At 39.7% G+C, this 144179-nt stretch overlaps 1 protein-coding gene across 1 annotated transcript; it reads left to right on the top strand.

Annotated features, from left to right (window-relative positions):
- Positions 1 to 31066: 31066 nt before the first annotated feature.
- LOC128666775 (uncharacterized) lies at positions 31067 to 95507 on the top strand. Its single transcript, XM_053721565.1, has 5 exons — positions 31067 to 31907; positions 44444 to 44679; positions 45739 to 45895; positions 91847 to 91974; positions 95208 to 95507. Exons 1-5 carry the CDS (start codon positions 31415 to 31417, stop codon positions 95505 to 95507), a joined length of 1314 nt encoding a protein of 437 aa, XP_053577540.1. The 5' UTR covers positions 31067 to 31414.
- The last annotated feature ends 48672 nt before the right edge of the window (positions 95508 to 144179 follow it).

The following is a 144179-nucleotide window of genomic DNA, read 5'->3' as shown; positions in this document are numbered from 1 at the left end:
ACATACCTTGTGTGTAAAATCCATGACTGCCCTGATATTGTGTTGCGGGGGTAAAGACATGGACCCTTTGTGGCTGACTTGGCTCCCCCTCAAAGCCAAAAGAAGAATATTCCTCTGGCCAGGAGTCATATGTCAATGGTGTCACTTCCGGGTCCTGTACTGAAGCCATCCAACCCTGCTCATGCCTGGGAGCATAATGTTCAAGGTGTTGCCTGAAGACTAGTGGTGGTGGCTGCATGCCTGTGACTGGTGGTGGTGGTGGAGGTGGCTGCATGCCTGTGACTAGTGGTGGTGGTGGAGGTGGCGGCATGCCTGTTTGCAGCCTGGTGACATGAGGTTCTGTGGAGGAGTCAAATGATGAGAGCGATTAGTACAGTCATATATATGTCCATGTGGGCATACAATGTACATTGATACATGCTAGGGCTTATACTCATTCTTATGTCAAACTCTATAACATGCATGTGCACAATGTGATTTGTGATATGAGGGATTATAATCTGCACAGTATACAGGTATGTGTTTCATACAATAGTTATGTATACATGTCAATGATGGAAAAAATGTGTTCTTTAAGTGACACTATGTTCAAACAATTTACTTTAGCCTGATGTAGGCACAGAACCTGCTTTCTGAGCTAAAAGTATTGTGATGGCTATAGTGTCCATTTACTGAAAACTCTACATGTGGCTTTTGGCCTGTGTTACTCTGAGACATGTTAGTATTGTACTTTTCCACCTCATATCATGAATTGCATTGTGTTAAGTAGCATTAATGTCAAATCTAATTGTAGATGTTTTTGTTAGTAGGCCAAATACCATGCTCCTCATTGTGTACATGAATGTGTGACATTGAAGGATGTTATATCTCAAATACATATCATACTGGTGTGTGGGATGTTACTCACCAGCATGAGGTGCTGTGGTTGCAGCCCCGGAGTCACGAGCCCCTGGAAGTCCACGGACTGCTGTGATACTCAGGGACCTGCCTATCATCTCCTGCCAGGTGTTGTATTCTGTGTCCAGGGGTGGACCACCTCCTGTTCCCCTCTGGTGCATGGCTTCCTGCCCCATCTTCTCTTTCACCCGCCTCTTACAGTCATTCCACCTTTTTTTAAGGCCCTCAACAGTCCTCCTCTGCTGGGGGCACACTGTTGACGGCATCCTCTACTGCCAACCATGCCGTTTTACGCCTTCTGGCAACACCTTTGCCCTTCTCCTGGCCAAAGAGGGCACTGTGGTTGTCCATGATGGCCTGGACTAGGGCAACATTCTCATCGAATGAGAAGTTAGGACATCTCATCCTCTCATCCTCTGTGGATACCTGGCTTGCTCCCTGCGATGTCCCTGGTGTGAGTTCCTCCCTATCCTCTCCCTCCTCCTCCCTTCTGTCCCCATGTGCACCCTCTGTCCCTCTCCTTGATTAGCCTGGTCTCTGGGGCTCTTAGGCATCTCCCCTCCCATCATGCCTTCTAGCTCTCCCTCTCCCCACTCCACTTACTCCCTGACGTGGACCCCGCTGCTCCTCCTGTCCTCTACCATAAATTGAAAAAAAATGTGTGAGGTGTTAGAAAAAAAAAGTGTTATGTATTTTGTATATGTATGTATGCAATATGTGTGCAATATGTAAAAAAAATGTGTAAGTGTACAAGCTTAACCAACCAACAATGCGACCTAACTAACTCCTCTGTTTGCGCCTCTCTCTCTACTCTGACTAATCCTCCACTCCACTGTAGTGTGCTGTAGCTCAACGAACCATCCAAACACACTGAAGAAAATGGCGGCTGCGCATGGGTTTATATATGACTTTTGAATAGCGTAATTACGTTGTGCATTTTTAGATGGAGTCGCGGGTGATCTTTACGAGTGTTAGCCTAATTTGCATAAAACTACTCTTTATTTTATTCCTCCTCTGCTGGGGGCACACTGTTGAGCCTCTGTCCCTCTCCTTGATGTGCCTGGTCTCTGGGGCTCTTGGGCATCTCCCCACCCATCATCCCTTCTAGCTCTCCCTCTCCCCTTACTCCCTGACGTGGACCCTGCTGCTCCTCCTGTCCTCTACCATAAATTGAAAAAAAATGTGTGAGGTGTTAGAAAAAAAAAGTGTTATGTATTTTGTATATGTATGTATGCAATATGTGTGCAATATGTAAAAAAATGTGTAAGTGTACAAGCTTAACCGACCAACAATGTGACCTAACTAACTGCTCTGTTTGTGCCTCTCTCTCTACTCTGACTAATCCTCCACTCCACTGTAGTGTGCTGTAGCTCAACGAGCCATCCAAACACACTGAAGAAAATGGCGGTTGCAGCCCCGGTTGCAGCCCTGGAGTCACAAGCCCCTGGAAGTCCACAGACTGCTGTGATACTCAGGGACCTGCATATCATCTCCTGCCAGGTGTTGTATGCTGTGTCCAGGGGTGGACCACCTCCTGTTCCCCTCTGGTGCATGGCTTCCTGCCCCATCTTCTCTTTCACCCGCCTCTTACAGTCATTCCACCTTTTTTTAAGGCCCTCAACAGTCCTCCTCTGCTGGGGGCACACTGTTGACGGCATCCTCTACCGTCAACCATGGCATTTTACGCCTTCTGGCAACACCTTTGCCCTTCTCCTGGCGAAAGAGGGCACTGTGGTTGTCCATGATGGCCTGGACTAGGGCAACATTCTCATCGAATGAGAAGTTAGGACATCTCATCCTCTCATCCTCTGTGGATACCTGGCTTGCTCCCTGCGATGTCCCTGGTGTGAGTTCCTCCCTATCCTCTCCCTCCTCTCCCCTTCTGTCCCCATGTGCACCCTCTGTCCCTCTCCATGATGTGCCTGGTCTCTGGGGCTCTTGGGCATCTCCCCTCCCATCATCCCTTCTAGCTCTCCCTCTCCCCACTCCACTTACTCCCTGACGTGGACCCCGCTGCTGCTCCTGTCCTCTACCATAAATTGAAAAAAAATGTGTGAGGTGTTAGAAAAAAAAAAGTGTTATGTATTTTGTATATGTATGTATGCAATATGTGTGCAATATGTAAAAAAATGTGTAAGTGTACAAGCTTAACCAAACAACAATGCGACCTAACTAACTTCTCTGTTTGCGCCTCTCTCTCTACTCTGACTAATCCTCCACTCCACTGTAGTGTGCTGTAGCTCAACGAACCATCCAAACACACTGAAGAAAATGGCGGCTGTGCATGGGTTTATATATGACTTTTGAATAGCGTAATTACGTTGTGCATTTTTAGATGGAGTCGCGGGTGATCTTTACGAGTGTTAGCCTAATTTGCATAAAACTACTCTTTATTGAGACTTTATGTGAACAAAATACAGGCGTAAGTTACTTGTGACGAGTAAAATGTGTATTTGCGCACTTTTCGGAAGAACGCCAGTCTGTCCTACTTACAACACTTTAGCACCTGACGGCGCAGTATATGTAATACTCCGATGTGCGAGGTGAAATTACGGGCGGCGTGGGTTCCCTCGCTTGCGCCGAAAAATACGCCGTATATCGGATCGCGCCCCATGTTTTTAACTAATAAAGATTGATTGTTTTAATCAAACATTTCGTGAAAACTGTTACACAAAGCACTTACACAATAAGATTTTTTTTCTGTCTATATGGGATAATATGAGTGCTAATTCTTTATTATTTTACAATCAGTGGAATTCCCTTCTTTCTTTTTCCTCTAATTGTTCTCTGTAAATAAATATATATATAAGTGCATAAGAGCTCTTTGCAAAAACATATTTATGTAATATTCATATTTAATACATTTTTTAACTGTGTTTTTACTGTAAATATTTCACATTCAAATGTTCTGCACATAGAAAAATATGATCTATGTATTATATAATATATATATATACACCTATATACATTCATTTATATATATATATATATATATATATATATATATAGGTATAGATATATATTGTACCAAAATACCATCAGATATATATAGAAATGTGTATTTATTAATATATAGAACATATTCTGCAATGTGCAGAACATTGGAATGTGAAATATTCATATTCTCATGTTGGGTTAGCGCACATGAAAATATGCGATTGGGTTTGCGTCCCACTTTTTCACCTTTGACTTCTATGGGGGAATAAGTGAACACACACAAGATATTGTAAATTTGGCTTTTAGCATGCATTGGGTTAGCGCAAACGCTGTAAGTTTTTAATTTTAACTCGTAATACCAGCGCAACCCTAAGCATGCAAAATGTCTACTTCTTGCGCAATTAGCACTATAGAAAAAGCGCTAAAATAGCGCTCCACTTGTAATTGTAGGGGCAGTAATAAAATAAAAAACATACAGGTATACCCCACTCATACAGCCGGTTAGGGACCGGAGCCCTGCTGTAAAGTTAAAACCTCCTTAAAGTGAAACAAGGCAGTTTTAGCTTTCTTTTCACTTGCTATTGTGTTTAAAAACTCAAAAACATGTTTGAACTAACATATATTAGGGGTGCAATAGTGGCGCTATGTTTAGTTTAACACTAGCACAGCACAGTATTTAATTAGTATACAATAAATACTGTACCTGTAAAATAGTGACAATTACTGTAGTAAAATTTGCCAGACCACAACACCGAAACACAGATTGCACTGTACTGCTGTAAACAGAGTGAACGGCGCATAACAAAATTATGCCAGTTACTTTTCTCGCAATCTCACGAAGATTACAGCACTGTTTCAAAATCCTTGGAGGTTGAACTTCAGCTCCACAAAGTGCTGTATTAGCGAAGCGCTGTAAAGTGAGGTATATCTGTACTCTTACAATTAGAGCAAGTAACTTTTGTAACTGAATGTTCATATAAAGGGCAAAACTGAAATGGACATACAGGTATACAGCGGGTTCGAAACCGGAGCCCCGCTGTAAAGTGAAAACTGCCTTAAAGTGAAACAAGGCGGTTTTAGCTTTCTTTTCAGTTGCCAGTGTGTTTGAAAACATATTTTAACTAACATATATTAGGTGTGCAATAGAACTTAATTTAGTTTAACACTTGCACAGTATTCAATAAAAACTGTACAGTACCTGTAAAATAGTGACAATTACTGTAGCAAAATTTGCCAGACTAAAACACTGAGACACAGAGGCCTATTTATCAAGCTCGAATGGAGCTTGAGGGCCCGTGTTTCTGACGAGCCTGCATTCTCGCCAGAAACACCAGTTATCAAGCAGCGGTCTAAAGACCACGGCTCCATAACCCTGTCCGCCTGCTCTGATGAGGCGGACAGGAATCGCCGGAATTCAACCCAATCGAGTACGATCCGCTTGATTGACACCCCCCTGCTGGCGGCCGATTGGCCGCAAGTCTGCAGGGGGCGGCGTTGCACCAGCAGCTCATAAGAGCTGCTGGTGCAATGCTGAATACGGAGGGCATATTGCTCTCCGCATTCAGAGATGTCTGTCGGACCTGATCTGCAATGTCGGATCAGGTCCGACAGACATTTCATAAATAGGCCTCACAGAGTGCACTGCAATGCTATAAACAGATCGATCGGAGCATAATAAAATGGTGCCGGTCACCTTTCTCGCAATCTCACGAAGAGTGCAGTACTGTTTCAAAATTGTTGGAGGCAGAACTTCGGCACCATATTAGCGCTGTAAAGTGACGTATACCTGTAGATGAATTAAATGTTTAAATAGAAACATATTTACAATTTACATATATTGTCAAAAATGATTCTAGTAAATGTTATCATTGTCTTAGTGTTAGCATTTTTCTCTGCACGTGTATGTGAAGCACAGTTAGATATTCTCAGTGCACCAGCATTTTAAATACTGCCGGTGCTCAGCAGGGCCTCCCCATCCCGACCTTTCCTCTACCCCCTTACCTTGCCGGCCAACATAATCGTTTTTTCTATGGGGCAACTTATCTGTCCCCACAGGCTTCAACAACCTCGGCAGGAGCGGAGCGGAATTGAATAAATGCTTTACGCATGTGCACAAGGCTCACTCCATGACCTCCATGACCTCCATGACCAAAGGGTGCGGCCCGGTGGCCCATCAGCCCACCGGAAAGAATCCCAATATCCTGATGGGCCATTCCGGCACTGCTGCTCAGAGAGCCAGTAGGGCTTGTATCAAATCATTATCATATAACTGAGTCATTACCGGATTAAAAAGTGCCTTAGACTCTCTGAGCAAGTGCTGAGTTTAAAATGCATGTGCACGGAACATACCTAAATACATATAACTTTTACTTAAAGCATTTTTGCTAACACATTTATAATGTAAAAAATGCTTCTATTCAAACTAAAATGCACCTGTGTGCATTCCAATTCTGTCCGGATTGTCCTTTCACTGCACCATAGAAGAATTAAAGCATATGCATGGGTACTTGCGTCTCATTTTTTCATTAGATGAATTATCTTCTGGAGTGGTATAGAACACAACTTTGACTATGGTTTTAAACCCTTTGTACAGTTTAAACACATAATAAAATAAAGAAAAAATATAATTGTCTTAAGAGGAGAGAATTTTATTTTACACTATAACATTTTTTAATGTATTATCAGAGAATATTGAGTTTGTTTTCTGTTAAAAATGTAATCTACTCAGAATTTTTTTTTTTTTTGCAAATGTCATTCTGAAAAGAGAGAGTTTAGTGCCATCTAGTGGGCAATATGCATATCATTTAGCAAGGACGGGATTCTAAGCTCAATAATATTTCATTTATAAGCGAATATAATAATATTGTACAACCAACTTAAAGGCACATTGAATACTACACATTTCTATTATTTTTATTATTATAAAACAATACATTTTTATGAATACCTTTTACCAATCCTAAATGTAATTTTTGCAGTGCATATGCGGCTGATAATGTATGTAAAATGTTTTTTGTTTATTTAGCTTTTCCACAATATTGCCCTAGATTATGGATGGAGTGCAAATGCGATCCCAAGATTGCTGTATTTTTTGCACTCGACTCCATATTAAAGGTGGAGCGGTGTTTAAATTACCCGCAAGTTCGTTTGAGCGAATTTGCAATAATTTGCTCTTCCTATACTTTCTATGGAGACAGTTGAGAGCAAAAGTGCTCTCGACATACAAGTGGAAATTAAGTGCAATTGCGATGGAGCTACTACAAAGCTTGCGTAAAGAGTTTGGGCTGAGAAAAAAGTTGCACAAAACACATACAAAAAAAAAAAGATAATACGTTTTTGACCTACACTGTTACCCCCCTTCTCAAGTAACCCCTAAACCGCCATTATCCCCATTGCTATTAACCCCCTACTCTAATAACTCCTAATCCGCCACAACCCCTACTCATTTAATGCGTCCACACTATTAAACCCTAAATCAGCGCTACCCCATCGCAATAACCCTCTACTCTATTAACCCCAATAAACCGCCACTATACTGCAATAACCTGCTACACTATCTACCCCTAAACTGCCACTACCTCTTTGCAATAATACCCTACTCTATTAACCCCTAAGCTACTACTACCCCCATGGCCAAAACCCCTACTCTATTAACCCCTAATTCACCACAACCACCTACTCATTTAACTTAGCTACATTATAAACTCATAAACTGCTCCTACCCCCCACTGCAATAACCCGCTACATTATTAAACCCTATACCACCACTATCCCATCATAATAACATGCTACACTATTAACCTCTAAAATTTTACTACCCCATTGCAATAACCCCTAAACCGCCATTACCCCCACCGCAACAACCCACTACATCCATTTCAATAACTCAGTACTCTTCTTAACCCCTAAACTGACACTACCCCAACCTCAATAAACCCCTACTCTATTTACCCCCAACAGCTAATACATTTAAGACTCTGAAATTAAGATCCCATAAATTACAAAAAATAAAAAAAACACTATCAGTAAAAAAACAAAAAAAAACCAACCAATAAAAAGCCCTGTCCTAAAAAAAAACTAGGGTTATTGCGGTGGGGGTAGTGGTGGTTTAAGGGTTAGAGTAAGGGATTTGTGATGGTAGTTAACGTGCGAGTATAGGTGTTCGTTTTTTTTTAACATCGCTGCTCCATTGAATTCAATGGCGTGTATGTGATATTGCGAACGTGATAGCCTGTGGTTAACTTTAAGCGCGCGTTGTGTTTCATGCGAGCACAACGTTTTTACTTTCAACTTATAATAGTAGTACAACCCGGCGTGCAAAAAGTTAACCTCGAGCGAAGTTACTGCTTGAGTGGGAGCGCTAAAAGTGCTGATTGGGTACTCAAATTGAAGTCTTTTTCATATCAAAATTAAAGATTATAACCACAGCCAGGGTGGGTGGAGGAGCAGTTGTGACGTTTCCATTGCAACAGATAGTTATGCAATGGGTAGAGTTGGGCAGTCAGTCATGGTTGGCTAATCTGGGGGTGCGGCTACTGGCTAAACAGTGGAAATATTCATTGTCTCCTTCAATCCCATCACAATTTTAGTGTATATTAAAAAACTGAGGTGCTTGTGCATTCATGTGCACAACAAGGTCCCACTCTAAAAAAAAGAATTTTTATAAATGTCTTCTGATTATTCATCAAGACTTGAACATGGAATTAGATACAGATGTTAGTTGTTTTCAACCAGAATGAAAGATGAAATTCCACAGAGTATTCACCTTTTATAAGAGGGCTGAGGTTTATGTAGGAAATTTCTTAAAGGGATATTAAAGCATTTTTTTTTTCATCTGTTTTATCTAAAAAGTCATTAATACATATATAACATTTCTATTGAATACAAATGTTCCGTTGTTTTGTATGCTCATAGGGCAGTCACAGTTCACCAATAAACCTTTATGAGTCTTCTTTATCAGCAAGTGAGCTTTTTGATCCCATGATCTAGCGGTGCACAGACCTAAAAGATGCCATTTCAAAAACCATTTCAGTTTTCTTTTTTTAAACTTCTGTTCCTCTCCTGGATAAACCAATTTCTGTCCCTCTTAGCAGGGTATGTCCCTCACATTGTATTGTCATCCTACATTTGTCAGGTATGATAATATTCACAGTGTGGCTGCTAGATAAAATAATGTAGAATTGCTTAAACAATATTTTTGCACAGCTTTATATATGAATTTTGGAGCCATAATTGAGCTACAGTGTATCGTCTGTATGTAACTGTAATGCAAGTAGGGTGAAGTACATTCTTTTAAAGGGACCCTAAACACTAAATACATTTTATGCACCTCCCTATAACCATGGGTACTTCCATTACAGAAGAGAGGTTACATTGCTGGTATCTGCACATGTGCAAACAGCTCCGCACTGGAATGTAGTGAAAGCTAAGGGGCCGATTTATGAAGCAGCGGATATTGTTTATTCCGCGCGAGCATTCCGACTCGCTGGAAACAGGAGTTAAGAAGCAGTGGTCTTAAGACCGCTGCTCCTTAACTTGTCCACCACCTCTGGGCTGGCGGACTGCAATCATCCCGATCAGATACGATCAGATGATTGACACCCCAAATGTGCATATGCTGTCGGCATTTAGCGATGCAGGGCGGATATGATTCACTATAGCTAGCAAATCATGTCTGCCTGGGGTAATCTACCCCAATATCTCAACATAGCTACACCCATGACTAGAGGGAGGCAGGGAACAAGAAAGAAAGAAGTGGTTGCACTCTTGATGGCTCAAATTTAAAAAGTCCAAGTTTATTAGAAAATAACTTTAAATCAGGGAACAACCTAATTACTGTGCTTATAAACTTTCATGGTTTGGAGCATGAACTTTTTTATTTACTTCTATTATTATCTTGGTATCCAATGTCAAAAGGCATATGTAGGAAGCAGCAATGCACTACTGGAAGATAACAGTTGATTGATGGCTACACACAGGAGTTTACTTTATTTGTAAGCAATAATACAATAATAGAGTGCTCTAAAACATTAGAGAATTTTCTTTTTGCACTTTTAAGTCCCTTATTGCTACAACGTTACACTGTACATTGTTTTATTGCAGTGTCAGTGTTTGGTGAAGCTCTCAGTGTTGGTAGAGATGTTTCTGCCAGCCCAGGGTGATCATTTGAATAACCAATTTTTCCAGAAGGTTATGCATTTCCCTGTACCTTGGTGAATATTTGTTTGAAATTTGCAATTTATGTTTGTGTCAACGTCTCCATGTCATTTTTTACCAAGAGGTCTGATGAGACAACTTATAGAATCTCACCAGACCAGAGAGCTTTAGAGAACTGGGCCCCTAAATGTCCAATATACAGAAACATCACTATCAATCAATATATAGCCCATGCAGTGGGCGGATATAATACAAATACGTGATAATCATTCATCTTACAGTACATCACCTTCAATATTAAAAACAAATGGCTAGATTACGAGTTTTGCGTTACTAACTTGCAAATTATTTGCACCGCTCACTTACCTACAGCGTTGGTATTACAGGTTTACAAAAACCCGGTGTTAACAGGCAAGAAGCGAGCGTAAAGCAAAATTAAGCTCCATACTGCACTCCAATACAAGCGCTGCTGAAAGCTGCGGTGAGCTGGTTTTACGTGCTCGTGCACGATTTCCCCATAGACATCAATGGGGAGAGCCGGCTGAAAAAAAGTCTAACACCTGCAAAAAAGCAGCATAAAGCTTCGTAACGCAGCCCCATTGATTCCTATGGGGAAACAAAATTTATGTTTACACCTAACATGAACCCCGAGTCTAAACACCCCTAATCTTATACTTATTAACCCCTAATCTGCCGCTCCGGACATCGCCGCCACTATAATAAACATATTAACCCCTAAACCGATGCACTCCCGCATCTTAAACACTAGTTAAATATTATTAACCCCTATTCTGCTGCCCCTAACATTGCCGCCACCTACCTACATTTATTTACCCCTAATCTGCCGCCCCCAACGTCACAACCACTATACTAAATTTATTAACCCCTAAACTGAAGTCTAACCCTAACACCTCCTAACTTAAATATAATTAAAATAAATCTAAATATAAATTCCTTTCATTAACTAAATAATTACTATTTAAAACTAAATACTTACCTGTAAAATAAACCCTAAGCTAGCTACAATATAACTATTACTAATAGTTACATTGTAGCTAGCTTAGGGTTTATTTTTATTTTACAGGTAAGTTTGTATTCATTTTAACTAGGTAAAATAGTTAGTAAATAGTTATTAACTATTTACTAACTACCTAGCTAAAATAAATACAAATTTACCTGTAAAATAAAACCTAACCTGAGTTACACTAAAACCTAACCTTACACTACAATTAAATAAATTACATTTATTAAGTACAATTACCTAAATTACAAAAAAACAAACAAACACTAAATTACACAAAATAAAAAAGAAATGATCAGATATTTAAACTAATTACACCTAATCTAATAGCCCTATCAAAATATAAAAAGCACCCCCCAAAAAACGAAAAACCCTAGCCTAAACTAAACTATCAATAGCCCTTAAAAGGGCCTTTTGTGGGGCATTGCCCCAAAGAAATCAGCTCTTTTACCTGTAAAAAAAAAAAAATACAAACACTCCCCAAACAGTAAAACCCACCACCCACACAACCAACCCCCCAAATAAAATCCTAACTAAAAAAAGCTTCCCATTGCCCTGAAAAGGGCATTTGGAGGGGCATTGCTCTTAAAAGGGCATTTAGCTCTTTTTCCACCCAAAAGCCCTAATCTAAAAATAAAACCCACCCAATAAACCCTTAAAATACCTAACATTAACCCCGAAGATCCACTTACAGTTTTTGAAAACCCGACATCCATCCTCAACGAAGCCGGCAGAAGTCCTTAATGAAACGGCAGAAGTCTTCATCCAATCGGGCAGAAGTCTTCATCCAACCATGCAGAAGTATTCATCCAGACGGCATGTTCTATCTTCATCAATCCGGCATGGAGCGGGTCCATCTTCAAGACATCCGGCGCAGAGCATCCTCTTCTCTTGACGTCTAACGAAGAATGAAGGTTCCTTTAAGTGATGATTGCATCAGCAAATAGGAATTTTTCACATTTAATTCTGATTGGCTGATAGAATTCCATCAGAAAATCGAAATTCAAGGGACGCCATCTTGGATGACGTCACTTAAAGGAACCTTCATTCTTCATTAGACGTCAAGAGAAGAGGATGCTTCGCACCGGATGTCTTGAAGATGGACCCGCTCCACGCCAGATGGATGAAGATAGAAGATGCCGTCTGGATGATGACTTCTGCCCGGTTGGATGAAGACTTCTGCCCAGTTGGATGAAGCCTTCTGCTGCTTCGTTGAAGACTTCTGCCGGCTTCGTTGAGGATGGATGTCGGGTCTTCAAAAACTGTAAGTGGATCTTCGGGGGTTAGTGTTAGTTTTTTTTAAGGGTTTATTAAGTGGGTTTTATTTTTAGATTAGGGCTTTTGTGTGGAAAAAAAGAGCTAAATGCCCATCCAAATGCCCTTTTCAGGGCAATGGGGAGTTTAGTTTTTTTTAGTTAGGATTTTATTTGGGGGGTTGGTTGTGTGGGTGGTGGTTTTTACTGTGGGGGGGGTGTTTGTATTTTTTTTTTACAGGTAAAAGAGCTGATTTCTTTGTGGCAATGCCCCACAAAAGGTCCTTTTTTGTAATTTAGATAATTGTATTTAATAAATGTAATTTATTTAATTGTAGTGTAAGGTTAGGTGTTAGTGTAGCTCAGGTTAGGTTTTATTTTACAGGTAAATTTGTATTTATTTTAGCTAGGTAAATAGTTAATAACTATTTACTAACTATTCTACCTAGTTAAAATAAATACAAACTTACCTGTAAAATAAAAATAAACCCTAAGATAGCTACAATTTAACTCTTAGTGATATTGTAGCTATCTTAGGGTTTATTTTACAGGTTTAAATAGGAATTATTTAGTTAATGATAGGAATTTTTATTTAGATTTATTTTAATTATATTTAAGTTAGGTGGTGTTAGGGTTAGACTTAGGTTTAGGGGTTAATAAATTTAGTATAGTGGCTCATAACTACTGACTTTCAATTTATGGTACGGATCTTGGCGGTATAGGGTGTACTGCTCACTTTTTGGCCTCTCAGGCAGACTCGTAATACTGGCGCTATGGAAGTCCCATTGAAATAGGACTTTTTGAAAGCTAAGTAATTACGTTGCGTTACGGCGAAAAAAGTATGCGGTGCAGCTGTACCTGCAAAACTCATAATACCAGCGGTAGTGAAAAAGAGCCTTAACTCTGCTTTTTCACTCATACCACAAAACTTGTAACCTAGCTGTAAATTTGCAGTTATATAAAAGTAAGATACAAGAAAGCAAGAGAACACCACCTCATTCTTATATGTAAATAAACCATAAGCCGAACACATGACTTTATATAAAAATAGACCAATCTATCTCTTGGTTCTAACCTTTAGGAATACAGTTTACAGTTTAACCTCTTAAGGACATATGACGGAATTTTTCCGTCATAAAACAATTGAGCAAACTGAAAGCTGTGTCCTTAAAGGGTTAATATATACACAAAATGATTCTCTCCTTTTAAGTACAAATTTTCAATTTCTTCCCTATATCTAGGCTTCCTAATCTGGTAAAAAAAATGCAGCAAAGATACTATAAGTCTTTCTGAAACAAAGTGGTTAGAAACTAGTGTTTCAAGATTCTTACTCTTAATTTTAAAGTGATATAAAACACAAAAATGTTTTTAGTGATTCAGAAAGAGCATACAAATTATTTCTATTGTCAAATTTGCTTTGTTCCAATGGTATTCTTTATTGAAGAGATACGTAAGTAGGTGTCTGGAACAGTACATGGCAGGAAATAGTGCTACCATCTAGTGCTCTTGCAAATGGATAACATTCTTGAAAAACTGCGACCATATAGTGGTACAGACATGGGAAGTCTCCTGAGGTTACGTCCCTGCGATACCAAGAGCTCTATTTGAATCATAAAAGAATTTTTTTTAATTATATCTCCCTTTAATTTTATGTTCAGTCATAGGATCACATGCTTTATATGTTGTTTCACCAACATATGCAATGTCACATAGGCATTTGATAAAATGTACAACAAAGGGCTAGATTACGAGTGGAGGGCTATTTTGCGACGCACAAAAAGTTGACCTTTAAATAATGCGACCACGTTAACATATTCTTCTATGGACTTCAATGGAGTCCATAGAAGAATACTATTGTTCTTCACACAGAAGAATATGTTCTATTTACTATTATTCTTATTATTCTATCATATAAAAATTAATATTTTTATATATATATATATATATATAAGTACTTCCAAACAGCAGGCACTCACTGGACTTTATAGTAAAACATATGAATTTATTTCAAAAAGTTAAAAAGACAAACGTTTCGGCACTACATTGTGCCTTTGTCAATGTCAGTAACAAGAAAACAAACAAACAGAGTGCATCTCCACACCCCAAAAAACACAATTTATGCTTACCTGATAAATGTATTTCTCTTGTGGTGTATCCAGTCCACGGATCATCCATTACTTGTGGGATATTCTCATTCCCAACAGGAAGTTGCAAGAGGAGACCCACAGCAGAGCTGTAATATAGCTCCTCCCCTAACTGTCATAGCCAGTCATTCGACCGAAAACAAGCCGAGAAAGGAGGAACCATAGGTGCAGTGGTTACTGTAGTTTAAATTTAAAAATTACCTGCCTTAAAATGACAGGGCGGGCCGTGGACTGGATACACCACAAGAGAAATAAATTTATCAGGTAAGCATAAATTGTGTTTTCTCTTGTAAGGTGTATCCAGTCCACGGATCATCCATTACTTGTGGGATACCAATACCAAAGCTAAAGTACACGGATGAAGGGAGGGACAAGGCAGGAACTTAAATGGAAGGAACCACTGCCCGTAAAACCTCCCAAATATAGCCTCCAAAGATGCAAAAGTATCAAATTTGTAAAATTTTTAAAAAATATGAAGTGAAGACCAAGTCGTCGCCTTGCAAATCTGATCAAAAGAAGCCTCATTTTTAAAGGCCCAAGTGGAAGCCACAGCTCTAGTGGAATGAGCTGTAATCCTTTCAGGAGGCTGCTGTCCTTATCCGTATGAAAAATCAGATAAGGAGAATCACATTGTAAGGCAGATAGCTCAGAGACTCTACGAGCCGAGGAAATAGCTACCAAAAAAAAAAAAAAAGGACTTACCAAGATAAAAGCTTGATATCTATGGAATGAAGAGGTTCAAACGGAACTCCTTGAAGTACCTTAAGAACCAAGTTTAAGCTCCATGGTGGAGCAACAGGTTTAAACACAGGCTTGATTCTAACTAAAGCCTGACAATATGCCTGAACGTCTGGAACATCTGCCAGACGCTTAACTAGCTGACAATACTTTTTCCAAACCTTCTTGGAGAAAAGATAATATCCTAGCAATCCTGACCTTACTCCATGAGTAACCCTTGGATTCACACCAATAAAGATATCTACGCCATACCTTATGGTAAATTTTCCTGGTGACAGGCTTTCGTGCCTGTCTTAAGGTATCAATAACTGACTCGGAGAAGCCACGCTTTGATAAAATCAAGCGTTCAATCTCCAGGCAGTCAGTCTCAGAGAAATTAGATTTGGATGATTGAAAGGACCCTGAAGTAGAAGGTCCTGTTTCAGAGGCAGAGACCATGGTGGAAAGGATGACATGTCCACTAGATCTGCATACCAGGTCCTGCGTGGCCACGCAGGTGCTATCAGAATCACTGATATTCTCTCCTGCTTGATCTTGGCAATCAGTCGAGGGAGCAGAGGAAACGGTGGAAACACATAAGCCAGGTTGAAAGACCAGGGAGCTGCTAGAGCATCTATCAGTGTCGCCTTGGGATCCCTGGACCTGGATCTGTAACACAGAAGCTTGGCGTTCTGGCGAGATGCCATGAGATCCAGTTCTGGTTTGCCACAACTATGAATCAGTTGTGCAAATACCTCCGGATGGAGTTCCCACTCTCCCGGATGAAAAGTCTGACGACTTAGAAAATCCGCCTCCCAGTGCTCTACACCTGGGATATGGATAGCTGATAGGTGGCAAGAGTGAATCTCTGCCCAGCAAATTATTTTTGAAACTTCTAACATCTCTAGGGAACTTCTCGTTCCCCCTTGATGGTTGATGTAAGCTACAGTCGTGATGTTGTCCGACTGAAATCTGATGTACCTCAGAGTTGCTAACTGAGGCCAAGCCTGAAGAGCCTTGAATATCACTCTTAGTTCCAGAATATTTAATGGAAGGAGAGACTCCTCCTGAGTCCACGATCCCTGAGCCTTCAGGGAGTTCCAGACTGCACCCCAACCTAGAAGGCTGGCATCTGTCGTAACAATTGTCCAATCTGGCTTGCGAAAGGTCATACCTTTGGACAGATGGACCCGAGATAGCCACCAGAGAAGAGAATCCCTGGTCTCTTGGTCCAGATTCAGTTGAGGGGACAAATCTGTGTAATCCCCATTCCACTGACTGAGCATGCATAGTTGCAGCGGTCTGAGATGTAAGCGTGCAAACGGCACTATGTCCATTGCCGCTACCATTAAGCCGATTACTTCCATACACTGAAACACCGAAGGGCGCGGAATGGAATGAAGAACCCGGCAGGAATTTAGAAGCTTTGATAACCTGGACTCCGTCAGGTGAATTTTCATTTCTACAGAATCTATCAGAGTCCCTAGAAAGGAAACTCTTGTGAGTGGGGATAGAGAACTCTTTTCCTCGTTCACTTTCCACCCATGCGACCTCAGAAATGCCAGTACTACGTCCGTATGAGACTTGGCAATTTGGAAGTTTGATGCCTGTATCAGGATGTCGTCTAAATAAGGGGCTACTGCTATGCCCCGTGGCCTTAGGACCACCATAAGCGACCCTAGAACCTTTGTAAAGATTCTTGGGGCTGTAGCTAATCCCAAGGGAAGAGCTACAACTGGTAATGCCTGTCTTGAAAGGCAAACCTGAAAATCCGATGATGATCTTTGTGTATCGGAATGTGAAGATAAGCATCCTTTAGATCCACTGTAGTCATATATTGACCCTCCTGGATCAGTGGTAGGATGGTACGAATAGTTTCCATCTTGAACAACGGAACTTTGAGGAATTTGTTTAAGATCTTTAGATCCAAAATTGGTCTGAAGGTTCCCTCTTTTTTGGGAACCACAAACAGATTTGAGTAAAAACCCTGTCCCTGTTCCTCCTTTGGAACTGGATGGATCACTCCCATAACTAGGAGGTCTCGTATACAGTGTAAGAATGCCTCTCTCTTTATCTGGTGTGCAGATAATTGTGAAAGGTGAAATCTCCCTTTTGGGGGGGAAGCTTTGAAGTCCAGAAGATATCCCTGGGATATAATTTCCAACGCCCAGGGATCCTGAACATTTCTTGCCCACGCCTGGGCGAAGAGTGAAAGTCTGCCCCCTACTAGATCCGTTCCCGGATAGGGGGCCGTTCCTTCATGCTGTCTTAGAGGCAGCAGCAGGCTTTTTTACCTGCTTACCTTTTTTCCAGGTCAGGTTTGGTCTCCAGACCATCTTGGATTGAGCAAAAGTTCCCTCTTGTTTATTATTAGAGGAAGTTGATGCCGCACCTGCCTTGAAGTTTTGAAAGGCACGAAAATTAGACTGTTTGGCCCTAGATTTGGACCTGTCCTGAGGAAGGGCATGACCTTTTCCTCCAGTGATATCAGCAATAATCTCCTTCAACCAGGCCCGAATAGGGTCTGCCCCTTGAAGGGAATGTTAAGTTGCTTAGATTTTGAAGTCACGTCAGCTGACCATGATCTAAGCCATAGCGCTCTGCGCGCCTGTATAGCAAAACCAGAATTCTTATCCGTTAGTTTAGTCAAATGAACAATGGCATCAGAATAAAAGAATTGGCTAGCTTAAGTGCTCTAAGTTTGCCAAGTATGTCATCCAATGGAGTCACTACCTGTAAATCCTCTTCCAGAGACTCAAACCAGTACGCCGCAGCAGCAGTGACAGGGGCAATGCATGCAAGGGGCTGTAGGATAAAACCTTGTTGAATAAATATTTTCTTAAGGTAACCTCTAATTTTTTATCCATTGGATCTAAAAAAAAAGCACAACTGTCCTCGACAGGGATAGTAGTACGCTTTATTAGGGTAGAAACTGCTCCCTCCACCTTAGGGACTGTCTGCCATAAGTCCCGTGTGGTGGCGTCTATTGGAAACATTTTTCTAAAAATAGGAGGGGAAGAGAACGGCACACCTGGTCTATCCCATTCCTTATTAATAATTTCTGTAAACCTTTTAGTTATTTGGAAAAACATCAGTACACACCGGCACTGCAAAGTATTTATCCAGTCTACACAATTTCTCTGGCACTGCAATGGTATCACAGTCATTCAGAGCAGCTAAAACCTCCCTAAGCAACACGCGGAGGTGTTCAAGCTTAAATTTAAATGTAGAAATATTAGAATCAGGTATCTTTCCTGAGTCATTAACATCACCCACTGACTGAAGCTCTCTTTCCTCAGCTTCTGCATATTGTGAGGCAGTATCAGACATGGTTCTTAAAGCGTCAGTATGCTCTGCATTTTGTCTCACTCCAGAGCTATCTCGCTTACCTCTAAGTTCAGGTAGTCTGGCTAATACCGCTGACAGTGTATTATCCATGACTGCCGCCATGTCTTGTAAAGTAAACGCTATGGGCGCCCTAGATGTACTTTGCTCCATTTGAGCGTGAGTCCCTTAAGCAGGAGTCAAAGGGTCTGACACGTGGGGAAAGTTAGTCGGCATAACTTCCCCCTCGTCAGATTCCTCTGGTGATAAATTTTTTAAAGACAGAAAATGATCTTTATTGCATAAAATGAAATCAGTACATTTGGTACACATTCTAAGATAATAAACAAGGAGTTTCTTCTATGTCAGACATGTTTGTACAGACTAGCAATGAGACTAGCAAGCTTGGAAAACACTTTAAATCAAGTTAACAAGCAAATATAAAAAACGGTACTGTGCCTTTAAGAGAAACAACTTTTGTCAGAATTTGAAAAACAGTGAAAAAATGCAGTAAATCAACCAAATTTTTTACAGTGTGTATAATAGGCTAACAGAGCATTGCACCCACTTGCAAATGGATGATTAACCCCTTAGTTCAAAAAACGGATAAAAAAAAACGAAATAGGGGGCGGAGCCTACACTCAATGCGGCAAGACGTGTCTCAGTGAAGCTCTCTGAGCCAGACATTATTTATATGAGATTTTTAATAGTAAATTTCGATATTTTCTACTCAGAAGCAGATATCTTTTACTGTTAACAGCTGTACTCTAAGAGTGGAAACTTTGACAGAGTTTATGCCTATGTTTGTTGAGTCAGCTACGTGACAAACTTCTTCTCAAGATTGGACGCCATTTTCACAAACTTCTGCAACGGCGCAGCAAGCAAGATAGAGAAGAAGTTCCTGCAAAGGATCTGGAACGTAGGACTGGGGCTGCCGCAACATTACCCCCCCCTGAACTCCGGGGTTACGATATCCTAAAATAGGATAGCTTGCAGTTACAACTACCACAAGTGAGACCACCTTTTTCAAGCAAACGAAGGAGCCATTAAGTCTGTAAAAGAATATTTGCTCTGCTGTGCCGACTGAGATCTCTGAACATGGAGGCCTTGGACAAGTGGGAGATCGAAGTTACACAGCTTATAGACAACCACTATAAAAGTTTAGAACTCGAGCTATGTAACTTACTCCAAGCTGTAAGCCCTAAACACATAGATCAAACAGTGAGATTGACCGAGTCCCTAAAGGCACGCCATAACAGCTCTGTACCGATGACAGCGCAACAAAGCGATGTTCCTGTTCCCCTAGGAATTCCAGCATATGAAAAGGAGTCAGACCCAGAACGAGTCATACCCCAAGGCGGGATCACAATGGAGCCTGCACCTAACATATTTGACCTAGTGAATGTAGGCTCATCTTTAGTACTAACCGGCACGGGTGAGGACCAATTGCTTAACTCTGCCGATGCGATACTGAGAGGGTCCCTAGCGGCGTCTGAGATTGTGAGCAGCGAGACGACCCAGTCCATGACTATCCCCACAGACCCACAGTGCAAACACTGTCCGACAGTCCGTGAAAGCTGCCTGGCTTCACCTAAAGCATATCAATGGTCCCCACCTAGCCGACTTACACAGTGGATGTCAGCTGTCTCTCCACTCCCCACTCGTAACACAAAACATGGCGATTACCTGGGTCGTAGCTGCTCTCAAGCTTACACAGCCATCTTGATCTTGCAGTTGGAGAGTGAAGATGTGTTGCGGCGCCAGCCTGTTCCCGCTGGTACAGGTCTTTTGGGACAGAAGGTGATCCATGCTCGAAAGCCACAACCACTAACTTCTGTGGAGGGGGTAAGAAATCACAAAGACGCTCCCCAATATCTTTTCCTTCAGCACATAATTTGTGAGGGGCATAATATGTCAGCCCCGTGGAATGCAACACATACACTTGCAAGACTGTCACCGGTGCTGGATATACGTAGGAGAACAGACTTTATAGTGGCCCGTGTTGGTGTAGGGTAATATGCATTCAACTTGTTCCATATATGCTCTGCATACCCTAATTTTATTTGTCTTGGGACAGCTTCAAACAGGGTTGCTACTATATTCTAATGTTGTATTTCAGGGAAGTCCTCAGATCAGTGCATAACTTTAGTTTACCTGGACTGTGCACACTCCTGGACGTAAGGTGTATAATGGTTGCGCACTGACTAATGGATTTTTCAAGCTTATTTCAAAATAGCAAAAACCTTAGGAAGATTTATGTCTGTTTTCCTTGAGCTATTGACAGTCTTGAGTATTGTCAATTAATGGTTAATACAAGCATATAGAATAGCCGTTTATTATTTGCTCTGTAAGTGATAGCTCAAATAATTCCCTGCAGTCACCCCTTACCTAAAGCCTGTATATCCCCTATAGAGTTCCTATATAATAGGTTTGTTTTTTGTTTTTTTTTGGCTCTATAACTTGTAATTTTATGTGAAATAAATTCTCTCACTCTCTCATGATACTACATATTTCCCGGTTAGGGGAGACAGAAAAGGTCCCTGTATATATTTTTTTTCATGGGTTTAACCTTCCCTTTAATCAGAAAGCAGTTACTGAGCTTAGTATAGTTTTTTACTCCAAACTCCTTCATGCACAAAACTTGGTAATGGAAAAGTGATCTGACTACTTTCAACTGCTACATTACACCGCTGGGTATATTTATGCTATATAAAGTTATGTTCATATATACTTGTTATACCTATAGTTAAAATGGTTTATGAAGGTCCAAAAGGGGCCTTATATGTTCGCAATTCTCCTATTATCCTTTCTACTAGCTACGTTGGAGGCCCAAAAGTGGCTTCCCCAGCTTCAAGGAGATAAACAAATGAAAAAAAAAAAAAAAAAATGTGGGTTAAGGTTTGTTGTCTTCTGTTGCATAATGAAGGTCCTGCTTAGACAGTTATTTTTATTATTGAATTTCACACTCCCCTGCATTTAACTGTAACCATTCATCTGTGTATTGCTGTACTGTCGTGAAGTGTAACGGCAGTACAACCCTTCTTCAACAGTACCTGTATGACTATGTTTTTAACCCTTAATAAAAATTATTTGAAAAAAAAAAAAAAAAACGAAATAGACGTTTTTTAACAGTCACAACCAACTGCCACAGCAAGCTGTGGCCCTACCTTCCCCAATAAACGACTTTGGAAAGCCTTTGGGCCCTTTAGAGATGTCCTATAGCATTCAGAGGGCCTTTGAGGGAAGCTGGATGTCACAGTTTGTAATTTTGCACCAACTGTAACTTTTATAATACAACAGTGGAAAGCCTCAGGAAACTGTTTCTAGTCAAAATTTAAGCCAGCCATGTGGAAAAAACTAGGCCCCAATAAAGTTTTATCACCAAAGCATATATAAAAATGATTAAACATGCCAGCAAACGTTTTATATTGCAATATCATAAGGGTATTACCCCTGGGAGTAAGCATGATACCAGTCGTTATTAAATCACTGTATTCAGGCTTAACTTACATTAATCCGGTATCAGCAGCATTTTCTAGTGTTTTCCATCTCTAGAAAAAATTATAACTGCACATACATGATAGCAGAATAAACTGCACGCCATTCTCTCGCTGAAGTTACCTCATCTGTGTAATCCCCTCAGACATATGTGAGAACAGCAATGGATCTTAGTTACATCCTGCTAAGATCATAGAAAACTCAGGCAGATTCTTCTTCTATTTACTGCCTGAGATAAAATAGCACAACTCCGGTACTATTTAAAAATAACAAACTTTTGATTGAAGAAAATAAACTAGCTATATTTAACCACTCTCTCCTACAACGTCCTTGCTTGTTGAGAGTTGCAAGAGAATGACTGGCTATGACAGTTAGGGGAGGAGCTATATTACAGCTCTGCTGTGGGTCTCCTCTTGCAACTTCCTGTTGGGAATGAGAATATCCCACAAGTAATGGATGATCCGTGGACTGGATACACCTTACAAGAGAAATCAATATATACACATTAAAAAACATACCCTTATATGCTGTTTGAACTCCCTGGATTTTACCGCCATTCATCCGCATACGCCATTCTGAGCTCCCACCACTGACGTCACGCTGACACGCTAGTCGTGCCTAGCGTGATGACGCATAGCACGGCGTTGCCATAGCAACGTCAAGGGCGTCTAATCGGCGTACAAGCCAGATGATAGGGAGCATCCGGGTTTGCAGTGCGCATGTCAATCCATAAGCGCAATCACTCGTGTAACTGTTGCTAAGAGCAACAAGTAAACAACCTCCTTACTCAGCAGCAAACTCACTGGGGGTTCCTCACATATAGCTGCGGCAAAAACTGTAATACTGGACCTACCTATGTAGCAAATATCCTTGTAGCTAACCATATACATTTTCCCATTATACTCAGATATAACTGTAAATGTCAATATGCATATGTAGCGGAACAATTTACAAAGGACAGCTGTACTCAGCTCTAAATCCCATAATACACAGTGTAATCTTAATTAGGTTAAAAAACACATAGTACATTCTTGTGTAATACTAGCCCAATATTGCAGGTCTTAAACCCACGCATAGCTAATATAATGAATCCTCAATAGAGATCCCATAACATATTAAGCATATATACATAAATAAGATGTTAAAAAACAATCTCAAAGTCCCCCACATACTTCAGGCGAATTGGAGTATAGTAGAAAAAAATACATATTTATATAAAGTTTATATACAATAAGAGCGGACACCCTAAATCCCCAGTCTTCTGGGCAATAGGTTAGTAAGGTCTCTTTAATAGAAAGGGCTGAAATCCAGAGTGGTGTTAAAACAGCATATAAGGGAGTTCAAACAGCATATAAGGGTATGTTTTTTAATGTGTATATATTGATTTTTGGGGTGTGGAGCTGCACTCTGTTTGTTTGTTTTCTTGTTACTGACATTGACAAAAGCACAATGTAGTGCCGAAACGTTTGTCTTTTTAACTTTTTGAAATAAATTCATATGTTTTACTATAAAGACCAGTGAGTGCCTGCTGTTTGGAAGTACTTGGATTGATATTTGCAGTGCACCGTGGCAATATTTATTGGTTTGATTGTGCAATCCTTGTAATGACATTGTTATATATATATGATGATTTTTTTATAAATATATATATATATATGATGATTTTTTTATAAATATATATATATATATGATGATTTTTTGATAAATATATATATATATATGATGATTTTTTTATAAATATATATATATATATATGATGATTTTTTGATAAATATATATATATATATGATGATTTTTTGATAAATATATATATATGGAATACCTACTTAAAAATACTTAGAACATATTTCCTTATATGAAGAACATTGGAATGGGAAATATTTACAGTACATACACAGTTAAGCACTTTATTAAATATGAATATTGCATAAATATGATTTTTCATGTTTTTAGCTACTTGACTGCAAAGGGCTCCAGTGCACTTGTATATATAGGAATTATTAGTGGATAAAGAATCCACTAAAAAGAATACACAAATAGCACTTATGAGTCTGGAGAGACTAATATATTATTAAGTGTGACGATAATATTGTTGCCAAAGGGAACAGAGAAACTCGCAACATTAAAAATAAAACAAAACTTTTAATGTCACGATTAAAAACTTCAACCAGAGGCAAAAGGAGAGATGTAGAGCAGACATATTCAGTGCTCACAAGGTATGGAGGGAGGCCTGAGATACCAGAGGTAAGGTTGTGTCAGTAGAGGTAACTGTACAATATATGGAGTCCTCCAGGGCAGCGTGTGTGTAACATATGGTACAGATCTTGGTATGGGTATAGATATGGACCTGGGATATAATCTGAGTGTTATTCCATACAGAAATCTGGCTTATACATGACAAAAGAAGTGGCTGGCTAAGTATTGGAGTTATCCATATATGGTACTTAAGTGAATGCAATAAAATGCGAGTGATTGGTGCAAACACGTATAATAGCGGACCGATATCCCAAATGCTTGTACACACAGTGGATTACATGCAATTACTCAATGCACAGCTGGAGTATAATAACTCTGCAGAGTGGGAAATGTAACCAGAAAAAATTGTAATACACAGTAGATAATGAAGCTACGTATAAATAAAGTTGCAACTGTTGCTAACTGTCATCAGGCCATTCCGGGTGTGGTACAAATATCGGTGTGTAACACATTAACAGAATCTCTTGAGTCAAATGAGAAGATCCCAAAATAAGAGATAGAAGTAAATATTCAATAAAAGCGACAAGCAAACTGTATTCAGCGAGACAGAGGCAATTTAAGCCTTAGTTACATATCCAATATAAGACTTTAGCTGAACCAACATTTTAATGGAGGTGCCGATTTATAGTCTGCTACTGGAGCCATCTGAAATTCCTGAATATTTGGGATACAAAGCTTCAAAATACGCAAAGAGCTTTTGTATGCCAGCAGCAATAAAATAATAAAACATGGATCCATCACCACTAGGACAAATTTTCTTGACCAGTAGAGATTATTTGAAGACAGCTCAACAGTTTTCTGACCAACCCGCCCAGTAAATCCCATACAATTCCCTGAAGGTGTCTGCTGTTCAGGAGATCAATGAAAGATTGAATGCACAGGGATGCACAGAGAGGGTAAGGAGATAGCACTTCAGGATCTTGATACCTGGCAGAGCCTGCTGAGCACGTTACCAGAAAAGGACATTCAATGTAATAAATGTAAGCACCAGCCCTTCAGAATCTGAAAAGACCAAGAGCTGGGTCAAGTATCAGTTCCAGTCCCAGGCTCAACAAATCCTAGCCCTAATGTCCCAGTATCAGCCCTCCTTTGTTGTATGTCAGGTTTTTAAGAGAACCAAGTACATGCTAATGCACCTCCCAGTACTGCCCCTATCCTCAGAGGTTGTAGTCACTTTCCAGGTTTTAAAGGACCAGACAAAACTTCCTGAATAAGTATGTTGCCTGTTTAGTGAAAAGAAGGGCAGTATAAATGGTAAACTTCTGAGACTTTGAGATACTAAGGCCTAGATTTGGAGTTCGGCGGTAGCCGTCAAAACCAGCGTTAGAGGCTCCTAACGCTGGTTTTGGCCGCCCGCTGGTATTTGGAGTCAGTGATTAAAGGGTCTAACGCTCACTTTTCAGCCGCGACTTTTCCATACCGCAGATCCCCCTACGCCATTTGCGTAGCCTATATTTTCAATGGGATCTTCCTAACGCCGGTATTTAGAGTCGTTTCTGAAGTGAGCGTTAGAGCTCTAACGACAAGATTCCAGCCGCCTGAAAATAGCAGGAGTTAAGAGCTTTCTGGCTAACGCCGGTTTATAAAGCTCTTAACTACTGTACCCTAAAGTACACTAACACCCATAAACTACCTATGTACCCCTAAACCGAGGTCCCCCCACACCGCCGCCACTCGATTAAAATTTTTAACCCCCTAATCTGCCGACCGCCACCTACGTTATACTTATGTACCCCTAATCTGCAGCCCCTAACCCCGCCGACCCCTGTATTACATTTATTAACCCCTAACCTGCCCCCCACAACGTCGCCGCCAGCTACTTAAAATAATTAACCCCTAATCTTCCGACCGCAAATCGCCGCCACCTACGTTATCCCTATGTACCCCTAATCTGCTGCCCTAACATCGCCGACCCCTATATTATATTTATTAACCCCTAATCTGCCCCCCTCAACGTCGCCGACACCTGCCTACACTTATTAACCCCTAATCTGCCGAGCGGACCTGAGCGCTACTATAATAAATGTATTAACCCCTAATCCGCCTCACTAACCCTATCATAAATAGTATTAACCCCTAATCTGCCCTCCCTAACATCGCCGACACCTAACTTCAATTATTAACCCCTAATCTGCCGACCGGAGCTCACCGCTATTCTAATAAATGTATTAACCCCTAAAGCTAAGTCTAACCCTAACACTAACACCCCCCTAAGTTAAATATAATTTAAATCTAACGAAATAAATTAACTCTTATTAAATAAATTATTCCTATTTAAAGCTAAATACTTACCTGTAAAATAAATCCTAATATAGCTACAATATAAATTATAATTATATTGTAGCTATTTTAGGATTAATATTTATTTTACAGACAACTTTGTAATTATTTTAACCAGGTACAATAGCTATTAAATAGTTAAGAACTATTTAATAGTTACCTAGTTAAAATAATAACAAATTTACCTGTAAAATAAATCCTAACCTAAGTTATAATTAAACCTAACACTACCCTATCAATAAAATAATTAAATAAACTACCTACAATTACCTACAATTAACCTAACACTACACTATCAATAAATTAATTAAACACAATTCCTACAAATAAATACAATTAAATAAACTAGCTAAAGTACAAAAAATAAAAAAGAACTAAGTTACAGAAAATAAAAAAATATTTACAAACATAAGAAAAATATTACAACAATTTTAAACTAATTACACCTACTCTAAGCCCCCTAATAAAATAAAAAAGCCCCCCAAAATAAAAAATTCCCTACCCTATTCTAAATTAAAAAAGTTACAAGCTCTTTTACCTTACCAGCCCTGAACAGGGCCCTTTGCGGGGCATGCCCCAAGGATTTCAGCTCTTTTGCCTGTAAAAAAAAACATACAATACCCCCCCCCAACATTACAACCCACCACCCACATACCCCTAATCTAACCCAAACCCCCCTTAAATAAACCTAACACTAAGCCCCTGAAGATCTTCCTACCTTGTCTTCACCATCCAGGTATCACCGATCCGTCCTGGCTCCAAGATCTTCATCCAACCCAAGCGGGGGTTGGCGATCCATAATCCGGTCCAGAAGAGGCTCCAAAGTCTTCCTCCTATCCGGCAAGAAGAGGACATCCGGACCGGCAAACATCTTCTCCAAGCGGCATCTTCGATCTTCTTCCATCCGGAGCGAAGCGGCAGGATCCTGAAGACCTCCAGCGCGGAACATCCATCCGGACCGACGACTGAACGACGAATGACTGTTCCTTTAAGGGACGTCATCCAAGATGGCGTCCCTCGAATTCCGATTGGCTGATAGGATTCTATCAGCCAATCGGAATTAAGGTAGGAATTTTCTGATTGGCTGATGGAATCAGCCAATCAGAATCTAGTTCAATCCGATTGGCCGATCCAATCAGCCAATCAGATTGAGCTCGCATTCTATTGGCTGATCGGAACAGCCAATAGAATGCGAGCTCAATCTGATTGGCTGATTGGATCAAGATGTTTGCCGGTCCGGATGTCCTCTTCTTGCCGGATAGGAGGAAGACTTTGGAGCCTCTTCTGGACCGGATTATGGATCGCCAACCCCCGCTTGGGTTGGATGAAGATCTTGGAGCCAGGACGGATCGGTGATACCTGGATGGTGAAGACAAGGTAGGAAGATCTTCAGGGGCTTAGTGTTAGGTTTATTTAAGGGGGGTTTGGGTTAGATTAGGGGTATGTGGGTGGTGGGTTGTAATGTTGGGGGGGGGGTATTGTATGTTTTTTTTTACAGGCAAAAGAGCTGAAATCCTTGGGGCATGCCCCGCAAAGGGCCCTGTTCAGGGCTGGTAAGGTAAAAGAGCTTGTAACTTTTTTAATTTAGAATAGGGTAGGGAATTTTTTATTTTGGGGGGCTTTTTTATTTTATTAGGGGGCTTAGAGTAGGTGTAATTAGTTTAAAATTGTTGTAATATTTTTCTTATGTTTGTAAATATTTTTTTTTTATTTTCTGTAACTTAGTTCTTTTTTATTTTTTGTACTTTAGCTAGTTTATTTAATTGTATTTATTTGTAGGAATTGTGTTTAATTAATTTATTGATAGTGTAGTGTTAGGTTAATTGTAGGTAATTGTAGGTAGTTTATTTAATTATTTTATTGATAGGGTAGTGTTAGGTTTAATTATAACTTAGGTTAGGATTTATTTTACAGTTAAATTTGTTATTATTTTAATTAGGTAACTATTAAATAGTTCTTAACTATTTAATAGCTATTGTACCTGGTTAAAATAATTACAAAGTTGCCTGTAAAATAAATATTAATCCTAAAATAGCTATAATATAATTATAATTTATATTGTAGCTATATTAGGATTTATTTTACAGGTAAGTATTTAGCTTTAAATAGGAATAAGTTATTTAATAAGAGTTAATTAATTTCGTTAGATAAATATTATATTTAACTTAGGGGGGTTTTAGTGTTAGGGTTAGACTTAGCTTTAGGGGTTAATCCATTTATTAGAATAGCGGTGAGCTCTGATCGGAAGATTAGGGGTTAATAATTGAAGTTAGGTGTCGGCGATGTTAGGGAGGGCAGATTAGGGGTTAATACTATATATGATAGGGTTAGTGAGGCGGATTAGGGGTTAATAACTTTATTATAGTAGCGCTCAGGTCCGCTCGGCAGATTAGGGGTTAATAAGTGTAGGCAGGTGTCGGCGACGTTGTGGGGGGCAGGTTAGGGGTTAATAAATATAATATAGGGGTCGGCGGTGTTAGGGGTAGCAGATTAGGGGTACATAGGGATAACGTAGGTGGCGGCGGTTTACGGAGCGGCAGATTAGGGGTTTAAAAAAATATGCAGGGGTCAGCGATAGCGGGGGCGGCAGATTAGGGGTTAATAAGTGTAAGGTTAGGGGTGTTTAGACTCGGGGTACATGTTAGGGTGTTAGGTGCAGACGTAGGAAGTGTTTCCCCATAGGAAACAATGGGGCTGCGTTAGGAGCTGAACGCGGCTTTTTTGCAGGTGTTAGGTTTTTTTTCAGCTCAAACAGCCCCATTGTTTCCTATGGGGGAATCGTGCACGAGCACGTTTTTGAGGCCGGCCGCGTCCGTAATCTACGCTCCTTTTTTGGAGCCTAACGCAGCATTTGTTTGAACTCTCGATACCAGAGTTAAATTTATGGTGCGGCCAGAAAAAAACCCGCGGAGCGTTAACAGCCCTTTTACCGCCGAACTCCAAATCTAGGCCTTAGTGTGCTATAGATGTGCCTTGACGTAGCGCTGACTCTGGCCAGTAAGGCCACAGGGAGCTCTAGAGAGGATTAGCAAGCCATCCCTGAGGATTATATCAGTGAATATGAAGATGTGACAATAATGCTTCTTTCCTGGTATGCCATAACACATTTTGTAAACCTCCACAGTATACACTGTTAGCACTCCAGAGTCCAAAGAAAATAGATTGAATTATAGATATACACTCAAAAGGAAGCTGTCTCCATGCCCTGGGATCAGATACTCAAGTATGCATCAAATATAACTTTTATTAAGATATAATTAAAAACAGGGATTGACTTTATAATTACGACCTGGGGTAAGGATAGCGTGATAAATATAAATTGTGCTACTGGTACATTGTAAATTGTGCTACCCTTTGTAATACAATTGTAGGGGTATAGATAGTAACCGTTGTAGCTAAGTGTCCAGAGGTAACTGGATAAAATTGGGATTTAGACAGCAAATAATATATGGTACTTGCACAATAATATTTTGATATCATGTGTTTGCATATATGGTTGGATCAATACGATTCTAAAACTGGTTATATATTAGTGACTTGTATTAAAGTCAAGCGATTCACTGCCACTTAAAATTAACATAGTGGTTATCATATAATACTCAAATATTGCAAGCTCGCACATGTGCAGTGATAGTGTCAATAGGGTTATTTGATCAAGTACTTGATAAGAGTATGCTCAGTAGCTTGATGAGCGTGATATCTGTGTCCAGTGACATGCTTATCCTATCTTGATATAATAAAAAACGGATGGAGTATACCTACGACAGGAGTGCCACTAAGGCTGGGGATCCTATATTGGACAGGGGGCTTGTAGGGGGGTAAGCTGCAGGAGTCAGAGGGGCAGGAAAAGGGGGGAGGGCATGGAAGGAGGAATAGATAAGGGGGAATGTGTTCAGGAAAGGGGGCAGGGCTGAGGCTCAGGCAATATAAGATAGTGAAACAGGAAGTGAAGCACACTAAATTTTTTCTTGTATTTACAGGAGGACATTTGAAGAATCACATCATGTCGGCTAGGGATAGAAAGATCCCAAAGAAGTTTCTGAATGGGGACGACATCTGGAAGAAAAGAGCTGTCCAAGTGCAAAGGAAGCTGAAAAGGCTGGAGAAGGAGAGGAAAAAGGAAGCGACATTGGGGGCAGGAGAGGAGAAGGGAGCGGTACCTATAGCTGGACATGTTGATCAGGTGATGCCAGCCGTGGGGAGCAAGGTCCCAAAGGTAAGTGAGAGGGCGAGCGGAATGGAGGAGGACATGGAGCTGGGTAAGGTATGCCGTTACGGTGACTCAGACAGAGCACCCCTGTTGTTTTCAGACTCTGAGGATAGTTGCGGCATTATTTAGGGCCGATAAGGGCCCATGTTCCCAGGCTATCCCCCCGGGTCAAGTGGCGCCAGCTGGCACCCCCCTTCCTACTGGTCCCAATACCGCTGGCAGTCACTGCGGGTATGCACGCTCAGCGCCTAGGACCATTAGTGAGGTGGAGGAGGGGAGGGGCTGCGCCCTGCGACACAGGGAGGGTAGTCTCGCGAGATCTCGGTGGCCATTTTCAAGCCCTGAGCAGGTCCTCGAGCAGGGCGCGGGGGATATCACGAGATCTCGGTGGCCATCTTTAAGTCCCTATAGTATGGGCGAGAAGGCGCAGCCATATTGGAAGCCTTGTAATGAGCATAGGGGGTCACAGGTCACGCAGAGAGCACGCAGGTCACCGCACAGTGAGCAGCAACGTCCGCAAGCAGAGAGGAGAGCGGGCAGGGGCATATACATAGTTGGACAAGGGGTAGAGTATGGCAATGATGCGGAGGGGAGGGAGAGAATCCGCAACAAAGAAGACCGGTGTTGGGGTCCCGGCAGGCCCAGCACAGGGGGTGGTAGTGCAAGGGATGGAAGATTCAGGAACGGAGAGTAGGGTGAAGTAGTGGGGCAGGCAGACAGCATGAATAGGAGGGAAGTGAGGTTCGAGGGCAAGGAAGGGAGTGAGGAAGAAGGTGACAGGAGATGGGTAGAGGTATATGGCAGGGAGCATAAGGGTCAAAGCCCGCAAAAGAGATGCAGAAAGGAGGGACTAGGAAAGGGGAAACCCAGAATGATAAAGGACGTAGATAGAAATACATATGTGATGTTAGAAGGAGACCAGAGTGGGGATGATAGGAGAAACACAGGTAGAGGGGGAGAGAAGGAGAGACAGCGGGGACAGGTGTGGGGAAGGGAAGAGCAGTTATTAAAAAACAGAATGTGCAAAAATGTTAATGATAATGGGAATGTATTACAGAAAGAAATGTCGGACGGCGCAGCAAGGGGCGCAATGTGTGGAAAGGATAGGAAAAGAGATTCCATGGACGCAAGGAGCGGAGGAGAGCAGATTGCTATGGAAAGTGCTGGAGAAACGAAAGACAAGGAAGGAGAACAGAAAGGTCAACTGAAACAAGGTAATAATATGCAAAACAGGGAAAAAGAATAGAAAATGAGATGACAATGGGAGGGGGTGATAGTGAGGGGGAGTTTAACGCAAATGACGAGGTGACGGGGACAAAGTTAATGTCATTAACAACACATTTAAAGGCAAAAATAGTACTGAGAGCGCAGAAGGGCAAATACGTGGATGTGTTTGATATTACAAGGGAAGCAGTAGCGCTAAAATCTAGGAGTGATGACGGGATGGGTAGGAAATTGAAGTAGTCATTTCCAGAATGGGTAAAAGGGATGTTAATATATGCAGAATGCTTTATTTCTGAGAATCCGGGGAAGATAAGGGCGTGCTTAGATATATGCACTTAATAGCGGAGTGTTACACGACATATGGGGGTTTTGGGTGGAAGGACTATGAAGGCGAATTCAGAAGGGGTAAGGAAGGAAGGAGTTTAGAATTAAGATATTGGATATGTGGACGAGGTTGATAAGACCAGCAGACAGCACAGTACAGAGACCAATAATGCAGGGGAGAGTAACGAAAGTAGAGGGGAAGGAATGTTGGGCATACAATGAAAGGAGGTGTGACAGAGGTAACGGATGTAAATTCAGACATGTATGCAGATATTGTGGTGACTTCCATGCGGGGGTAGATTGTAGAAGGAATAGCGGGGGGCTAACAAGCAGCTTTTTCATGGTACAGGGGGAAACGGTAACAGAGGGACAATGGGGAATGGCCAGAATGCCGTTGAGAGTAGATAGGTTAATGAAAGAGTTAGAAATCTACACCAAAAAGGACGATAGGGTGTTATTGGCAAAAGGCTTAACAGAGGGGTTTAGGGTACCAGTAAAAACAGAGGTTTGCGGGGCCGGTAAATTTAGGAACTTAAAATCTGCAACAGAGTACTCGGCGGTACTGCAGGAAAAATTAGAAAAGGAAGTAAAATTGGGTAGAATGGCAGGGCCATTTAAGGAGATACCAATTCAGGATTTAGTCATATCACCCCTGGTCGTGGTTCCTAAAAAAGAGAAGGGAAAATTTTGCATGATACAACACTTGTTATATCCAAAAGGGAAGTCAGTAAATGTTGCGATTGATAGGGCAGACACTTCAGTACAAAAAAAAGTGTGAGAACTCACAAAGACTTGCACCCCCTCACAAGTAATATTGTTTTACACACACACACACATACACTGTATTTATATGTATATAAACTATACACTATGGTTAATGAAAGCAAATTAAAACCAATGAAGGGCTGTATGTTTGCCTTTGGGCCTGAGGATGGACACCCATGGTTACATTTTTACATGGCAGGGTTACATTTTTATTTGTAATTTAGGATTCAACGGATACTGAATACTGAGAAGCCAGACATACACTTTTTAGAACACAGGAAGGTGCATTTGTATATAGATGATGTTGAATAATCCAAAAAGCCAAGAGCCTAAGTAAAGTTAGTTACTCTCTGGCTCTCAGGATGTGTAAGGCTCTGTAATGTAAATATCTGATATCATGATGAGGTTTGTGTCTGAACTTACTCTGCAGTAAGAAACAATTACAATGTTTTTTAAATTAAAATCATGGTCTCAAGGCATCTGAGTATCATTTTATTTTACCATTAACACATATTTGAAGTAAAAGTAAAACAAGGAACACTTGCAGAGGAAGCAGGAGGCATTAGGGCAGAGTAACATTCAAAGCAAAACAGGTCACCTTTTACTTTGGGATGAAACTGGTAAGGTTGAATCTACAGCAAATACGTTATCTTGCACAGGTTGATTACTGCAGATAATCTGTCTTGCTGACCATAAATTGATAGACATACAAACACCATCATAGATAGAGAGACTGCACATACTATTAGTGTATAAAATAAAGTAATTGGGCTTATCCTACTTCAAGATGTTTCACAAACACCTTGTATTTCACTTGCAAATCTCACCCCAGCTATCTCTGGAAGAACTACAAGGAATTGCAATTAGAAAGAAAGTTTGATGAGCACACTTTTCCTTTGGTGAAACACTGAACTTTTTAAAAACAACTTTAAAATAACTAAACTAGACACACATCAATGCCTGTTGTTTAATGTAAAGATCCAGTGTGTCCATACTTTGTTTTTAACTCACATGGTGCATGGCCAGCTTACCTTCAGTTCCTCACTCTATATCCATAATATTGCTAGGACTCCCAAACAAAAAACCCTAATCTCCCTAAGGGTTAATGGAGAAACATAAAGCAAAGAAGGGGAGCAGCGCTAAGAGAAGCAATAGAGTATCTACTATGATATATAAATTAATAGAGGGTGATAACTAGTAGCTAATGAGTTCAAATGCGGGTATTTGTTCTATCAAATAGTGATCTAAAATTAAACAATTATAGTATGCAAAGAAATATAAATTATATATAAAACAATTAAGTATGGGTAAGAGAATTAGTTTATTCTTAACAATACTGTATCACAATAAAATATTACAATAAAATAATGATATCGATCTGGATCCTCTACACATAAAAAGTGACACTATTGCAATAGTCTATGATGGACCAAGTGGCATAAAATATATAAGATATCTAAAAAATATATATACGATATCTAAAAAATATGAAATATTTATATAAACAATGGGGAGATAAAATGTATGCCAGCAAAATCGGAAAAAAGTGTCCAAGTGCTATTTGTCCATTTTAGTTTCCAAAAAATATAAGGAACAGGGTCAGTGATAAAAATAAATTGATTTTCCAATGGTTGTGCACATACATAGGAAGGTGTCCTTTAAAGGGACATAATACTCATATGTTAAATCACTTGAAACTGATGCAGTATAACTGTAAAAAGCTGACAGGAAAATATCATCTGAGCATCTCTATGTAAAAAAGGAAAATATTTTACCTCACAATTTCCTCAGCTCAGCAGAGTAAGTTCTCTGTAAAAAGTTATACTCAGCTGCAGGTAAAAAAAATTAAAAAAAATTAAGGAATGAACAGCAGTCAATCAGCATCAACAGTGCTGAGGTCATGAACTCTTTTACTGTGATCTCATGAGATTTGACTTAACTCTCATGAGATTTCACAGTGAACTTCCTTAAGCTGAATAGAGAAATAACATGAGAGTGCACGTAAGCTCGCTCCTTCAGCTGTCCTGGGACAGACATACTGATTTGTTGCTTAGAAGTCCTTTACAATGGGATGTGGATACTGAGAAACTTTTGAGGTAAAATATATTTTTTTTTTACAAAGAGATGTTCAGGTGATATTTTCTAGTCAGCTTTTTACAGCTATGCTGCATCACTTTCAAGTGTTTAAACATTTGGGTATCATGGCCCTTTAAGTGATGTGAGTGTTATTCTAAATGTGATAAAATGGTGATATAAAATACCTTAACACCGCTGGGTGAATAGTGCTGAAGTATCCTGTCAGCCAATATAGCTGCGTGATCACACAGGCATCCGTTCCTGGATCTTGTGATGAGTCTCTAAATAAGAGAGTGCAGTCACTCAATGGCTTTGTGTTAAGCCTGTTTCCAGAGTATTGCTGAATATTTCTTTTTCTTTACTTGGTTCCTTGAGATGTAGCTGTTACAGGTGTCTGTTCAGTCAGCTTAGTGAGCTGTTGGAGATTCAAAATAGTGTGAGCCAGTCAGGGTACATCTACCGGTTTCAGCTGCAAAGCGGTAGAGATTGATTGGAAGTCTTTTATTTGTAATTTTATATATATAAATTTATATATTTATAAAATATTTTACCAGGAAAGATACATTGAGATTTCTCTGGTTTTCAAGTATGTCCTGGGTCCACAAAACATTGCATTGATACAATAGGGTACAATAAAATACAAAAACAATAATAATACACAATATATGCAAAATTTAACATAGAACAGGTAGGAAATATATAATCAACCATGACAGGTGCATTCTGTTTTGAGTAGATATGTGCATGGCTAAAATATTCGGTTCATTTTCGGTTCGGATTGATTCGGACTTTTCGAATTTCGGTTCAGATCGATTCGAATTCGGCAAAATTTGAATGAATTCGTTTCGGATTTATTCGGATTCGAATAAATTTGTTCCGGATTTATTCGGATTCGAATAAATTCGGCTGAATTTGGTTCTATTCGGTTAGATTCGGTTCCGAAATTCGGAAATTCGGTATGTTTTAGGTGGGATATGCTGTGTATTAGACTAGTATTATGTACTGTATATTAGGTGTAAATGCTAGTGTAATACACGGCCATCCGAATCTACCGAATAAAGTCAGTAGTTAAGAGCTTTATGGTCTAACACCGGAATATAAAGCTCTTAACTACAGTGCTAAATTACACTAACACCCATAAACTACCTATGAACCACTAAACCGAGACCCCCCCACATTGCAAACACTATAATAAAATTATGTAACCCCTAATCTGCTGACCGGACACTGCCGTCACCTACATTATAGCTATTAACCCCAAATCTGCTGTCCCTAACATCGCCAACACCTACATTATAGTTATTAACCCCTAATCTGCCTCCCCCACGTCGCCGCAATCTAACTACAAGTATTAACCCCTAATCTGCTGACCGGACATCGCCACCACCTACATTATAGCTATTAACCCCTAATCTGCTGTCCCTAACATCGCCGACCCCTACATTATAGCTATTAACCCCTAATCTGCCCCCCCAACGTCGCCGCAATCTAACTACAAGTATTAACCCCTAATCTGCCGACCGGACATCGCCGCCACCTACATTATAGCTATTAACCCCTAATCTGCTGTCCCTAACATCGCTGACCCCTACATTATAGTTATTAACCCCTAATCTGCCCCCCCCTCAACGTCGCCGCAATCTAACTACAAGTATTAACCCCTAATCTGCCGACCGGACATCGCCGCCACCTACATTATAGCTATTAACCCCTAATCTGCTGTCCCTAACATCGCCGACCCCTACATTATAGTTATTAACCCCTAATCTGCCCCCCCCAACGTCGCCGCAACCTAACTACAAGTATTAACCTCTAATCTGCCGACCGGACATCGCAGCCACTATAATAAACCACCGCACTCCCACCTCGCAAACACTATAATAAATTTTATTAACCCCTAATCTGCCCTCCCTAACATCGCCGCCACCTACCTACAATTATTAACCCCTAATCTCCCGCCCCCAACATCGCCGCTACTATAATAAAGTTATTAACCCCTAAACCTAAGTCTATCCCTAATACCCCCTAACTTAAATATAATTTAAATAAAACGAAATAAATTTACTATAATTAAATAAATTAATCCTATTTAAAACTAAATACTTACCTGTAAAATAAACCCTAATATAGCTACAATATAACTAATAGTTACATTGTAGCTATTTTAGGATTTATATTTATTTTACAGGCAACTTTGTATTTATTTTAACTAGGTACAATAGCTATTAAATAGTTAATAACTATTTAATAACTACCTAGCTAAAATAAATACAAATTTACCTGTAAAATAAATCCTAACCTAAGTTACAATTACACCGAACACTACACTATCATTAAATTAATTAAATAAATGAATCCTATTTAAAACGTAATACTTACCTGTAAAATAAACCCTAATATAGCTACAATATAACTAATAGTTACATTGTAGCTATTTTAGGATTTACAGGTAGCCCTCAGTTTACGCCGGGGTTAGGTTCCAGAAGGAATGGTTGTAAATCGAAACCGTTGTAAATTGAAACCCAGTTTATAATGTAAGTCATTGGGAAGTGAGGGAGATAGGTTCCAGGCCCCTCTCAAAATTGTCATAAGTAACACCTAATACAGTATTTTAAAAGCTTTGAAATGAAGACTTTACATGCTAGACAGCATTATAAACCTAATAAAATAATCACATGATACAGAATATATAATTAAACTAAGTTAAATGAACAAAAACATTTGCTAAACAGCATTATAAACCTAATAAAATAATCACACAACATAGACTTCACTTACATTTTTCTACAAATTCCAATCTGGACTGAGTTATAGAAGATCTTGTTCCTTTAAAATCTGCTCGATAGCTCAGGTCTGGTTAAACTGATTAATTTCAGCTTGCTTGGCTTTGCTGCAACACAACCGGACAGCTCCACCTACTAGCTATTTTAATAAATGCACTGCTTTTCAATAGCAGTCACATGGCTGGAAAAAAGGTTGTTATTCTGAAACGGTGTAAAGTGAACCGTTGTAAAACGAGGGCCATCTGTATATTTATTTTACAGGCAACTTTGTATTTATTTTAACTAGGTACAATAGTTATTAAATAGTTACTGACTATTTAGTAGCTACCTAGTTAAAATAATTACAAAATTACCTGTAAAATAAATCCTAACCTAAGTTACAATTAAACCTAACACTACACTGTCATTAAATAAATTAACTACAAGTACCTACAATTAAATACAATTAAATAAACTAAAGTACAAAACCCCCCCACTAAATTACAAAAAATAAAAAAATATTACAAGAATTTTAAACTAATTACACCTAATCTAAGCCCCCTAATAAAATAACAAAGCCCCCCAAAATAAAAAAATGCCCTACCCTATACTAAATTACAAAAGTTAACAGCTCTATTACCTTACCAGCCCTTAAAAGGGCCTTTTGCGGGGCATGCCCCAAAGAAAACAGCTCTTTTGCCTGTAAAAAAAAAACATAATACCACCCCCCAACATTACAACCCACCACCCACATACCCCTACTCTAACCCAACCCCCCCTTAAATAAACCTAACACTAAGCCCCTGAAGATCTCCCTACCTTGAGTCGTGTTCACCCAGCCGGGCCGAAGTCTTCATCCGATGGGGCAGAAGAGGACATCCAGACCGGCAGAAGTCTTCATCCAAGCGGGGCAAGAAGAGGTCTTCCATCCACCAGAAAAGTACCAAAAAAAAACAAACACTAAATTACCAAAAATAAAAAAATATTACAAGAATTTTAAACTAATTACACCTAATCTAAGCCCCCTACTAGCTATTAATATTGCTACAATATAACTAATAGTTAAATTGTAGCTATTTTAGGATTTATATTTATTTTACAGGCAACTTTGTATTTATTTTAACTAGGTACAATAGTTATTAAATAGTTAATAACTATTTAATAACTACCTAGCTAAAATAAATACAAATTTACCTGTAAAATAAATCCTAACTTAAGTTACAATTACACCTAACACTACACTATCATTAAATTAATTAAATAAATGAATCCTATTTAAAACTAAATACTTACCTGTAAAATAAACCCTAATATAGCTACAATATAACTAATAGTTACATTGTAGCTATTTTAGGATTTATATTTATTTTACAGGCAACTTTGTATTTATTTTAACTAGGTACAATAGTTATTAAATAGTTATTGACTATTTAATAGCTACCTAGTTAAAATAATGACAAAATTACCTGTAAAATAAATCCTAACCTCAGTTACAATTAAACTTAACACTACACTATCAGATTGAACTTGTATCTGATTGGCTGATTGAATAAGCAAATCAGATTTTTCCTACCTTAATTCCGAATGGCTGATAGAATGTTGGGGGTGGTATTATGGGTTTTTTTACAGGCAAAAGAGCTGTTTTCTTTGGGGCATGCCCCGCAAAAGGCCCTTTTAAGGGCTGGTAAGGTAATAGAGCTGTTAACTTTTGTAATTTAGTATAGGGTAGGGCATTTTTTTATTTTGGGGGGCTTTGTTATTTTATTAGGGGGCTTAGATTAGGTGTAATTAGTTTAAAATTCTTGTAATATTTTTTTATTTTTTGTAATTTAGTGGGGGGGTTTTGTACTTTAGTTTATTTAATTGTATTTAACCTCTTAAGGACATATGACGGAATTTTTCCCTCATAAAACAATTGAGCAAACTGAAAGCTGTGTCCTTAAAGGGTTAATTGTAGGTACTTGTAGTTAATTTATTTAATTAATTTAATGATAGTGTAGTGTTAGGTTTAATTGTAGATAATTGTAGGTATTTTATTTAAATAATTTATTGATAGTGTAGTGTTAGTTGTAATTGTAACTTAGGTTAGGATTTATTTTACAGGTGAATTTGTATTTATTTTAGCTAGGTAGTTATTAAATAGTTATTAACTATTTAATAGCTATTGTACCTAGTTAAAATAAATACAAACTTGCCTGTAAAATAAATATAAATCCTAAAATAGCTACAATGTAACTATAAGTTATATTGTAGCTATATTAGGGTTCATTTTACAGGTAAGTATTTCGTTTTAAATAGGATTCATTTATTTAATTATATTAAATTTATTTTGTTTTATTTAAATTATATTTAAGTTAGGGGGGTGTTAGGGTTAGGGTTAGACTTAGGTTTAGGGGTTAATAACTTTATTATAGTAGCGGCGACATTGGGGGTTGCAGATTAGGGGTTAATAATTGTAGGTAGGTGGCGGCGATGTTAGGGACGGTAGATTAGGGGTTAATACAATTTATTATAGTGTTTGCGAGGCGGGAGTGCGGCAGTTTAGGGGTTAATACATTTATTATAGTGGCGGTGATTTCCGGTTGGCAGATTAGGGGTTAATACTCGTAGTTAGGTTGCGGCGACATTGGGGGGGGCAGATTAGGGGTTAATAAAATTTATTATAGTGTTTGCAAGGCGGGAGTGCGGCAGTTTAGGGGTTAATACATTTATTATAGTGGCGGTGATGTCCGGTTGGCAGATTAGGGGTTAATACTTGTAGTTAGGTTGCGGCAACATGGGGGGGCAGATTAGGGGTTAATGAAATTTATTATAGTGTTTGCGAGGTGGGAGTGTGGCGGTTTAGGGGTTAATACATTTATTATAGTGGCGGCGAGGTCCGGTCGGCAGATTAGGGATTAATACTTGTAGTTAGGTTGCGGCGACGTTGGGGGGGGGGCAGATTAGGGGTTAATAAAAGTTATTATAGGGTTTGCGAGGCGGGAGTGACGCGGTTTAGGGGTTAATACATTTATTTTAGTAGCGGCGAGGTCCGGTTGGCAGATTAGGGGTTAATAAATGTTAGATTAGGGGTGTTTAGAGACTCGGGGTACATGTTAGGGTGTTAGGTGCAGACTTAGTGTTTCCCCATAGGAAACAATGGGGCTGCAGTGTTAGGTTTTTTTTCAGCCGAAACTGCCCCATTGTTTCCTATGGGGGAATGCCGAATTTTACCGAGCTAATTCGGATTTATTCGGAGATACGGCAGCTATTTTGGATTCATTCGGTAGATTCGGAAGTATTTTAATTCGGAAATTCGAATCGATCCGAAATGAATCGCACATGTCTAGTTTTGAGATATGTAGAGAGGGATCTCTTAAAGGATATTAGGCTTGGGGAAGGTTTTAAAGTGTGCGGAAGGTCGTTCCATAATTGTGGTGCTCTGTAGGAAAAGGAAGATCGAGCTGCTTTCTTTTTGTATTGAGGCAGACTAAATAATGTGCTGGTACTGGATCGGAGGTTATAGGAGGTGGGAATAGCCGGGGAGAGCATTCTGCTCAGGTAGGGTGGGAGCTTCCCAGAAAGGCTCTTAAACACAAGGCAGGAAAGATGGAGGGTGCGTCTGGATTCCAGCGACAGACAGTTTAGTTCTTTTAGCATGTCACAATGGTGGGTCCTGTAGTTACATTGTAGCACAAAGCGGCAGAACGAGTTATACAATGTATTTAGTTTATTAAGGTGAGTTTGCGGTGCAGGTGCATATACTATGTCCCCATAATCCATGATTGGCACCAGCATTTGCTGTCCAATCTTTTCTTTTACTGTAGGGCTGAGGCAGGATTTGTTTCTGTACAGGGCACCTAGTTTTGGATAGAGTTTGGATGCAAGTTTTTCTATGTGGAGGCCAAAAGATAGATTGGGGTCTAACAACATACCCAAGTATTTGAAAGAGTGGACTTTGGTCAGTGTGCAATTTGATTCTGTATTGATGCGTATATGGGAATTTTGTAGTTTGTGTAATTTAGGTACCATTCCAAACATCATTGTGACAGCTTTGTCAGTGTTTAGGAAGAGTTTGTTTTTTGGATCCACTTTTCTACCTCTGTGAGCTGGTCTTGGAGCACTGCCTCAAGCTGAGGCAGATCGGATTTGCATAGATTACCGTGTTGTCTGCGTACATGTGTACAGTTGAGGATTTGCCGACATTTGGCACATCATTTATAAATAATGTGAATAGTAGGTGGCCCGTGACTGGGAGAGGGAGGGAGTCGCTGTCAGAAATGGAGACATACTGTGATCGATCCGATACATATGATATATATATATATGTGTGTTCATATGTATGTTTACAGTAAATGTACTGTACATATTTTACATTCCAAAGTTCTTCACTAACAGGATTATTAACTTTTTATTGTAAATACATATTTCTATATACATCTATATATACCTATACCTGTATATCTATTCCTATAGATATATAGGTGTAGATATGTATTTTACATTAACGTTATCAGAAATAAATAGAAAAATATATTTTATTATTATTTTCTATTTGAAGAACATAGGAATGCAAAATATACGTAACACGCATCACGGTTCGCAATTTAGGACTAACACGGTCGGGTTCACTCATGAAGCATTGCTAACTTCAATGTGTGTTATTGAAATATTAAAAAAAATATTAATAAATATTATTTTACATTTTTAAACAAACTGTTTTTACAAACCACATCTATTATGTAAGACTTCTATAAAACCATCCAATTTAATATATGCACAAAAGAAAATTCTGAAAAAGTGGGAAAACTGGAGCGAAAAAAAGAACAAGACAATCCTGCCAGCTTTGAAATAGTAAGACACACCTGCAAGGTGACACACTTCACTGGGACAATAGAGTCTTTATGAATTGGGCATTCTTGGTCATAGTTTAGTTGAAAAACAACCATACCCCGAGGAACCGCCCATGGTCTGCTCCTCAGTCTCTTTGTAAGGTTTCTGATGTGTCTTGTTTTAACCTGTGAAACAGCTTTTCTATAACAAAACAGAAGTGCACATATTTTACAATTACAAACACTTATGTTTACTGTGTTCAAAGCCTATTTGTGCATTTGTTGTCATTTTATGTGCAAAAATTCATGTATTGGGTCCCTATAGATTCTAATGGCAGGAGTGTTCACTAACAACATGCTAGAAAAAAATAGGTAAAACTAGGTTCAATGGATTTCAAATATAATCTCACCTTTATTAAAAAGTCCATCATAAATCTCACAAGTGTATATCGAACTAGCCTATTGCCAGATTTATTTAAAATTTTCACTCAATTGTAAAAAAAATTACTGGTCTTTTAATAGAAATTATAAACTTAATTGCTGTTCTCCAACCATTTTATTTAAACGAGAACTATAGCAAGTTTAATGTCGTTTAATATTAGAGATGTGAATTCATTTTCGGACGAATGCACATTTGTTATGAAAATTGGATTTTTGTTTTGTTTCAAGGAAACAAATTTCCAAATGAAAATAAAAGAAAAGGAAAATACTGACGAAAATTGTCAATATTCATTTGTTTACTTAAATTTTTTTAAGGCCTTAACACCGAAACAAAAATTTTCTGGCTGCACATCTCTTTTTAATATTACTAAATACACTGTGCAATATCGAGTGTTGCCTCTAGATGGCAGATTTGTAGCACTCCAAACCTTGAAAATAATTACTGAAGTGTAAAATAAATAGAAAAATTGAAAAGCAATGACATTTATTCTACTATCTATATCTATCTATCTATCTATCTATCTATCTATCTATCTATCTATCTATCTATTGTAAAGAAGATATATGCAAAACAGGGAAAAAGAATAGAAAATGAGATGACAATGGGATATAATTAAGATATAATTAAAAACAGGCATTGACTTTAAAATTACGACCTGGGGTAAGGATAGCGTGATAAATATAAATTGTGCTACTGGTACATTGTAAATTGTGCTACCCTTTGTAATACAATTGTAGGGGTATAGATAGTAACCGTTGTAGCTAAGTGTCCAGAGGTAACTGGATAAAATTGGGATTTAGACAGCAAATAATATATGGTACTTGCACAATAATATTTTGATATCATGTGTTTGCATATATGGTTGGATCAATACGATTCTAAAACTGGTTATATATTAGTGACTTGTATTAAAGTCAAGCGATTCACTGCCACTTAAAATTAACATAGTGGTTATCATATAATACTCAAATATTGCAAGCTCGCACATGTGCAGTGATAGTGTCAATAGGGTTATTTGATCAAGTACTTGATAAGAGTATGCTCAGTAGCTTGATGAGCGTGATATCTGTGTCCAGTGACATGCTTATCCTATCTTGATATAATAAAAAACGGATAGAGTATACCTACGACAGGAGTGCCACTAAGGCTGGGGATCCTATATTGGACAGGGGGCTTGTAGGGGGGTAAGCTGCAGGAGTCAGAGGGGCAGGAAAAGGGGGGAGGGCATGGAAGGAGGAATAGATAAGGGGGAATGTGTTCAGGAAAGGGGGCAGGGCTGAGGCTCAGGCAATATAAGATAGTGAAACAGGAAGTGAAGCACACTACATTTGTTCTTGTATTTACAGGAGGACGTTTGAAGAATCACATCATGTTGGCTAGGGATAGAAAGATCCCAAAGAAGTTTCTGAATGGGGACGACATCTGGAAGAAAAGAGCTGTCCAAGTGCAAAGGAAGCTGAAAAGGCTGGAGAAGGAGAGGAAAACGGAAGCGACACTGGGGGCAGGAGAGGAGAAGGGAGCGGTACCTATAGCTGGGCATGTTGATCAAGTGATGCCAGCCGTGGGGAGCAAGGTCCCAAAGGTAAGTGAGAGGGCGAGCGGAATGGAGGAGGACATGGAGCTGGGTAAGGTATCCCTTTACAGTGACTCAGACAGAGCACCCCTGTTGTTTTCAGACTCTGAGGATAGTTGCAGCATCCCTGCATTATTTAGGGCCGATAAGGGCCCATGTTCCCAGGCTATCCCCCCGGGTCAAGTTGCGCCAGCTGGCACCCCCCTTCCCACTGGTCCCAATACCGCTGGCAGTCACGGCGGGTATGCACGCTCAGCGCCTAGGACCATTAGTGAGGTGGAGGAGGGGAGGGGCTGCGCCCTGCGACACAGGGAGGGTACTCTCGCGAGATCTCGGTGGCCATTTTCAAGCCCTGAGCAGGTCCTCGAGCAGGGGGCGGGGGATATCACGAGATCTCGGCGGCCATCTTTAAGTCCCTATAGTATGGGCGAGAAGGCGCAGCCATATTGGAAGCCTTGTAATGAGCATAGGGGGTCACAGGTCATGCAGAGAGCACGCAGGTCACCGCACAGCGAGCAGCAACGTCCGCAAGCAGAGAGGAGAGCAGGCAGGGGCATATACATAGTTGGACAAGGGGTAGAGTATGGCAATGATGCAGAGGGGAGGGAGAGAAACCGCAACAAAGAAGACTGGTGTTGGGGTCCCGGCAGGCCCAGCACAGGGGGTGGTAGTGCAAGGGATGGAAGATTCAGGAACGGAGATTAGGGTGAAGTAGTGGGGCAGGCAGACAGCATGAATAGGAGGGAAGTGAGGTTCGAGGGCAAGGAAGGGAGTGAGGAAGAAGGTGACAGGAGATGGGTAGAGGTATATGGCAGGGAGCATAAGGGTCAAAGCCCGCAAAAGAGATACAGAACGGAGGGACTAGGAAAGGGGAAACCCAGAATGATAAAGGACGTAGATAGAAATACATATGTGATGTTAGAAGGAGACCAGAGTGGGGATGATAGGAGAAACACAGGTAGAGGGGGAGAGAAGGAGAGACAGCGGGGACAGGTGTGGGGAAGGGAAGAGCAGTTATTAAAAAACAGAATGTGCAAAAATGTTAATGATAATGGGAATGTATTACAGAAAGAAATGTCGGACGGCGCAGCAAGGGGCGCAATGTGTGGAAAGGATAGGAAAAGAGATTCCATGGACGCAAGGAGCGGAGGAGAGCAGATTGCTATGGAAAGTGCGGGAGAAACGAAAGACAAGGAAGGAGAACAAAAAGGTCAACCGAAACAAGGTAAGAAAATAATGTATTGCAGAAATGAGGGTTCAGACAGATCATCCGAGTGGGACTCGGATGACGACAAAATACAAGGGGAAGGTAATAGGAGAATTTTGAAATTTGTAAAGAAGATATATGCAAAACAGGGAAAAAGAATAGAAAATGAGATGACAATGGGAGGGGGTGATAGTGAGGGGGAGTTTAACGCAAATGACGAGGTGACGGGGACAAAGTTAATGTCATTAACAACACATTTAAAGGCAAAAATAGTACTGAGAGCGCAGAAGGGCAAATACGTGGATGTGTTTGATATTACAAGGGAAGCAGTAGCGCTAAAATCTAGGAGTGATGACGGGATGGGTAGGAAATTGAAGCAGTCATTTCCAGAATGGGTACTCAGCTGCAGGTAAAAAAAAATAAAAAAATGAAGGAATGAACAGCAGTCAATCAGCATCAACAGTGCTGAGGTCATGAACTCTTTTACTGTGATCTCATGAGATTTGACTTAACTCTCATGAGATTTCACAGTAAACTTCCTTAAGCTGAATAGAGAAATAACATGAGAGTGCACGTAAGCTCGCTCCTTCAGCTGTCCTGGGACAGACATACTGATTTGTTGCTTAGAAGTCCTTTACAATGGGATGTGGCTACTGAGGAACTTTTGAGGTAAAATATCTTTCTTTTTTACAAAGAGATGTTCAGGTGATATTTTCTAGTCAGCTTTTTACAGCTATGCTGCATCACTTTCAAGTGTTTAAACATTTAAGTATCATGGCCCTTTAAGTGATGTGAGTGTTATTCTAAATGTGATAAAATGGTGATATAAAATACCTTAACACCGCTGGGTGAATAGTGCTGAAGTATCCTGTCAGCCAATATAGCTGAGTGATCACATAGGCATTCGTTCCTGGATCTTGTGATGAGTCTCTAAATAAGAGAGTGCAGTCACTCAATGGCGAGTATTGCTGAATATTTCTTCTTCTTTAATTGGTTCCTTGAGATGTAGCTGTTACAGGTGTCTGTTTAGTCAGCTCAGTGAGCTGTTGGAGATTCAAAAAAGTGTGAGCCAATCAGGGTACATCTACCGGTTTCAGCTGCAAAGAGCCTTGAGTGCAGCTGAAACCGGTAGAGATTGATTGGAAGTCTTTTATTTTTATAAATTATTGTTGTAATTCTCTTTATGGGCTAGATTACGAGTGGTGCTCTAGCTGTAGCGTGCAAGCGATATTGTGTTTTTCTTACCTTTATAACAGAAATAGCACGCATATTATTTACGCTTGTCAGGTAAGTATGACTTCAGAGCTTGTGTAAAGGGTTGGGGAAGAATAAAAGTTTCATTAAACAAAACATAAATACATGTAAAAGTACAGTTATACTCAAATAAACATTAAAGATTAGTTTAAAAAAGTTATTTAAAAAAGTTATAAGGGCTCAAAGATAGATGGTATAAGGGTTTTGGAAAAAAAAGGGCATGCATACATAGGCATGTCTAAATATGTGTATGTACTGTATGTATAAATATATATATATATATATATATATATATATATATATATAAACTGTATTTATTTATAAAATATTTTACCAGGAAGGATACACTGAGATTTCTCTCGTTTTCAAGTATGTCCTGGGTCCACAAAACATTGCATTGATACAATAGGGTACAATAAAATACAAAAACAATATTAATACATAACATGTGCAGAATTTAACATAGAACAGGTAGGAAATATATAATCAACCATGACAGGAGCATTCTGTTTTGAGATATGTAGAGAGGGATCTCTTAAAGGATATTAGGGTTGGGGAAGTTTTTAAAGTGTGCGGGAGGTCGTTCCATAATTGTGGTGCTCTGTAGGAAAAGGAGGATCGAGCTGCTTTCTTTTTGTATGGAGGCAGATTAAATAATGTGCTGGTACTGGATCGGAGGTTATAGGAGGTAGGAATAGCAGGGGAGGGCATTCTGCTCAGGTAGGGTGGGAACTTCCCAGAAAAGCTCTTAAACACAAGGCAGGAAAGATGGAGGGTGCGCCTGGATTCCAGCGACAGACAGTTTAGTTCTTTTAGCATGTCACAATGGTGGGTCCTGTAGTTACATTGTAGCACAAAGCGGTAGAACGAGTTATACAGTGTATTAAGTTTATTAAGCTGAGTTTGCGGTGCAGGCGCATATACTACATCCCCGTAATCCATGATAGGCATCAGCATTTGCTGTACAATCTTTTCCTTTACTGTAGGACTGAGGCAAGATTTGTTTCTGTATAGGCACCTAGTTTTGGATAGAGTTTGGATGCAAGTTTTTCTATGTGGAGTCCAAAAGATAGATTGGGGTCTAACAACATATCAAAGTATTTGAAAGAATTGACTGTGGTCAGTGTGCAATTTGATTTTGTATTGATGCGTAGATGGGAATTTTGTAGTTTGTGTAATTTAGGTACCATTCCAAAGATCATTGTGACAGTTTTGTCAGTGTTTAGGAAGAGTTTGTTTTTTGGATCCACTTTTCTACCTCTGCGAACTGGTCTTGGAGCACTGCCTCAAGCTGCGGCAGATCGGATTTGTTTGCATAGATTACCGTGTCGTCTGCGTACATGTGTACAGTTGAGGATTTGCAGACATTTGGCACATCATTTATAAATAATGTGAATAGTAGGCGGCCCGAGACTGGAACCGTGGGGAACAACACACGTGACTGGGAGAGGGATGGAGTCGCTGTCAGAAATGGAGACATACTGTGATCGATCTGATACATATGATATATATATATATATATGTGTGTGTACATATGTATGTTTACAGTAAATGTACTGTACATATTTTACATTCCAAAGTTCTTCACTAACAGGATTATTAACTTTTTATTGTAAATACATATTTCTATATACATCTATATATACCTATATCTGTTTATCTATTCCTATAGATATATAGGTGTAGATATGTATTTTACATTAACGTTATCAGAAATAAATAGAAAAATATATTTAATTATTATTATTTTCTATTTGAAGAACATAGGAATGCAAAATATACGTAACACGCATTACGGTTCACTATTTAGGATTAACACGGTCGGGTTCACTCATGAAGCATTGCTAACTTCAATGCGTGTTATTGAAATATTAAAAAAAATAGGAATAAATATTATTTTACATTTTTAAACAAACTGTTTTTACAAACCACATCTATTATGTAAGACTTCTATAAAACCATCCAATTTAATATATGCACAAAAGAAAATTCTGAAAAAGTGGGAAAACTTGAGAGCGAAAAAAAGAACAAGACAATCCTGTCAGCTTTGAAATAGTAAGACACACCTGCAAGGTGACACACTTCACTGGGACAATAGAGCCTTTATGAATTGGGCATTCTTGGAGATAGTTTAGTTGAAAAACAACCATACCCCGAGGAACCGCCCATGGTCTGCTCCTCAGTCTCTTTGTAAGGTTTCTGATGCCTATCTATTGCCAGATTTATTTAAAATTTTCACTCAATTGTAAAAAAAATTACTGGTCTTTTAATAGAAATTATAAACTTAATTGCTGTTCTCCAACCATTTTATTTAAACGAGAACTATAGCAAGTTTAATGTCGTTTAATATTAGAGATGTGAATTCATTTTCGGACGAATGCACATTTGTTATGAAAATTGGATTTTTGTTTTGTTTCAAGGAAACAAATTTCCTAATGAAAATAAAAGAAAGGGAAAAATACTGACAAAAATCAATATTAATTTGTTTACTTAAATTTACTTAAATTTTTTTAAGGCCTTAACACCGAAACAACATTTTTCTGGCTGCACATCTCTTTTTAATATTACTAAATACACTGTGCAATATCGAGCGCTGCCTCTAGATGGCAGATTTGTAGCACTCAAAACCTTGAAAATAATTACTGAAGTGTAAAATAAATAGAAAAATTGAGAATCAATGACATTTATTCTACCGTCTATCTATATCTATCTATCTATCTATCTATCTATCTGTCTGTCTATCAATCATACATACATTACAATTATGACAATCAAAACCTTCAATAATTGAGTTTAAACATAATTGCAATTAAAACTAGCACAGATTATAACAAATTTGTATTTGTGAACAAAATAGCTTATATCTTTACAGCAAGTAGAAATGGGTTTTAGTTTGTAAATTATATTATTATAAACAGGGGCATAATGACCTCCTGACCACTTCTCACTGCTTTTCTGCTCAATAGTAATGTATTGAGGCATTGGAGGCATAACACATCTAATACTAAAAACACACATTTTCCTAATTCTGTAAATTAAAGTGAGTATAGGGAAAAAAACAACAACCCCCCCCCTCTTATCTGCTATCCCCAATCACAGATCAGAAAGCTAAACTAAAGAACGTTTTGTAGGGGGGGGGTTAGAGGTAGAAAAGTCACTCACTGCAACAGTGTATCTTCTTAAGGAAGTCAGTAAATAAACACTGGTACTAATATTGAGTAATATATTTAAAGGGACAGTCTACTTGATTTTTTTTCTGGTGTTTAAAAAGATAGATAACTCCTTTACTACCCATTCCCAAGCTTTGCACAACCAACAATGTTATATTAATATACTTTATAACATTTAAACCATCGTTTCCTGTTTCTAAGCCCCTGCAGGCCGTCTCTTATATCAGTTAATTTTTATCAGCTTTCACAACCAAACAGTGCTAGTTCATATCATATAGATAACATTGTGCTCACAGTGTAGTTATGTGTGAACCAGCACTGATTGGATAAAATGCAAGATTGTAAAAAGCTCTGAGATAAGGGGCAGCCTGAAGGGGCTTAGGTACAATGTAATCACAGAAGTAATAAACTATCCTATATGATAAAAGGCCAGGTAAAGTCCGAAGCTGTAATATGCGCAGTAGAGACTGTGCAAGGACAAACATACCTGGCCGTCAGAGAGGGGTGGCGTGGGGCATGGTCAGACGAGAGCAGGCGTGACAGGGCTTAACCGGGCGGGGGCGGGCATGGCGGGGGCTTGGCAGGGCATGGCCGGGCGGGAGGGACCACTCCACTACAGAAAATGCCCCGTGTACATGGACTTTAGCACTAATATTAATATAACAGTGTTGGTTATGCAAAACTGGGTAATGGCTAATAAAGGGATACATCAAATCAATTAAACTTGTGCCTTAAACAATGTGTAAAATAAATCCAGAAAGTATCACTGCGTAATTTAAATGATAGGGTTGAATGAAACTAAAACTCACAAATAAATTGAAATCCCTTGTTCGTATATGTAATTTGATCAGACAACATATTAGGAAACGATTCAGCCGAGCCCAGACCTATGTTTGCCTTTTCATGATCTTCACTGGAACTTCAGCGTATCCTTTCCATTCTCCGGCTCAGTTACTCTGATACGTCATGTGACTTCATTATAACCAATTAGCAGGCTTGTAGTATCTCCGTTATAGTTAATTCAGCTTAGCAGTTATATTTAAAAGCTTCAGCACAGAGAGCTTAGTGTTAAAGTTCTGAAAATATATTGATACTTTATTCCTAGAATCCCCAACTATAAAAAATAGGGTGTGTATGCAATAAGTGCACAAACTCCCTCACAAACTCTCCTGTGTTTGTAATCTTTACCTCTTTTGCTTTTGCACTGATTTACTCTCCCTTTAAATCATCATCAGTTATTATTTTTACTTCTGAATTTACTTGGTGCTAACGTACTTTTTAGATTATTTGCCTTCCAGAAATTAATCTCAGGTGTTTTATAGTAACCCTAGCCCCAATATGGGATCTTTTTTTATAAGGTGCCAGTGCTTACGTAAAATCTGTCTATTTGCCAACAATTCTAATTAAGAACTATAATCTGTGACAAATTGGACTAATACTGTTAAACGTTCATTGTCTCCTTTCCATTGTTTTGATCTGTATAGATTTTATTTTTTTAAATAATCTTTTTAAGAATTTTGAATATACATTATTGTATTGATGTTACCCCCATTCACTAGTCTGTTTAATTGTTTTTCTGTTTTTCTTTCACAATTGGCGCAATAAACCCAGCTGTAAGTCAATTTTAAATGCGCGCAGGTTACAAATTGTTGTCGTGCAAGCAAAACCCAATGTGCGCTAACTTCTATACTCTGGATATTGCAACCATGATAACTTCTTTTCCCCCAATAGACTTCAATGGTGCTCGCTTTAAAAAATACAGAAAACTAACACTTATCGCACTTGTGCTAACCAGGCACTTAGACCTACAGTGCTAAACCAAAGGTAGTTATGCATATTTTATATTCCAATGTTTTTCACATAGAAGAATTTCTTTAAATATATATTTCTATATATCTGATTCTTTTTTTTTTAATATATCTATACCTATATATCTATAACAGTATATACAGGTATAGATATAGTGCCTTTATTTGGATTACATTTAATGGACATACAAAAAATAGTCCAAAATGGTGAAGTGACATTAAGAAAATAACTTGTTTTAGAAAATTATAAAAAATAAAAAACGGAAAAAAGTGGTGCGTGCATATGTATTCACCCTCTTTACTATAAAGCCCCTACAGTAAAAAAGATCTGGAGCAAACAATTACCTCAATTACCTTCAGAAGTCACATACTGTACTGTAATTAGATCAATAAAGTCCACCTGTGTGCAATCTAAGTGTCACATGATCTCAGTATATATACACCTGTTCTGAATGGCCTCAGAGTCTGCAACACCAATGAGCAATTGGCACCATGAAGACCAAAGAGTTCTCCAAACAAGTCAGGGACAAAGTTGTGGAGAAGTACAGATCAGAGTTGGGTTAAAAAAAAATATCTGAAACTTTGAACATCCCAAGGAGCACCATTAAATCCAATTTAAAAAAAAAAAATGGAAAGAATATGGCACCACAAGAAACCTGCCAAGAGAGGGCCCCCCACCAAAACTCATGAACCAGGCAAGGAGGGCATTAATCAGAGGCAAAAAAGAGACCAAAGATAACCCTGTAGGAGCTGCAAAGCTCCACAGCGGAGATTCAAGTATCTGTCTATAGGACCACTTTAAGCTGTACACTCCATATAGCTGGGCTTTATGGAAGACTCCCCAAACATATAAAAGAAGGTATTCTGTTAAGATGAGACTAAAATTGAGCTTTTTTGCCATTAAGGATTACGCTATATCTGGCGCAAACCCAACACCACTCATCACACCAAGAACACTATCACCCCAGTAAAGCATGGTGATGGCAGCATCATGCTGTGGGGATGTTTTTTATCGGCAGGGAAACTGGTCAGAATTGAAGGAATAATGAATGGCACTAAATACAGGGAAATTCATGAGGGAAACCTGTTTCAGTCTTTCAGAGACTTGAGACTAGGGCAGAGGTTCACCTTCCAGCAAAACAATGACCCTAAGCATACTGCTAAAGCAACACTGTTTAATGGAAAACATTGAAATTTCTTGGAATGGCCTAGTCAAAGCCCAGACCTCAATCCAATTGAGAATCTGTGGTATGACTTAAAGATTGCTGTACAGAAGTGGAACCCATCCAACTTGAAGGACCTGGAGCAGTTTTGCCTTGAAAAAAGGGCAAAATTCCCAGTGGCTAGATGTGCCAAGCTTATAGAGATGTACCCCAAGATACTTGCAGCTGTAATTGCTACAAAAGGTGGCTCTGAATAGTTATACACACTCAAGATTTCTGGGGGGGGTTGTCTTTTTTCTTGTTTGCATCTTGAAAGTGGTAGACATGTTGTGTAAATCAAATGATACAAACCCCCCAAAATTCCAGGTTGTAATGCAACAAAATAGGAAAAATGGGGTGAATAGGGGTGTATTCTCTTTTGTTGCCAACAGTTTAGACATTAATGGCTGTGTGCTGAGTTATTTTGAGGGGACAGCAAAATGACATTGTTATACAGGCTGTACACTCACTACTTTACATTGTAACAAAGTGTAATTTCTTCAGTGTTGTCACATGAAAAGATATAATAAAATACTTAAAAAAATGTGTGTACTCAATTTTGTGAGATACTGTATATATATATATATATATATATATATATATATATATATATATATATATATATATATGTTTGTGTGTGTGTATATCTGTGTTTATATGTGTGTGTATATATATATATATATATATGCATATACATATATAGATACATATATAGATACATAAATACACATGTATACACACATATATTTATGTCAATATATCATATACTATCAAACATTGTATATACTATCACAGTTAATCACTACCAACATCACACACACTCACACTGTAATAGATACAAATATAGATCTTTTTTATACACACAAAGATACACGCTATATTCATTAGCGGTAATTCACAATCATATGTCATCAGCATTATGCCACTTATTCATACACACTATTTTTAGACATACACCTGTCATTCTTTTCATCACTGTATTCTTACCTTTGGGAATAGTCACTATTTTATTTATCCACACACACTACACTTTAGTCACTCTATTTATCACTATACCCTTTCCCTAAGGGAAAAGTCACTATTTAATTCTTCAGAGATTACAATTATTGATTCCATTTTATTTTGATATCTGTTTGGTAATACATTTTTGTTCATCTACCCCAAAATAATTTTGAAAAGGTTTTATTTATTCCATTTTTATTTTTCCCTACTTCTTCACATCACACAGTGTAACACACTACAATCATTTTAATATCTTTCTCCATTTTATTTAACACACCACTCCACCCATCTTAGACATGGTTCTCATACAAACAAACGCTTTTTGTATATACGTATTTCATCGGTTCCTCAGATCTATATGAACAATAACATTCCACTCGTACATGTTTCCACTTCAGGATTCACATCAAAATGTATTTTAGATTACTATATGGCTACTTAGGGGCTGATTTATCAAGCAGCATATGGAGCGTGATGCCCCTGTTTCCGCACGAGTCTTCAGCGCCGGAAACAGAAGTTATGAAGCAGCGGTGTAAAGACCGCTGCTCCATAACTTGTCCGCCTGCTCTGAGGCTGAATACGATCGGGTTGATTGACATCCCCTGCTAGTGGCCGATTGGCCGCGAATCTGCAGGGGTGGCATTACACCAGCGGTTCACGAGAACTGCTGGTGCAATGATAAATGCAGAGAGCGTATGCTGTCGGCATTTATCGATGTGCAGCGGACATGATACGCTACATTGTATCATGTCTGCTCGCACTATGATAAATCTACCCCTTAATATCTACTTTAATTGGTGACAAGAAGGCTGATTTAGGGATTCACAACCGCAAGTTTTTCCTTATATCATTCCTAAGCCGGAAAAAGACAGAAAAACTGGTTTTAGAATAATATTGATTTTTTTGTTCTAAACAAGGGGAAAAAAACATTAGAGCAATTCTATATATCCGTTTGATAGAATTAGAGTAGACATGCAAGTTTGAATTAGATCATGATACAGCTTCCAAATATATAGTTACATATAATCCACATGCGTGGTTAATCCGTAACATTTTGCAATCAACATATATCCCCAATGTTGTTGTTTTTTTTTTTTTAAATCGTTTTGTTTTAAATTTTGAATAATTTTACCTCTCTGAGTCACATAGTGGTTTTATGCCTAATATACAAATGTAATTTCTAAAAAACTTAATGTGTATACAAATGTTTCCATTTTTCCATGTTCGATACAATGTAAACAATTACAGGTGACTGACACAATGTATACAATTGGTCCAATTCTAAGATACAACTTCCGGTCTTACCTACACCACATGTATTTAAGGACGCTAATTACTTTTGTTTTTATTCTTTTTATTGCCTGAGGAAATGACCAGTGTGTGGTCGAGAAACGCGTTGCAAATAACAAAGATTGTTTTTAACTTTTTACGCTTGGAAGTTGTTCTTTTGACTGGCTTGGTCCAGTTCCGGTTTAAGCACTCCACTTTTTGAATACCGCTGTTTGCTGGGAGAACGCTGTAGCTGCTTTTGTGTGTAAATATATATATATATATATATATATATATATATATACACACACAAATACACATATTTAGACATATCCATTATAGCCCTTTCGTTTTAAATACCTTGTCATATGCCATATACATTTTAAAACTTATATAAACTTTTTTTAAATTAATATTTATATTATTGTTTATTAGATAGTGTATAGATGAGTGTTACACTGTTTAAATGTATTTATGCTGTGTTTGATGCATTCTTTTTTAACTTTTACACTTTACCGTAGGTCTCCACTCGCACAAACTCGTCACGCTCTCAATTTGCTTGCGCTTGATTGAACGTGTTTAGTTTTAACTTGTTTTCGTGGTCAAGGTTTTGCTTATCACGACACATGGTAACAATAGCACACCACTTGTAATCTAGCCTTCAGCATCAAAATTTCGTTTGCTGAAGGCCACAGACAGATAGTCAGGAAAAAGCAGGCATTGGTCTGCAAGAATACTCAGAAATATACGTAGATAAAGAAACAGAGGTGTTGTAGAGTTAGCTACAGCCAGCGGGAGAGTTACAGGTCATTCAGGGTCACAGGTATAGAAATCAACAGTCCCCTGGACTTTCAAAGGAAATAACATGCGGCTAGATTACGAGTTGTGCGTTAGGCTGAAAAAGCAGCGTTAACAGGTCCTAACGCTGCTTTTTCACTACCGCTGGTATTACTAGTCTTGCAGTTTTAGGGGCACCGCACACTTCTTTGGCCTTACTGCAAAACGACTTACGTAAACTTTGCAAAGTCTTTTTTCTATGGGACTTCCATAGCACCGGTATTATGAGTCTGTCCTGGGAGGCCAAAATGTGAGCGGTACACCCTCTACCTCCAAGATCCCTAACAAGTCAGTAGTTAAGAGTTTTATGGTACAACGCCGTAACATAAAACTCATAACTAAAGTGCTAAAAAGTAAACTAACACACATAAACTACCTATTAACCCCTAAACCGAGGCCCTCCCGCACTGCAAACACTAAAATACATTTTTTAACCCTAATCTGCCGCTCCAGACATCGCCACCACTAGAATAAACATATTAACCCCTAAACCGCCGCACTCCCGCCTCGCAAACACTAGTTAAGTATTATTAACCCCTAATCTGCCATCCCTAAACCTAACCTAAGTTACAATAACACCTAACACTACACTACAATTAAATAAATTAACTAAATTAAAAACAATTAAATAAATTAAATTAAATTAGCTAAATCTCAAAAACAAACAAACACTAAATTACAGAAAATAATAAACAAATTACAAGATATTTAAACTAATTACACTGAATCTAATAGCCCTATCAAAATAAAAAAAGCCCCCCCAAAATAATAAAAACCCTAGCCTAGACTAAACTACCAATAGCCCTTAAAAGGGCCTTTTGCGGGGCATTGCCCCAAAGAAATCAGCTCTTTTACCTGTAAAAAAAAAATACAAACAACCCCCCAACATTAAAAACCACCACCCACACAACCAACCCCCCCCAAAAAAAATACTAACTAAAAAAACCTAAGCTCCCCATTGCCCTGAAAAAGGACATTTGGATGGGCATTGCCCTTAAAAGGGCAGTTAGCTCTTTTGCGGCCCAAAGCCCTAACCTAAAAATAAAACCCACCCAATACACCATTAAAAAAAAAACTAACACCAACCCCCTGAAGATCGACTTACTGTTCTGAAGACCGGACATCCATCCTCAAGGAAGCGGCAGAAGTCTTCATCCAACCAAGCCAAAGTCCTCAACGAAGCCAGGAAAAGTCTTCATCCAAGCTGGACAAAGTGGTCCTCCAGACGGGCAGAATTCTTCATCCAGACGGCATCTTCTATCTTCATCCATCTGACGCGGAGCGGCTCCATCTTCGAGACATCCAATGTGGAGCATCCTCTTCATCCGGAGTCTTCTTACTGAATGACGGTTCCTTTAAGTGACGTCATCCAAGATGGTGTCCCATAGATTCTGATTGGCTGAATTCTATCAGCCAATTGGAATTAAGGTAGAAGAAATCTTATTGGCTGATGCAATCAGCCAATAGGATTTAAGTTCAATCCTATTGGCTGATGCAATCAGCCAATAGGATTGAGCTTGCATTCTATTGGCTGTTCCAATTTAAAAAATCCTATTGGCTGATGCAATCAGCCAATAGGATTGAAGTTCAATCCTATTGGCTGATGCAATCAGCCAATAGGATTGAGCTTGCATTCTATTGGCTGTTCCAATTTAAAAAATCCTATTGGCTGATGCAATCAGCCAATAGGATTGAAGTTCAATCCTATTGGCTGATCCAATCAGCCAATAGGATTGAGCTTGCATTCTATTGGCTGTTAATTTATTTAATTGTTTTTAATTTATTTAATTGTAGTGTAGTGTTATTTTACAGTTAAATTTGTATTTATTTTAGCTAGGTAGTTATTAAATAGTTAATAACTATTTAATTACTATTCTACCTAGTTAAAATAAATACAAACTTGCCTGTAAAATAAAAATAAACCCTAAGCTAGCTACAATGTAACTATTAGTTATATTGTAGCTAGCTTAGACTTTATTTTATAGGTAAGTATTTAGTTTTAAATAGGAATTATTTAGGTAATAATATTAATTTTTATATAGATTTATTGTAATTATATTTAAGTTAGGGGGTGTTAGGGTTAGACTTAGGTTTAGGACTAATACATTTAGTATAGTGGCGGCGACGTTGGTGGCGGCAAGTTAGGGGTTAATAAATGTAGGTAGGTTGCTTCGATGTTAGGGACGGCAGATTAGGGGTTAATAGGCGGGAGGCGGGAGTGAGGCTGTTTAGGGGTTAATATGTTTATTATAGTGGTGGCGATGTCCGGAGCGGTAGATTAGGGGTTAATAAGTATAATGTAGGTGGCGACGATGTAGGGGGCAGCAGATTAGGGGTTAATAAAAATAATGTAGGTGTCGGCGATGTTGGGGGCAGCAGATTAGGGGTTAATAAGTATAATGTAGGTGGTGGCGGTGTCCGGAGCAGCAGATTAGGGGTTAATAAGTATAATGTAGGTGTCGGCGATGTCGGGGGCGGCAGATTAGGGGTTAATAAGTGTAAGATTAAGGGTGTTTAGACTCGGGTTCATGTTAGGGTGTTAGGTGTAAACATAAAATGTGTTTCCCCATAGGGATCAATGAGGCTGCGTTACTGAGTTTTACGCTGCTTTTTTGCAGGTGTTAGACTTTTTCTCAGCCGGCTCTCCCTGTTGATTCCTATGGGGAAATCGTGCACGAGCATGTACGACCAGCTCACCGCTGATTTAAGCAGTGCTGGTATTGAAGTGCGGTAAGGAGCGCAATTTTGCTCAACGCTCACTTCTTGCCTTTTAACGTCAGGTTTGTAAAAACTCGTAATACCCGCGCTGCAGGTAAGTGAGCAGTGAGAGAAAACTGCTCGTTAGCACCGCATAGCCTCTAACGCAAAACTCGTAATCTGGCCGATAGTTAGTAAATGGATAGAAGGACAATGACAGGTGTAACAGGGCAGAAGTTAAATATAGATCGGGACATCAAATTGAGAGCACTATGAAGCAAAAAAAGGTAATGTGCTTATAAAAAACATTCAGTGCCCTAAGGAGAGGGCTTGTACACATCACATTAACCTAGCAAATTTTGCCAGTACCCAGCCCATATAGTCATGAGTAGGAAGGACAAATCTCCATGACATTGCACCAACACTGTGTCTAACTGTACATATGTGTTTTCTTGTAGTAAAGCTGATTGTATTTGCTGGTGGGTTGGTGTTTCATCTATCTGAAGCTACTGGAACTCCAGACCTAAATGGCTGGAACAACAATGGTCAGTAAATACCAGACAGGTTTTGATAGAACTCTCTGATGCATTAATGGAAGAAGTAGCAGCAATTGATGTCACAAATGTGTTGGAAAACGTAGTGCAAAAACATCTACTAACACTTCAGATAAGAATCTTGTGAGAAGTATTCATCTTTTGGACCTGCGTGTTATTTCGATCTTCTCAACTTACTGCGTGTACTGACTTTTCCATGCTTGCTTGATTCCTGTTCGCTCGTGAATCTTTTTTTGGGATAAAGTTCTTTGTTCTATTGAAATCTGAGCCACTAATGCAACCATTAAAAAGGGGATCAGTTATCCACATGAGAACATCTGTTAAGCTGAGAAACACATTCATTAGTCCGCCTGTCATGATCTCTCAGACTAGTTTTGTCAGTATTGTGCGCCATCTTTCTTTGTCTTTTTCCTTTCACCCTGTTGTATATTCTCCTATAATTAAACATTTTATTACTAACACTTTAATTGTGAATCTTCTTGCTGTAGTTAATACCTGGGTACAATTCTGTGAACACCTGCAGGCTTTATGATATACTGACCTACAATTTTGACACATCTGGTATGTTTAATTCATGTGTGTGTGTTTAAGTCATCGGACGTTGCCACTGAAAGCCATGGAGCCAAACACACTTGTGCAAACACACACACACACAGAAATATACACATTTGCATGAACACATATGTATACACACATGCACACAGATATGCAGATACACACACTTTTGCACACACACACTTGCCCACACATGCACATGCACAAACACAAATCCACACACACACTTACACACAGACATACACACTTGCACACACACTTACACTCACACTGACACACACACACACTTATACATGCACAAACTTACACTCACACTTGCACACACACATATACACACACACACTTGCACACACAAACTTAGACTCACACTTGCACGCACAAACTTAGACTCACACTTGCACGCACAAACTTAGACACACACTTGCACACGCAAACTTCCTTCCCACTTGCATACAAAAACTTACACATGCACACACACCTCACACACACTTACACACTCATACACGTGTTGGTGCATGTATTTTATCCTTTGCTTTATGTGCATTCCATTGTATTTACTCTTGTCCAGCTGATTTATGTTTATGTACACGATGACAGCTTTCTGGCTTTGTAAGTGTCCCAGTGATAGATTGGTAAGATAATAACAATGCTTTCAGCAAGGCATTTAAGGATTACCTGTCAGGGTGTTGGATGCAGCTCAGCTCTAAGGGAACTTGGTGTGTCCCAATACAAATTGAGTTATTAGCAGAATATGATAGGACAAGACCTTACAAATTGCAACATCCCAAGACCCAATACAAGATGCCAGGAATATGACACTGAGTGCAGGTTATTAACAGATTCTTCTATTAGACCTACTATAATTCTTTTTATTGTTGCTATTTGTTGGCTCAGATCACTAGAATTCCAAAGGGGTCATTTATTTCTAGATGATAAAGGGGCTACTTTGTATTAACTTCTGTGAGTGTTTGTGATAAAGCAGAAGTAACAAACAGATTGTTAAACGTTATACTATAAAAAGTTGTCAAAATATTGATGTTATGATTTCTGGAGTCTGCTTGCAAAAAAAAAAACAAAAAATGTATTTACAGTTCCAAGAGCTGCTGTAAACCTGATTTTTTACATTCTTATATCTATGGATTCTACTAATGAACTTAGCTAAAATTTGATATAATTGTGGGGAATGGCAATTACTACAATAATTGAATTAGTGCAATAGCTTTATTTAAAAGGGACAGGGTATTGCAATGTTTCTCTCCTTTAAAGGGACAGTCTAGTCAAAATTAAACTTTCTTTATTCAGATAGGGCATGCAGTTTTAAACAACTTTACAATTTACTTTTATCATCAAATTTGCGTTGCTCTCTTGGTATTTATTGTTGAATGCTAAACCTATTAGGCTCATATGCAAATTTCTAAGCCGTTGAACTGCCTCTATTATCAGTGCATTTTGAAAGTTAGACAGTACTAGTTCATGTGTGTCATATATAACTGTGCTCACTCCCGTGGAGTTACTTATGAAAGGGCACTGATTGGCTAAAATGCAAGTCTGTCAAAATAACTGAGATAAGGGGGCAGTCTGCAGAGGCTTAGATATATGGTAATCACAGAGGTAAAAAGTATATTAATATAACATGGTTGGTTATGCAAAACTGGGCAATGGGTAATAAAGGGATTATCTATCTTTTTAAACAATAACAATTCTGGAGTAGACTGTCCCTTTAAATGGACATCAAACCCACACATTTCTTTCATAATTCAGAAAGAGCATTCAATTTTAAACAACTTTCCAATTAACTTCTGTTTTCTGATTAGGTTCTTATTTTGGTATCTTGTGTTCATAAGCATACCTAGGTAGGCTCAGATGGAAGTAATGCACTACTAGTAGATAGCTGCTGATTGGTTGCTTCACATATATGCCTCAGGTCATTGGCTCACACTGTGCTTTCATCTAGCTCCCAGTACTGCAGTGATGTGCTTTCAACAAAGATAACCAAGAAAATGAAGCAAATTTGATAAGAGAAGTACATTAGAAAGTTGTTTAGAATTGCAAAGTCTATCTGAACTATGAAAAAAAAGTTTTTTGTTTCATGTCCCTTTAATATGTGCCCATTGATAGATTTTACATGCTGGAGTGTATTAAACTGTTTACAAAAAAACTCCTTGTCATTTGATATAGCTGCTTCTGGCTGTTGTAGCTCCACCTCAACTGAATATTTACATACATAAGTACTGGTTATAGAAAAGCTATGTAAACAAAAATGCTTTTAAATAAATCTCACTCCCAGTGGGTGCTGTGACAGAGAGATAACAGCATGTTCATTTCCATTGTCCATTGTAAGCATTGGTCTCACTATGTAAACAGAGAGATAAAGATAAGATTTGCGCAAACATAGGACTAGATTACGAGTGGAAATTTGCGCCCTTGCTAGACAGAGGCTTTTTGCGCTTCTGGTTTCGTATTACAAGTTGAAAATAAAAAGTTTGCGCACAAGCACTAACCAGTCGCACAAAAAGCCAAACTTCAAATACCACTAAACGCTTTAATGCATTTCCCCTTATACTTCAATGTAGCACAAAAATTGGAAAAATACTAACACCCAGACTCACGCTCTAACCCGATTGCTTTTACTAAAGTGTGCTAATATGAATATTTAACATTCCAGTGTTCTTTAAATAGAATAATATGTTCTATTTATTCTTAAATACGTATTTATATAAATATATGATGTTTTAATATATATACAGGTAGCCCTCAATTTACGCCGGGGTTAGGTTCCTGAAGGAATGGTTGTAAATCGAAACCGTTGTAAATTGAAACCCAGTTCATAATGTAAGGTTAGATGATAGCAACTACATTGTTAACATTGTAGCTACTATATTAAAACAATATCTACTATAATTATAGTTCAATTGAGATAAACTATTTAGTTGGTCACTGCACTGTAATGGGTATAGATTATGACCCTGATTGTATAGTGAGCTTTTTAGTTTCACGACACACCACTGTAATATATACAGCACCTTTACTGTACATGTGATTAACCTTTAGAGCATTTTTTAAACTACAGTAACTATGTCAATGGAATAAGACTGTGGGTTCTGAATTAACCTCAGCTTCTTCTGGAGGAGAGCATTAAGAGATTTTTTGCCTTTTTTGAGTTTTGTCTAATTAGCCAGTTCTTAGTAGCAAGTTTTATTTTACAAACTCAACACTTTGCCTTGAAGACAAAGATTCTGTTTATTTTTATTTTTTTTTCTTTGACATAAGGGGCTATAGTTTTGCTTCAGGACATGTTACTTTGCTAATTCTCAGAGTTCTGGCTATGGGGCTGCAACAACTTCTGTACATCATTATCATTAACATGCTTTATTCCAGCTTCATTAGCCATTTCAACAATGTTTTGTACAAGTGATTCATCCTTATTGTCCTAGAGTTTGCTAAATACATTTGGCAATAGCTTCTTACTTTCTTGCAGCTTGGTGTCACTTCATTTCAGACATTCATAAATAGCATTTATAAAGTTGTAGTCTTTCCCAATTTACCTTATTATCTTCACCATCTGCTTTCCCTAAGTTTCTTGAACATGTGGCAGAGGTAGTAGGCTTTAAAATGAGGTATTATTTCCTGAGATGTTGGTTTATAATAAAATAATCAACATTTCCTGGAGGCTTTTCTGGGATGCAGTAGGTTATAAGGGGTCCATCATGGAGTCCCTTCAAACTGAGACAATGAACAGCTGCTGGGCGGTAGTGGGCCAGACCTCCTACCCACAATGCAGAATGCAGGGCTATTGGGACATATGTATTAATGAAGGGTGATGGGAAATAATTGCTCAATCACTTCTACAGGAATTTATGTTTGAAGTGGATCTATATTATTGTGGGGGAGAGGTGCTAGAGTATTTTCAAGCAACAGCAGTGTTTAAGGTTCAATATTGTACGCCTCACAATAGCATTTACCAAATAGGCAAATTTATAAAACAAACAAACCACTTTTGAAAATTCCAATTTGATTCCAAAAAACAATGTCAGCCTTGATTTTCATATACTGTATCTCTCATGGCTCATAGTTTTTGAGAATGAAACACTAGCAAAGACTTTAGCTTAGTCACCTTTAGCAGTGCCCCCCAAGAAAGAGAGTTAACCAACCTTTTCCATTTTCAAAGCCAGATACATGTTTTTCTTTGTGGAAGATAATAGTACAACAACCTATCCTTTTCATAAAAAAGCTTGTTTCATCAAAAAGACAACTCTAGATAGATAGTTGCCTTATGTAATGATGTCTTTAAAAGAAATCCCCGGCCCCGGGCTGCCTTTGTACCTGCACTTGCTGCTTCACCAGTAATACATAAATATCCGATGAAGGTTACAGCACTTTTTAAATCTATTAAAGCTGCCTCTGCTAGCTGTAAATGTTTCTGATGGGTCTTATTTTCCTCTTGAATGTGTGTGAGGATGTGTCACTCCTTTCACATTATAACCATTTGGCTCAAGGGCAAATTCTGTTGTGTTTAATCTTCTACACAGATACTAAGCTTTGCTATTTCCATTTCGTTAACAAAATGGCTCCTCAAACAAGTTACCTTTCTTGCTAACAATTTAGATTTTTTGGTAACAGAAATGCTAATATTCCCAGTTTTATTACTTATTGTTTTTATGATAGATGGTACAATGTTTAAAGAAGCATTGGCATCAAATTGATCACCAGCTCTTAACCACCTTAACATCCAAGGTAATGCTTTTCCTTTGTATCGCAGATATCATAACTAGCATTCATCCAGAGATGATGGGTGCATTGGCAGGTGTTTCCATACATTTGTGCTGACATTTACAATAGTATCTCTGTGTTTTAGGCATAAAGTTCAGTACTATATAGATGCTGAGAATATTAAAGGACGTGAAGTCTATTTTACTAATATGCACCACTTTTGGGAACTAAGCTGTTCCTCTTGGGACAAACAAGAAATTTATATTCTGAGCATATGTGACATGACAGTGATATCTATGCTGTGCCAGGCAGCATTATTTGGGATATTAGAGCACAGTGGTGAAAAGCGGCCACATTAAGCAACTTGCCTTTTTATAAGCAAGTTGTATTTATCTTTTGTAATGAGACATCAGAATTACAAAAACAGACTTTTTAATCTGTATTGAGCCCATGTTTCTAAAACCTCTGTACTTCTGTCTTACCTCCACATCCAGCCCAACTTTGCAGATTGTAGATTTCCTGATTCATTTAAAACTGTTTTATATTGCTTCCATTACATTTAACACAATAACTAAAGATCAGTATCTGGGATCAATGTATCAAGCTCTGAGCTGGTGATTTAAAATCAACCAAGACTAATATGACCAGAAAGATTGACTTCTTGCTCTCATACACAATTTGAGTGGCCTTAGGAACCCTGTCTGCCTGCATTTTGATAAATGGTTCCCTTCTCTTTCTATTAATAATATTTTGTCTAGATGTCTAACCTATGTACTGTTTGCTGCAGGGTAGTTTCTCCAGACATGAAAAATCACTATTATTAGCAAGATGGCAGGAACGCTGTATGGCATGGAAAGCAAACTCTTGTTTTATATTTCTTTTGTTACCTTTAAACAGTTTGTATTTATATCATGAAGTGCAAAATAATATTTCTTATTTTTTTTATTTTTTATATATAATTTGTAGCTTATATGTAACTCAGATCCTATATTATTATTTGGTTTATAAATAGGTCAATGTTTCAAATTATATTTTTTTATAGGATTAATTGGTACTATAATTAGTTGCAATTGGTAAAATAGGCCCAACCCCTTTTTTATTTTATTCAGGACATACTGAAGTAAACTCAGCAGGTGAAGACAAAGCAGCAGACACATGTGTGGCAATTTTACACAAGTATCCTTTAGAAGAAGCTTTAGCATGAGGTATCTTCAGACACCCTGTGGTAAACTCTATGGTAACCTAGGCTAATAGACACCTAGATTATGATTTTCGCGTTAGAGGCTATGTGGTGCTAACGAGCAGTTTTCCCTCACCACTCACTTACATGCAGCGCTGGTATTACGAGTTTTCAGAAACCCGACGTTAAAAGACAGGAAATGAGCGTTGAGCAAAATTTTGCTCATTACCGCACTCCAATACCAGTGCTGCTTAAGTCAGGGGTGAGCTGGTGTAACATGCTCGTGCACGATTTCCCCATAGGAATCAACGGGGAAAGCCGGCTGAAAAAAAGTCTAACACCTGCAAAAAAGCACCGTAAAACTCCTTAACGCAGCCCCATTGATTCCTATGGGGAAATAAAATTTATGTCTACACCTAACACCCTAACTTGAACCCCGAGTCTAAACACCCCTAATCTAACACTTATTAACCCCTAATCTGCCACCCCCGACATTGCAGACACCTACATTATACTTATTAACCCCTAATCTGCCGCTCTGGACACTGCCGCCACCTACATTATATGTATTAACCCCTAATCTGCTGCCCTCAACGTCGCCGCCACTATATTAAAGTTATTAACTCCTAAGTCTAACCCTAAAACTAACACCCCCTAACTTAAATATAATTTAAATAAATCTAAATAACTATTCCTATCATTAACTAAATTATTCCTATTTAAAACTAAATACTTACCTATAAAATAAACACTAAGCTAGCTTAGGGTTTATTTTTATTTTACAGGCAAGTTTGTATTTATTTTAACTAGGTAGAAAAGTTACTAAATAGTTACTAACTATTTAATAACTACCTAGCTAAAATAAATACAAATTTACCTGTAAAATAAAACCTAACCTAAGTTACACTAACAACTAACACTACACTATAATTAAATAAATTAACTAAATTAAATACAATTACCTAAATTAAATTAAATTTGCTAAAGTACAAAAAAAACACTAAATTACTGAAAATAATAAACAAATTACAGAAATTTAAACTAATTACACCTAATCTAATAGACCTATTAAAATAAAAAGTCCCCCCAAAATAAAAAAAAACCCTAGCCTAAACTATACTACCAATAGCCCTAAAAAGGGCCTTTTGCGGGGCATTGCCCCAAAGTAATCAGCTCTTTTACCTGTAAAAAAAAATACAAACAACCCCCCAACAGTAAAACCCACCACCCACACAACCAACCCACCAAATAAAATACTATCTAAAAAAACTTAAGCTCCCCATTGCCCTGAAAAGGGCATTTGGATGAGCATTGCCCTTAAAAGGGCAGTTAGCTCTTTTGCCGCCCAAACCCTAATCTAAAAAATAAAACCCACCCAATACACCCTTAAAAAAACCTAACACTAACCCCCTGAAGATTGACTTACAGGGAGACGTCTTCATTCAAGCCGGGTGAAGTGATCCTCCAGACGGGCAGAAGTCTTTATCCAAGCCAGGCGAAGTGGTCCTCCAGACGGGCAGAAGTCTTCCTCCAAGCCGGGCAGAAGTGGTCCTCCAGACAGGCAGAAGTCTTCATCCAGACGGCATCTTCCATCTTCATCGGTCCGGCGCGGAACAGGTCCATCTTCAAGACATCCGACGCAGAGCATCCTCTTCATCCGACAACTAAAACAGAATGAAGGTACCTTTAAGTGACGTCATCCAAGATGGCGTCCCTTAGATAGGATTGAGCTCACATTCTATTGGCTGTTCCAGCGAGCGTAAAAAAGCAGCGTTAGGACCTCTTAACGCTGCGTTTTCAGCCTAACGGACAACTCGTAATCTAGCTGAGACATTGCACTATGTCATAAATAAGTATGTTTAAAAACAAACTGTGAATGTGTCTATCTTATTGAAAACATCCAACAGTGTGTGCAATAGTAGTAAGCAACCTTCTGCTACAGATTGATTAAGAGGAAGGGCCAATGTACAGGCCGGGTCTTTTTGAGTATTGTGAATTATACTGTGCAGTGTTAGTAAGAGAGTGCATTGTTTGCTTTTGAGGTTAAACATGCTTGTACATTATTCTTTAATGGTCTTTAATTGACAACTTAGAATATAAGATACTAATCTGTATGTATACAAATAAGCATGACTAAGGGCTGATAGCTGGCCTAAAACATTGTCTCTGTTATTTATTTGGTCCATGATGTAAAAATAAAATAAAAGTTTATTTTAATTTAAAAGCTGGAATTACACTTCCTCCCTTTTTCATGTCCAGCAGGATATGAAGGCTAGAGAGGCAATATGGCATTTTTTGCCCCTGCTACTTTGACAGCACACAAGTCTCATAAGCATTATATGTAGTTATTATATGTGGACCAAGATGTGCCCCTAACTGAGGGTTCAAAGGAAGTTCTGCTTGAGTGCTTGTCCTCTTTGAACACAAATAAATAGTAAATAGTTTTCATTATTTAAATTTCACGATTGCTTATAGGATTTTAGTATGTGTCATTTAGAGAATCTTTTAAATCAGGGGAGGGAGGCAGGGTCTGTCCAAAAATAATAGATCTGACAGATTAGTCTGTGAATATGTTACAACTGGAATATCTCAAAGCTTGGATCATGGAAGGGTACAGTAAAGAAAATTTACTCATTAGAAAATTGTGAGAGAAGAGTACCAAGTAGCAACAGAAAGCACAAGCAAATTTAATGTATGGCAAATGCAAGAAGCATAGGAACCAGCAAAAGAACCCAGTGAACTCCGGCACAATCAAAAGGGTGAATTTATTATAACTCTCAAGAAAATCAACACACTTATGATTAAAGATAAAATTCAAAAAATGATGAATACGCTGTGACCATCGGCTACCAGTCGGTCTTACGCGTTTCAGCTGCGTATCTTTGCCTTAATCATAGACCTAAGGGATATCCGGTGTTCACCCTTAAGTAGCCCATTCAATGAGACTCAAGGGTGAACAGCTGATGGTCACAGCGTACTTCGTTGCTCAGTACTGACCGGCTAATTAGAGGTCTAGTTTAGAATAGATAACTGCCAATGAAATTCATACTAAATATAATAATACAATAGAATCGTGATGTATTTACACAAATTAACCTTTCAAAATGCATTTGTATAGGGCTCTTCACATAGAAATAATTGATATAAGTGTTAGCCTTTCTATATCCAACTGGGAGAATGCCTAAAGGTACTCTACATAGAGGGAGGAAAATAAATATATGTAAGCAATATTAGGACGTGCCTATATTTAGGCAAGGGTCACAAAGAATATATATAGTATGTTTGAACATAAATTTCTGTCCAAAGAATCACATAATCTAAGTGCAATATTGTTGAAACATACCTCCTAAGAGACTCATCAGAGTCAAATCTTCAAGGAATTGTGACCCCCCCCCCCCCAAAAAAAAAAAGAAATGAATCAATTTATATTCCATTATATTTGCTCACCACTATAAATTTTATGGTATATAGAAGTTTCCCAAAGTAGAAATTATCTCCCTGAGTTGTTGTTTGTGTTTATTTCCAAAAGTTGATGATGTCCCCAATTGCATTAAAGCCTTTAGGATGTCTGGTTTGGAGGGTGAAAATCCAGAATGCTTCTCTATATACATGCTTTATACATTCTGTCACCCCCTCTTGGAGTATGTAAGATGCTCTCTATAACTTGCCATCTGAAACTACTAACTGATTTGTTGTGCTCATAGATAAAATGATGCATCAAATCAGACACATCCTTTTCTTTATTAATGTTATTAAGGTGCTCTCTAATGCGTGTACGCACCTCTCGTGAGGAGCACCCCACGTATTGTTTGTTACACTGAGTACATTCTGCTAAATAGATAACAAAATTTGTTCGACAATTGGTACAGGAGGTAGAAAGGAAAACCCTTTGTGTGCTTCTAGACTGAAATCTATCTGTAACATGTGTATGGCTGCAGGCTATGCAATTTGAGAAATGACACTTGTAGTGTCCCTTAATCTGTAACCAACTACTTCCTGTTGCTGGAGTTTTTTTTTTTAGCATACTAGGGGCTACTAGGTTACCAATTGTACAAACTTCCTGTGCAGCCGTTGCTGGGTGGACACGGCCAGAGCACTGAGAGATATCAGGGCACCATTAAACAAGGTCCAGGTGGATAATGTTCTCAGTCAGGGAACAAGTACATCTGTATTCTGGACAAGAGAGGTAGCATCCACCATCCTCATTTAACATTGCACAAGCAACTGTACATACAGCCCTGCCCGGCTCATGTTCAACCAGTGGGTGAGAATATGATGTCTTAATCATTACGGACTGTGAGATGGTTTGAAAAGGGCAGTATAGCCCTTCCTCCTTTTCCTACTGCAGTTTCGGCTGGAGATTGTCATTACCATTAGGAGCACTGGTCTGGGATCCAGAAGACAAAGACTTCCAGCGTATTTGGGGGAGATCCATACACAGCCAGCTGGTTTGCTGTTGAAAACCAGCCTGCCCCTACTGGCACAAGAGAGTGCCGCCTCCTTTGTGAGTACCCTTATTCTGCTCCTTTATTGGATGTTCTGATTTTACTGATCTACACATGTGGCGCCCCTGTTTCTGTTTTTGTTTTGACATCATAGAATTGCATCATCCCGTTGGGTGAAGACAGAGAGCAGCCTCTTCAAGTATCGAGGGACACTTGAGGAAACCCGCTGGACTTTCCAGATATGGTTTGCCCAGATTATTGATTCGTATCATTCTTTATACTTAAATATAGTATTATACATTTGAAATCTAACATACTGTGTGGTTATATACGGTGTAAAATATTGATATTTGTCCTATTGTCATTTGATACCCCTTTATATTTTCACATAAGTACATATATCTTTTTATCCATATATACATTTTATGTAAGAGATAAGCGCCTCCTATAGAAGCCTAGTGATTGTTTTTATCACGGTTACTTCTTTATTGCTATATATATTCTTTGTGACCCTTGCCTAAATATATAATTCAGACTCACTTCCTAATATTGCTTACATATATTTATTTTCCTCCCCCTATGTAGAGTACCTTTAGGCATTCTCCCAGTTGGATATAGAAAGGGTAACACTTATATCAATTATTTCTACGTGAAGAGCCATTAACAAATGCATTTTGAAAGATTAATTTGTGTAAATACATCACGATTCTATTGTATTATTGTATTTAGTATGAATTTCATTGTCACTTATCTATTCTAAACTAGACCTCTAATTAGCCTGTCAGTACTGAGCAACTAAGTACGCTGTGACCATCATCTGTTCACCCTTGAGTCTCATTGAATGGGCTACTTAAGGGTGAACACCGGATATCCCTTAGGTCTATGATTAAGGCAAAGATACCCTGCCGAAACGCGTAAGACCGACTGGTAGCCGATGGTCACAGCGTATTCATCATTTTTTGAATTTTATCTTTAATCATTTTTACCCCCCCCTTTTTGTATATAAGTGTGTTTATTTTCTTGAGATTTATAATAAATTCACCCTTTTGATTGTGCCGGAGTTCACTGGGTTCTTTTGCTGGTTCCTGGATTTCGTTTCTCCTGGTTGGAGCTCCGGAGCATGGGTGATTGGCATTTTTTCAGCCCGAAGGGCCGTACAGTGTCAGCATCATAACGAGTGGACACGCACAGAGTAACGGCTACGTCTTACACAGAGCACACAGAGCCGCATGGAGTGGCGTCCCGAAAGTGTCCTGGGATGTATCTGAGTGCCGGGGAGACGTGTATTATAACTGCATCATCAAACATCTATAAACAAGTCGGAATATAAGTTTACTGGCCTGGATCCAGAACCACCAACATATGGTAAGACAAGCTTATTACCTCGAAAATCGTACTTGAAGTGTTAACAGATGTTCGTCACTTACTGAGGTTATATGCCGTGTTAAATCAGAGACTGTTGTCGCTAACTCGAAGGATAATTTGTAAGACTGACTATTAGGCAAATATTAAGCCTTGAGACCACGAGCAGGGGAGATTTGGGATTGTGTTTTCTAAAATGCAAGAAGCATAACTGGTAAAAAGGGGGAGTTGGAGCCGTTAGCAGCAGTAGAGAAATTTTTTATAGTATTAGCATAACTAATACCTGATGGGATGACTAACATGACTGGGCAGTTAACTGAGAGGGTTATACCTTTTTTAGAAGGGCTATGGGTAATAAATGGGGAGGAAGAATTTGAATGTATATTAAACCTGACCTTAAATCTACAATAAGAGATAACATGTGGGTTGAAATAAAGAGTTATGTAAATGATAAAAAAAATATTAAGTACATGCTACACCCCCCAAAAAGATAGATAATTCATTTATTATCCATTCCCCAGTTTTGCACTTGTGGGACATGGTTATATTAATATGCTTTTTAAGCCTCTGCAGACTGCCCCCTTATTTCAGTTCTTTAAACATTTTTAATGTTAGCCAAACAGTGCTGACTCACAAATAACTCCACAGGAGTGAGCACCATGTTTTTGATATTACACACATAATCAAAATGCACTGAGCTAAGAGGCAGCCTTCAAAGGCTTAGAAAGTTGCATACATAGGTTTAGCTTTCAACAAGTAATACCAAGAGATCAAAGCAAACTTGATGATAAAAGTCAATTGGAAAGTTGTTTAAAATTATATATCCTATCTGAATCATGAAAGTTTAATGTTGTCTAGACTGTCTGTTTAACTGCTAATGCAAATATGAAAGGCTGCTGATTCTACCAGGAAACTTTAACTAGCCTGATATAGATTTTAAATATGCTGAAAAATATCTATGTCACAATTAAGACTACCAATGGCCCTTAAAAGGGCCTTTTGCGGGGCATTGCCCCAATGAAATCGGCTCTATTACCTGTAAATAATGTCTGCAGAAAGAATGAGGCACATGCAGGAACTGTTAGCGCTTTCACTTTGCAGCGCTGCTCCACATTAGTCTCTCGGCAAACAAAGCTGTACTCTGGCTGTACTGTAACTTTTCCTCAACACAGTGCATCTAGAGCAAAGTGCTGTTTGAAGTGAACAGTCAAATATGCAGTAGCGCTGCAAAGCAGCAGTGCATTAATTGCTGACTGACTCTCAGATTTTTTCAAACTCGCCCCTGGCCTTTTCCAGTGTGCAAAGCTGTTTTTTCTGAATGTAAGATGTTCTTATGCACCTTTTTTTATTACTACATTCCTATCTTAGACCAAGAGAAAAGGAAACAAATTTATTTGAGAGATACTTTACTATTTCTTTTTTTGTCTGCAGCTAATTTTCAATGCAATTTTCAACTACTGCACTATATTATTAAACTTAAAACATTGCTTAATTCTCCAGTTAACCAACACAATGCAATTGAACTGGTAATTTAATGTAAATGCCTAATTTAAAATTGAATTTTGTTTAAAAATGAACTGCAGAAAAATGTTCACAAAAATTTTTTTTATTGCAGAAAGTGAAAAAAAAGTTCTGCCGCTGGGGCTTGTGTAAGGAAATGTCTAATTTTAGAGATTTTTTTATGTTGGAAGAAGCAGGCTTTAGCCAAGGACTGAATGTGAAGAGTGAAAGAAACATCTGAGTCAAGTGTGACCCCAAGACATTGGGCATGAAGGGTAGGGGTAATGATGGAGTTATCAACAGTTATGGAGAAATGGAGGGGTGGAGAATTTGGAAGAGGAGGAGATAAGGAGAGAATGAGCACACTGGTTCGAGATGATAGAAAGGCAACAGCAACTCAAATAACCACTCGTTACAACCAAAGTATGCAGAATACCATCTCTTAATGCACAACACGTCGAACCTTGAAGCAGATGGGCTACAGGAGCAGAAGACCACGCTGGGTGTGTTAGCTAAGAACAGGAAATTGAGGCTACAATTCGCACAGGCTCATCAAAATTGGACAATAGAAGATACGGCTCTGATACTGCAAAATAATTAAGAGGCCACAAGAGATGTCCCCAGTGAGCTAGCCAACGATCCGGATGGGTCACGTATACAACCTGGAGAGCTAGACCTCCTTGCTGTGAGGAGGCGACAGGTTGTGTCACATAAGAATATTACCCTGGGAGCGATCCATCTCACCAAACGTATGAGCTGGGAATCCTACCTCATAGAGAGAAAACTCTGGTCATGGAGAGAATGGGTTAATATCTCCCCAGAGCCACACAGATCCTGCATTACTGAACCCCAGTGGTCAAAGAAAAAGAGGTAGTGAGAGACATGTTATTTAGAAAAATCTGTTCTTCAGTATATGTGTTTACTGTGAAGGTTATTAGTTATTTAAGTGCTTCCTCTAGAGGCATTTTTTACAGCTAAAGCTCTGCAGCCCAACACAATATATGTTAGTAGTATTCCCTATGACTCAGCTAACCTTGCATTCATTATATAATGAAGCTTCTCCCCTTGATTGATAATACTGCTATACGTGTATATACAGTTTGATCCTCGTTATAGTATATAAAGATATTTTATCTATCTGTACTAATGCATTTTATTCGGCCAATGTGTTGTCTGCGGCCGAGACAGCATGACGTTTCTGTATTATAATGCACAAACAAAACTTTACCGCTGAGAATCCACTGTTAAATGTAGAGGAGATAGCTGACTATGTATAGCTTTCCGCTTAGTAATGGTAGTCTATATTTGTAGGGACCTTAGCTATATTTTGATATTCACTAATGATAGATGTCATCCCTCAGTTCAAATACTATATCGCTGACTATATATACCTTTCCACTTAGTAATGGTAGCCTATATGAGTACGGATTTTAGCTATATTCAGATTTTTACTAATGATAGATATCACTCATCAGTTCAAATAATATATCTTCATACGAAAAAACGCTATTTATGCTAAATAGTATTTTAGGGTCCAAAAATGATCCATGCAATGGCTCATGCTTTATTTTGTTAGTATGTTACACAAAAATAATAGTTCACAATATATATAACAATTGTTTTGTGTTCTCACTGGTATGGGAAGATTGTTTGAGCTGAACTTGCTGCTGCAATTATATAAAATTAGTCAATCTTGGTACTCTGAGGTCGTTAGGAGTATTCCATGTACTCATGTCCCTTTAACTATGTTTTTCTATATCATATGCATAATACCTGATATTACAATATTTACATCTTAAAACACTGTACAAGGTACAAGCCACAGATGATCTCACTTATTTTTCCCTGCCCCACATACACTAAGGCATGAGCTATTTCAGTATACTATAAAAGACCATAGTTAACAAACCATCTACTAGTAGTATGATACAGGGGAAGACGATCCTATTTATGTTGTAACCTTCCCTATATTTAACAGATACTCTCCAGGAATATAGCCCTGTGATTCTGGTTGCGAGTATAGTCACTAGTTATTATATTATTTTAAACTGAAATATGTCTGAGCCTGGACTATATTAATAACGCCACCTACTGGCGCATATCTACATGTTTTGTACGCTTTATTCCAGTCTCTACCCTACACTGCACCTTTAACTCCCATAGTACTATTTTTGTACCCAACCCCCCTCCCAGATACTGCTTACTTTCGGCTAGATTTGGAGTTTTGTCGGTAACGACCCAAAAAACTAAGCCGGCTTTTTTCTGGCCGCACCATAAAAATAACTCTGGTATTGAGAGTCCACATAAAGGCTGCGTTAGGCTCCAAAAAAGGAGCGTAGAGCATTTTTAACGCAGCTTCAACTCTCAATACCAGAGTTGCTTACGCAAGCGGCCAGCCTCAAAAACGTGCTCGTGCACGATTCCCCCATAGAAAACAATGGAGCTGTTTGAGCTGAAAAAAAACCTAACACCTGCAAAAAAGCCGCGTTCAGCTCTTAACGCAGCCCCATTGTTTGCTATGGGGAAACACTTCCTACGTCTGCACCTAACACTCTAACATGTACCCCGAGTCTAAACACCCCTAACCTTACACTTATTAACCCCTAATCTGCCGCCCCGCTATCGCTGACACCTGCATTTTATTTTTAACCCCTAATCTGCCACTCCGTAAACCGCCGCTACTTACATTATCCCTATGTACCCCTAATCTGCTGCCCCTAACACCGCCGACCCCTATATTATAATTATTAACCCCTAATCTGCCCCCCTCAACGTCGCCTCCATCTGCCTACATTTATTAACCCCTAATCTGCCGACCGCAAAGCGCCGCCACCTACGTTATCCTTATGTACCCTTAATCTGCTGCCCCTAACACCGTCGACCCCTATATTATATTTATTAACCCCTAATCTGCCCCCCTCAACGTCGCCTCCACCTGCCTACACTTATTAACCCCTAATCTGCCGAGCGGACCTGAGCGCTACTATAATAAAGTTATTTACCCCTAATCCGCCTCACTAACCCTATAATAAATAGTATTAACCCATAATCTGACCTCCCTAACATCGCCGACACCTAACTTCAATTATTAACCCCTAATCTGCCGACTGGAGCTCACCGCTACTCTAATAAATGTATTAACCCCTAAAGCTAAGTCTAACCCTAACACTAAAACCCCCCTAAGTTAAATATAATTTAAATCTAATCAGATAATTTAAATCTAATCAGATTGAGTTTGCATTCTATTGGCTGATCGGAACAGCCAATAGAATGCAAGCTCAATCTGATTGGCTGATTGGATCAGCCAATCGGATTGAACTTGATTCTGATTGGCTGATTCCATCAGCCAATCAGAATATTCCTACCTTAATTCCGATTGGCTGATAGAATCCTATCAGCCAATCGGAATTCGAGGGACGCCATCTTGGATGACGTCATTTAAAGGAACCGTCATTCGTCGTTCAGTTGTCGGCCAGGATGGATGTTCCGCGGTGGAGGTCTTCAGGATGCTGCCGCTTCGCTCCGGATGGATGCCGCTTGGATGAAGACTTCAATCGGATGGAAGACCTCTTCTGCCCCGCTTGGATGAAGACTTCAGCCGGATCATGGACCTCTTCAGCCCCCCGCTTGGGCTTGGATCAGGACATCGGAGGAGCTCTTCTGGACGGATCGGTGTGATACCCGGTGAGGTGAAGACAAGGTAGGATGATCTTCAGGGGCTTAGTGTTAGGTTTATTTAAGGGGGGTTTGGGTTAGATTAGGGGTATGTGGGTGGTGGGTTGTAATGTTGGGGGGCTTGGGTATTGTATGTTTTTTTTTACAGGCAAAAGAGCAGTATTTCTTGGGGCATGCCCCGCAAAGGGCCCTGTTCAGGGCTGGTAAGGTAAAAGAGCTTTGAACTTTAGTAATTTAGAATAGGTTAGGGCATTTTTTTATTTTGGGGGGCTTTGTTATTTTATTAGGGGGCTTAGAGTAGGTGTAATTAGTTTAAAATTGTTGTAATATTTTTCTTATGTTTGTAAATATTTTTTTATTTTTTGTAACTTAGTTCTTTTTGATTTTTTGTACTTTAGCTAGTTTATTTAATTGTATTTATTTGTAGCAATTGTATTTAATTAATTTATTGATAGTGTAGTGTTAGGTTAATTGTAGGTAATTGTAGGTAGTTTATTTAATTAATTTATTGATAGTCTAGTGTTAGGTTTAATTTTAACTTAGGTTAGGATTTCTTTTACAGGTAAATTTGTAATTATTTTAACTATTTTAGCTATTAAATAGTTATTAACTTTTTAATAGCTATTGTACCTGGTTAAAATAAATACAAAGTTACCTGTAAAATAAATATTAATCCTAAAATAGCTATAATATAATTATAATTTATATTGTAGCTATATTAGGATTTATTTTACAGGTAAGTATTTAGCTTTAAATAGGAATAATTTATTTAATAAGAGTTAATTAATTTCGTTAGATTTAAATTATATTTAACTTAGGGGGGTGTTAGTGTTAGGGTTAGACTTAGCTTTAGGGGTTAATACATTTATTAGAATAGCGGTGAGCTCCGGTCGGCAGATTAGGGGTTAATAATTGAAGTTAGGTGTCGGCAATGTTAGGGAGGGCAGATTAGGGGTTAATACTATTTATTATAGGGTTAGTGAGGCGGATTAGGGGTTAATAACTTTATTATAGTAGCGCTCAGGTCCGCTCGGCAGATTAGGGGTTAATAAGTGTAGGCAGGTGGAGGCGACGTTGAGGGGGCAGATTAGGGGTTAATAAATATAATATAGGGGTCGGCGGTGTTAGGGGCAGCAGATTAGGGGTACATAAGGATAACGTAGGTGGCGGCGCTTTGCGGTTGGCAGATTAGGGGTTAATAAGTGTAGGTAGGTGGAGGCGACGTTGTGGGGGGCAGGTTAGGGGTTAATAAATATAATATAGGGGTCGGCGGTGTTAGGGGCAGCAGATTAGGGGTACATAAGGATAACGTAGGTGGCGGCGCTTTGCAGTCGGCAGATTAGGGGTTAATAAGTGTAGGTAGGTGGAGGCGACGTTGTAAGGGGCAGGTTAGGGGTTAATAAATATAATATAGGGGTCGGCGGTGTTAGGGGCAGCAGATTAGGGGTACATAAGGATAACGTAGGTGGCGGCGCTTTGCGGTCGGCAGATTAGGGGTTAATAAGTGTAGGTAGGTGGAGGCGACGTTGAGGGGGGCAGATTAGGGGTTAATAAATATAATATAGGGGTCGGCGGTGTTAGGGGCAGCAGATTAGGGGTACATAAGGATAACGTAGGTGGCGGTCGGCAGATTAGGGGTTAAAAAAAATTATTCGAGTGTCGGCGATGTGGGGGGACCTCGGTTTAGGGGTACATAGGTAGTTTATGGGTGTTAGTGTACTTTAGAGTACAGTAGTTAAGAGCTTTAGAAACCGGCGTTAGCCCAGAAAGCTCTTAACTACTGACTTTTTTCCTGCGGCTGGAGTTTTGTCGTTAGATGTCTAACGCTCACTTCAGAAACGACTCTAAATACCGGAGTTAGAAAGATCCCATTGAAAAGATAGGATACGCAATTGACGTAAGGGGATCTGCGGTATGGAAAAGTCGCGGATGAAAAGTGAGCGTTAGACCCTATTTTGAGTGACTCCAAATACCGGCGGTAGCCTAAAACCAGCGTTAGGAGCCTCTAACGCTGGTTTTCACGGCTACCGCCAAACTCCAAATCTAGGTGTAAGTAAGCATAGGAAAATGCATCCTTTGAAAACACTATCTTATCTTGTTTCAGCTGAAATCCCCCTCAGTTAAAAGTAATGTTCTAAGGGTACATGAGTGACCCATTCTTACTATTTGGGGATCACATATCACTAGCGGTTTAAATATATTCGAAGGGGATGTAAAATTCTATATATTGTTTAGAATACTAAAAATTAGGTGATACATTATGTGGTCAATTTTTTCCCTATAGATTATTATGTTTTGCGACATCCCTATAACATGCGATATTATAGTATCATACAGCAGCTCCTATAGAATGTCGTATCTAGCAAATCTTCTGCTGTTTTATAACATACTAGTACTAAAACCCGTGTACATGGGCCATTTTTGCAGTATAGCGGTCCCACCCCTTGCTCTCTCTCTCCCACCTTTATTTTGCTCTCTCTCCCCCCTCTCTTTCTCTCTCTCTCTCTCTCCCCCTCTTTTGCTCTCTCACTCCCCTCTATTTTGCTCTCTCTCCCCCTCTCTCTTGCTCTCTCTCTCAACCCTCTTTTTTGCTCGCTCCTCTCCCCTCTCTTTTGCTCTCTCTCCCCCTCTCTTTTGCTCTCTCCCCCTCTCTTTTGCTCTCTCCCCCTCTCTTTTGCTCTCTCTCTCCCCTTTTGCTCTCTCTTACCCTTCTCTTTTGCTCTCTCCCCCTCTTTTGCTCTCTCTCTCTCGCCCCTCTATTTTTCTTTCTCTCCTCTCTCTTTTGCTCTCCCCCCTCTCTTTTGCTCTCTCTCCCCCTTTTTTTGCTCTCTCCCCTTTTGCTCTCCCTCTCCTTTCAATTTTGATCTCTCTCCACCTCTCTTTTTCTCTCTCCCCTCTCTTTTGCTCTACCTGCCCCCTCTCTTTTCCTCTCTCCCCCTCTTTTGCTCTCTCTCTCCCCCCTCTATTTTTCTCTCTCTCCCCTCTCTTTTGCTCTCTCTCCCCCTCTCTTTTGCTCTCTCTCCCCCCTTTCTTTTATGCTCTCTCCCCCCTTTCTTTTACGCTCTCTCCCCCCTCTCTTTTGTTATCTCTCCCCCCCTTTGGCACTCTCCCCCTTTCTTTTGCTCTCTCTCCCCCCTCTTTTGCTCTCTCTCCCCTTTCTTTTGCACTCTCTCCCCCCTCTCTTTTGTTCTCTCCCCCTTCTTTTGCTCTCCCCCCCTCTTTGGCTCTCTCCCCCTTTTCTTTTGCTCTCTCTCCCCCCTCTTTTGCTCTCTCTCCCCCCTCTTTTGCTCTCTCTCTCCCCCCTCTTTGGCTCTCTCCCCCCTCTTTGGCTCTCTCTCCCCCCTCTTTGGCTCTCTCCCCCCTCTCTTTTGCTCTCTCTTCCCCCACTCTTTTGACCTCTCTCCCCATTTCTTTTGCTCTCCCCCCTTTCTTTTGTTCTTGCCCCCCTCTCTTGCTCTCTCTTCCCCTCTCTGGCTCTCTCTTTCAAACCCTTTGCTCTCTCTCTCTCACGGCTCGTCTGGCCACGCCCCCATTGCGACACCCTGCCCGACCATGCCCCTTGTCACACCCCCACCATGATGCTCCCACCGGTCACGCCCCCTGACACTCCTCTTTAGTCTTGCTCTGTTCTCTCTGCTGTCAGGATCCAAACAGCCAGGTATGTTTGTCCTCGTGCAGTCTCTACTGTGCATGACTGCATCTGACAAACATACTTGGCTGTGCATTATTTAGGATGTACATTTTGATGCATGATAATTTGGAAAACTGACTGTTTGTATTTCTTAAATACCTCAATAAAAAAATTATTTAAAAAAAAATAATTAAGTATTTCACTCATATTTATATATATGAAAAGTAAAATATTTGTTTTTCTATTAAAATAAATGTTTAAAGGTGATTTAAAGAGATGTGGTATATGACATGGTGTTGGACTGGGAAGTGCTCAAAAGTCTATATGTAATGTGTGTGTATTTGTGTCTATGTGCATGTATAATTGTTCATAAACCAACTACATAGTAGGTGCTCTCACCTCTATGCGTGATGATACCCATTGCGCTCCGTGCTCAGAAACCCTCCTTTTTCTGGTCCCATTTGTGAGACCGAAGTCTCCATGCAAAATAAGTCACAAAGATAAGTATATGTAATGCATAGATTATCATCATGCGGAGTGGAGAATATTATACATATGTATGTGTACATATATATATATATATATATATATATATATATATATATATTAAAATATTTTATACTGTGTGAAGAACAAAGCCATTTCTTCTTCGGCTTTGCACACTTTGGCCTAGTCCACCTTCGGTTAGTGCTTGAGTTAAAACCAGAACAGGGTTTTGTAGCGAGTCCCATAGACGTCTATTAGGTGAGGAATTTAGCATGGCCGTGCTATACAACCTCCAGATGTTAGGGTGCCTGAGGCTTTTTCTCAAGTGCTAACATTTTACTTTCAACTTGTAATATGAGTGCAAGAATAGGGGTGCTATTGATTTAACTTGAGTGTTGTTAGAGCCCAATAGTGTTAATATTTGCAATCCACTTGTAATCTAGCCCACAATAAGCTTAAATGGACACAAAACCCACATTTGTTTTCATGATTCAGATAGAGCATGCAATTTTAAGCAACTTTCTAATTTACTACTATTATCAATTTTTTTTCGTTCTCTTGCTATCTTTATACTAAAAAGCAGGAATGTAAGCATAGGTGCCGAACCATTTTTGGTTCAGTATCTGGGTAGCACTTGCTAGCGTTACCCAGGTGCTGAGTTAAAAATTGGCTGGTTCCTAAGCTTAGATTCCTTCTTTTTCAAATAAAGATAAAAAGAGAATGAATTAAAAGAAATATAATAGCAGTATATTAGAAAGTTGCTTAAAATTGCATGCTCTATCTGAATTAATGAAAGAAAAAAATTTAGTTTTGTGTCCCTTGTGTCATTAATGCAGAAACTGCCTGTTTAAAAAGACATTAAAGGGACATTAAACACTTTAAGATGATAATATAAAATGATAAATCAGATATATATATATATATATAAAAAATCTGCAATATACTTTCATTATTTATTTTGTCCCCATTTCGTGTAATTCCATTCTGAAATTGTGAGCTTTTCAGTTCCTGTTAGAAATGGAAGTGCAGAACACTGTTATATTCCACACAGCCATTGGCTGCACACTTTAGTGACCTATTTATAACTTTCTCTGATTGGCCATAGCTGAGAAGGTAACCTTAGTTACAACATGGCAGCTCCTATTGTTTTATAGACAGTAAAACTTTACACTTATGTGTTCTATATTTAAACAACTAATGAAACTTTAAAAAAAACATCTACATGTTATTCTCAGACTAATCTTTTCTCTGATTGCATCATTCTGTCTAGCATTTATTTAGTGTTTAATGTCCCTTTAAACACTTCATGATTTTGTGTCCCTAATTCCATAGAAAGACCAAAAAGTAAAATATGTAACCTAGGTTTTAGAAATGCTGCAAATTGCAGCTACTTGATTTGTAACATTTTTGGTGAGACATAGTACATTTATTATCATTTAGTTTAGGTAGCTCTACAGAAAGTGAAGAGAATGAATTTAGTAAGTATGTAACACTTCTCATTAAACCCTTTGGCAATTTAAAAATCCCTATTCAGTTCTGCCTTTTTCAGCAAATGATTAAGAACATTGATCAAACCCACTTTGAAACTTCATTTCTCTCCTAAAAAAAACTCTCTAAGGGTCTTATGGATCTGCTTTACTGTAGTTTCGATCCGAGTTAGTTAGTTTTTAATCTTGGCTTTTTCCCCTCTGTTCACTGATACGTTTTTGTACAATCAGACGTCCTCTGGCAATTGGAGGGTGCAGGAAACCATAGAGAGAATTCTGTCAATTCTTTCTTTATAAACCCTAAACAGAGAAAATAACACATTTCAGAAATGACCCCTGTGGTGTTGGTATATATATATTCACAAAAAAGAATATAAGCATTATGGTGCAAAAAAGTACTAGAGTTTTAAAACTATACTATATTAAATTAAATTGTATAAGCAGAAAGTGATAGATTAAAATATACTTTTCATGTGAGTCCTTAAGATTAAAAACACACGGCTAAATTACGAATTTTATGGCAAGACAGGAGGCTTCATATTTTGCATCAAATCTTTACTGAATCCAAACAGCAGCAAAGAAAACATAGAGAGGAAAAAATAATAACATAGTAACAAGACTGCACCAATCAGCACACAGCAGCCTAATAAACTGTAATGAACAAGTCCAGCACTTCCTCTTTTCTTTGCTGCTTCCAGACAGCAGGTCATGTATTCATTTTTCCCCTCAAATTTGAATGTATTGTGATTATCTTTGCTTAAGATCAATAATCTGTTTATCTGTGTTTTAGAATATACTATAAACTATTATATAGGTTAAGGGCTGATGCTGTATTTGGTAGTTCCAACCCCTTACAAAACACTTCAATAACTACTTATTCTATAAATAAAACACACAACACAGATAGCTGGGATTTAAAGACCATGACAATGGTCATATTTATTAACAAAGATTAACTTGACTTCAACGGAAGTCCCTTCAAATATTTAACCTGTGGCGGCATTCGAGGCCTAGTAAAATGATACTATTAGCTCCATATGACAAGAGGTCGCAGCCAGATGTTGTGGATTGCAAATGCCAAGGGTGGTCCGCAAATGTGGCCCCACCCCATTCCGTCTAATAGGCGCGGACGTCCTAAAGGATCTTCAGCCAGCAGACCCGCGGGTCGGGGCCCCCCAGGTCACGACCTCAGGACAACACCCCCGCCCATTAGCCCGACTGTCACCTCTGCAGACTCCGCCCTCAAATTGTTGATGGCTACGACCTCCCGCCACTAGGAGATACGTGGCTGTTATGATGCGCTTCAACCTCTAAGGCACTGTTATAGCAAAGCCCTGCAGCAACGCTCATCCCGGAAGCAACTAAATTACGGCTAAGGTCTTACCAAGACTAGGTAAACTAACCCCATCCCTGCCTTTCGCATCTAAGGACCAGCAACCCAACAGGGAAGCCATCTGCCTGAATGACGCCATGAACGTTGCATTAACAACTACTTAAAGGGTTATGAAACCCATTTTTTTTCTTTCATGATTTAGAAAGAGCATGCAATATTAAACAGCTTTCTAATTTACTTCTATTATCTAATTTGCTACATTCTCTTAATATTCCATGGTGAAAAGCATATCTAGATATGCTCAGTAGCTGCTGATTGGTAGCTGCACACAAACTCCTCGTGTGATTGGCTCAACCATGTGCATTGCTATTTTTCAACAAAGGATATCTAAAGAATTAAACAATTTAGATAATAGAAATAAATTGGAATATTGCTTAAAATTGTATTCTCTATCTGAATCATGAAAGAAATTTTTTGGGTGTAGTGTCCCTTTCTTTAATAACCACTAACAATAGGGTTGAAAGGGAGGGAAACTTTCTTCTTGAAAAATCCCAGGTGGAAGAGGCCAGATTGTTCCAGAACTTCCCTTATATGAGGTAAGCCTAAGACCTCCCCTCACTTTGCAACATTGTTGCTACTACACTGCGTTGGGATTTTCCACTAGCCTGTCAGCTCATCCCTTAACTCCATTACAGGAGACTCTGCTACCTTTCATTCCCCTAAGGGCTGATGCTGTATTTGGTAGTTCCAACCCCTTACAAAACACTTCAATAACTACTTATTCTAGAAATAAAACACACAACACAGATAGCTGGGATTTAAAGACCATGACAATGGTCATATTTATTAACAAAGATTAACTTGACTTCAACGGAAGTCACTTCAAATATTTAACCCGTGGCAGCATTCGAGGCCTAGTAAAATGATACTATTAGCTCCATATGACAAGAGGTCGCAGCCAGATATTGTTGACTTGCAAATGCCAAGGGTGGTCCGCAAATGTGGCCCCACCCCATTCCGTCTAATAGGCGCGGACGTCCTAAAGGATCTTCAGCCAGCAGACCTGCGGGCGGACCTCCCAGGTCACGACCTGAGGACAACACCCCCGCCCATTAGCCCGACTGTCACCTCTGCAGACTCCGCCCTCAAATTGTTGATGGCTACGACCTCCCGCCACAAGAGACAGGCACTCCCCAAAACCGGGCTCTTGCCGCCACCCGCTAAATATTACTAACCAAAGCCGTCTTGAGGTCCGCCAGGAAGATCGCCAGCCCCTCATCGGACAGGTGCACCCCGTCCGGGCGATACAGCCCTTTCTTGTCCACTGAGATCAGTTCATGGCGGACCACAAAACCACCTACCGCTAGTACTGCTCTACCCAGCTCCCTGTTAATTTTTTTCCTAACTCTATAAGCTACTCTAGATGTGGGAAAATATCTCCAACGCAACCGAGGAATTATGTTGGACCAAGCCAACCTAACCCCCGGGAACGTGGTACAGATCCACTTGACATCGGACCTCATCGCATTGATGAGGTCCAGGGCCGGTGCACTCCCTATATCGTTCCCCCCCATGTGTAGGAGGATGATGTGGGGCTGTCCCCATCTATGTATAGCATTCTGGAGGAGGGCAGGCAAACCATCCCACTGTAAGCCTCTGCGGCCCAACCACCGTATCGATGCCTTTGACGTCTGAAGACCCAACTGCTGCCCCTCAGGAAGAGAATGGGCCCTTAGTGACGCCCAATGCACGTAGGAGTGCCCTATTATCCAGATACGAGTAGGACCTGTAGCCACACCTAAAAAACGGATTACATAGTTAATCACCAGAAGCCATCGACAGACAACACAACCAGAACAACTGCAAGGCGCATGTTTTCTTACTCACGCCCCGATTAACCACTACGCCTCTGCTGGCGGGCGCACGTAGGACTTATAACATTGGGACCTCCATCTTCCCAACTTCTGGATGTGTTCCCCCCTCTAACCCAGCGCCGCAGCGCTGGTAGTAGCCCCTATTCTGAAGGAATGGGGGGTGATTCTACAGTTCCCCAAACCTGCCGCGAGCGCTACCTTTTTGAGCACCGCTGCGAACTGGTACCGAGACAGATTTGATCCGTCGGAATGCACTAAGAACTGAACGGGGCCTCGCGGTCGCTGCGCCATATAAGCCCTTGTATTCAAAACCGGGCAGACGCCCGAGGCTGAGGGTGTTAGAGTGAGCCACACTCCTCTCCCCTCCTGGTCTGTCTTTGAGTGCGGGATAAACAATAACAAATTATCACCCGCACATTTAACATGAGCCAATTGCATTCCCGAGATAACCGCATCCCTTGAATTGGCGTCCAGCTCCCCTGGCCTAAGTGCAGCAAAAAATGCCAAAGAAAATGCGCACTGAAACAGCTCTCTTTCCCCAGGTTCAATGCAAATGCCCCCGGTGGCGTCCAGCAGCCTGGCTAATCTGCAAAACGTCACTGGTTCACGCGCATCCTTCGATCTACCTTCGAGCCTACCCCAACCCTTAATCGCTTGCCGCACCAGGAATCCCTTAGTGATGTTGGGCCACTCTAACATGTTGCAAAAGAAGGAGACAGCAGCTATCCTATTGGATATAGTGCCCTTCGAAATTCGCCTGTTTCTCTCTGCAAGCCACTCCAAGAACAGATCCCTAGGGGCTTCTCTTGCCGCTGCACCCTGTTCGTGACAATAACTTACCCACTCGCCCCAGTGCTCTGAATAAGCTCTCCAGGTATTCAGCGCCAGGGACGCCCTCACTAGGTGCTCTATGGACCTCTATGCCCCGCCAACTGCCAAATAGAGTGGGGACAAGGTAAGCCAACTGCTGCTGCATTAGGAGCCAGTCTGCGAAACTGCTCCCATTGGAACCTTGAGAGCGCGTCCGCCAGGGTGTTGTTGACCCCGGGGACGTGTCTCGCGGGAAAATGAATATTGCATTGCAAGCACCTCAGCACCAGCTGGCGCAAATACCTAACCACTACAGGTGACGACGCAGACAACCTATTTATTGCGAACACAACGCTAGCGTTGTCCGTCCAAAACACGATAAACCGGTCCTTTAAGGCCGGCCCCCAGAGTTCCATAGCCACGACTATGGGAAAGAGCTCCAGTAGTGTCAAGTTCCTTGTCAGACCCACTTGGACCCATGCTAGGGGCCATGGCTCAGCGCTCCATTGCCCGTCCAAGTAAGCGCCATAACCTGCCGCTCCAGCAGCATCCGTCAGCAGGTGCACTGTCTGACTGGAAACCCGAGGAGCGCGCCAAAGCAGCGTTCCGTTAAAGTCTCTCAGGAAATGCTCCCACACCCTTAGGTCTTCCCGCATGTCCTCAGAAACCGACACCTTACGTGCACCATGAGGAGTGGAAAGCAAAGCTTCCATCCTCCTGTTGAACACGCGGCCCATGGGTATAATTTTGCACGCAAAATTGAGTAAGCCTAGCACTGACTGCAGCTCCCTCAGGGGCAAGCTCCTTGCTGCCCCAGCCTTGCGTACCGCTGAGAGCATGGCTTCCACCTTGTCGGTTGGAAGACGACATAGCCTTGCAGCAGTGTCAATTTCTATCCCCAAGTACGTGAGCCTTGTACAGGGGCCCTGGGTTTTTTCCTCAGCTAGTGGCACTCCAAATTTCGCCATTAATCCTCGCATTACTGCGATCAGCCGATCGCACTCGCGTGTATTTGCGGTGCCGACCAGCAGGAAGTCATCCAGGTAATTGGCGACTATTCCCCCACCGGCCGCCAAGACGATAGCCCAATGTAAGAATGAGCTAAATTCCTCAAAATAAGCACACGATAGGTAGCAACCCATGGCCAAGCATTTGTCAATAAAATAACTTCCCTCAAATTTAGACCCCATCAGTCTGAACGATGATGGGTGTATGGGGAGTAGCCGAAAGGCAGACTCGATGTCCATTTTGGCCAGCAGCGTGCCCAGACCTGCCGCAACTACCAACTCCAACGCCTGGTCAATCGATTGGTACGACACTGAGCTTATCAGGGGGTCTATTGCGTCATTGACAGAACCGCCTTTTGTATAAGACAAATGCTGAATCAGGCGGAATTTCTCTGGTTCCTTTTTAGGGACCACCCCTAAAGGGGATATAACCAGGTCAGGGATGGGAGGTTGTTCAAATGGACCAGCAAACCTCCCCAGAGCAATTTCTTTGCTCAATTTCGCCCAAACTTCGCCCGGCATTTCGTAAGCCGACTTTAAATTCTTATGCGAGGCAGACCCAATTACCAACCCCAATGTTGGTATCTTGAATCCTTCTCCAATCCCCGCCAATAGGTTGGCAGCCGCCACCCTATCTGGGTAGGCCGCTAGCCAAGGCCTAATGGCGTCCAGCTTCAGGGGTGTTGGAGCTCTTTTGTCCAGACCCCCCTGATTTTGCCCCACGGAAGGCTCCGCCGTCCCTCCGTTTGGGGCACTCAACTCCCGGGTGTTGACCGCCGCAGTACATGCAGGCATGCCGAAAGGAATAGGAGGCCCCTTTGTCACACTGCTTCTCGTTGTACTTCCAACACTCCCTGCCCCAACGCTTGACAAGGCTCGGTGGCCTAGGGGGCCCTGTCTGCAGCAGCGATCCCCCTGCCCCCCCTTTTACCAGTATAAGCAGGGACCACAGGTCCAAGTCTTTCACCCCGAAGTTCAAAACTGGGTTACCGACCATTTTCCTCCTAAATTCACTATCATAGGCCCGCCACATGCCTTCCCTGTATCTATTATAGATACATTCTATTATCTCCGCGTACTTGATTACATCTACCGCGGCCTCCGGCCTCTGTTCAATGTAACAGGAGGAGAATACCCTGAAGCACCGCCTCCACTCTTCAAATGTATCCGGGCGCTGGATCTTTTTTGGTCCAGTCCCATCCTCACTTTGCTCCTTGTCGCGCTGCGCCTCTAGGGACAGCTCAAACATATTGACATACTTATGATTGCAAATTTTTTGTACCGTCTTTGGTTTGAGATGTTTATGCAGGCAGTGGATCTTGCAGGGGTAAGAGTCCCCCTGCAGAGCCACCCTCCTGGCGTTAACTGGTATATCCTGCGGCTGTGCAGTGCTCTCCCCTCCCTGAGCACTGCCCGCGGAGGCTGACGCTGTGCTTTGCCCTGCCGGCAGCGCAGGCTGCTCCATGCTACCTAAACCCTTATAAGATAAAACAGAATGGAGGGGCGCCTCATGTGTGGTATCATCTATTAATTAACAACGAGTCACAGAACTATTGCCAAATGGGTACTCACAAATTTGGAGAGCTTTGGAGAGCACACTTATGTGCTGGTAGGGGCGGGCTGCAGAATTAGAAAGGTGTGACAGCTCACCCACTTGAAGGCGCTCTTGGCGTAAGATGGTGGTGCTATAAGGGAGACAAGAAATATAGGCACCACATGTACAGACTATTAATGGTACAACCACAACAGATTCCTTAATGTGGAGGGTACTCACATATTCTCAGAGCACACCAATGTGCTTGTAGAAGCAGGCTGCAGATTGGTAGAGGTGTGGCAGCTCACCCAAACTCTAGGTATCTTGATATTTGTATGATAATGTATTCCCTCAGGTGCTGGGCTGGTCTCTCATAGGTGAACAATGGCAGATGGTGGGTAGAAATGAATCCACTCAAAGGATAAAAGATATATCCAAATTTATTTAAAAAAGCATAAAAGTTTAAAAACAACAGCATAATGATTGCTGATGAGAGTGGATAACAGGGTTGTCCAATAATCACCCAATCATGCAACGCGTTTCACGGTTCATCAGGCATAAAAAATCATGATTCCACATTAAGGAATCTGTTGTGGTTGTACCATTAATAGTCTGCACATGTGGTGCCCGTATTTCTTGTCTCCCTTATAGCACCACCATCTTACGCCAAGAGCGCCTTCAAGTGGGTGAGCTGTCACACCTTTCTAATTCTGCAGCCCGCCCCTACCAGCACATAAGTGTGCTCTCCAAATTTGTGAGTACCCATTTGGCAATAGTTCTGTGACTCGTTGTTAATTAATAGATGATACCACACATGAGGCGCCCCTCCATTCTGTTTTATCTTATATAGTACCACCTGGACCATCCAGTGAGGAGGAGGCAGCCACTACAGCAATTGTTATCCTTTGAAGAACATATAAAGGACTGTCTAATTTTTCACAATTGCAAGTGTATTTTCACTACAGTATCTAAGAATTTACTGTTTTCTGCCTTTATTGTGTATATACTCATCTATGATAGCTTAACATTGCCCCATCATATATACTTTTGTTCTAGATTAATGATTATACTGCATCTTGAGCGCCCCCTTCAGTGATCAGGTTTTTACAGTATAGTTACCTAAACCCTTAGCCTGATTATGCTCAGCCACTAGCAGCTGAGTCTGAATCAGTGCTATAGTCAGTGTCAATGGTGTGTGACAAATTAAATACATTTCTCTCACCAACTGCAGATGTGAAAGGTGTAGATGTTCCGGGTGCAGCTCCCACTGGTCCTCCTGACGTTTGTACTGATGGTCCAACTCCTGCTGTATCAGAGATCTCTGCACTTGGCGCTGCAGCCATTATATCCTGTGGAGGAGAAACAAACAAGAGGGGAGTATCCAGGCCAGCCATGCGGTCCCCATGCCTGTCACCCCTAACCGGGGTAGAAGTTCTGACCCCAGCCCCAGTTGGGACGCCTCTCGCCCTTTCACCATCCATATCACCACTCCATTCATTCACTGTCCCTGCAACAGAGGAGGATGCCCTGACCACGGGCTCCCTGACTATATTTACGCTCTGAGCACCTGCATTAATAGTTCCAAGGTCTCCCTGAACCCCTGCAACTCTTCGCTGTAATGACTCGCCCTGTGCGCCATCTGCAAGTGCATTCCCCCCCATTTGAGGTACATAATTATTTCTGGCACCCCCCGTTAGACCACTGGTGCCCCATCAACGAACTTCTTGCTCTCCCATATGCCTGCCTATTAACTTTGGACCCCATGAGCCTCCCCCTTTGCATGCCGCGCCCCCTCTGTAACATATTGGCTCTGTTCGCAATGTCAGATGCTGCGCAGCGGAGCGGGCCCGCCCGGATACTCCCTCCTCACCTGTGGAGAGTACCCGGCTAGGCCTCTTTCTTGCCCCAGAGATGCGACCTTCCTCTCCATGTTCCGGCCGTCTGACTGCCGCTGCGCCGGAAGTGACGTCACGCGCGTCACCTGACTGGCCGGAAATGGGCGCGGAGGATGCGAGTCCGCAACCAGAGCCTGCTCTGGAAGTAGCAGCCTCCGACTGAGCCACCAATGACTGATGCGGTATTGTAAGCATCATAGGGCCTATAGGCCCCACTCCAGCGGAGGACTGCGCCACCAATGAGGCATCCGCACCGGGCGCTAGGGACCCGGTTGGATGGGCGGACATGCTAGGCCCTGGTTGATGAGGGGTGCTAGGCCCCGGGCATGCATTGGGCAATACTACTGGTTGTTGAGGGGCGCTAGGCCCCGGTTCCACCTGGGTTCCCACCGGGGGCAAAACGGCGGCCGTAAGTGCCTTAAACAGGCCCACAACGGCCGCCGCTGCCTCATGAGACATCCCGGAGGCCATGAGGGCCCCCAGGCCTGCCTCCAAAGCTCTATCAAGATTGGATGGGCCTGCGCTCCCTGCACCCGCCTGTCCCGCAACAATAACAGTACTGGGCCCGGCGGGCGCAGGATCAGGGGCTGGGGGACTGTGTATTACCAGACTAGGTGGTATAGCAGACAATACTGGCCTTGTTTCAGCAGGGGTTGGTGGCACCACATCCTCATCTTCTTCCTCTATTACAGGTGTACTCCTCAAGGATCTCCTAGGACTCCCTGAAGCGAATGGGCACCGCAGCACTTCTCCTGGACCGAGACATCTTCACTTGAAGTATGGCACAAACTTTCTTCTTGAAAAATCCCAGGTGGAAGAGGCCAGATTGTTCCAGAACTTCCCTTATATGAGGTAAGCCTAAGACCTCCCCTCACTTTGAAACATTGTTGCTACTACACTGCACTGGGATTTTCCACTAGCCTGTCAGCTCATCCCTTAACTCCATTACAGGAGACTCTGCTACCTTTCATTCCCCTTCTTTCCTAGGTTCTTTAGTCTATTCTGTTTATCTTGTTTAAGACTTTTCTGTAAAACTATTATATATGGTTTCCTTCCAAAGTTCTTTATATTCTTATCCCTTTATGTTTCATATTCTTATCCTATATGTAATTGTTTGTTTCATATTCTTATCCTATATGTAATTATTTTATATTGGAACAGGGAATAGGTTTACAGCCTGCTTGCCTGCATGATGTTTGTATATTTGGCCGGTTTCCAGGCCTTATTTCTTTTCTTGCAAAGCTTTATTTAGTACAGTGTGCAGAGTGTGTGTGGCCAGTAGCCAGGCCTCATTATTTCATAGAACTTCTTTCCATCAGGTGCTGGGCTTAGGACTCCCCTTTATTTCTACTGCACATTATATTACATTTAAACAAGTCTGTATTTGCTAAACTTGTTTTCTAGCTTGCCTACAATAGGTTTTTCCTTGTGTGTTTTATTATCTTAGTATGATGTCAGCCTTATGGTCTAGATTATATATAGTAATTTTAGGGCTGTGTCTCTCCTTTTCTAGCAGCCCCATCTGAGTGACCTATCTATTTATATAAAAAATCTCTCTTACTTAATGATATAAAATCCTTTATTCCGGACATGCCCTGGGTTTCCGGTGGAGGAGGAGCTACACAGGTGTTGCTCAGCTCGCACCTTCAGCCCTACACTCACTGGCGGTGGTTTTTTCGCGCCTCTCCCCAAGCTCTGGGGAAATTTTCTTTGGGCAGTTAAGGAAGACCTACTCTGGAACCCTATTCAGTGTTTTTCCAGCTCACTGATTTTTTTACCTCACTATTGCTACCTGGATTTGCCTCTCTGCCTGTAGCTGCCCGCTCTATTTTGTTTAATTCTGCCATACCCACATTACCTGAGCCCCAGCCCGAGGATACTTATCTACCCCTCTCTCCGAAGCCGTGCTAAGGTTCCTGGTGCTAACCCTCTCCCCCTTCCCTGTGTCTGCTGCCCCCACCAGATTAAATCGAAAGTCTGAACTACGCTTTCTCACCACAAAGGAGCTACCTGCCGTCTCACCGTTGTTGATCACCTTCCTCCCTCCCCCACCGGTGCTGCGTGGGAGGGAGCCAAGCCGAGGTCTTGATTTGGGGGCCCGGTCTTGAGGTTGCTTCTCGTCTTGCCGCCTGGTGTAGCGCTGCTCTCTCCCCTCCCACCGGTGCTGCGCGAGGGGAGCTGAGTGAGGTCATCATCCGAAGACGCGGAGCGCGAGTTCCGGTTCCTACTTGCATCAGGCTGCACTGCAGTGCTCTGGAGACCGAAGACGAGGCGGTGTGCGGCTGGACAGTCTGGGAAGGGGTGAGTCTTCTGTTGTTATCCTACATCTTCATTAAACTCTTTGATAGCACCAGCCGGTAGCCCTTGAGGAGGACTCTTAGAAGGAGAGAGTGGAGAAAACTCTAAAGGGGAAAAACTGGTTTCAAAGGGCTGGAGGCAGACGTCTGAGGAGAACTAACTGGGTATAATTCTGTCAGAATAAACTCACTTAACTTTTGTTCCTTGACACGGACAGTGAATATATTCCTACCTGGTGTTTGTAGCACAAATAAATCTTATTTGCATGATGGGTTAAGAACACTTGGAAAAAGAGTGAAATATCATATACAGGACTTTTTTGGTTTGGTATAGTATACCTATATACCTATATGCAAACTTAGGAGCCTTGGTTAGAACTGCTTATCTATGTCTTCTTGCTATAGTAATATTATTCCTAGCTGATTATATAGTATTTTTTTTCTTTTTTGTTACACCTTCAGCTGATTTACTGACACCACCAATGTATATATTTTGACCCTGCAAAAGGAAAAAGAAGAAAGACTTTTATTTTTTTGTTTTTTTCTTCCCTTACAGCAATTAAGATATAACTGGGTCTAGGTGTCCTGGCAGTGACTACAGACCCTAGGTCATTATATTAAGGTGTGCCTTACGTGATACAAGACCTTCTAGCTTAATTATTGAAAGATAGGCAACTTTATGGGTACCTAATGATCATTCTTACTTTTAAGTAATCTCCTAGGCTCCATATGGTATAAGTTTAAGATACCTTACTTTTTTATATTTATTTAGAAGCTGATAGTAGATAAGGCTGTTGTAACTGCATGTCCAACTTGTTTTTTTTTTTTTTCTTGATTGACAAAAATGCCTATATTGTTACTGGAATCTCCTTCATTATAGGTTTCATACTTCTCCTTTCTTTTTTTTGTGTGCAAGGGGCTTTTGACCAGTTGGGAGGGTGCAGGAAACAAAGGGAAGATTAACAACCAGTCTACAAATATCATGCCTCAAGGTTATATTTCTCAATTATACATAGCTCATTAATAATTTACCTTTGGTATTTGGAAGAGGAAAGGGAGGAAGAGAAAAAGAAAAAGGAATTACATATTTGTGTTTGCTTTAAACCTTAGGATATTCAGCTGTAGAAGTGTTAAAAACTACATTTTGGGTCTCTTTAATTAGTATAACTCGTGGGAACCTAGAGGACTAGTGCATAATATTTAAACCCCTCTTTTTCTTCCAAAAAAAAAAAATAGAGAACATATAAAACAGCCTGGGTAAGATACACCCCTCTCTTTCTCCCGTTCTCCTAAAAAGTATACCTGTTCTTATCCAAGTCTTCATTTGTGGCTCTCTCTTTTTTTTAGATAAGCCCTAGCATTTATCCCTTTCTTTAAAGGACTCAGACTGTCCACTAAATCATCGTTTTTTTTGCACTCCTTCTTAACTGATATAGAAGTAAGGAAAGAGTTTTTTGGTTTTCTTCCTGTTGCCCAGTGTCTCCTCGCATAGCTGTTCAGGAGAACATATTTCACTTATAATCACTATTTTCCCCATCACGTTATAATCCCACGGTGTAAATCACTTACACTTCCCCTTTTTCCCCTTTTTTTTTTTTCCCTTCTTCCCCCCTTCACATTAAAACTTAATGGGTATACACTACCCCCTCCTTTCTAATTAAAATCACGTATATTTCACTTTTTTTTTTTTCTCCCACGTCACTCCTTAATTCGGAGAATCACCTTAGAAGTTTTCCTAAATTCACTTTTTTTGTAGATGGATAAATTTCTTCACGGGCACTCTAACACTTCTCCTGCGACTATGACGGGGAGACAAAGAGATAAGAGGAACAAAATTGTTCCTGAAACCTCAATGGAGGTACATTCACCTACTCCCTCTGTACCTGGTACTTCTGAACTGCTGGACATACACATATTAGTCTCGAGAATCTCAGAGGCATTAACTCCTAAATTTGATTTATTAAAAGTAGAAATTAAACAAGATATTGCCTCTTTATCCAATGAAGTGAAGCAGTTTGCCTCTAGATTATCCGAGGCTGAACAGAGAAGGATCTGACTGCAAACTATACAGTTAATTGTGACTCCACAAATAAGATTCTGTTGAAAATGCAAAACAAAATTGATGATCTGGAGGACAGATCAAGGAGGAATAACCTCAGGATCATAGGGGTCCCGGAGGATAGGCAATTTGAGGACTTGTATAAGTTGATAACTGTCACACTTCCTCGTCTACTCCAGATTCCAGAAAGCTACCCACCTATTATTGTTGAAAGAATTCACAGGATAGGTACAATTGACACAAATAGAACTAATACAAAAACAAGACCAATTATAGCAAAGTTTTTGAATTTTCAACAGAAAATTACTTTTCTTCAGGCCTTCCGCAAGCATCAACCCATTTTTATAGGTGATGCAAAAATCTACCTGTTTCAAGATTATTCAGCTAGTACTTCCACTAAGAGGAGGGAGCTAGCCCCACACTGCACAAATTTTATCAAGAAAGGAGTCCAAGCAACTTTGCTGTACCCAGCCAGGTTGAAACTTACGATAGATGGACACGTACATTTCTTTGATACAGCACGAGAGGCTACCAAATTCTACTCAGAATTTTTCCCCTCAGATTAAAAATTAAGAGAAGATAAAACAAGACAGGGATAATATGTACTGGTTTATGAAGGAATTGGTTTTGTTTAGGGTTAAGATTGGAAGAGAGGATAAGGGGCTCTTAGATGCTTGCCATCCAGGGGCATATGGGATGGTAATTGGGGAACATGGTATTTTTTTTTTTTTTTTTTTCTTCTTTCTTCTTCTTTCCGAGTCTCCTCTGAAAAATGGCTGGGGGGGGTAACCTAAAGTTGACCTCCTGGAATATAGGTGGTTTAACCTCGCCTATAAAACGAAAGGCAATACTTTCCCAATTAAGAAAAAACAACACTGACATCGCCTTTTTACAAGAGACGCATCTGAAACCTGAAGAGGTATAAAAACTTAAGACCTCTTGGGTCAAGGAAGTTCTTTTCTCTTCTACCACAAAAAGAAAAAGCGGAGTGGCGATCCTCTTGGGGAAGAAGCTCTCTTACGAGGTAATTCAGGTAGATACGGATCAAGAGGGGAGATATCTGATGGCTAAAATCAAAGTTTTAAAAACGTTGTACACATTTTGTAACGTATATGCCCCCAACGTGTTTAGCCTCCCATTCTGGGAAACGTTACAAAATAAGCTTCTTTTATTCTCAGAAGGGTATTTAATACTTGGAGGCGACTTCAACATGGCCCCTCAGTATCCGGTCGATAGGCTTAGGCAAAGCTCTGCTCTTCATAAAACCAAAAGAGACAATCTAGAGTCAAAGATGTTCACAAAGTTGTTTACCAACTTAAAACTTTGCGATATCTGGAGGATCCAAAACCCTGATCAAAGGGAGTTTACATGCCATTCCAGGGCACATAAAACTCTCTCAAGAATAGATCTAATTCTGCTGGATGAAAGAGTATGTAAAACGAAGTTGATGGCTGGAATTTTACCCATCACCATCTCAGATCACGCCCCGACCACTCTCGACATTCAATTTAACTCTCTAAGTGGCAGGAACCCCGTTTTTTTTTTCCACGTTTCCTAGCAACTGACCTTAAATTCAAAAATTGGCTTATCTCTAGATTCCGTGAATATGTATCTTTCAACCAAGAACACACTTCACAGCCCGCTTTATTTTGGGAGACTGCCAAGGCAGTTCTCCGTGGGGAAATTCTAGCCTATTCCATTTCTAGATCAAAAAAACTCAAAAGAAGGGAAAATGAAGCATTAAAGGCAGTCATAAATGCATACAACCGTTATATTTTTCAAAAAACTTCTGAAAATTGGTCTAGATACATTAAGGCATTAGCTGTCAGGGACTCTTTTTTACTTTATAAATCGACCCAGAGAGATCTCAGGCTACGTGCCAAGCTATACCGCTATGGCAACAAAACTGGCAAGCTTTTGGCAAATTTGGTTAAGGCAGACAGATCTTCTTCTATTATAAAGTCTATCACCTCGGGTTCTAAATCTCTTACCTCCCCAGAAGAAATATGTAAGGAATTTGAAGATTATTATAAGATATTGTACTCCCATAAGGTCTCCAACTTTATTCAGAGAGAAGATTTCTGGAATAAAATAGTGGTACCAACTTTAACCCCCGACTTAATAGAAACATTACAATCTCCAATCTCTGAAACAGAAGTCTCTACAGCAATCCAAAGGCTAGCCCTTAATAAAGCTCCGGGACCGGATGCGCTCCCGAATGAATTTTACAAAATACTTGCACCAGAAATAACATGCTATTTAACCTCACTCTTTAATGATATCTATATCACTGGTAGTAGCCCCACTAAAGAATTCGTCGCATCATATACAACTCTCATACTTAAGCAGGGGAAAGAACCAAACAAAAAGGAATCATACAGGCCCATTGCACTCCTAAACACAGACTACAAGCTCTTCACAGCTATCATAGCACATAGACTTCAATTATTTCTTCCCACTATTATACATAAGGATCAAGCTGGTTTTATTTTGAAGCGAAACTCTTCAGCTAAGATAAGAGAGGTTTTCTTGACTATAGAATATTTTAAGAAGATGGAGGAGTCGGGAGGGCTGGGGGGGGAGGACACCCCTGACAGAGCAATTATTTCTATAGATGCTGAAAAGGCGTTTGATTCGGTACATCATGATCATCTGTCCTTTACAATACAGCAGTTCGGTATAGGAGGTAATATGCTTCGTCTATTTAATAATTTATATAGGAATGCCTCCACGAAAATCTTAGTAAATGGTGATATGACTCAGGATATAAGACTCGAAAGGGGAACCAGGCAGGGGTGTCCTCTCTCCCCTCTCCTCTTCGATATGGCTATTGAGCCTCTTGCCCTACAGATTAGACATCAACTGCAAGGGATCAAAATAAAAGATAAAGAACTGCAAATCGCACTATACGCGGACGACGTATTGGTATATATGTCGGACACAGCTAGGAACATCCCTAAACTTCTTGAAATTGTGGAACAGTTTGGCTAATTTTCTGGCTATAAGGTGAACATCTTAAAGTCTGAACTATGTTGGCTTAAACAAACCAAAGATTAATGCGAAAATATTCCGTTCTCCATAGTTCAGGATGCTTTTAGATACCTAGGCATCTGGATCTCTCCTAACCCCAAAGCTTGGTATGATTTAAACATTGTTCCCGTTCTTAATAAAGTTAAACAAGCCTTTAAAAACTGGCAGAATCTCCCGTTGTCTTTATCAGGACGAATAGCACTCTATAAAATGTCTTTGTTACCTAAACTTTTATATGTACTTCAGAACACTCCACTTGTCTTGAAAACGAAAGATATATCATCCTTTAACTCCGCTCTTCGCTCTTTCATCTGGCAGAATAGGAAACCAAGGATTTCATTGTCTAAGTTGGTGCTCCCCACAGAATATGGGGGACTTTCCTTACCCGATATTCGACTGTACAACATAGTGTTCCAGGCCAGAGTAGCTATGGACTGGCTAGCTAACTCTAATTATGTAACAAGCTTTGAACTGGAAAGTAACATAGCCTCCCCATGCTCCCTGATAGCCTCACTACACTGCAAAAATAATATACTACCGCCTGAAATAAAAAAGATAAAAACTATCTATAACCCAATTCAGATGTGGAAGAAGTTATGTTCTTTGTCACATACTGAATTTAGGACTTCGAAGTATTTACCATTTTTAAATAACCCACAATTTCAACCTGGGATACAATCTGCCCTCTTCACTAAATGGAAATCGATGGGCCTTATAAATATTTCTCAGATGTTAGACTTCGAAAGAAGGTGCATTAAAACATTTGACTCACTTAAAGAGGAATATCACCTCTCAAATAAAAAAATTTACGCTTACCTTCAAGCGAGACACTTTGCTCTTCAATTAACAAATGACCTTGGTTGGGATTGGTCTTTAGGTATTCTTGAAAATTGGCTCACACTAGTCAGGAGTGGCATAACTTCGATATCATATATTTATCAAAAAATGATCTCTCTTAAAGGCCCAGACATAATAGAAAAGTTGCAGGCCAAGTGGGCAGAAGCTCTACTGGAAACTTCATTAGAGGCAACTATAGTAACCTCATCATGTAAAGCAATCTCGCGCGCTACTCTCTCTGCCTCTTGGCGTGAGGCACATGTAAAACTACTCCACATGACATATTTTACTCCAGAAAAAGGGACTAAATGCCGGAATGCAAGTTTTAATAAATGCCCAAAATGTTCATATATATCGGCTAGCCTTATTCACATGTTTTGGTATTGTCCAAAAATTAGAAACTTTTGGCTAAAGATACAGTATTGGTTAAGTAAAACGGTGGGTGTTCCTTCTTTGACATTATCTTCTTCAAATATAATTTTCCCTCTCACAGAACTAGGCCTGTCTCAGGATAAACTTAAAACCGTTACCTTGGTAATACTGGCGACTAGATATTTAATTTTGAAAAAATGGAAGCTGAAAGCAACCCCGAGTATCTCAGAGGTTAAAAATTGTTTAAAAAAGCAATGTATTATCGAACAATATGATACTGATTTACAAAGTGACCTAGACGTGAAGAGCTTTTTCTCCAAGTGGTCGAACTTCATTAAAGCTTTATCTCCTAGCGAGATTGAATACTTAATATACCCTTTTAAAGATACGGAAATGGTCCTTTTGGGAGTGTGGTGACCCTCCCCAGCCAAAATGCAAAAATTCAAAAATTATAGTCATGTATCTTAATTTTGTATTTAATTTTTCTTTTTTTTTTTTTTTATTGTTTATTTATCTATCTATTTATTTTCTCCTTTTTTTCTTTGTGAGTGCTTAGTTGTTTTCTTTTACCTACCCAAAATAAAAAAAAATAAAAAATATAAAAAATCCCAATTAGGTGTACAAATATTTCATATAAGGGGATCAGTAAGTTGATATATGAAACGTGAAATTTTTGATTTAAAACTGCCTTGTTCTGAACATTTTATGTTTTACCTGGCCCTGCATGGCATAAAGAGGTTGAATTCATTTGATTGTACACTTTCTTGGTTATAAATAAATATTTAAAAAAAAAAAAAAAATCCTTTATTCCTTGCAGTAAGCTGCTGTGGAGCAGTGGTATGTTCTTGGGCTTGCAAACATGAGGTCAGCAGTTTGAATCCACCCTATATGTAGCTATATTTATGTTGTGTGTATATGTACATATTTATGTGTATGTGTATTCCTGTACATGTTTTTATGTATGCAATGCATGTGTAGGTGAATATATGCATGAGTGTGTGTATATACACGTTTAGGTGTATACATGTACATGTTTTTATGTATACATATGTATGTATATATACACGTGTGTATTTTGTCTCTTATGGCTTGGTTTCGAGTATATAGGAGCTTGTTTCACTTAAATAGTAATATACGTCCAGAGGTTAATGCCACTTGTCATTGTTTTTATGCACATATATACAGATTCTTTTTGGAAGCTTGTATTGCAAAGGCTATTCATTCTAAATTGCTCTTAATACATCTCTATCAGAGCGCAGTTTTAAATTCCATACAAATTTTCCATAATATATATATATATATATATATGTATATACACATTCAACTGCTTCAGGTTTATTGAATATAAGGAGATGATCCTGTATTAGGCTATGTATTTAAACCTATATTAGGGCTTTATTTTATTTTTTTGCCTTTATGAGCCTATATTATAAGTTCTTTGGCCTGTTTTCAGGCTATATATTTTAGGCTATATTTATATAGTAATTTTAGCCAGTATTATGGCTATATTCGATATAAGCCGGTATATAAGGTTTTCCTGAATATAGTTGATCTGCCTAATTGAGGCTTCATTGTATAATAAGCTTGTATTAGGATACTTTGAATATAAGTATATTAGGCTATATTATATAAATGAACCCTTATTAAAGGGACACTCTATACCAGAATTGTTATTGTTTAAAAAGATAGATAATCCCTTTACTACCCATTCCCCAGTTTTGCACATCCAACAATAATAAGTTGCTTATTAATGCTAGGGAAATTCTATATGCACTCACTCACATTATTAGCACAGCTCCGCCACCCGCTCTGCAATTTCAATACAGAGAAACACAAGGTGACATATTCTCAGACGTGTCAAAACCTTGCACAGGCGCCTAGTGGATAATGTCTGCCATATTGGTACCTGGGTTCTTATGCAAGATAGGGCTAGGTGATCAGGTACCCACAGAGTGGGTTTGGAAATCAGGATTACTTTGTGAATCAATTGCAGGCAAACAGTAAGTTATTACAAAGTATGTGACATTAATAAGTGTCTTAATTTTAAACATTTTATCTATTTTATGAACTTTGTTTTTTGAGTTCAGTGTCCCTTTAAAGGGGCATTGAACACTTTGAGATAATAATATAAAATGATAAATCATTTATAATTAAAAAAAGTCTGCTATATACTTTCATTGTTTATTGTGTCCCCCTTTCCTGCAATTCCATTCTGAAATTCTGAGTTTTTCAGTTCCTGTTAGAATTGGAAGTGCAGAACACTGTTATATTCCACACAGTCATTGGCTGCACACTCTAGTGACCTATTTAAAACAGTCCCTGATTGGGCACAGCAGAGAAGGTAACCTAAGTTACAACATGGCAGCTTCCATTGTTTTATAGGCACTAAAACATTACACTTATTTTGTCAATGTTTAAACATCTATTTAAACTTTTAAAAATACTGTTACATGTTAATACATGTTATTCTCAGACTAATATTTTCTATGAATGCAACATTTTATTTAGCATTTATGTAGTGTTTAATGTCCCTTTAAGCTATATGATATAATAGTCTGTATTAGGTTTTTCAAATATATATATTATCCCTTCTTAGGCTTTTTCTATATAACTATATTTTAAGCCTGTTTTAGGCTATTTTAAATCTAGCTATATTAAGCCTGTATTAATTTGTGCGGCGGTATCTGTTTACCGCTATTTAAATATCCGATAATAATAATAAAAATAAGGCTCTATTAATTCATCTATTAAGGCTATATTCTGTAACTATTTTAAGCCTGTATTAAGGCTCTATTAAATATAACTTTATTTAGCCTGCGTTTAGGCCATACGAAATTCAAATTTTAGCCTGTTAAACTTTTCCTTCTTCCAAAGAGGTCTTTTTTGCTTACATTTTTTGACCTTTGCTGTCGCCCAATAAGTAAATCCTTTCCCCCTCTTTTGATGTGGATCATAAACCCTCTCAACACACTCCAGAACTGTCTCCCATACTTCAGTCTCTTTCAGCCCAGTATCGATGTCACTTTCGCCCTCAAGCGGCTTTGAAAGGCCTCATGCCCCTCTCCTGGGCATCTCACTTAGGAGTATTGTTTAATCTTTTCTGTACTAACCAGCTTCTTTATTAGTACTCTTCTAATCCTTTTACCTATTCTTTCCCTTGGAGGGATAGTCTAGTCGAAGGTGAATATTGGATTGGTTTTGGCTATACTATCTCTTTAATGTATTTTGTCTATCTCCTCCGGTGCTGTGCTGAGAGTCCATGCGGACGCGTGCCTGACCAGTGACTAGCTCCGGTCGGTCATGCGAGCCGCTGCTCAGCGCGACTCTGGTTTCTCATTATGGTTTTATTTACTTAACTTTCCTAGTTTTATTCTTCCTTTGAAAATGTCTTTTCCTTGTGTATTTCTCTTTTCTATCCTCTTCCTTCTTCTAAGTATTTTTTTGCCTTTGAAAGTTTGTATCAGCCATGGCCAACGTATTAAATCATCATTAAGCCCTTTTCAGAAGTATCCACTAATTCCTATGAGACTTGTTCTAAACTCTGTAGCTCAATATCAGAATCTCTTGTATCCTCGCAATTGGTTTGTGAAGACCCTATATCTCCCAGTCTCACATAGAGGCATAACTCCAGCTCGAAGGCTGTTAGCCCCTTCCCCGGGCTTTTCACATAGGGGTGATAGAACCTCCTCCCCAGATGTAAAATGGGGTCTAAAGAACCCTCCTTCCCCAGGGTTTTCAAGAGGGACATCAGAGCTTCGACTCTGAAAGTTTTTTGAAATTGTTCATTTTGTTTTGAAATTTTTTATGTAAGTGCTTTAAAAATGCAAAATATGAAGCCTCCTGTCTTGCCATAAAATTCAGATTATTATAGCCTATGGTGAATAAATAATCTTGATTTTATTAAAGACAGGAGGTGAATATTTTCCCACCCCTCTTTTCCCTCCCAATATATATTAATAAGATTTTGTTTTGTGGAAATTTTATCTAAATGATGTTATTGCTGTTGATTTTCCTTTACTGGGATTGTTGTTACTTTGCGTTTTTTCTCTTTTCAGTGACTGTGGATTTTATGTTCTCCCTTATCTACGGACCAGGTCATCTGTTGTTTCTCCATTTCTGGGTATCGCTGTTCCATATTGGTCTAGGATGGATATTTTGGAGTTTGTTTTCTTCATGATTGGTTCCGCTGTCTTATGATCAAAGAAAAGAGGAAGTGCTGGACTTGTTCATTACAGTTTATTAGACTGCTGTGTGCTGATTGGTGCAGTCTTGTTACTATGCTATTATTATTTTTTTTTATGTTTTCTTTGCTGCTGTTTGGATTCAGTAAAGATTTGATGCAAAATATTCGCCTCCTGTCTTTAATAAAATCAAGATTATTTATTCACCATAGGCTATAATAATCTGAATTTTGCGGTATAAGTGAAAAAGCAGCGTTAAGGCTCTTTTTCACTACTGCTGGTATTACAAGTTTTGGCTGTAATGCAACGTAACTACCGCAGCTTTCAAAAAGTCCTTGTTCAATGGGACTTCCACAGCGCCGGTATTATGAGTCTGCCTGGGAGGCCAAAAAGTGAGCGGTACAGCCTATACCAGATCCATACTGTAAACTGAAAGTCAGTACTTATAGGTTTTACGCTTCAAAGCTGTAACATAAAACTTATAACTAAAGTGCTAAAAAGTACACTAACACCCATAAACTACCTGTTAACCCCTAAATTCAGACCCTCCCGCATTTAAATAATAAAATAAAATTATTAACCAATAATCTAAAGCTCCGGACATCGCCGCCACTATAATAAACATATTAACCCCTAAACCGCTGTACTCCCGCATCGCAAACACTAGTTAAATATTATTAACCCCTAATCTGCTGTCCCTAATATCGCCGCAACCTAAATTACTGTTATTAACCCCTAATCTGCTACCCCCAAAATTGCCGCCACTATACTAAAGTTATTAACCCCTAAACCTAACCCTAAGTCTAACCCTAACCCTAACACCCCCTAACTTTAATATAATTAAAATAAATCTAAATAAAACCTACTATTAATAACTAAATAATTCCTATTTAAAACTAAATACTTACTTGTAAAATAAACCCTAAGCTAGCTACAATATAACTAATAGTTACATTGTAGCTATCTTAGGTTTTATTTTTATTTCACAGGCAAGTTTGTATTTATTTTAAGTAGGTAGAATAGTTAGTAAATAGTTATTAACTATTTACTAACTACCTAATTAAAATAAATATCTAACCTGTCTTACACTAACACCTAACCTTACACTACAATTAAATAAATTACATCAATTAAATACAATTAACTCAATTACAAACCCCCTCTAAATTACACAAAATAAAAAGAAATGATCAAATATTTAAACTAATTACACCTAATCTAATAGCCCTATCAAAATAAAAAAGCCCCCCCAAAATAAAAAAAACCTAGCCTAAACTAAACTGCATATAGCCCTTAAAAGGGCCTTTTGCTGTTCATTGCCCCAAAGAAATCAGCTCTTTTACCTGTAAAAAAAAATACAAACAACCCCCCCAACAGTAAAACCCACCAACCACACAACCAACCTTCCCAAATAAAAAAAACTATCTAAAAACCTAAGCTCCCCATTGCCCTAAAAAGGGCATTTGTATGGGCATTGCCCTTAAAAGGGCATTTAGCTCTTTTTCCATCAAAACCCTAATCTAAAAAAAAAAACCACCCAATAAACCCTTAAAAAAAACTAACACTAACCCCCGAACATCCACTTACAGTTTTTGAAGACTCGACATCCATCCTCAACGAAGCGGCAGAAGTCTTCATCCAAGCGGCAAGAAGTCCTCAACGAAGCCGGCAGAAGTCTTTATCCAAGCGTGCCGAAGTCTTCATCCAAGCCGGCAGAAGTCTTCATCCAGACGGTCTCTTCTATCTTCATCCATCCGGCACGGAGCGGCTCCATCTTCAAGACATCCGACGCAGAGCATCCACTTCTTATGACGGGGACTGAAGTATGAAGGTTCCTTTAAGGGACGTCATCCAAGATGGCGTCCCTTGAATTCCGATTGGCTGATAGAATTTTATCAGCCAATTGGAATCAAAGGATAAAAAATCCTATTGAGCTTCAATCCTATTGGCTGATCCAATCAGTCAATAGGATTGAGCTGGCATTCTATTGGCTGTTCCAATCAGATTTTTTCACCTTCAATTCCGATTGGCAAATCGGAATTCAAGGGACGCCATCTTGGATGACATCCCTTAAAGGAATCTTCATTCTTCGTTAGCTGTGGAAAAAAGAGGATGCTGTGCGCTGGATGTCTTGAAGATGGAGCCGCTCCCTGCCGGATGGATGAAGATAGAAAGTGCCATCTGGATGAAGACTTCTGCCGGCTTGGATGAAGGCTTTGGCCCGCTTGGATGAAGACTTCTGCCGGCTTCATTGAGGACTTCTTGCCGCTTGGATGAAGACTTTTGCCGCTTCGTTGAGGATGGATGTCGGGTCTTCAAAAACTGTAAGTGGATCTTTGGGGGCTAGTGTTAGGTTTTATTAAGAGTCTATTGGGTAGTTTTTATTTTTAGATTAGGGTTTGGGCGGAAAAAGGGCTAAATGCCCTTTTAAGGGCAATGCCCATCCAAATGCCCTTTTCAGGGCAATGGGGAGCTTAGGGAGAACTTGAGAACTTCTTGCTGCTTGGATGAAGACTTTTGCCGCTTCGTTGAGGATGGATGTCGGGTCTTCAAAAACTGTAAGTGGATCTTTAGGGGTTAATGTTAGGTTTTATTAAAGGTTTATTGGGTGGGTTTTATTTTTAGATTCGGGTTTGGGCGGAAAAAGAGCTAAATGCCCTTTTAAGGGCAATGCCCATCCAAATGCCCTTTTCAGGGCAATGGGGAGCTTAGGTTTTTTAGATAGTCTTTTATTTGGGGTGGTTGGTTGTGTGGGTGGTGGGTTTTACTGTTGGGGGGTTGTTTGTATTTTTTTTACAGGTAAAAGAGCTGATTTCTTTGGGTCAATGCCCTGCAAAAGGCCCTTTTAAGGACAATTGGCAGTCTAGTTTAGGCTAGGGTTTTTTTTATTTGGGGGGGGGCTTTTTTATTTTGATTGGGCTATTAGATTAGGTGTAATTAGTTTAAATATTTGATAATTTGTTTTTTATTTTGTGTAATTTAGTGTTTGTTTTTTGTAATTTAGTTAATTGTATTTAATTAATGTAATTTATTTAATTGTAGTGTAAGTGTTAGTGTAAGACAGGTTAGGTTTTATTTTACAGGTAAGTTTGTATTTATTTTAACTAGGTAGCTAGTAAATAGTTAATAACTATTTACTAACTAGTCTACCTAGTTAAAATAAATAAAAACTTGCCTGTGAAATAAAAATAAAACCTAAGATAGCTACAATGTAACTATTAGTTATATTGTAGCTAGCTTAGGGTTTATTTTACAGGTAAGTATTTAGTTTTAAATAGGATTTATTTAGTTATTAATAGTAGGTTTTATTTAGATTTATTTTAATTATATTAAAGTTAGTGGGTGTTAGGGTTAGGTTTAGGGGTTAATAACTTTAGTATAGTGGCGGCGACGTTGGGGGCGGCAGATTAGGGGTAATAAGTGTAGGTAGGTGGCAGCGACATTGGGGGTGGCAGATTAGGGGTTAATAAGTGTAGGTAGGTGGCGGTGACATTGGGGACGGCAGATTAGGGGTTAATTAGTGTAGGTAGGTGGCGGCGACATTGGGGGCGGCAGATTAGGGGTTAATAAGTGTAGGTAGGTGGCGGCGACATTGGGGGCAGCAGATTATGGGTTAATAAGTGTAGGTAGGTGGCGGTGACATTGGGGACGGCAGATTAGGGGTTAATAAGTGTAGGTAGGTGTCGGCAATGTCGGGGGCGGCAGATTAGCGGTTAATAAGTGTAATGTAGGTGTCGGCGATGTCGGGGGCAGCAGATTAGGGGTTAATAAGTGTAGGTAAGTAGCAACAACATTATGGGGCGGGAGATTAGGGGTTAATAAGTGTAATGTAGGTGGAGGCGATATCGTGGGTGGCAGATTAGGAGTGTTTAGACTTAGGTTTTATGTTAGGATGTTAGATTTAAACATAACTTTTCTTTTCCCATAGGAATCAATGGGGCTGCGTTACAGAGCTTTACACTCCTTTATTGCAGGTGTTAGGCTTTTTTTTAGCCGGCTCTCCCCATTGATGTCTATGGGGAAATCGTGCACGAGCACCTAAAACCAACTCACCGCAGCTCACCGCAGCGCTGGTATTGGAGTGCGTTATGGAGCTCAATTTTGCTTTACATTGAAATATTGCCTGCTAATGCCGGGTTTATGAAAACCTGTAATAGCAGCGCTGTAGGGAGGTGAGCGGTGACAATAACTTGCAAGTTAGTACCGAGCAGCTCTTACCACAAAACTCGTAATCTAGCCGACAGTTTGCTGTGAAAAAATAAAGAAATAGAGACTGACTATATTTTGCAACTATTTTGATGATCACAAAGTTTTGAAAACCCCAAAAAATCTTTCTGTCAGCCAATCGGAATTAAAGAATAAAAAATATTATTGGCTGATGCAATCAGCCAATAGGCTTGAGCTTCAATCCTATTGGCTGATCCATTCAGCCAATAGAACTTAGCTGGCATTCTATTGGCTGTTCCAATCAGCCAATAGAATGCAAGCTCAATCCTATTGACTGATTGGATCAGCCAATAGGATTGAAGCTCAATCCTATTGGCTGATTGCATCAGCAGATAGGATTTTTTCACCTTTAATTCCAATTGACTGATAGAATTCTATCAGCAAATTGGAATTCATGGGACGCCATCTTGGATGACATCCCTTAAAGGAACCTTCATTCTTCGTTAGCTGTGGAAAGAAGAAGATGCTCCGCGCCGGATGTCTTGAAGATGGAGCCGCTCCGCACCGTATGGATGAAGATAGAAGATGCCGTCTGGATGAAGACTACTGCCAGCTTGGATGAAGACTTCGACCCGCTTGGATGAAGACTTCTGCCGGCTTCATTGAGGACTTCTTGCCGCTTGGATGAAGACTTTTGCCGCTTCGTTGAGGATGGATGTCGGGTCTTCAAAAACTGTAAGTGGATCTTCGGGGGCTAGTGTTAGGTTTTATTAAGAGTCTATTGGGTAGGTTTTATTTTTAGATTAGGGTTTGGGCGGAAAAAGGGCTAAATGCCCTTTTAAGGGCAATGCCCATCCAAATGCCCTTTTCAGGGCAATGGGGAGCTTAGGTTTTTTAGATAGGTTTTTATTTGGGGTGGTTGGTTGTGTGGGTGGTGGGTTTTACTGTTGGGGGGTTGTTTGTATTTTTTTTTAAGGTAAAAGAGCTGATTTCTTTGGGGCAATGCCTTGCAAAATGCCCTTTTAAGGGCTATTGGCATTTTAGTTTAGGCTAGGGTTTTTTTATTTGGGGGGAGGGCTTTAGGGTTTTTTATTTTTTGGGGGGGGCTTTTTATTTTGATAGGGCTATTAGATTAGGTGTAATTAGTTTAAATATTTGATCATTTGTTTCTTATTTTGTGTAATTTAGTGTTGTTTTTTTGTAATTTAGTTAATTGTATTTAATTAATGTAATTTATTTAATTGTAGTGTAAGGTTAGGTGTTAGTGTAAGACAAGTTAGGTTTTATTTTACAGGTAAGTTTGTATTTATTGTAACTAGGTAGCTAGTAAATAGTTATTAACTATTTACTAACTAGTCTACCTAGTTAAAATAAATACAAACTTGGCTGTGAAATAAAAATAAAACCTAAGATAGCTACAATGTAACTATTAGTTATATTGTAGCTAGCTTAGGGTTTATTTTACAGGTAAGTATTTAGTTTTAAATAGGAATTATTTAGTTAATAGTAGGTTTTATTTAGATTTATTTTAATTATATTAAAGTTAGTGGGTGTTAGGGTTAGGTTTAGGGGTTAATAACTTTAGTATAGTGACGACGACATTGGGGGTGGCAGATTAGGGGTTATTAAGTGTAGGTAGGTGGCAGCGACATTGGGGGATGGCAGATTAGGGGTTAATAAGCGTCGGTAGGTGGTGGCGACATTGGGGTGGTAGATTAGGGGTTAATAAGTGTAGGTAGGTGGCGGCGACATTGGGGGTGGCAGATCATGGGTTAATAAGTGTAGGTAGGTGGCGGCGACATTGGGGGCGGCAGATTAGGGGTTAATAAGTGTAGGTAGGTGGTGGCGATGTCGGGGGCAGCAGATTAGGGGTTAAAAAGTGTAATGTAGGTGTCAGCGATTTCGGGGGCAGCAGATTAGGGGTTAATAAGTGTAGGTAGGTAGCAACAACATTATGGAGCGGGAGATTAGGGTTTAATAAGTGTAATGTAGGTGGCGGCGATGTCGATTAGGAGTGTTTAGACTCGGGGTTTATGTTAGGGTGTTAGATTTAAACATAACTTTTGTTTCCCCATAGGAATCAATGGGGCTGCGTTACAGAGCGTTACGCTCCTTTATTGCAGGTGTTAGGCTTTTTTTTAGCCGGCTCTCCCCATTGATGTCTATGGGGAAATTGTGCACGAGCACGTAAAACCAACTCACCGCAGCTCACCGCAGTGCTGGTATTGGAGTGTGGTATGGAGCTCAATTTTGCTTTACGCTGCAATATTGCCTGCTAATGCCGGGTTTATGAAAACCTGTAATAGCAGCGCTGTAGAGAGGTGAGCAGTGACAATAACTTGCAAGTTAGTACCGAGCAGCTCTTACCACAAAACTCGTAATCTAGCCGACAGTTTGCTGTGTAAAAAATAATAAAATAGAGACTGACTATATTTTGCAACTATTTTGATGATCACAAAGTTTTGAAACCCCAAAAAAATCTTTCATGATTCAGACACTGCATGCAATTTTAAACAAATTTATAATTTACTTTAAGTATAACATTTTCTTCATTCTCTTGATGTCTTTTAATAAACTCAGGAGTGTGCACATGTCTGGAGAACTATATGGCAGCAGTTTTGCAAGAAAGTTATCCATTTGCATAAGCACTAAATAGCAGCACTATTTCCTGCTCAATACATCTACCTAGGTATTTCTTCAACAAAGAATACCATGAGCATGAAGCAAATTTGATAATAGAAATACACTGAATACTTTTTTAAAATTGTATGCTCTGTCTGAATCAAAAAAGAAAAGGTTGGGGTTTCATATCCCTTTAAAGTCAGTCCGTTCCTGCTTACATCATGTACTAATATTCTGTTTTTTTACATTCTCTATTCATTTTAAGACCAACTACACAAGACTGTCTCAGAAGCTAACCAATAAACACATTCAGAAAGATAGGAATTTAACCCCATATCAGCTCTGGACCAGTAATGCACTACTGGTCATTGCTGAATATAATTGCTCAGCCAATCAGAGATAGCATGTGTGTGTCTCTGTCAGGTAACTCAAGATTGGCAGTGCATTACAAATCCCAGAACTGACTTTAAGGGGATATAAAAACCCCAAAACTTTATTTTCTGATTCAGACAGAGCATACAGTTTTTGTTAAAGAAATACCTAGGTAGGTGATCCAGGAAAAGCAGTACCAAGGGTCAGTCCAGGGGTGAAGCCAGTCTCTAAAACTTTAGCAAGCCAAGATAATTTCCAGACAGACAGTAAATGGTATCCAGCCAAGGGGAAAACAAAAGCAAGTCAGTTGACAAAGCCAAGTCGGTAACAGTTAGCAAGAACAACGATTAGCGCACCCAATTCCAATGAGAAGACTAATGATACAAGGGAAGAGAACACAAAGCTCTAACGGAATATAAAGGGGAAAAGTAAGCTAAAAAAAACCCTATCATCAGCAGTGCACTAATGCCGAACCCAACTTCAGATAGCACAATGATAGTATGTCTTAAAGTAAAAGCAGCTAGGGAAAAAGGAGAAGGGTAAAAAATAGTGTGCCTGATATCACAGTAAGTAGCAAGCTATGAGACTACTCCCCAAAAAAGAAGACCCACTGGGGCCTCAAGCAGGTTTAGAAAGGTAGTAGGCATGAAACTATGAAACCAAAGTGGGTGCATGGACATTTCACACCGGGAACCAAGATCTGTCCACAATTGAATAGCCCATCAAATGAACTTTAAAACTTAGCCAATGAAGGGAGAGTCAAATATTTTAAAGACTTCATATTCAGGATGACCATAGAAATGAACTGGGGCCGGAAGACATAGATAAGAAGTGTAACGATAGATGATGTATGGTTTTAGTAGGCTGATATGAAAAACTGAGGCAATACGTAGGTAGGTACGTACTTATGTAGTGCCAGTCTGTAAGAGTTTATATGTTGAAGAATATTATATGGACCAATGTAGCATGGTCCCAGTTGACATAAGGGATGTTTTAATGAATATTTTGGGTGAGGGACTCTGCATCAGTCTTTGAAATATATGTATCTAGACTGACATGTAGAACCGAACTAATAGAGTGTCAGTGTTTAGATTGATATTGAGCCTAACAGTCAGTGCCAGTTACTCCAGAGGAAGAGGTACTCAGGGGAAACACTCTGGGATGAGACTTTAAGGCTGCTTGAAAAAGAGAGTATTTCAGTGAAGAGTGCCAGTGAGAGTTCCTGGCCAATTCTGCCAGCGGCAGTAATTCTGCCCAATGTGAGTGTTCATGGCTGATAAAAGTTTGCAGGTAATTTTTTATGTCTTAGTTTATTCTTTTAGCCCATTTCTATAGAGGTGCTATCCAGATATACTTCTAAAATAAAAAATAAATTGATTATTCGGTTCTCTACAGAGAGCTATTTTCAAATCACTGAAGGCTTCTTGAGTGGCTAAAGGCCAACTCTTGCAATAAGCTCCATTTTTGGTAAGTGCCACAGTGGAAGAAGCAATTTTAGAGAGGTTCCTGATAAATTTGCGGTAATAGTAGACAAAGCAAAGTAAGCAGTGGCTTGTGGATAATGCAACATTGCAAAAACATTATAAAAGTCCATAGAAATACCATCTTTGGAAATGATGTACCACAGGACGTTAATCTGAGACTTTTCAAATTCACATTTTTTTGAGTTTTGCATAAAATAAATTGCTTTGTAGTCTAGCCAGTACTATAGATACATAAGTTCAATGTTCCTCAAGATTTTAGAAAAAAAAAATTGTATGTCACCTGAATATTATGAGAAATTTGTATAGCAAATCATGGAAGATGTTGTTAACTAGGGCCTCAAATACTGGAGGGGTGTTGCACAGCCCAGAGGGCTGGGTATATACATACAAGGCTATATGCTCCCTGTAAATACAGTTTTGTAAAGATTTTGGAGTTTTGCAGATAATCAAACAAGTCAGATATTAAGGGCAAAGGATACTGATTATTTACTGTAATATGGTTAAGAGCTTGGTAATTGAAAATCCTGCTCCTGCAGGATAGTAGGAAGGTTGAATTTTAATCGTTGGATATATTTTCCTTGATATAGTTCAAGGTCTCTGCTTTAGAAAAAGGATGTGTGTATCACTTGGTAATTGGAGCCCCAGGCAGAAGATACATCTTTCAATCTAATTGTTGGTGAGGTGGTAGTTGTTCTGGTCCTTTTTTTTGTAAAGTCATCTGCTAACTGAACATGAGGTGGAGGTAAACCTGGCAAAGACGTTTCCATACCAACCTGGGGCACGAGTACATAATGAGGCAGTTATACCCTCCAGTTTGATGTCCAAGGTTTGTAATTGTGCTGCATGCGCACCCAACATTTGCCCTCGGATGGTTACTGCTCTTGCGACCACTTCAGGGTCCACATTATGGCCCATGTATACTGTCACACAGAGGAGATGGCTAGCCAAAATAGGACCCAAAGGCTAAGTTAGGGCAATATAAACTAATTAAGAGCTTCTAAGACAGTCTTGGGTAGTCAGAATTAAAATGACAAACTAATGTAGAAAATCAGAACATTAGTTCCCTGTGGTAGGCAGGACGAAGTACAGGACCACTGGAGAATTTATAGTACTAGACTTGCTTGTAAAGGAGGCCATGTGCCAGATAACAATGCCAGAGATTAGACATAAACAGGTATCAGCCATAGGTCAAAGCCATGCAAGCAGAGCCAACTATCAACACCAGGGAGTGGCAGTCTCTTGGTCGGATACCCAGAGGTCAGATCCAGAAAAGCATTACCAAGAGTCAGGCCAAGGGAGAAGGCAGTCTCTAAATTATTTAACAATCCAAGGTTAATTAATGGTATCCAGGTAATGGTATCCAGGTAAGGAGAGAGCAAAAGCTAAAATCTATTCATTTAACAAATTAGGGGCCAGATTACAAGTGGTTTGCTATTTAACACTCCCGCACAAAAAACTGCACTAGAAGAAAGCAGCATTTTGCGTGCGTGAGGTTGCACTCATATTACAAATTGAAAGTAAACAGTTTTTGCTCACAGGCTAACCCGACTCGTGTAAAAAGCCCAGCTTACAATATTGCATGCGCAATAACACCCTACTTACGTGCAAACTCGATTGCATATGTTCAAGTGCACTAACGGACATGAAAATATGAATATCTCACATTCCAATGTTCTTGACTTAACAGAACATGTTCTATTATTCATAAATAAATATTTCTACATATATCTGATGGTATTTTGCTAATATATACTGTATATCTATATATACTGTTAGCGTGCCACTCGTAATCTAGCCCTAAATTGTTACATTCATTTTTTGTAGTTTTACTATGTATGTATCTGTCTTATAGGTAGGGCTGTATTGATATTTAGGGACATTGCTGTCAGTAAAAGGGTTAAACTGATTATCAGTCAGACACGATTGTTACTCATCATAATGTTATATGAGTTGCTATTGAAAGAGACATGCAAACCTAAAAGTTATTTTATGATTAAGACAGAGCACATACATTTTAAAAAGTTTCCAATTTACTTTATTCTTTGTTGAAACGCATATCCAGGTAGTGTTCATGTTCTAGAGAACTATATGGCCACAGTTTTGCAAAATCATTTTTTGCAAAACCACTACCATATATGGCTCCAATTATGTGCATGCTCTTTAGTGTACCTCCCTGCTTTTTATACCATGTAAATTTGATAACCGAATCAAATTGGAACATTTTTTTTTTTATTTCTACAGGGAGTGCAGAATTATTAGGCAAATGAGTATTTTGACCACATCATCCTCTTTATGCATGTTGTCTTACTCCAAGCTGTATAGGCTCGAAAGCCTACTACCAATTAAGCATATTAGGTGATGTGCATCTCTGTAATGAGAAGGGGTGTGGTCAAATGACATCAACACCCTATATCAGGTGTGCATAATTTTTAGGCAACTTCCTTTCCTTTGGCAAAATGGGTCAAAAGAAGGACTTGACAGGCTCAGAAAAGTCAAAAATAGTGAGATATCTTGCAGAGGGATGCAGCACTCTTAAAATTGCAAAGCTTCTGAAGCGTGATCATCGAACAATCAAGCGTTTCATTCAAAATAGTCAACAGGGTCGCAAGAAGCGTGTGGAAAAACCAAGGCGCAAAATAACTGCCCATGAACTGAGAAAAGTCAAGCGTGCAGCTGCCAAGATGCCACTTGCCACCAGTTTGGCCATATTTCAGAGCTGCAACATCACTGGAGTGCCCAAAAGCACAAGGTGTGCAATACTCAGAGACATGGCCAAGGTAAGAAAGGCTGAAAGACGACCACCACTGAACAAGACACACAAGCTGAAACGTCAAGACTGGGCCAAGAAATATCTCAAGACTGATTTTTCTAAGGTTTTATGGACTGATGAAATGAGAGTGAGTCTTGATGGGCCAGATGAATGGGCCCGTGGCTGGATTGGTAAAGGGCAGAGAGCTCCAGTCCGACTCAGACGCCAGCAAAGTGGAGGTGGAGTACTGGTTTGGGCTGGTATCATCAAAGATGAGCTTGTGGGGCCTTTTCGGGTTGAGGATGGAGTCAAGCTCAACTCCCAGTCCTACTGCCAGTTTCTGGAAGACACCTTCTTCAAGCAGTGGTACAGGAAGAAGTCTGCATCCTTCAAGAAAAACATGATTTTCATGCAGGACAATGCTCCATCACACGCGTCCAAGTACTCCACAGCGTGGCTGGCAAGAAAGGGTATAAAAGAAGAAAATCTAATGACATGGCCTCCTTGTTCACCTGATCTGAACCCCATTGAGAACCTGTGGTCCATCATCAAATGTGAGATTTACAAGGAGGGAAAACAGTACACCTCTCTGAACAGTGTCTGGGAGGCTGTGGTTGCTGCTGCACGCAATGTTGATGGTGAACAGATCAAAACACTGACAGAATCCATGGATGGCAGGCTTTTGAGTGTCCTTGCAAAGAAAGGTGGCTATATTTGTCACTGATTTGTTTTTGTTTTGTTTTTGAATGTCAGAAATGTATATTTGTGAATGTTGAGATGTTATATTGGTTTCACTGGTAAAAATAAATAATTGAAATGGGTATATATTTTTTTTTTGTTAAGTTGCCAAATAATTATGCACAGTAATAGTCACCTGCACACACAGAGATCCCCCTAAAATAGCTATAACTAAAAACAAACTAAAAACTACTTCCAAAACTATTCAGCTTTGATATTAATGAGTTTTTTGGGTTCATTGAGAACATGGTTGTTGTTCAATAATAAAATTAATCCTCAAAAATACAACTTGCCTAATAATTCTGCACTCCCTGTATATGCTATCTGAATTATGTCACTGTTAAGCCTTCTGATTTAATTGTTCAGGCACAGGCCTCTATTTAACAAAGGTCTTGCGGACCTGATTCGACAGTACGGATCAGGTCCGCAAGACCTCGCTGAATGCGGAGAGCAATACGCTCTCCGTATTCAGCATTGCACCAGCAGCTCACAAGAGCTGCTGGTGCAACGCCACCCCCTGCAGACTCGCGGCCAATCGGCCGCCAGCAGGGAGGTGTCAATCAACCCGATCGTACTCGATCGGGTTGAATTGTGGCGATGTCTGTCTTTGTGACCGCTGCTTCATAACTGCTGTTTCTAGCAAGCCTGAAGACTCGCCAGAAACACGGGCCGTCAAGCTTGATAGATAGGCCCCACAGTGTCGAATGATGTTTGACATTATTATAATGCACAATAAAAGATGTTAGATTATGGGATATGTAGTACTCCTTTCTGTTTACTTTAATACTTTTTTTAAATAAAGATTATTTTTTTGATTGCAAGCACTCCATCTATTTCATCTCTTTCTTTGAGTTTGTGCACTGGTTTAAGAAATTGCTTTATAGTATGTAGCTGGTAAGGCTATTTGTAATATATGGAAAAATCCTGTAGGAAAGGAAGAGAGAGGCACCACATAGGGTAATATTGCCTGCACAAAGGGTGAACCATACACAAAAGAACACACCCCACCCCTGAGGGTGGCTACTCACAAGGATAGCGGCACAACCGTAGTGCCTGGCTAGGCGGTACGGGACCAACAGAGTCATCCGATTGACTCAAGGTAATGCCCAAAGCATGGGGCGTCAGGTCACGTGAAGATGAAGACCAATCACAGGAGCAGGTGCTTCCGATGGAAATCAGGTAACCCAAGATCCGCGGGATGATGTACGCAATGAAGCGTCAGACAGGAACCATGGAGGTCAATAAATATCGACCAAGGATTTGTATAAAAAGGATAAAAATGTCAGAGCAAATGGTCATAAAAAAATGTATACTTTAGTATACAGCCTGATGAAACGGCATCTGTTATGCTGAGAAACGCATCACTGTGATTATTGTTTAACTATTAAAGTATACATTTTTTATCACCACTTGCTCTGAAATTTTTATCATTTTTATACGAATCCTTGGTCGATATTTATTGACCTCCATGGTTCCTGTCTGACGCTTCTTTGCGTACATCATCCTGCGGACCTTGGGTTACCTGATTTCCATCGGAAGTACCTGCTCCTGTGATTGGTCTTCATCTTTACGTGACCTGACGCCCCATGCTTTGGGCCTTACCTTGAGTCTATCGGGCGACTCTGTTGGTCCCGTACCGCCAAGCCAGGCACTCCGGTTGTGCCGCTATCCTTGTGAGTAGCCACCCTCAGGGTGTTCTTTTGTGTATGGTTCACCCTTCGTGCAGGCAATATTACTGTATGTGGCGCCTCTCTCTTCCTTTCCTACAGGATTTTTCCATTGTTCCTCCCTACTAAGAGTGCGACCTGAACTTTTTCCACAGATTTCTACCCTTCGCACCAGCGCACCTCTCTAGGACTCCTGTTTTCTAGTACATCCTATTTGTAATATAGTAGCACTATTAATATTAAACGCTAGATATAATGATGTGTTTGAGAACAATGTGCAGTTGTATTTTTTAATTTATATTATTTGTTTAAATATTGAATTAATATTTGTAAAAGTTTTAGGCTCTATAAAGTAATAAGCAGCACCATGAAGAGAGAAGCGCTCTACCAGGAACGAACAGCAGCTCATCAGCTAGTTCTATGGCGATTTATCACCGGAAGCAGCCTCTTTTAGACCAGTGTGCTTTTCACAGAGGAAAACTTTTATGAAGTATATCAGTCTAATCCTGCCAAGAAAGGTCAGTCCAGCCCCGAAATACCAGGCAATTCTCCTATGAACAAGGAACATGACAACCCCAGATGATCTTTTCGGCCTCCTATGGGTCTCGTCAGTGAGGTGCAGCCACATTCCTCTAAGCACACTGGGCAAGCAGTCCACGTCTGGTTTCCCCCATCACCCATAGGGAGACTTCCCCAGGGTCATTCTAATTTGCATACGAAGAGTGAAGCTCTCTACCAGGAAAAAACAACAGCTCACCAGCTAGTTCTATGGGGATTTACCACCCGAAAGCAGCCTCTTTTAGACCAGTGTGCTTTTCACATAAGAAACTTATTCATAGGAGAATGAACAAGGAACATGACAACCCCAGACGATCCTTTCATAATTCTTTTATTAGAAAAATAATCATATATGCATATATACAAAATAAAATCATAATAACAAATGCAAACAAAATATCTCTTGTTACAAAATTGAAATATTGACCCAAATTTTTGTCATCAGAAAAAAATCAAAATGCAAACATTAAACTTAAATAATCACACAAAATAAAATTAAACATATTTCAAATACAGACAAGAACAAACTGGAGAAGAAAAACTAAAAAAACTAAATAATCCAATCCTTCCACTTCTTTGTCTTCCAGATACCTTCAGAATCTAATTCCCAATATTGCCTCCTATCAAAAGAAAAATACAAAAACAACTTCCCACGGATCATACCCATACAATTACCTACAGTAACTACCTCTTTCTTAAAAATCAAAATATTACGCACATCCCACAACACCTCCTTCACACAACATGCCAACAACCATATCAATCTTGCTTTCTCCTTTTCCACACCACTTCCACACAGACCATACATCATCATATTAAAAGTAAAAAACTGCACTCCAGTCAGACCCTTAATCATCCTTTTCAGACTTCTCCAAACATCCCTAGCATACTCACAATTCCAAAACAAATGAATAACACTCTCGCTTTGATAACAACCATCTCTAGGACACACTTCTGAAGCCACTAAATGACGCATTCTATGAAAATCCCTTGTTGGCAAACACTTATGCACACTCATCCAACTAATATCTTTCTGCCTATTCATCAAATACTTATTACACACATTTTTCCATACCAACACACATTCATTTTCATTCAAACCACCAATCAACTCAAGACCTTCCTTCTTCTCCAACATTTTCAAAACCATTCTGTTTGCACACCACATCTCCCTACTAACATTCTCCAAACCATATTTTTTAATCCAACATTCCACCCTTACATAAAACCATGGAACAGCAAAACATACCGGTTTCTTTCTATCAATCTCAAATAAACCATATCGTCTTAAAACATTTCCACAAGCATACTTTACTATACAACCAGCCATGCTATCCTTACCACTCAGAACCACGCACCTACTAATATATTTCACAGTCAAAAATCTCTCCACATTTGGAAAACTCTTACCACCAACATTCTTACTCTTAACAACAACATCTCTTTTCAAACGCACCATACCAGAACTCCAGAAAAAAGAAAACAGCACTCTCAAAATTCTCAGAAAAATCCTCTCAGGTGGCGGAAAAACTAAAGCCAAATATAACATAATAGGGATCAAAACCGATTTAATAACTAACATTTTTCCTTCCAAAGATAAAGTCCTTAAAGACCAAAACTGAAGTTTTCTACTCACTTTATCAAAAACATTCTCCCAACTTTCAAAGCCTTTCAAATCCACATCAAATTTCACACCCAACACCTCAATTGCACCTTCAGTCAAAGGCCATCTACAGGAATCAATCTCCCTATCATTACCAAAAACTTTAACTTTACACTTATTCCAATTAACGTTGAAACCACTTGCCATACAAAAACATTCAACTAAAGTTTTCACCCTCCTCAAACCAGCCTGAGTCTCACATACCACACTCACATCATCCATATACCCAATCACTTTTAAACACCTTCCATTACTACCAGGAACACTCACACCTCTAACTAATTTATCCTTCCTCAAACTAGTTAACAATGGCTCAATGACACATACAAATAACACAGGAGACAAAGGACATCCTTGACGCACTCCAGATTTAACACAAAATTCCTCAGTCAAAAAACCATTAACCTGAATTTGACTCACAATATCACAATACAAACATTTAAACCATCCAATAATCTTACCAGAAAAACCTAAACATTCTAAAACATGAAACATAAAATCATGCACTACCCTATCATACGCTTTTTCAAAATCCACAATAGCAACAGCAACAGACCTCATCCTCTCCCTCACATACCACAGTACATCGCGTAGTAACAACAAACTTTCAGAAATCTGATGCCCAGGAACAGCACACACTTGCTCTTCACCCACAACCTTAGCAATCACTCCACGCATTCTATTTGCCAACACCTTTGCAATAAGCTTATAGTCAACATTCAACAACGTAATCGGCCTCCAATTCCTCAAATCTCTCTTATCACCCTTTTTAAATAACAAAACAATCAAACCTTTCCTCATTGAAACAGGCAAAACATTCATTCTAAAAACAAATTTACAAACATCCAACATATCTACCCCAATCAAATTCCAAAAACAAGTATAAAATTCAACAGGAAAACCATCACAACCAGGTACCTTCCCATTCTTAAAACTCCTAACAACCTCTGCAATCTCATCCAAACTTAGATCCCTTTCTAACAAATCATTATCATATTTTTCCAACTTAACCTCAATGTCTTCCAACAACTCATTTTCCAATAAAATATCTCTTGTTTTTTCTTTATACAGCTCACTGTAAAACTCATGAACTTCACGCAAAACACCATCCGTACCATTAACTTCACACTCAACCTTATCAAAAACACTAACAAAACCAGTCTTTCCTTCAAAAGCTTTCTTAAAAAAATATTTACTACAAGACTCATCCTTTTCCATTTTCTCCAATCTTGCCATAAAAACTATTTTCTTTCCTTTTTCATGCATACACTTTTTAATTATCTTTCTTGCTTCAGCAATTTCCTCATGCACATCAATACCACAATTTCTCAATTCATACAAATACAACAACCTCAGATACCATTTATCATACAACTCCCTTTCCATTCTAGCTTTCTCACAGCCTTTTTTAATAAAAAACCTCTTTATTTCCACCTTCAACCATTCCCACCACATAAGCACATTACTAAAATCACACTTTCTTTCACGCCACCTTTCATACATCCAAACAAACTTACCCTTAACCTTCTCATCTTCTAACAAATCCACATTCAGCTTCCAAACACCCTTACCATACTTGATCTTCAAATCACAATTCACCTTACACATCAAAAGGGCATGATCCGTAAAGGGCATCCGCTTTAAAGAAAAATCATCAACACATAGAAATTTAGATAAAAAACAAAAAACTATTTGAGAATTAAAATCCCCAACCAAAAAAGTTGGCTCTCGACCTGGCAGAAAAAAACTTTAATGTTTCAAAATCAAGCAAACGTACTACCCTATTTGGAGAAGCATATACATTAAACAAACGAAAAACAGTCCCACAAAAACTAAAACTAACCAAAAGAACCCGACCTGGGACAATATGAACTACATTAAGGATAGAAAAACAAAACCCCTTAACGACCAAGGACGTACGCCACACGTCCTCAAAAAAAATACAGTTAATGACCGAGGACGTGTGGCGTACGTCCTTGGTCTGGAAAGCAGCTGGAAGCGATCCTGCTCGCTTCCAGCTGCTTTCCGGTTATTGCAGTGATGCCTCGATATCGAGGCATCCTGCAATAACCCCCCTTGGCCATCCGATGCAGAGAGAACCACTCTGTGGCCCTCTCTGCACCGGACATCGGTGGCCGGTATCGTTGGTGGGTGGGAGCAAGTCTGGGAGGCGGGTGGGCGGCCATCGGTGTGCCGGATAAAGGTAAGGGGGGCGGAATCGGGGGCGGGACAGGCGGGGGCGCGCACGGGAGCGCGCGCGTGCACAGGGGGGCGGCGGGCGGGCGCTTGCATGGGGTGGGAGTGGGAGGGAACCGCTACACTGCAGAAAAAAAAGTTAAGAAAAGTAAAAAAAAAACATTTAACAAAATAAATGATGATCTAAGGGTTCTGGAAGGGGTGGGGGGTTGGTCTGGGGGGGGGGAGCTACACTACAGAAAAGGGCTATGAAAAAAACAATAAACATACTTTTGTTACTAAACTGGGTACTGGCAGACAGCTGCCAGTACCCAAGATGGCGCCCATTAAGGCAGAGGGGGTGGGTTAGAAAGCTGTTTGGTGGGGGATCAGTGAGGTTGGGGGCTAAGGGGGGATCCTACACAGCAGCATATGTAAATATGCCAAAAAAATATAGCTTTTATTTTAGTACTGGCAGAGTTTCTGCCAGTACTTAAGATGGCGGGGACAATTGTGGGGTGGGGGAGGGAAGAGAGCTGTTTGGGAGGGATCAGGGGGTCTGATGCTTTAGGTGGGAGGCTGAGCTCTAAACTAAAGCTAAAATTAACCCTGCAAGCTCCCTACAAGCTACATAATTAACCCCATCACTGCTAGCTATAATACACGTGTGATGCGCAGCGGCATTTGGCGGCCTTCTGATTACCACAAAGCAACGCCAAAGCCATATATGTCTGCTATTTCTGAATAAAGGGGATCCCAGAGAAGCATTTACAACCATTTGTGCCATAATTGAACAAGCTGTTTGTAAATGATTTCAGTGAGAAACCTAAAATTGTGAAAAATGTAACGTGGCATGAAATATACTAAAATGGGCCTAGATCAATACTTGGGGTTGTCTACTACACTATACTAAAGCTAAAATTGCCCCTAAAAGCTCCCTACATGCTCCCTAATTAACCCCTTCACTGCTGGGCATAATACACGTGTAGTGCGCAGTGGCAGTTAGCAGCCTTCAAATTACCAAAAAGCAACGCCAAAGCCATATATGTCTGCTATTTCTGAACAAAGGGGATCCCAGAGATTAATTTAAAATAATGTAAGCCATAATTGCACAAGCTGTTTGTAAATAATTTCAGTGAGAAACCAAAAGTTTGTGAAAAAATTAGTGAAAAAGTGAAAAAAATTTTGTATTTAATCGCATTTGGCGGTGAAATGGTGGCATGAAATATACCAAAATGGGCCTAGATCAATACTTTGGGATGTCTACTAAAAAAAATATATACATGTCAATGGATATTCAGAGATTGCTGAAAGATATTAGTGTTCTAATGTAACTAGCGCTAATTTTGAAAAATAATGGTTTGGAAATAGCAAAGTGCTACTTGTATTTATGGCCCTATAACTTATAAAAAAAGCAAAGAAGATGTAAACATTGGGTATTTCTAAACTCAGGACAAAATTTAGAAACTATTTAGCATGGATGTTTTTTGGTGGTTGTAGATGTGTAACAGATTTTGGGGGTCAAAGTTAGAAAAAGTGTGTTTTTTTCAATTTTTTCCTCATATTTTATAATTTTTTTTATATTAAATTATAAGATATGATGAAAATAATGGTATTTTTAGAAAGTCCATTTAATGGCGAGAAAAACGGTATATAATATGTGTGGGTACAGTAAATGAGTAAGAGGAAAATTACAGCTAAACACAAACACCGCAGAAATGTAAAAATAGCCTTGGTCCCAAACGGACAAAAAATGGAAAAGTGCTGTGGTCATTAAGGGGTTAAACAAAACTCCCACCCCCCCCATTCCTATCAGAAGAACAAGACCATACTTTAGGACCATATTCCCAGTCAGCACATTTAGGATGTTCAGAGAGACCACATTCCTGCAAACAAAAAATATTAGCAGAACATACAGATAATAACTTAAAAATTGCAGCTCTCCTTGCTATAGTTTTCATACACCTGACATTAAGGGAAGAAATGGTCAGAAACATCATACAATTTTTTTTTAAAGAAAAACAAACAGGAAAAAAAAAATTAACATCAGGACTTTTTCTTTTCTTTCTTTTTCTTAGGACTCAAAGGAGATCCTTTAAATCTGCCTCTGTGATGTGCCGACCTCCTAGGCTCCCCCTTGCCAGCCTCATAACCAGTAACTTCAGCAAGTTGGTTCACATCTCTTTTATTTAGATAGCCAACAGAAGAGGTATCAGAAAAGTCACCTATACACTGGCTTGAGTCAGAGGGAATGTCTTTAGTAGAGAAAGAAGGAAACTCTGAAATTAAAGAGTCAGCATCACTTGCAGTATCTGGATCTACACTCTTAACTACTGGTAGATCCAAATCAGGACTCTCCCATCCATTGAAATCGGCACCTTTTTTCCGCTTGGAGGCAGATTTTTCCCCTGCAGTGTCCATATCCTCCTCAGAACCAGAGGAAACAACAGCAGACCAATCAATGTTCTCCCCTTCACCAAGAACAGCATCAGGAACAGGATCACAAGATGACTCAGTGAAGGAAAGCAGCTATCACATTAGATGTAGCAAGATCCACCGCCTGAAGATTAGATTGGGCTTCCTCCACCTTCTCAGCCACAGGAACCACCACAGGAGCATCAGACACCTCTCTGACAGGGACCCCAACTGCAGTTTTCTTACACAAAAGAGGTAATATAGAGATCAATGCTTCATCAGAGACCTCCTCATTCACAAATGGCTCAACCACAACTGAAGATGTTTTTTTTTGCAACATCAGCGTAGAAAGGCTTCACTCTATCAAGCCCCTGCAACATCATCAAATGACACATCCTACACAGATGACTTGAAGAACCACACAGGTCACAGGTCCGGCGTTTACTACAGTTGGCAACAAGATGATCCTCCTCAACATCTGGCACCTGGGCAATTTTCAGCAATGTGACCAAACAGGTTGCAACTACAGCAAAACAGAGGCATGTCATCATAGTATAGGAAACCTCTATTTCCACCAATGGCAAATGTCTGTAGAGGGTGTTTCTTTCCACCAATACCTAATTCATCTGGCACAAACCGTACCCAGAACCTGCGCTTTCCATTGAAAGTCCCAAATTGATTCTTCAGCTTGCTACCTCCTTGAACATCATCAAAGTAGCGACAAAGAAACAGACGAATTTCCACATCAGTGACCCAAGGGTTGTACATATGTACTGTCACCGGGATTCTTCTCTCCCTCTGCACACAGGCAGCAAATCTCATGCCCACCAACTATGGAGCAGCAGCCATATCAATAGTCCGTTGATAGCAGGTCTGTAAATGATGCTCATCGGTGAAAGCCACATCAAAAATCCCTCTTGAAGGGAAAGACTGAACACAATGCAAACTTGCTCTTGGCATCTTCAAAACACCCTCCAAAACAACCTGCTGAACATGAGCCAAACAAATCTTCTCTCGGAAGTCCTCAGAAATCAACACCCAAAGTGTATAGGGAACGTTTGGCACATTGGTAGCCATAATTGTCCTATTGCCTCTTTAGGCTGGATTTCAGAGCGCCCCCCCCCCCCAAATGCAGCATGCGGCTGAAGTCCAGGGACGATGCCACAAGGCCAAGGGGACGGCCCTACTACCCAGTTGCTCTACGCCTAAGGAGTAGCCACCCCCCCAATAGCAGCAGGAGCCCAAACCCCGAAGGGAAAGGACCCCAGGCCGAAGGAGCAGGTCTCCAGGCAGCAAATCTTTCAACCAAGACCAAGCACAGAAAACTGCACTTGATCCCAGCCAAAGGCCTGAGAAGCGACCCCAGACGATCATTTCGGCCTTCTGTGGGCCTCATCAGGGAGGTGCAGCCACATTTCTCTAAGAACACTGGGAAAGGAGTCCATGTCTAGTTTCCCCCATCACCCATAGGGAGACTTCCCCAGGGTCATTTTAATTTGCATATGAAGAGAGAAGCGCTCTACCAGGAAAGAACAACAGCTCATCGGTTAGTTCTATGGCGATTTACCACCCGGAAGCAGCCTCTTTTAGACCAGTGTGCTTTTCACAGAGGAAAACTTTCCTGAAGTATATCAGTCTTATCCCGCCAAGAAAGGTCAGTCCAGCCCCAAAATACCAGGCAATTCTCCTATGAACAAGTTACATGACAACCCCAGATGATCTTTTCGGCCTCCTATGGGCCTCATCAGTGAGGTGCAGCCACATTCCTTTAAGCACTCTGAGCAAGGATTCCATGTCTGGTTTCCCCCATCACCCATAGGGAGACTTCCCCAGGGTCATTTTAATTTTTATACAAAGAGAGAAGTGCTCTACCAGGAACGAACAACAGCTCATCAGCTAGTTCTATGGTTATTTACCACCCGGAAGCAGCCTCTTTTAGACCAGTGTGCTTTTCACTGAAGAAAACTTTTCTAAAGTATATCAGTCTGATCCCGCCAAGTAAGGTCAGTCCAGCCCCGAAATACCAGGCAATTCTCCTATGAACAAGGAACATGACAACCCCAGATGATCGTTTCTGCCTCCTATGGGCCTGGTCAGTGAGGTGCAGCAACATTCCTCTAAGCACACTGGGCAAGGAGTCCACATCTGGTTTTCCCCATCACCCATAGGGAGACTTCCTCAGGGTCATTTTAATTTGTATATGAAGAGAGAGGCTCTCTACCAGGAATGAACAACAGCTCAAGCTATTATCCTATCGTTTGTTCCCAGGTTGAGCGCTTCTCTCTTTTTATTTATGCAAATTTTGACACTTAGGGAAGTCTCCCTAAGTGTGATGAGGGTATCCAGACGTGGACCCGTTGCTCAGTGTGCCTAGAGGGATATGGCTGCACCTCACTGATGAGGTCCACACTACGGCAAAACGTACGTCTGGGGTTTTGCTGTTTCTCTCATTCAAAGTGGGATTGCATGGTATTTCGGGGCGGGGCGGGGCGGGGCGGGGCGGGGCTGGACTGGACTGGACTGTTAAGTCAGGATCAGACTGATATGCTTCAGGAAAGTTCTTCTCTGTGAAAAGCACATGTTGAGCAAAAAGAGGCTGATTCTTGGGTGGTAACTAGCAATAGAACAAGCTATTATGCTATTGTTCTTTCCCAGGTTGAGCACTTCCCTCTTTTTATTTATGCAAACTATGACACTTAGGGAAGTCTCCCTAAGTGTGATGTGGGAATCAAGATGTGGACTTGTTGCTCAGTGTGCCTAGAGGGATATGGCTGCACCTCACTGACGAGGCCCACACTAGGCCGAAACTTGCGTCTGGGGTTTTGCTGTTTCTCTCATTCAGAGAGGGATTGCATGATATTTCAGGGTTGGACTGTACTGTTAAGTCAGGATCAGACTGATATGCTTCAGGAAAGTTCTTCTCTGTGAAAGGCACATGTTGAGCAAAAAGAGGCTGCTTCTTGGGTGGTAACCAGCCATAGAACAAGCTATTATGCTATTGTTCGTTCCCATGTTAAGCACTTCTCTCTTTTCATTTATGCAAATTATGACATTTAGGGAAGTCTCCCTAAGTGTGATGCGGGAATCCAGACGTGGACCCGTTGCTCAGTGTGCCTAGAGCGATATTGCTGCACCTCACTGACGAGACCCACACTAGGCCGAAACGTGTGTCTGGGGTTTTGCTGTATCTCTCGTTCAGAGAGGGATTGCCTGGTATTTCGGAGCTGGACTGTACTCTACTGTTAAGTCAGGATCAGACTGATATGCTTCAGGAAAGTTCTTCTCTGTGAAAGGCACATGTTGAGCAAAAAGAGGCTGCTTCTTGGGTGGTAACTAGCCATAGAACAAGTTATTATGCTATTGTTTGTACCAAGGTTGAGCGATTCTCTCTTTTTATTTATGCAAATTATGACATTTAGGGAAGTCTCCCTAAGTGTGATGCGGGAATCCAGACGTGGACCCGTTGCTCAGTGTGCCTAGAGCGATATTGCTGCACCTCACTGACGAGGCCCACACTAGGCCGAAACGTGTGTCTGGCGTTTTGCTGTATCTCTCGTTCAGAGAGGGATTGCCTGGTATTTCGGGGCTGGACTGTACTCTACTGTTAAGTCAGGATCAGACTGATATGCTTCAGGAAAGTTCTTCTCTGTGAAAGGCACATGTTGAGCAAAAAGAGGCTGCTTCTTGGGTGGTAACTAGCCATAGAACAAGCTATTATGCTATTGTTTGTTCCGAGGTTGAGCGATTCTCTCTTTTTATTTATGCAAATTATGACACTTAAGGAAGTTTCCCTAAGTGTGATGCAGGAATCCAGACGTGGACCCGTTGCTCAGTGTGCCTAGAGGCATATGGCTCCACCTCACTGACGAGGCCCACAATAGGCCGAAATGATCAGCTGAGGTTGCTTCTCGGGCCTTTGGCTTGGATCAAGTGCAGTTTTCTGTGCTTGGTCTTGGTCTTGGTTTGCTGCCTGGAGACCTGCTCCTTCGGCCTGGGGTCCTTTCCATTTGGGGTTTGGGCTCCTGCTGCTATTGGAGGGGGGTGGCTACTCCTTAGGCGTAGAGCAACTGGGTAGTAGGGCCGTCCCCTTAGCCTTGTGGCATTGTCCCTGGACTTCAGCCACATGCTGCTTTTGGGGGGGGGCGCTCTGAAATCCAGCCTAAAGAGGCAATAGGGTAAATATGGCTACCAATGTGCCAAATGTTCCCCATACACTTTGGGTGTTGATCTCTGAGGACTTTCGAGAGAAGATTGGTTTGGCTCATGTTCAGCAGGTGGTTTTGGAGGGTGTTTTGAAGATGCCAAGAGCAAGTTTGCATTGCGTTCAGTCATTTCCTTCAAGAGGGATTTTTGATGTGGCTTTCACCGAAGAGAATTATTTACAGACCTGCTATCAACGGACTATTGATATGGCTGCTGCTCCAGAGTTGGTTGGCATGACATTTGTTGCCTGTGTGCAGAGGGAGAGAAGAATCCCGGTGACAGTACGTATGTACAACCCTTGGGTCACTGATGTGGAAATTCGTCTGTTTCTTTGTCGCTACTTTGATGATGTTCAAGGAGGTAGCAAGCTGAAGAATCAGTTTGGGACTTTCAATGGAAAGCGCAGGTTCTGGGTGCAGTTTGTGCCTGATGAATTAGGTATTGGTAGAAAGAAACACCCTCCACAGACTTTCGCCATTGGTGGAAATAGAGGTTTCCTATACTATGATGACATGCCTCTTTTTTGCCGTAGTTGCAACCTGTTTGGTCACATTGCTGAAAATTGCCCAGGTGCCAGATGTCGAAATTGCGGTGAGGAGGATCATCTTGTTGCCCACTGTAGTAAACGCCGGACCTGTGACCTGTGTGGTTCTTCAAGTCATCTGTGCAGGATGTGTCCTTTGATGATGTTGCAGGGGTTTGATAGAGTGAAGCCTTCCTATGCTGATGTTGCAAAAAAACATCTTCAGTTGCAGCTGAGACATCTGTGAATGAGGAGGAGGTCTCTGATGAGGAATTGAACTCTATATTACCTCTTTTGTGTAAGAAATCTGCATTTGGGGTCCCTGTCAGAGAGGTGTCTGATGCTCCTGTGGTGGTTCCTGTGGCTGAGAAGGTGGAGGAAGCCCAATCTCATCTTCAGGAAGTGGATCTTGCTACATCTAATGTGATAGCTGCTTCAGATGTTCTTGAAGCCCTGTTGCCCAATTCTGTGGATGATACTGTTGCTGTTCCTGGGACAAAGAATTTTTCCTTCACTGAGTCATCTTGTGATGCTGCTCCTGATGCTGTTCTTGGTGAAGGGGAGAACATTGATTGGTCTGCTGTTGTGTCCTCTAGTTCTGAAGAGGATATGGACACTGAAGGGAAAAAATCTGCCTCCAAGCGAAAAATAGATGCGGATTCTGATGGATGGGAGAGTCCTGATTTGAATCTTCCAGTAGTTAAGGGTGCAGATCCAGATACTACAATTGATGCTGACTCTTTAATTTCAGAGTTTCCTTCTGTCTCTACTAAAGACGTTCCTTCTGACTCAAGCCAGTGTATAGGTGACTTTTCTGATGCCTCTTCTGTTGGTTATCTAGATAAAAGAGATGTGAACCAACTTGCTGAAGTTACTGGTTATGAGGCTGGCAAGGGGGAGCCTAGGAGGTCGGAACGTCACAGAGGCAGATTTAAAGGATCTCCTTTGAGTCCTAAGAAAAGGAAAGGAAAGAAGAAGTCCTGATGTTATTTCTTTTTTTATTTTTCTTTAATTTATTTTTGTGATGTTTCTGACCATTTCTTCCCTTAACCCCTTAATGACCGAGGACGTGCAGGGTACGTCCTCAAAAAAAAGGCAGTTAATGCCTGAGAACGTACCCTGCACGTCCTCGGTTTGGAAAGCAGCTGGAAGCGATCCTGCTCGCTTCCAGCTGCTTTCCGGTTATTGCAGTGATGCCTCGATATCGAGGCATCCTGCAATAACCATTTGTAGCCATCCGGTGCAGAGAGAGCCACTCTGTGGCCCTCTCTGCACCGGACATTAACGGCTACGTTCGTTGGTGGGTGGGAGCCGGTGTGGGAGGTGGGTGGCGGCCATCGATGGCCTTTGTGATGCGGAGGGGGGCGGGATCGGGGGCGGGGTCGACCGGGGGGACGCGCACGGACGCGCGCACGTGCACGGGGAGGCCGGGCGGGCGCGTGCACGGGGAGGGAGCGGGTGGGAACCACTACGCTACAGAAATTTTTTTTGTTAGAAGTGGGGATCAAAGGGGTTAATATGTTTATTTTGGTGATCGGTTTGGCTGGTGGGGTATTGGACTGTGGGGGGGAAGCTACACTACAGAAACAAATAGTAAAAAATTAAAAAAAAAACATTTTTATTTGCAAACTGGGTACTGGCAGACAGCTGCCAGTACCCAAGATGGCCCCAATAAGGCAGAGGGGGAGGGTTAGGGAGCTATTTTGGGGGGATCAGGGAGGTTGGGGGCTAAGGGGGGACCCTACATAGCAGCATATGTAAATATGCTTTAAAAAAAATTATTATTATTTTTTTTATACCTTTTATTTTAGTACTGGCAGACTTTCTGCCAGTACTTAAGATGGCGGGGACAATTGTGGGGTGGGGGAGGGAAGAGTGCTGTTTGGGAGGGATCAGGGGGTGGGATGTGTCAGGTGGGAGTCTGATCTCTACACTAAAGCTAAAATTAACCCTGCAAGCTCCCTACAAACTACCTAATTAACCCCTTCACTGCTGGCCATAATACACATGTGATGCGCAGCAGCATTTAGCGGCCTTATAATTACCAAAAAGCAACGCCAAAGCCATATATGTCTGCTATTTATGAACAAAGGGGATCCCAGAGAAGCATTTAAAACCATTTGTGCCATAATTGCACAAGCTGTTTGTAAATAATTTTAGTGAAAAACCTAAAGTTTGAAAAAGTGAACAATTTTTTTTTATTTGATTGCTTTTGGCGGTGAAATGGTGGCATGAAATATACCAAAATGGGCCTAGATCAATACTTGGGGTTGTCTACTACACTACACTAGAGCTAAAATTAACCCTAGAAGCTCCCTACATGCTCCCTAATTAACCCATTCACTGCTGGGCATAATACACGGTTGGTGCGCAGTGGCATTTAGCAGCCTTCTAATTACCAAAAAGCAAAGCCAAAGCCATATATGTCTGCTATTTATGAACAAAGGGGATCCCAGAGAAGCATTTACAACCATTTATTCCATAATTTCATGAGTTGTTTGTAAATAATTTCAGTGAGAATCCTAAAGTTTGTGAAAAAATTTGTGAAAAAGTAAAATAATTTTTTTATTTGATCGCATTCGGCGGTGAAATGGTGGCATGAAATATACCAAAATGGGCCTAGATCAATACTTTGGGATGTCTTCTAAAAAAAAATATATACATGTCAATGGATATTCAGAGATTCCTGAAAGATATTAGTGTCCCAATGTAACTAGCGCTAATTTTGAAAAAAAGTGGTTTGGAAATGGCAAAGTGCTACTTGTATTTATGGACCTATAACTTGCAAAAAAAGCAAAGAACATGTAAACATTGGGTATTTCTAAACTCAGGACAAAATTTAGAAACTATTTAGCATGGGTGTTTTTTGGTGGTTGTAGATGTGTAACAGATTTTGGGGGTCAAAGTTAGAAAAAGTGTGTTTTTTTCCATTTTTTCCTCATATTTTATAATATTTTTTATAGTAAATTATAAGATATGATGAAAATAATGGTATATTTTGAAAGTCCATTTAATGGCGAGAAAAACGGTATATAATATGTGTGGGTACAGTAAATGAGTAAGAGGAAAATTACAGCTAAACACAAACACCACAAAAATGTAAAAATAGCCTTGGTCCCAAACGGACAGAAAATGGAAAAGTGCTGTGGTCATTAAGGGGTTAATGTCAGGTGTATGACAACTATAGCAAGGAGAGCTGCAATTTTTAAATTATTATCTTTATGTTCTGCTAATATTTTTTGTTTGCAGGAATGTGGTCTCTCTGAACATCCTAAATGTGCTGACTGGGAATATGGTCCTAAAGTATGGTCTTGTTCTTCTGATAGGAATGGGGGGGGGTGGGAGTTTTGTTTAAGGGGTTTAGTTTTTCTATCCTTAATGTAGTTCATATTGTCCCAGGTCGGGTACTTTTGGTTAGTTTTAGTTTTTGTGGGACTGTTTTTCGTTTGTTTAATGTATATGCTTCTCCAAATAGGGTAGAACGTTTGCTTAATTTTGAAACTTTAAAGTTTTTTCTGCCAGGTCGAGAGCCAACTTTTTTGGTTGGGGATTTTAATTGTATTATTAAGAATGGGGACAGAGAGGGTGGGAGTGATTGTAGGGTGGATAGCTCAGGGAAGTTTTTACTTGATTTGCTTAAATCTTTCGGTTTGAAGGATGCCTTTGGGTCTGTTTCTTTTTCAGGGGAGGGTTTTACTTTCTTTAGTGATAGTGGTGGGATAAAATCTCGAATTGATTTTTGTTTTTTATCTAAATTTTTATGTGTTTATGATTTTTCTTTAAAGCGGATGCCCTTTACGGATCATGCCCTTTTGATGTGTAAGGTGAATTGTGATTTGAAGATCAAGTATGGTAAGGGTGTTTGGAAACTGAATGTGGATTTGTTAGAAGATGAGAAGTTTAAGCGTCAGTTTGTTTGGATGTATGAAAGGTGGCGTGAAAGAAAATTTGATTTTAGTAATGTGCTTATGTGGTGGGAATGGTTGAAGGTGGAAATAAAGAGTTTTTTTATTAAGAAAGGCTGTGAGAAAGCTAGAATGGAAAGGGAGTTGTATGATAAATGGTATCTGAGGTTGTTGTATTTGTATGAATTGAGAAATTGTGGTATTGATGTGCATGAGGAAATTGCTGAAGCAAGAAAGATAATTAAAAAGTGTATGCATGAAAAAAGAAAGAAAATTGTTTTTATGGCAAGATTGGAGAACATGGAAAAGGATGAGTCTTGTAGTAAATATTTTTTTAAGAAAGCTTTTGAAGGAAAGATTGGTTTTGCGTGAAGTTCATGAGTTTTACAGTGAGCTGTATAAAGAAAAAACAAGAGATGTTTTATTGGAAAATGAGTTGTTGGAAAACATTGAGGTTAAGTTGGAAAAATATGATAATGATTTGTTAGAAAGGGATCTAAGTTTGGATGAGATTGAAGAGGTTATTAGGAGTTTTAAGAATGGGAAGGTACCTGGTTGTGATGGTTTGCCTGTTGAATTTTATACTTGTTTTTGGAATTTGATTGGGGTGGATATGTTGGATGTTTGTAAGTTTGTTTTTAGAATGAATGTTTTGCCTGTTTCAATGAGGAAAGGTTTGATTGTTTTGTTATTTAAAAAGGGTGATAAGAGAGATTTGAGGAATTGGAGGCCGATTACGTTGTTGAATGTTGACTATAAGCTTATTGCAAAGGTGTTGGCAAATAGAATGCGTGGAGTGATTGGTAAGGTTGTGGGTGAAGAGCAAGTGTGTGCTGTCCCTAGGCGTCAGATTTCTGAAAGTTTGTTGTTACTACGTGATGTACTGTGGTATGTGAGGGAAAGGATGAGGTCTGTTGCTGTTGCTATTGTGGATTTTTTTAAAAAGCTTATGATAGGGTAGTGCATGATTTTATGTTTCATGTTTTAGAACGTTTAGATTTTTCTGGTAAGATTTTTGGATGGTTTAAATGTTTGTATAGTGATATTGTGAGTCAAGTCCAGGTTAATGGTTTTTTGACTGAGGAATTTTGTGTTAAATCTGGAGTGCGTCAAGGATGTCCTTTGTCTCCTGTGTTATTTGTATGTGTCATTGAGCCATTATTAACTAGTTTGAGGAAGGATACATTAGTTAGAGGTGTGAGTGTTCCTGGTAGTAATGGAAGGTGTTTAAAAGTGATTGGGTATATGGATGATGTGAGTGTGGTATGTGAGACTCAGGCTGGTTTGAGGAGGGTGAAAACTTTAGTTGAATGTTTTTGTATGGTAAGTGGTTTCAGAGTTAATTGGAATAAGTGTAAAGTTAAAGTTTTTGGTAATGATAGGGCGATTGATTCCTGTAGATGGCCTGTGACTGAAGGTGCAATTGAGGTGTTGGGTGTGAAATTTGATGTGGATTTGAAAGGCTTGGAAAGTTGGGAGAATGTTTTTGCTAAAGTGAGTAGAAAACTTCAGTTTTGGTCTTTAAGGACTTTATCTTTGGAAGGAAAAATGTTAGTTATTAAATCGGTTTTGATCCCTATTATGTTATATTTGGCGTTAGTTTTTCCGCCACCTGAGAGGATTTTTCGGAGAATTTTGAGAGTGTTGTTTTCTTTTTTCTGGAGTTCTGGTATGGAGCGTTTGAAAAGAGATGTTGTTGTTAAGAGTAAGAATGTTGGTGGTAAGGGTTTTCCAAATGTGGAGAGATTTTTGGCTGTGAAATATGTTAGTAGGTGTGTGGTTCTGAGTGGTAAGGATAGCATGGCTGGTTGCATGGTAAAGTATGCTTGTGGAAATGTTTTAAGACGATATGGTTTATTTGAGATTGATAGAAAGAAACCGGTATGTTTTGCTGTTCCGTGGTTTTATGTAAGGGTGGAATGTTGGATTAAAAAATATGGTTTGGAGAATGTTAGTAGGGAGATGTGGTGTGCAAACAGAATGGTGTTGAAAATATTGGAGAAGAAGGAAGGTTTTGAGTTGATTGGGGGTTTGAATGAAAATGAATGTGTGTTGGTATGGAAAAATGTGTGTAATAAGTATTTGATGAATAGGCAGAAAGATATTAGTTGGATGAGTGTGCATAAGTGTTTGCCAACAAGGGATTTTTTAGAGAATGCGTCGTTTAGTGGCTTCAGAAGTGTGTCCTAGAGATGGTTGTTTTTAAAGCGAGAGTGTTATTCATTTGTTTTGGAATTGTGAGTATGCTAGGGATGTTTGGAGAAGTTTGAAAAGGATGATTAAGGGTTTGACTGGAGTGCAGTTTTTTACTTTTAATATGATGATGTATGGTTTGTGTGGAAGTGGTGTGGAAAAGGAGAAAGCAAGATTGATATGGTTGTTGGCATGTTGTGTGAAGGAGGTGTAGTGGGATGTGCGTAATATTTTGATTTTTAAGAAAGAGGTAGTTACTGTAGGTAATTGTGTGGGTATGATCCGTGGGAAGTTGTTTTTGTATTTTTCTTTTGATAGGAGGCGATATGGGGAATTAGATTTTGAAGGCATCTGGAAGACAAAGAAGTGGAAGGATTGGATTATTTAGTTTTTTTTTTTTTTTTTTTTTCTCCTCCAGTTTGTTTTTGTCTGTATTTGAAATATGTTTAATTTTATTTTGTGTGATTATTTAAGTTTAATGTTTGCATTTTGATTTTTTTCTGATGACAAAAATTTGGGTCAATATTTCAGTTTTGTAACAAGAGTTATTTTGTTTGCATTTGTTATCATGATTTTATTTTGTATATATGCATATATGATTATTTTTCTAATAAAAGAATTACGAAGTGTACGTCTGGGGTTTTGCTTTTTCTCTCGTTAAGTGAGGGATTGCCTGGTATTTCGGGGCTGGACTGTACTGTGAAGTCAGGATCAGACTGATATGCTTCAGGAAAGTTCTTCTCTGTGAAAGGCACATGTTGAGCAAAAAGAGGCTGCTTCTTGGGTAATAACTAGCCATAGAACAAGCTATTATGCTATTGTTTTTTCCCAGGTTGAGCGCTTCTCTCTTTTTATTTATGTTGTAACTTAAGTTTGCACATGTTTAAAAGTCTGTTATACTTATCATATCTCCACTTCTGAGGCCAGTTAGGGACAGCAATAAAAGGAGTGAGACAGCAAAATCAGGAAAAATGAACTATGATTATATCTTGAAATGTGTTTATAGTTTTGCTACAGTCCCTTTAAAACTTCCCTAGCTGTTATTACTAAACTTAAAGGGACACAAAACCCAAAAATGTTCTTTTATGACTCAGAGAGTACAATTTTAAACAACTTTCCAATTTACTTCTGTTATCTAATTTGCTTCATTCTCTTAGTATCCTTTGTTGAAGAAGCAGCAAAGCGCTAATGGGAGCGAGCTTAACACATTGGGTGAGTCAATAACATGAGGTATATATGTGCAGCCAGCAATCCGCAGCTCCTGAGCCTACCTAGGTATTCTTTTCAACAAAGGATACCAAGAGAATAAAACAAATTAGTTATAGTAATAAATCGATCTGAATCATGAAAGAAAAAATTTGGGTTTCACACATTGATCTTAAAGAGGGACAAATACAGAATATGGAAAATGACTAATATATACAAGCATAAGGCAAGTATAAGGATTTATATACATTTCAATTTATGGCACTGCAAAGTAAAATCATTTTAGTCAGTAATATCGTGTACTATATATTTAGTATTTGGTGCAGCCTTGACAATTATTTCCTTTAGTTCTGGAGGATTTTGTAACTTGTAAGAGATACTGAAGTAAACGTATTACTTTAATCCCACTTTTGGAGGCAACATTTATATTTAATGTTGCAACTACTATTCTATTGCTATAGCTCTTGCATTTTTTATGCTTATTACTTTTTAAGTATAGTAAAATATAGCCTCCATTTTTCCGTTTAACTTTATTGTTGTAATTTTTATAATAAAAAAAATATGATGGATATTTACTTAAGTTGGAAATAGCAAACACGACTTTCATTTAACATTTTAAATTGTTTTAGAAAGTGAATTTAAATAATGTTATAAAAGTAATCTTGCTATTATCTCTTTTAAACATTTTAAACAACAAACCCATGTTTTTTGTTTGTAATGTATTGATTATAACTCTATTTGTAAGTTTTATTTTCTAATTCTAGTAAATCTTAAAGTACTACTAAATACAGTAGAATTGCATAATTAATATGAGCATAATAAAAAGACAATACATAAACAATGAATGTCAAATAAGCAGTAGATATTTTTTCCCTGTATCATGAGACACCCATCAGCCAATCAAAGACTAGTATATGTATTCACTCTGAACTTGTGAACATGCTCAGAAAGAGTGGGTGTTTCTAAAAAATTCACCAGTGAAGACGTGGTTTTCCATGCCAACACTTTCGGGGGTCAGCCCTCATGGAATTCTTTTAATAAGGGGCTGACCCTGAGAGTGGCGAGATCTTCGCAATGAAAGGCGAAATACAGAGGGGGAAACTGGTGTGTTTTAATAGATAAATATTTCACTTAAGACAAACAAAATTATGCTATTAATAGTGCACTGTACCTTAAGTTTGCTGTTTATTTTCATATGCAAAGGTTTTATTTTGACTTCAGTGTTCTTTTAAGAAAACTTTAAAATTAAAAAAAAAAAAAAAAAATTATGCTTACCTGATAATTTTTTTTCTTTCCTGGCATGGAGAGTCCAATGATTTAATTCCAATTACTAGTGGGAATTCAACTCCTGGCCAGCAGGAGGAGGCAAAAAACACCCCAGCAGAGCTGTTAAGTGTCACTCCCATTACCCATAGTCATTCGGCCTAAGGAAAATGGAAATAAAAGATGACACAAGGGTATAGAGGTGCCTTAGGTTAATACACAAAAAACTGCCGTTTTAAATCTAATTAAGGGCGGGTCGTGGACTCTCCATGCCAGGAAAGAAAGACATTTATCAGGTAAGCATAAATTTATTTTTATTTCCAATGGCATGGAGAGTCCACAATTTCATTCTAATTACTAGTGGGAACCCATACCCAAGCTAGAAGACACAGAATGAAAGAGAGGGAGAACAAGACATGCGGACCTAAACAGAAGATACCACCGCTTGAAGAATTTTTCTCCCAAAGGAAACCTCAGCCGAGTCAAAAGTAACAAATTTGTAGAATTTGGAAAAAGCATGCAATGAGGATCAAGTGTCCGCCTTGCAGATTTGTCCCACAGAAGTTTCATTTTTGAAAACCCAGGAAGAAGAGACAGACTTCGTGGAATGAGCCGTAATTCTCTCAGGAGGCTGCTGTCCAGCTGTCTCATAAGCCAACCTGATAACACTTCTCAACCAGAAAGAAAGAGAAGGAGAAGTGGCCTTCTGACCCTTAAGTTTATCATAGAAAAAAATGTACAGGGCAGATGATTGCAGAAAATCTTTAGTTGCTTAAAGGAAAATTTTTAGAGCACGCACAACATCCAGGCTATGTAACAAGCTATCCTTCTGAGAAGAAAGATCAGGACAAAAAGGAGGAACAACAATTTATTGATTGATATTGCGATTCGATACTACTTTGGGAAGAAATCCCAACTTAGTACGAAGAACCACCCTATCCACATGAAAAATAAGGTAAAGGGAATCCCACTGCAGAGCCAAAGCCTCGGAAACTCTGCGAGCAGAAGAAATAGCAAGTAGAAAAAAAACTTTCCAAGATAACAACTTAATGTCAACTGAATGCATAGGCTCAAACGGAGCCCGCTGCAGAACTTTAAGAACATGAATAAGGCTCCAAAGTAAGTAACAGGATTAAACACAAGCCTGATTCTGACCAAGGCCTGCACAAAAGATTGTATATCTGGCAGATCTGACAGATGTTTGTGTAAAAGTATAGACAGTACAGAAATCGGACCCTTCAGAGTGCTGACTGATAAACCTTTCTCCAGGCCCTCCTGAAGAAAAGACAAAGTTTGAGCAATCTTCACCCTGCTCCAAAAGAAACCCTTTGATTCACACCAATAAAGTTATTTACGCCACCCCCTGGAATGTGGATGGCAGAGAGGAGACAATTGTGAGACTTTGCCCACTTGGGAATTCGAGTCACCTCCTCATAGCTAACAGACTCCAAGTTCCTCCCTGGTGGTTGATGTATGCCACCAAGGTGAAGTTGTCCTATTGGAATCTGATAAACAAAGCTAGTTGATGCCAAGCTGAAAAGGCATTGAAGACTGCTCTCAACTCTAGGAAAATTATGGGGACAGAAGTCTCCTCTCAAGTCCAAAGGCCCAGAGCCTTTAAAGAACCACAAACTGCTCCCTAGCCTGACAGGCTGGCGTCCATGGTCACAATCACCCAGGATGGTCTCAGGAAGCTTGTACCTTGAGACAGATGGTCCTGCGAAATCCACCAAGAAAGATAATCTCTTGTTGGGGGATCCAGAGCTATCCTATGCGAGAGATCAGAGTGGTCTCTGTTCCATTGTCTGAGCATGCATAACTGTAGGGGTCTGAGGAGGAACTGAGCAAAAGAAATAATGTCCATGACTGCAACCATTAGACCAATTACTTCCATACATTGAGCCACTGATGGACGGATAGAGGACTTAAGTGAAAGGCAAGAAGCAAGAAGATTGGATTTCCTGGCACCAGGGAACTCTTCTCCAGATTCATATTCCACCTGTGGGAACGTAGAATAGACAACAACATCTCTGCATGAGATCTTGCTAACTGAAAAAACAGCGCCTTTCCCAAGATGTCATCCAGGTATGGCACCACTACTATTCCCTGAGATCTAACCACTGTCAATAGGGCCCCTAGAACCCTTGTAAATATTTGAGGAGCCGTAGCAAAGCCAAAGGGAAGTGCCACGAACTGGTGACCACCGCCAATTGTTTGTCTAGAAGGGCAAACCGCAGGAATTGGCGGTGCTCCCTATGAATGGGAACATGAAGATACGCATCCTTCAGGTCTATGGTAGTCAAGAACTTATCCTCATGAACAAAGCATAGAATGGAACGAATAGTCTCCATTTTGAAGGACGGAATCTTGAGAAATTTGTTGAGACTCTTAAGTTCCAATATGGGACGGAAAGTTCCCTCTTTCTTGGGAACCACAAACAGGATTGAAAAGAATCATTGACCCTGTTCCTCCTTGGGAACTGGAACAATCACTTCCAGAGAGATAGGATTTTTTTTTTCTTTTAAAAGAAACATCCGACCTAGGACCATACAAGATGCTACGGACATAAAATTAGAAATCTCCTCAGCAAGAGACAGATTGAGATAAAATCTTAGTCCTAAGAACATCCCAAGAAAAAAATATATATATATATATATATATATATATATATATATATATATATATATATATGAGAACAAAAGGAAAATAATGAAGATGTACCTTTAACCAGTACTCGCTCATTAAGCAAACGTAAGATATAGATAGTTTTAGCACAAAAGTCAGACTCAGAAACTGAATACAAGAAAACAAATACCCTTTATTATTTTAAACTAAAAAAACATGATCGGTTATGGCACCAAACAAAATTATAAATGTTATGATATATATACATTCCTCATAACAGAGGACAATGGACCAGTGTGAAAAAACCTGTAAAAACAGATTAAATCCTGCAAAGGTAGCTGCCTTATAGTGTCAGTAGCGGAAAAGTTAGCATGTAGCAGTTCATAGCCAGGCAAAAGCTGTTAAATAGGTTAGTGCACAAATCTTGGAACTGTCCCCAGCATAATGTAATGTAATGAGGATCCCTTGTATGCCGCCGTCAGTACTGACAAGAAAGTCTAGTTTATCTCAAAGGTAGCAAACCATATTCAGAGTAAAGATGAAACCAGGTATATACAGGACGCTAGTGGCTGTCAGGTAGGTGTGGTTTGTAAAAAGGCTGTCCAGTACGAGTCGTTATGGAAAGCTGTCAAATGTTGATGCAAGACTTTACTCACAGAAAACTTATCAGCGGGAGTGACGTCTCACTACCACCGCTGCTTGTGGCTCCAGCAGGGATTCCCCATAAAGACTTCCTCAGAACAGCAGCTCTCTCGACTCGAAAAGTGGCTACACGTGTTTCACCCAAAACTTACGTTCTGATTGGGCTTCCTCAGGCATGTGATGCCATTATGCATCAGATTTGCCTTTTATTGCAGTTGATCCCAGGTGAAATAGTTAACTCATGCAGTGCCTATACAAATTTGAATACAACTCTCCTGACAACTCAGGAATTAATTACAATTCTCAATGACTATGGGTATTTATAAATTAATTTAAACATGGCAGCAATGGCATCGCAAATATATATTTAAGACGACAGGAGTGTCATAAGGACATAGCACACATAAATTCAGTCTTGAGATTACAGTTTTCAATTAACATTATTCAAACATATGTATTAATAAATATCCTCATAAAGATATATACATATATATAGGTGAAGTGGTACAATAAATCTTCATGGCCATAAATTGTAACAACATAAATATTAATAAGTATCCACGTGAAGATATATACATATATAAATAAAGTGGTACGATAGTACTTCCTGGCCCTCAATTGTAACACTTTTAAACACTCTCTTGAGAAGTGTTAGGGAGTATGGCACTTGGGACAATATATACAATCAATATAAAAATGGAGCATAATTTAACTCTTCATTCAGGCCCCCTGGTTGAACAGTATCCATGTTGAAGATCCATTTACATTCAGCCTTCAATAATAAATTGTCCCAGTCCCCCCCTCTTTCATTAATGCCAATATATTCAGCACCTATGAACTTTAAGCATTCATCACTACTGTTAGGAAATTTAAAAAAAATGACGTGCTATTCCACTACTCTTAATCTTTTTATTTATGTCTCGTCTATGTTCTTTCATCCTCTCCTTGAATTCTCTATAGGATTTCCCTAAGTACTGTTTGGGACACGAACAAGAGAAGACATAGACAACCCCTAAAAGTTTTACAAGTTATGAACCCTTTGGTCCTATGAACTTTTTCAATTTTGTTGCCTGTGATCATAAATTTACACATTTTACATTTGTTACATGGATAATTACCATTTTTAGGTTTCATACTACCCAGCCACATTTTTGATTCATGATTCATATAATTGCTACGTACCAGTTTATCTTTTAAAGATGGAGCTTTCCTAGCCATTAATAAAGGAAAATCCCCCACTAAATTATGTATATAACTATCTAAAGTTAACAAATGCCAATGTTTAGATAGATTAGCTTTTAAATCCGGCCATTGATTGTTATATGTAGTAATCATTCTTAGTTTATTGTCACCGATCTTCTCTTTAGATTCATACAACAAAGTTTTCCTCTCAATCTGAGATGCTTGTTGAAAGCCTATTTTTAACCAATTTTTGCTATAACCTCTCTCTAAAAACTTTGAGTTAAATTATGCTCCATTTTTATATTTATTGTCTATATTGTCCCAAGTGCCATACTTCCTAACATTTTTCAAGAGAGTGTTTAAAAGTGTTACAATTGAGGGCCAGGAAGTACTATCATACCACTTTATTTATATATGTATATATCTTCACGTGGATACTTATTAATATTTATGTTGTTACAATTTATGGCCATGAAGATTTATTGAATATTTATTGTACCACTTCACCTATATATATGTATATATCTTTATGAGGATATTTATTAATACATATGTTTGAATAATGTTTGAATAATGTTCATTGAAAACTGTAATCTTAAGAATTTATGCGTGCTATGTCCTTATTACCACTCCTGTCGTCTTAAATATATATTTGCAATGCCATTGCTGCCATGTTTAAATTAATTTATAAATACCCATAGTCATTGAGAATTGTGATTAATTCCTGAGTTGTCAGAAGAGTTGTATTCACATTTGTATAGGCACTGCATGAGTTAACTATTTCACCTGGGATCAACTGTAATAAAAGGCAAATCTGACGCATAACGGCATCACATGCCTGAGGAAGCCCAATCAGAACGTAAGTTTTGGGTGAAACACGTGTAGCCACTTTTCCATCTCCACAGGAGCTCCTTAAGCGTGGCTGTGTTTGTAGGACGCTCTGTATGGCATAGGTAAGGAAGTTGGATTCAAGTGAATGCTGGAGTCGAGAGAGCTGCTGTTCCGAGGAAGTCTTTACGGGGAATCCCTGCTGGAGCCACAAGCAGCGGTGGTAGTGAGACGTCACTCCCGCTGATAAGTTTTCTGTGAGTAAAATCACGCATCAACATCTGACAGCTCTCCATATCGACTCGTACTGGACAGCCTTTTTACAAACCACACCTACCTGACAGCCACTAGCGTCCTGTATATACCTGGTTTCATCTTTACTCTGCATATGGTTTGCTACCTTTGAGATAAACTAGACTTTCTTGTCAGTACTGACGGCGGCATACAAGGGATCCTCATTACATTACATTACACTGGGGACAGTTCCAAGATTTGTGCACTAACCTATTTAACAGATTTTGCCTTTGCAGGATTTAATCTGTTTTTACAGGTTTTTTCACACTGGTCCATTGTCCTCTGTTATGAGGAAGGTATATATGTCATAACATTTATAATTTTGTTTGGGGCCATAGCCGATCATGTTTTTTTTAGTTTAAAATAATAAAGGGTATTTGTTTTCTTGTATTCAGTTTCTGAGTCTGACTTTTATGCTAAAACTATCTATATCTTACGTTTAGGGCTGCAACTAATGATTATTTTCATAATCGATTAATCGGCCGATTATTTTTTCGATTAATCAACTAATCGGATAAAAAAAGAATCAATAATGGTTAACTACATTTTAAATAAAATCCGCATACTGAGTGTTACAAATATAAACTTCAGACTAAAACTTTACATTAACACAACTGTTGTCCAATTTTTAAGAAGCAGAGCAGTGTTTGATAATTAAGTAAAACAAAACCGCAAAACTGTTTGAAGAGTTAGAACTAGAAACAGGTAGACGATCCCTGTTTTTAACATTCTGTTATTCACTTTTTCAGAGACTTTGCATTGAAATGCAAAAATC

The sequence above is a fragment of the Bombina bombina genome, chromosome 1 (genome assembly GCF_027579735.1).
Source record: "Bombina bombina isolate aBomBom1 chromosome 1, aBomBom1.pri, whole genome shotgun sequence".
Lineage (NCBI taxonomy): Eukaryota > Metazoa > Chordata > Amphibia > Anura > Bombinatoridae > Bombina > Bombina bombina.
The sequence above is the reverse complement of the archived record's forward strand: the minus strand, read 5'-3'. Positions and strand labels throughout refer to the sequence as shown.

Coding starts and splice junctions, on each gene's coding strand:
- LOC128666775 (XM_053721565.1), top strand. CDS start 31,415: ATGAATAGGAGGGAAGTGAGGTTCGAGGGCAAGGAAGGGAGTGAGGAA. Junction 44,680..45,738: donor TGGGGAGCAAGGTCCCAAAG/GTAAGTGAGAGG, acceptor AATGTATTACAG/AAAGAAATGTCGGACGGCGC. Junction 45,896..91,846: donor AAAAGGTCAACCGAAACAAG/GTAAGAAAATAA, acceptor CCTCTATTACAG/GTGTACTCCTCAAGGATCTC.